The 144,179-nt window shown below is 43.2% G+C and overlaps 4 protein-coding genes across 4 annotated transcripts; 2 read left to right on the top strand and 2 right to left on the bottom strand.

Annotated features, from left to right (window-relative positions):
- Window positions 1-5,063: 5,063 nt before the first annotated feature.
- emc3 (ER membrane protein complex subunit 3) lies at window positions 5,064-17,354 on the bottom strand. Its single transcript, XM_078414208.1, has 8 exons — window positions 17,188-17,354; window positions 13,628-13,685; window positions 11,986-12,079; window positions 11,585-11,689; window positions 9,780-9,861; window positions 7,557-7,636; window positions 6,812-6,894; window positions 5,064-5,539 (listed from the first exon to the last, which is right to left on the bottom strand). Exons 1-8 carry the CDS (start codon window positions 17,340-17,342, stop codon window positions 5,411-5,413), a joined length of 786 nt encoding a protein of 261 aa, XP_078270334.1. The 5' UTR covers window positions 17,343-17,354; the 3' UTR covers window positions 5,064-5,410.
- Window positions 17,355-18,762: 1,408 nt separating this feature from the next.
- On the top strand, window positions 18,763-110,303 carry fancd2 (FA complementation group D2). Its single transcript, XM_078413831.1, has 44 exons — window positions 18,763-18,901; window positions 20,345-20,485; window positions 21,348-21,415; window positions 22,869-22,972; window positions 24,747-24,807; window positions 24,906-24,958; window positions 27,459-27,537; window positions 30,012-30,136; window positions 32,700-32,787; window positions 34,482-34,586; window positions 37,102-37,199; window positions 41,534-41,642; window positions 42,677-42,712; window positions 43,939-44,085; window positions 45,429-45,563; window positions 46,580-46,711; window positions 50,700-50,807; window positions 50,988-51,097; window positions 53,748-53,808; window positions 53,962-54,081; window positions 55,624-55,697; window positions 57,768-57,911; window positions 58,021-58,121; window positions 65,535-65,650; window positions 65,849-65,957; window positions 73,568-73,669; window positions 74,662-74,780; window positions 75,190-75,330; window positions 76,703-76,819; window positions 83,639-83,767; window positions 85,883-86,001; window positions 86,545-86,655; window positions 87,901-88,028; window positions 88,756-88,855; window positions 91,690-91,812; window positions 93,000-93,093; window positions 98,721-98,792; window positions 99,868-99,906; window positions 101,375-101,449; window positions 103,010-103,084; window positions 104,377-104,523; window positions 106,409-106,492; window positions 108,071-108,148; window positions 109,912-110,303. The coding sequence occupies exons 1-43, from the start codon at window positions 18,829-18,831 to the stop codon at window positions 108,146-108,148; spliced, it is 4,350 nt and encodes a 1,449-aa protein (XP_078269957.1). The 5' UTR covers window positions 18,763-18,828; the 3' UTR covers window positions 109,912-110,303.
- A 3,275-nt stretch (window positions 110,304-113,578) lies between these two features.
- Window positions 113,579-114,118, bottom strand: LOC144601615 (FANCD2 opposite strand protein-like). The gene has a single exon (XM_078413833.1). It carries the CDS (start codon window positions 114,116-114,118, stop codon window positions 113,579-113,581), a length of 540 nt encoding a protein of 179 aa, XP_078269959.1.
- Window positions 114,119-117,309: 3,191 nt separating this feature from the next.
- On the top strand, window positions 117,310-136,077 carry brk1 (BRICK1 subunit of SCAR/WAVE actin nucleating complex). The gene is made up of 3 exons (XM_078413834.1): window positions 117,310-117,504; window positions 132,302-132,384; window positions 135,812-136,077. The coding sequence occupies exons 1-3, from the start codon at window positions 117,387-117,389 to the stop codon at window positions 135,836-135,838; spliced, it is 228 nt and encodes a 75-aa protein (XP_078269960.1). The 5' UTR covers window positions 117,310-117,386; the 3' UTR covers window positions 135,839-136,077.
- The last annotated feature ends 8,102 nt before the right edge of the window (window positions 136,078-144,179 follow it).

The raw sequence follows: 144,179 nt of genomic DNA on the forward strand, positions 1-144,179 counted from the left end.
AAAGACAGTTGTAAACCAGTCACTGAAAAAGTCAAACTTTCATGAAGTCTGTTGTGTTACAATAGAGTACACATTCAACCATTTAGGTTCCATGGGCTTTCATATATTTTATCTTTCAGAGGCCCTATAATGGAAGAGGACTCACAAATTGAATGATAAAATTTGAAAAACTGTGCTAGTATAACTGTTTACTGAAAGTGAAGAATAACTATAACAGCAACAGAAGTGGTATTTACCACCAGCAATTGCAAACAATAGCATAGAGCAATTGGAACCATGCTTTAGTTACATATTTACAGATAGAAAAGGCTTTGCTCTCTCAAGGTGTTAACTTTCACTTGGGTCAACAGCTCTTTTCTGCTACATTGTCCAGTTGGCCTTTCATGAAGCTTGAGCATCTATTCTTTGTTTGTCTAGTTGCCAATCAATTGACTGCCAGCCAAACAAATTTCAGTAAACTGTAAGTTTCACATTAAATCTCTTGGATAGCATCAGGGTGCATTTAACCATTGATAAATTCTGCCCAGATTATAAAAGCTCAGTTTTAGATCTCTGAATCTGTTAAAGTTACATTTCACGACTAATTTACATTTCAGGGCTATGTACAAAATAGAGACAGTGCCCGTTCACGATGGAGGTGTTTGCAGATGCAAGAGAAAGGAGTGCAAGGCAATGGTTTACTAAACGAATGAGTGAATATTTAGGACTACAGAAGTTGTTTAATGAGAACAGAAGGAGTTTATGGGCAGCTCAATTAATATAGTCTGTCTTAGAAATATTGGAGTTTTAGATGAGTTTGTACATCTTGGTTTGTGATTTTATAATAACCGCGTAGATATCACCAAGTTTAGACAATGCATCCATTGTACCCAATTGTTGCTGCTCAAATTAGGGAAGCCTTTGATGTACCAAAAAAACCCCAGCTGTTGGTCCCAATTAAATCTGATAAATTCAAGACAATGCAATGATTATGTTAGTGCAATTTTATTCCTTTTGTATATGGGGTGGGAGCAATATGAACAATATTAAAGCAAGAAGTCTTCATACCAAGAGTCTGATGATATGGTAATGATCAACAATTGGAGGCTTTTTTTCAATCAGCTCCAGTGTATGTGGGATTTTTCATTAAAAAACCAAGACTAGATTAATTTAAGCCAGTGACCTTAAAATCCATTGAAACGGTTTTCTGGCATCTACCATGGGTTATAATCAAAATAATTTGAAAACGAAGAGTCAAAAGAATCGCAACTCTCTGGCTTTGTTGATTTTTCCAAGGCTTGCGATGAGGTTAGTCAAAGTAATAAAAGCTTTATGTCATATGAAGATCAATAAGCAATTTATTGATCTTATTATGCATCTTAACTTTAATTTAATTACTATGAACAAGTGAAGACTGAGCCCATTCCTATCAGGAGGGCGAAACAGGGTGACGCATTCTTCAGTATTTAATAAGTGTAAATTACCTCAGGAATGTGACTTATACTGAAACAGAACTCATTTGGCCTTTTCCAAATGAGCATTTTTCAGCACGACAGAAGATGTGTCAAAATCTTGACATGTGCAAAAATTGGTTTGAAAATTAATACAAAAAAGATGGGCATTTTTGTTGTTACATAGTTTCTAAAAGTAAGAACTTCATATTTAATGAATCAAAAACTGGAAAGTGACTAATGCTGAAGTGTATTTTATTGCCTAATGGCCCTTTGAGATACATGTGTTCCTTCGTGGACTCTTAAATTGGCTTGTTAGAAGTTGTTTGTACAGGCCCACTACTGATTTTTCAACAGCTGATGGTCGGACACCTCCTTTGATCAGGACAAAATTACGAGAGCGCATTTGAAATCTCCCCCCCCACCGCTAAATTGCGTCACCTAGGCCGGGTGAGGCAGCCAACCTCTACCTCATTGGGGCTGGACTTCTGATCGGAGGGTCAAACTTTCCCCCTGGAACTCCAGCCTGGCTGGAGCCGACTTCCGAGGCTGACTTTGCAGGTCAATATCTCGTCCCCTCGCACACCGTTTGAACCCTGAGGCCGTGACCTATATGGCCCGGCAAACAGGATAATTCTGGAACCAGAAAATCAGTGGTGGACCTGTATGAGAAACAGATGATGATTCTTTATTTTTAATGATCCCATTGGAAAAATGACGGATCTTCGACAGGACTCCTGATAAACTCATCTGATTTTTGTATTTTGTGAAACCTCATAAATTCAAAAGGATTTTTTTTAAAACACGCATTTAAAAAAAATCAGCAATTTCTGTACTGGTTTCAGCTGATCTTTTAACAAGCTCTTTGTCAATTATCTATATATACTCAATTTACATTTAACCACCAACACCTTTTCTTGCCCTTTTAATGCACTAATGATAGACCCAGATTTTTTGCTATACAGGTTTGAAAGTCAGATTCTTAAAATAGAGACACAATTGTCAGAAATGCCTTTTCTTGTTATTTACAAAGCATATTAACTATTACACCAGACCAGGCCTCAGGCTTTAATGAGCAAGTGTTTTTTTTAAATTGAATGAACACAGAATTAAACTTTAAAACCACTAAAGAAACTGTCCTTTAACACCAACAGTAAAGACCAATTTTGCTATAAAAAAAGTCTCCAGAATGAAGTGTTAATAATGCGAGTCTAAAAACCTCCCCAGGGGCACATGATTACATTTTACATGCTCCTTGCTACCTCTTGTTACACTTTCTGAACTCGTAATTTTCATCTGAAAGGCTTCTATGACAAAGGAGAACCAAGTGAAAGTAATGTTTATACAACAGCAACACACAGTACAAGTTGTTAACTTTGTACAATGGTGATAGAATGTTATCCTGCACTCCTCTCCCCCCCCCCCCCCATCATGCCCAGAAGTGCTTAATTGTTGCAAAAAAAATTATAATCTGGGTATCCTTGAAAGGAGACCATTACTGGAATGTTAGTACAAACATAAAAATGTTGGAAATGTTCAGTAGAGCAAGCAACATCTCTGGAGAAAAGTTAACATTTCAATTCTATGACCTTTGATCAGAATGAAAGTGGTGTTGGAATGTTAATGCACTGGTGTTATATAGTTAATAGAATACACACAAAACTTATCTGCCTATTGATGTTCATATTTCGTAATGCCCAGTTTATTGAGTCTTCACCAGATGACACAGCTCAACTCAGACGACAAATGCAAAGCGAGGCACAGTATAGAGTCAAAGCCCAACTTGTCAGGTTTAGTTGTATATCAAATGCAGATGGAGTTCAGAAGCATGATTTGCATTGGAGTGGAAGGAGATAGAAATAAGGAGCAAGGGGTCCATTCAGACATTGCTAAGCAAGTGTCAAATAGCCTGTCACTACCCATTTGTCTGTGAAAAAAGGTGAAGGGCCAGTCGTACCCGAAACACCATATCGTATTGTAAGCCAACTTCATCAGGAAAGAATTCAAAGCCATTGTAGTAAAATAAAATCAGTAAAGCAAGGGTGAAATTTGATACTAATCATACCAGAATGCGCACACACAAACATCCATTGATTGGATGGTTTTATCAGCGGCATGCCAGCAAATAGATTGTTTACAACTAACATTAAAAGGATGTTAAACGTGTATGCAAAATTAGTCTTGAAACCAAGTGGAACATCATTTTCCTGCAATTTGGTCGAGAAACAAAAAACTTTTATCTCAGGTAATCAGACCTAGGGGCTGAGAAATAGGTGGGACTTGATGGCTTAATCCCAAGTGCATACCGTGCAGTTGAAACAAAACTTTTTACAATTCCCTCCAACTGAGTGGCTCAATAAATACGATGAAGCAAAATAATCAGTTTGCCAAGGAAAGACACAAAAGGCTGGAGTAACTCAGCGTGTCATGCAGCATCCCTGGAGAACATAGATAGGTGACGTTCTGGGTTGGGATCCTTCTTCAGACTGTTGGCAGTTAATTTGCCTTTTTTTTTGTTTGTTTCTAAATTTTTCACAATTTAATTTTTCAAATTGTTGACACACAAATCCTTGGCCAATTCCAAGACTTCACTTGTAAACTTTTAAGGAGCATTTCCTTGGGTGACTTGTCCATCATGTTCACCAAACACTTATCCAAATCTGCCAGTGTCAAATGTCCACACACATCCAAATTGTTAGGTGGGGGTGGTGGTAACAAAAAAGCATCTCCTGCAGAATGAGAACTAAACTGTCTCTGGCTTGGTTAGAAGAATTGGGTTGGGATCAGTTAAATTGGACAGACAGGAAGTTCTTGGGATTTTCTCCGGATAGTTTAGCTATTCTGTGAACTTATAGGATGCACCAGATAGGGTAATCAGTTTTCTTTTTACTTGCCCTTGAACAAATGGCTAATTTCATGTGTCAGAAATGCACACATTGATCAGTCATCTTAAAATACTTTTACCACAAGAGCATATTTCAAAGCACTGACGCAGTGTCCCAGCAAAGTTACATTTCCAAACCAAAAATGGACAAATCATTCATTTAAAAAACAGCTCCACATATCCCCTTCACACTAACAGGGGAAGCAGTGAACCGAGTGCCACCAATCTGCAGCCATAGTGCGAAATTACAGGAATAGAAAAGCCAAAGTGCGATGCATGATTACAGCAAAGATAATGCAAATGCAGAGTTGACCTCGGTTTGACATTGCTAGTTGAATTTCTCGTGATACTTCAATTTCTGCAGTTTGCAGGGAGAAGGAACTCAACTTAGAAATTATACATTCAATTTTTAAAAATATTTTATATTATTGATTTTTGTTCTTTTGCAGACACAAAACAGTTTACAGTGCAATCACCAAAATGGGCATAATGCAAAACGTGTAACTTCTCATTTTGTCAATCACAATTTCAACATGGTCAAAGAAAAACCACATATTACCATCCTATTTACCCCACTTCCCTTAGCATTAATATGCAAAAAACGATAGATGTCAACATTTAGTCACAAGATGAAGATAAAATGTAGTTCTCTTCTAAATTATAACCTTTAAGAACTCCAAAATAACATACCTCAACATTATCTAAAAAGACACCCTCACCCACATGAGAATAGTACTCCCCCCCCCCCCCCCCCCCACACACACACACACACACACAATGGTTTTAACAAAGGAGGGATCCAACACATTTGGCCATGGACACCTTAGACTAAGTGACTTGCATTTTATGAATGAACAGTGAGAGACAATTCCTGGGATGTTATAAGAAACAATACAATCTATTCTTGACTAGTATCTTTACGCTAATGGCTTTCAAATTCACAGTAAAGTATCAAGTCAGTGGCTTGTGTAACTTGAAGCTTTAAAAGACATTTCTAATGTTTTCAAGTGAATTTTTAAGACAAGGAGAAATTTCAGTCTTACTACAAACCCAAGTTTTTGGAGAAATTTAATCTGGGATCCTGGTTAAAGTTGCCTCAAAACATTGATGTCTCCATTTCCTTGCTGAACATTCCTTCGAAATTAAGATCCTTGGCCATGAGCTCTTCTTCCACTTCTTCCAAGGCCCACTGATGATCCATGATTTCCAATGCTTCCCATTCAGCCTTTTAGAATGAAATAGACTCAAATGAAAAGGAATATAGTTTCTGTAATTTTAGTTTTGCACTGCTAGATTGGTCATTCCAACTTAAATTCCTATTCTCCTTCAATTTTCACCCTACTCTTATTAATAATACCAAGTCTCTAGTATTCCACAGGGACAGTTTTCATACACATGTAGGATTTCTTGACAATCACCAGTTCATTCCTGTGAAGTTCTTTGGTTTAAACTTATCCAGGCAACAAATTCTCTCAACCATCTTCGCAGAAAGATAGAAATTAATCTGATCAGTTACAAACTCCTAAATATGAATCTTTGCAGTTTATCAATAAAAATTATTGTAGTTTTTCATCCACTTCAATTAAAAATTATACCACCAACTTCTCAACTTCTCTAGTATTCAGGTGTGTGAGCGAGATTAAAAAAAGGGGAAAAGAGCCGAGCGCTTGCACGAGGCATACAGCGGGGGTCCAAAAACTGGAAAATTTACACACAAAATTACCAGTTTCAAGCATCTTCTAGTGCATTTCAAAGTAAAAACAGAGATTACAAAATAATGTGAATATGTCACTGTATACCAAAAACATTTAAGTAAATTCGCACATTAATTGATAATCAGCCCAAAAAGGTGGTAATTGGCTTTTCTGCTGTTTTATATTTTAACCCCATCTTAATTAATTTAGTTATATAATCTTGCACTTAAAAATTTAATATTTACTCATTGCAGTTCCATCACAGATTTTCTGGCACTCTTGGTTCCAAAGCTTTGCTGGTTTATCCAGCCGGCCAAGGAAGCGGGCTACGGGGAATAGATTTGCTGGCTCCAGCTGGGCTGGAATTCCAGAGCCCTGGCTGCAGGTTGCAAATTCAACCCCCGGCTGTGGAAGTCTCGATGAGGTCGAGATTGGCTGCCTTGCCCAGCCTAGGTGCCACATTTTCGGGGAATCCCTAGCGAACCCTAGTGTTCACTACAAGTCTATACATCGTTTATTTTCTTTTTTTCCGATCCGATTTCTCTGTTGGCAAACACGATTTTGGCAAAAGTGAAAAACGCAGAAATCATGCAAAAAGCGTGGAGAATGGATTTTAAAAACGCGGAAATCCACGGAAAATTCACATGCCTAAGTATTGTTCAAATTAGCAGCAATTGGGGCTCAGGGTCAATTAATTCTTCGTTATAATTAAATGCAATATTGTGCAAATAATACAAATAATTAGAGAGCTATCGGACAGATAAAACAAAATTTCTTGTGTTAAGGTATTATAAATAACAAACCTTAAAAGCTTTATTTGTATCTGGAGGCATTGCCATTGCAGCACCCGTCATCTGTTCTTGCATAATACGTGACTGATCTGCAGCTGCAATAAGAGACAAAGATTGTTATTGTAATTCAATGGATTCTATGTTAAAGTGTGTGAAAGCACTTAAAACATCTGCAAATAACAACATTTTATCAACAGATGAACATCTTCAGTTGAAGAGGTACACAGTTTTGAATATAGCAAATAATTCCACACAAAATGGTTTACTTTTTATGTGCAGCAAATTTCAGAATGTAAAGATGCTTTCAGAAAATGTAGACAATTTTTTTCTCTAAATTTCCAAATATACCAACCAGTGTAAAGATTATCCTATTTTTTAAAAAAAGCAATCCTAATTTATCACGTCAAATCCTCAAATTACACCTAGAGCATAAACCCAAAAGATGACTTGTCGTTTTGACATAACTTTTGACGTTCATGATTCGAAAGGATCTAAAGGTCTCAAGAATTCCAAAATTATATAGCATTGAACAAAAGCACAAGGCTGATGTTCCATGATTCATAGGCGGTTTCATTATTTTAAAAAAATTCAATCAGATTGTAAGCACCAGGCAATAGCGTAAATTGCTGACGTGAGGTACCATTGTTGATTGATTTAACAAAGTTCCACCTAATTTTTCACAGCCAATTTTCAATGCTCTCAAAGCAAGACGTGCACCAAAGCATCAAAATGTCTAAGCATTTAAGTCAGTGATTACCATTATCTTGTCCCAGGAGCAGGGAATACATGCTTCTTAGTCCAAACACATTCAGAAAGTACCAAGAGGCAGAGCTCACCCTGATAAAAACAGAAAAGATAAATTAACACAAAGAAAATTGCTAAAAGTAAATATGGTAATATTTCTGCACTATCAACTTTGGCTACAGTTAACCCCGTCATGCCATCAAATCAATATGCCGTGTGTTTCAGAATGAGAACACATGCATTTTTCCTTGTTTCTCAGTTATCTCCCTTCATGCAAGAGGCAAAACTGATTAAATGGTCCAAAAATCAAATGGCACGTTGTTCATGTTTACTTATTCTTTTGTTCTATTTTCTTCTCTTGAATTGCCCTTTTGACTCTTCTTTACCCAAGGACTGATCAAGCCAGGTATGATTTCATAGACAGTGATTACTGGCTGTTCCTTCCTTGAAAATCACATATGAACATTGAGTAAGTGTGCTTAAATAACTGCAAAATGAAAATAGCTGGTTTCAGAATAATTTGAATAAAACTATTATCTTTTGATTCTTTCTTGTTTAAGAACCACAAATCTTTGATAAGGGATTCACTCCGAGTCCACCAATAATGTTTTTGTATGGGTTATAACCTGCACTTTGATTCTCTATACTTTGCTTCTATCAGCGATATTAAGAAAGCAAAATAGCTTTTATATAATGACTTTCACAACTCTGGTTACCCAACTTTGCTTTACAGACAGATAATGAGGCGTTTTTCACAAGTGTGTTACTCTTGTAATGTACGAAACACAACTGCTAATTCGTACACATGCAACATTAATATAATGGCCGAATAAGCTATTTTCAGCAATGGTAGCAAGTGATATGTCCTGACCTGAATTGTCATCTGTTCATTTCTCTCCACCCATGTAGCATGAAACATGATAGCTAAATAAGCTATATTTAGCAAATGTTTAGCTCGGGATAAGCCCAGACAAAAAATGTCATTTGTTCATTTCCCTCCACAGATGCTGCCTGACCCACTGAGTTCCTCTAGCAGTTTGATTTTTGTGCAAAGTATAAGTATTGCTTTAAAATAAACCTGAATCTAGCACCCCTACTTTTCAAAATAGTGCCATGAATCTTTTACATCAGCCTCTTTTAAAGTCTCATAGAATCATAAACAATTCTCGTATAAATTATTGAGCAAGCTGAAGGAAATGAAGAGTACAGCTAAAAGACAGGAAGAATAAAGATATAGGACTAAAGAGATAGGTTTAGGAATCTTAATATAAACTCATGAGGATTTTGATGGAGTTTTAAATGACCCAATTGATCTAGCATCCATTTAAAAATCAATAGCTCTATTGAATTTTCAGTGGAGTCTCATGAGTTATCAGAACCTGACACAGCTTTTGTTTATTCCGGTCTTACTTTAATGGATGATTAATGTAGCATTGAACAGGTCAAATGGCTAGAAGAATTAGACTCACTAGACAGAGCCCATCCATTGAGAAAAAGCATTCGATGCATATTTTCGTCCTTGATTTTAACTCAGTAACCATTCCTTCAAGCCACTATTCTCAAACTTTTTGCGGCTGCCTCACAAATTTTAATCTTCCAAAAATCACTGTTTTTGGAATTGTTTCTTTTTTCCCTACCTTCTTAAAAATAACATTTCTTGTTCTGTAAAACCCTTCTAACAAATAATAAATTTAAAAATAGGTCTGAAGTTCAAAGTCTATAGATTATATCAAAATTAAATAATTCAGCCGTAAATTACGATATAATTGGGATTGACCCAAAATGTTCCACAACTTTCACAATTCTGTGAAAGCTTTACACTTTTTAGTTGAAAAGTATAACTGAGATGTGGTGGAAAACTAAACATTAGGCACAAAATGCTGTAGTAATTCAGCGAGTCAGGCAGCATCTCTGGAGAGAAGGAATGGGTGACGTTTCAGGGCGAGACTCTTCTTCAGACTGAAGGAGGGCCTCGACCCGAAACTTCACCCATTCCTTCTCTTCAGAGATGCTGCCTGACCCGCTGAGTTATTCCAGCATTTTGTGTCTACCTTTCGATTTAAACCAGCAACTGCAGTTATTTTTCCTAAACATTAAGCAAGTCAAGCTCAAATAACTTAGGTCTTAATAAGAAAAAAAACAATAGGTTTTTTTAGTGCGTGTTTAACATTAGTGAAAGGTTAGATTCTGCTTGATTTTAGTTCACAAGTTTATTATTGTGTATTTTTCAACATACCAGGAAGCATCCAGTGAGAGCAGCTCAATTCCCTGCTGTAACATTGGCTTAAAACGTAATGTCAGAGGAAAGGGGACCTTTGCTAAAGAGAAAAAAAGAGTTAATATTTGTAAAAACGTTCCAACTTCAATATCCTAATCATACATTTGAAATCTGTACTTGGTAGTACCAACCAGAATTGTAATGTTACTTCGCCACTATAAATCAGAAAAATAAACATCAAAATAATATAATGGAACTGATACAACATTTCAACACAACAGGTATTTTGGGGAATGTAAACTGAAGTCAAGAAAATAAGTAGGAAATCCATTTGGTCCCTGCTCCAGTATCACTTACACCAAGAGATCCTGGTAGGACTAAGGACAGATATAAGAATCCCAGCTACATTAGTTTAGTTTAGAGATACAGCTCACAATCAGGCCCTTTGACCCACCGATTCCACACCGTCCACCGATCCCCATACACTAGCACTATCCTCCACACTGGGGACCATTTACAGTCTTTACCAAAGCCAATTAACCTACAAAACTATATGTCTTTGCAGTGCAGGAGGAATATCGGAACACCTGGGGAAAACCTGCATGGTCATGGGGAGAGTATACAAACTCCGTACAGACAGCAACTGTAGTCAGGATTGAACCTGGGTCTCTGGTGCTGTAAGGCAGCAACTCGATTGCTGTGCTACCATGCCGCTCACAAAGGCATAAAAATATGGTAACAAAACCATATTGGGACTGCTTTAAACACCCATTATAGCAGAGTGTGATTAAGAAACAACACTGAAAGATTTCAACAGCGTCTAACCATAAAACTTCTATCTATATAATGCTTAATGAGGGCTTTAACGGTGAAAGAGTAAAGATACATTAGTGGAGTTTAACAAAAGTATTCAACGGCCTTAATGAAATTTGTTTTTCCAGGATGAATTCAATTTAATATAGAGAGTATTAGCTAGAAAGCGATGTTGGATAAAATTGAATTGGTTTCTCTAGAGCATTGCAGGCTGAGAGTGACCTGATAGTGTATAAAATGATGAGAGGCATAGATAGGAAATATAGCTGGTCTTTTTCCTCCAAAGGCAGATGTCAAACACTGGAAAGCATGGCGTTAAGGCGAGAGAAGCAAGTTTAAGGAGATTGTGCAAGGCAAGTTTCCTTTTCGAACGAAAAGTGGCAAGTGTCTGGAACACGCTGCCAGACGAGTGATGGAAACAGACACAAGTGACATTTAAGAGGCATTTCTGCAATCACATGAATATGCAAAGAATGGAAGAATATGGATCAGGTGCAGGCAGATGGGGTTAGTTTAATTTGACTTCATGGTCTGTATAGACATTGTGGGTCAAAGGCCTGTTCCTATGCTATATTGGTTTAAGTTCTGTATGAAATAGTAAATGCAAGTATGTTTGGATCGAGTGATGGGACAGGGAAAATTTGGCACACAATACAGGCCTGTAGGTTTTTGATGATGATGTTCTAGTAAAAATGCTGAAGAAATGAAATTCAATGTTGACATGTAATTGGAGACCCAAGTAAAGATCAGCTGGGTAAGGTGGCAATTAAAATAATTTGGATTTGAATAGGAAATGAGGCCTGATTCCCAATTCTACATGGAAGAGGATGCTGCAAGTTCTGGATCAAATAGCAAGAACTGTAACAGGAATGAAATTTATAGCTTCAGTTGGAGGAAAATGTTTTTATATGGAAGAATTGAGTTACCAGCTTGTGAGTGATGTTTGTCAAACGGTCAAAGATCAGAACATCAATTCATTATTTTATCATGTTTAACAGTGTGTTACTTACTCGTGACAAAACCAGAGAAGGTCCAGTTGATCCAGCCACCAATAAGAATCATGGGAAGTACGTTGGTGACATTGCCTTTCATCATGTCCATCACCATAGTGGGGTCTGAAAACAGGAAGTTATGACAATTATTGGGATGAATCTCAGTATTCCCATTTGTAACACACTGGCTCTTGCTCAGGGAAATTTTCACCACATGCTGTGACTTTAAAACCAAAGCACTTCATAGTTTTTTTTAATTGTGTTTAAAATGCAGTTTTTGCAACCAACTTTAATAGCATTTTGCATGCAAGACTCCACAAAGTGATAATTGTTTTAATTTTTGGAAGTATTGATGCAGACTATGAAAGGCAAGTTACATGCCCAGTGCCAAACTTACAAACAGAGAAAGAATCAATTACCAGTCATGGGAGAGGGTGGAACAACTTTTCTTTTGGTCTTCTTGAAAAATCCATCATCGGGATTGTTAAAATAATACTTCCGCGTCAGGAAAGACTAGAAAGATAAACATAGGAAAATCATCAAATGAACTAAATTGAAATGTTTTGCAACCCCACCACAAGAGGAAAAAACATAATCGCTGTTGGTTTGAAAAATGAAGCACAAACTAAATGGGACTTGGGCACATTATAGGACAGCTGGGTTCTCGCTAGAAGTGGCTCTACAGATGATTGTATCCAGAACACAAATTTTCTGTGGGCTAAGACCTCAATTTCCTGATTGGACTGATTCAGGATGTGGAGGAATCTGCTGACAGATGGGAAGTGACACAGCTGGCGTTCTGGTGCCATCGCAACAACCTGGAGCTCAATGCTCTCAAGACAGTGGAACTAATTGTAGACTTTCGAAGAGATCCCCCTCCCCTCCCCCCACTCACCATCAACAACACCATAGTCACATCTGTGGAGTCATTTAAGTTCCTTGGAACCATCATCTCCAGGGTCCTTAAATGGGGAGCCACCATCGACACCACAGTCAAAAAGACCCAACAGAGGATGTACATCCTGCGGCAACTGAAGAAACACAATCTGCCACAGGCAATGATGGTCCAATTCTATATTGCTATCATTGAGTCCGTCCTCACCTTCTCCATCATGGTCTGGTTTGGCTCAGCACCAAGCACGACATCCGGAGGCTGCAACGGATCGTTCGATCAGCTGAGAAGGTTGTTGGCTGCAACCTTCCCCCCATTGACAAACTGTACACTGCAAGGGCCAGGAAGCAAGCGGGCAAGATCATCTCTGACCCCTCTCACCCTGGCCACAAACTCTTCGAAGCACTTCCCTCTGGAAGGCGACTCCGGACTGTTAAAGCAGCCACAGCCAGACATAAAAACTGCTTTTTTTCCACGAGTGATAGTTCTACTCAATGACCAAAGTCTGTAGTCTCTTTTGTGCTCTGGTTTATTTTATCCCACATGTTTAGACCGTAATGGTGTATCCTTATTGTTTTGATGTGTTTATGCTTTATTCTTAATTGTGAACTGTATGCTTGTGTTGTCACCAAGGCACATTCCTTGTATATGCATACTTGGCCAATAAACTTATTCATTCATTCATTTCCTGTGAGTTATTGTTAATTTGAAGGAGTGGGAGATGTGGAAGATTAAAAGGATTTCCCCAGCTTATCCATGTAATTTCTTGAATGGCCAACTGGAGCACAGCACTGGTACAGTATGAATGTAATAACAAGGAACTGGAGATGTTGGTTGATACCAAAGAAAAACAAAATGTTGGAGTACCTCAGCGGGTCAGGCAACATCTTGGAGAAGATAGATAGGTGACGTTTCGGGTCGGGACCCTTCTTCAGACTGATTGTGTGTGTGTGGGGGGGGGGGGGGGGGGGGGGGAGGGGAGAAGAAAGATGGAAAAGAGGAGAGGCAGGACAGAGCATAGTCAGTAATAGGTGAACACACAGAATGACCAGGGCATTACTAAGAGGATGAGAAAGAAAGTTATCCAAATCCAAATCCATTCTGACAAACCCATACTGGCCCAATGTCAGAAAGTTAATTTTAGATGGCTGAGAGAAGGAAAAGATTACCTGTTTTGGAATATATCTTCCATTTTCTCTCAAAATTCTACTTCTGATCAGAATTTGACTGCAATAAAAAATACATTTACTGTTAACACTCAAGAATAAATCCAATGTAAATGGAAACTACAGCAGATGGGTTAACATTCAAGTAATTCGATAATCTGCATTCAAACATTGTTGCATCTCTGGAATATTTCAGTCATCACCATCATGAAAGTAATATTTATAACAAAACCTTTGTATGCAACAGACAAATGCAAAGCCACGCACCAAAAAGCAATGGTATGTAAAATAAAATCTACTTGGTTATTTAAGGAGAGGCCCTGGTCTATGAGGAACAGGCTTGAATATGCATGTGGCAACTCAGCAATACTACCTGTTAACTTTCATTAAATGGTGATTGACACTTTAGTTTGCATTTACTTCACCTGGTGGTTATTCTGTACAATTATTTCACTTGAACACCATTAAACAATAGAAAACCACGCTGTCAATTACATTTAGAGAATAAAGCATTTCCCTCTAAACATTAAGTCATGGAGTAACACAGAATGGGAACTTTGGCCCAACTTGTCTAAGCTGACCAAGATGCCTCTACAAGATAGTTCTATTCATCTGCATTTGGCCCATATCCCTCTAACACTTCCCTTCTCAGCAATAATGCCCATTCTAGTCAAGAGTGAAGTGTGTTTTATTGTCATATGTACTGAAACTGAACAATGACATTCTTACTTGTAGCAGCACAACAGAAATGTAAACAAAGTACATATCCAATAAAAAGACAGGTATAACCTGGGTTTCCCCAAGCTCAAGTAGATATCTGACTTTGAGAAAGTGAATGGGGTTGAATGAATTGTTGATCGATTTAACTTAAAAATTCAGCAAAGTGATGGAAGTGGAGTGGTTTTGTTCAAGGAAGAAGTGAAAGGGCTTCTTTCCAACCCGAATGGACACTCATTGGGAAGATAAGACACTCGTGTCTAGTAAACTGGAAATTATCAAAGTAACAGAGGGTATCAGAGATATCACAGATACAAAAGGGAAGGAACATACCAAAATGACAGAATAGAGTCAGGGTAGGAAAAAAGGTTTATGGGGCAAGACCAGCATGAAATAATGGGTTGGGTTGATTAGTGCATTCCTGCTTGGCTGCGCTTCTATTCAAGAAAGATGGAGGGATTAGACAGCCTGCTACCTCCAGATATTCCCACTCCACCTACTCCAATCCTGCATCCTGTGAAGACTCTTTTCTAGTTTCTCTGCTGTTGTCACCTCTGCTGCGATAAGATATTTTCCACACTCAGGTTGCATTCAATCTGCCCGAGTTCTCGGTTTAATTCTCCAACTTGCCCTCCCTCTTACGTCTGTCTTTGACTTTAGACGTTGTTTCAATTACACCCACTGCAAGCCCAAGGAATAGCATCTCATCAGAAACAGACCTTTTGGGCCACCCACAACCATTACGTTTTCCATTTACCACGACTTGCTCCATTGCCTTCAAAGCCCTGGCAAGTCAAGTGACCATTTTGATCCTTAAATATGGTCTTGTCCACCAAACACCCGCTGGGTGCAAAACATTCTTTCTCAGATCGATATAAACCTCCTACGTCTTACCTTAAACCTAAGCTTTGGGGATCTAGCTATCCAAGCCTCATGATTTTGCATACCTAAATCAAGACATTTTTCGCCAACAACCCCCACCGTGCTGGCACACTGGTCCAAGATTACAAGGAAAGAAAATGATAGAGAGAGAGGTCAGAGATTAAATGGGAATAGGAAGAATCCATTGCAGGTGACACTCTAACTATGGCTCAAGATAAACATGGTAACAAACAATATCCACCCAGCTGAAGGGCCACTGGAGAATAACATTTGACGGCATGAAAAGCTGCGATAGCTCAGAAAGATAATCTATTACAGTCGATTTAGGATACCATTAGTGATTTTTATAGCTACTTACATTGGGTGACGTGGGTAAAAATCTTTATCAGGAGAGGAGCGAGATGATGAAGGCCGATGATAAAGGAGAGGAAAACAATATTTGACAAAATAAAAACTATAACTTAAAAGCCAGCATGGGGTTTAGGAAACAGTCAAAATATTTTTAATGTGGGAGGTAATGTGGGTTAATGGAGGCGGTGTGAAGGGGGGGGTCCTATAGAGAAAGTAGCACTCATAGGCAACCTAAACTAATGGGAAGAATGGATTTATTAAGAAAACATGTTTTGCCAGTTTCAAATATTTCTGCAAATGTATACTCTGTTCTTATATACTTGCACACCATTTGGAACAGCTATTTTCGTCAACATTATTTCTGTCACAGTGCATCACTTTAGCAGTTTTCCATATTCATTTTTTTCTGCCACTTTAACCAGCCTACAGTTTGTTAAACCAACAGTTCTCCTGTTTCTCATATTTCCAAGGTTTTTAGTCATCCAGTGAATTTGCCTGAAGAATGCATTATCCAAGATGTCCCTTACATGAAACCGGGATGCAAAAGCTCACTAATGGCTGTTTGCTATTAATCACTGGTCAAAAAGTAAACTGCTTCTGAAATTACCGGTCTAAGAAACCTCTATAGACCCTGTAGATTCAGTATCTACATCTTGAAAACTCAAAGAAATATTTATCACCTTTGCAGGTTATAAACAGTGAAACTAAAACTCTCTATTCAAACAACAGACTCCAAAATTAAGCTAGGATTTGGGGTAAAAAAATTATACATTTTCAAAGAACACTGCTGAAAAGTGATGCATAACTTCAGCTGATACTTGACAATGAGGCAGCTTCTCTCACATACAAGTACCATCTGTTTTTAAACTACTCACACTTCTCTATTACTGTGGAACATAAATTCTACAAACTGGTTCAAATATAATTGCAGAAAAAAGGTACAGCCATAATCATAAGGTGAATAGTCATCCAAAGGAACCTAACTTGCTTTCAAAACAATAAAATTCCTCAGATGGAGACACAAGGGACTGCAGATGCTGAAATCTTGTGCAAAACACAAATCACTGGAGAAACTTAGCAAGTCAGGGAGCATCTGGGGAGGGAAATAAGCAACCCTTCTTCCCGACCCAAAATGTCACCTGTATATTTCCTCCCCAGCTGCCGAAAGACCTCAGATACGGCAGGTATAATCTCCATCCTTCAGTAGAGCATTGTGTGTGTACAGAATTCTTTCTTTCTGCATTGTTCGTCTAAGATGCTCTAATTTCCTTTGGAATCCAAACCAACGTGAAACAACTGGTAACAAGTACTATCAGAGTCCAACAAGCAGATTTTCCTCTCCTTCAACCCTTTGCATATGTTATGTCATGATGCTCAGAGGGTTCGGAATGAGAGATTACAAATAAATTATAATTCAATAATTAAAATTACAAAAGTTGGATCTGTTGAGAATGATAAAAACGCATTTACAAACGCTATACTATACAGATTTACGACATAAAAGCATTTAATTTATAGCAAAATTACAAATGTTTGACAATCCGTTTGCAGCCCTCGAGGATGATGGTCTCCATGGAGATGGAGGTTATTACTGGATGAATAGTTTTCTCTACCTGTCCGAAACTTGCTCCTCCGTGAGCTTCTTGTCACTCTGTAAGAGGATGGAGATGTAATGCCTGATCAGACCCACGAAGAAAGTGATGAAGACGATGGGCAGAACCACCCAGAGCCTGATGTTGGAATCCAGCAACAACTCCGGCTCCGCCATCTTCTGCAGGAAATGACGCCACCACGCCCACTCTTACTTGTGTTCGCGGAGCGTAAACCCGATGACGTCTGTACGCTGAGGCACGTAGCTGATCCTTCCGGCTACGCCTACTCTCCTTGCCCTTGCAATGGGAGGTGTGCTTGATCTCGGTCGAACTTTATACATGTTGATACCAATGGGGAAAGTATTATTGGAAATTGTGGGAAAACAACATCAGAATTATCACTGAAAATCTGAGGCCAATTTTTCTTTACACAAAGTGTTCTGGATATAATTTAGTTTAGTTTAGACGGCAGGGGAAGAAAAAAGACATTCTGGCCTTCCATCACAGTGAGGAGGTGACTGGAGGAGTGTGATGGATGTTTCTCTTTTTTTTTGTGTTGGGTTGTGTTTGTGTGTGTAATTGCTTATTTATATTGCTCTTATTATTGGACTGTTGGTGACAAAAACTCATCCAAAAGACTTGTTTTTTTGGATGACAATAAAGGTTATTCTGACTGATTTATCACGAGTACTGAGGGACCGTGAAAAGTTTTTGTTGCAATCAGCGGAAAGACTACATGATAGCAATCGAACCATCCACAGTGTGCAGATACGTGATAAAGGAAATAATGTTTAGTGCAAGATAAAGTCCAGTAAAGTCCGATTAAAGATAGTCCGAGGGTCCCAATGAGTTAGATGGTAGCTCCCGACCGCTCTGTAGTTGTTGATAGAATGGTTCAGTTGTCTGATATCAGTCGGGAAGAAACTGTCCCTGAATCTGGAGGTGTGCAATTTCACACCATGCAACACTTTTAAAAAGATACACTGATCCATTTAGGAGACACAGGTAACTGCAGATGGACACGATAGACTGCAGATGATGATCTTACCACATTTACAACATTTACATCCATGTAAGAAGAAGATAGCTGCAAATCTTTGGATTTCTGCATCTCTGGAGAACATGGACAGATGATGTTTCAGTTTGGGATCATTTTTCAGTCCTTGGGGAACAGAAGAATTAGAGGTGATCTGTAGAAACAGATCTAAGGGGTGATTGACAAGATAGATGCTAAGAGAACATTTCTTTAAGTGGGAGTATTTTTTTAACAAGGGACATAGATGCCATAGTTTCAGAGTAAAGGATCTGCCCATTTTAGTCACAAAAGAGGAGGAATTTATTTTTTCTCAGAGAGTCGTCTGTCTCATTTGAGTCTCATCCTCTGAGAGACCAGATTTGAACTTCAAGCAATACTAGATTGTCAGCATTTGAAGTTTTTTTGGCTTTACGTACTGCAGTATCTTGTCTCCCGTAGAAGGAAATTGGGAAACTTGGGACCTTAACGTCGAAAGACTACAAATTCCATCATGCACTGCAGCGTTGACGCATGCGCAGTGAGGAGCGGCTTGGGTGGGGACGCATGCGCGGTGAGCCGGCTGAAGTGGCGGGCTATACAAGTTTGATCATCAGTCAGCTGCTGGGAGCAGGCCCAAGGCCGGCGACATGCTGGCCAAAAGAAGGATGGCTAAGTCAGCCGACGACGTTGACGATGTGGTCATTGCCAAAGACCAATCAAGTAAGTTAACCCACAAAAGTATCGTTCATAAACTTTTATTCGTTTGCTTACTGTACAATGCCGGTTAATCAATTTCACAACTCTACCAACTTGCCAGCTCCACTAATTTCCCCCTTCCACTTACCAACTTGCCAACTCCCACCAACTTCCCCCTTTCCACTTGCCAACTTGCCAACTCCCACCAACTTCCCCCTTTCCACTTGCCAGCTCCACCAACTTCTCCCTTCCACTTACCAACTTGCAAGCTCCACCAACGTGCCAGCTCCACCAAGTTTCCAGCTCTACCATCTTGCCAACTTTCCAGTTTCACCGACTTGCTGGTTTTACTGATGTCAGTTTCACCAACTTGCCAGTTTCACCGACTTGCCAGTTTCACTGACCTGCCAGCTCCCTCAAATGCCAGCTTCACCTATCAAATTGCCCAATCCACCAACTTGCCCATTCGACCAACCTACCTCCATCTCTGCCTCTTAATGACCTGAAAATCATCCCTATTTCAATATTTACTGATTGAATTTTGCAGGTTCTGTTATTCAGATGAGACCTTAAAACACCCCAGTGCATTATCACAAAGAAGGAGATGTGGGGGTTTTTGTCCTTGTTGCCATGGCCAAAATCTATTCCTGAATAAAACGATCTAAAATTTGGCAATTCTAAGTTCAAATTGCAGCTATAGTTTAGACACTCCAAAGTTATGAATCATTGTGTAATTGCTAGAGTTATGTCAAAGATAGAAAACATCAGAATGATAACACAGTGGGTAATTTTCTTAAAGTTAAGTATTAAAACAGTTAATGATAACTTTGAAATAGTAAAGGAATCTATTTTACTAAATGTCCTTGTTAGAATGGTTTAATATTTAGTTTATTGTCACGTGTACCTAGGTACAGTGAAAAGCTTTTGTTGCGTGTTATCCAGTCTCGGTGGTTAGCATACAAATAGTCGCCTGGGTTAGGCGCCATTAATCTCTGCCATTAATTGATGGTATATAGGAAATATAACATTCTCTAGGATAATGTGACTGCTTTTAAAAAATGAGCATAAATGAACTGATTCATGTCAATCAAAAGTGACTTCAGTACAATGACTCATGAGATTCATTTATTGATGGAAATACTATTGGTGCTCTTGGCTGCTTGATGCTGGTAATGGATAACAAAATGGGGATTATTTCTTCCATTGCAAAGTTTTTACATAACAAAAATGTTAATCCTACCACCAAATGTAAATTTTATGTGGAACATAAAATGTCCAAAGTTTTGTATTAAACAAAACTGAGAAATGTCTGGACTGTGTAAATGAAATTTGTGGGTTCGATACCAATTCTCCTCTGTCATTTGGCATGTAGATAATGAAATGATTATAGACACTACACTGTAAATTTTGGCAGTTGTTTATTTTTAGTCTTTGTTTAATGAAGAGTGGTGTGATGATTTATCTTAGGGGCAAAGAAAAGCAAAATTGGTGGTAGAAAACGAATAAAGTCTGCTGAGGAGGGAGAGGTGGATGATGATACAGTATTTGTACAGTTGCTGAAAACGGCAGGAGTGATTCTGAAATATGGAAACCTTCCAAATAAACTAAGTATGTTGTTTATAAAAAAGCTTTTGTTTACACCTTGCAATGGGCTTTGTTTTAAATGCTTTGACTATTTTAATTTGCACATTGCACAAAGTGGTGAATATACAGGTAATATTGTATCATATAAAGTGGAATTCATTTCAATCCAAGTGTTCAAACAATACTTAAAACGGTAAAATGTTATATAACTAATATTCAAGCGATGAAATTATAATTTGTTTTTAAATTTTATTTTTCAGTTAATGAATTACCTGTGATTATTGTCCTGAAACATTGATTGTCATGTCCTCTTCACAATCTAATTAGTTAATAGCAATTAATTTGTCCCGTCAGGACAAATCTTTTGTTTGTTTTTATGTCTTGTTTGCTCTGCAAAGCGTCTTTGAGTATCCTGAAAAGCACTATATAAAATAAATATTATTATTATTATTATTATTATTATTAATATTTTAGAACAAATGTTCAGTTTTGGTCCATGAATTTTTAAAAATTGCTTTGGAAAATGCATCCTCATACAACAGCCCAGCGCATTGCATCGCTAACGTTTGCCTTTTAAAAATAATGCTATGTTCTTCGCTACGTGGAGTCTACTTTGTTTTGTTTATATTTTGTTCTTATTTCATATTTCCAGAATTTTATGTATGGTATTTTGCTTTTATCCACTGTTTAGTTTGACAGCCACAGGACTGCACCTTTGGCGTGAAGAATAGTGGAATGAGTAATCATTCAGGGCCGCAAAACAATAGGAATAACAATTGAATACAAAGCATATAAAACTCTAAAACATTTAGCAATCTCTCAGATTCTATGTGTGCTCAAGTCATCCAAAATAACTTCAACTTATTTTAATTTAAATTTATTGTAGCTTTAGACCAAGCACTTTTTCAAAAGAAGCTCCATCAATCTTTGAGGAAGCACGCACGCTATCCAAATGTAAGTATGTTATTTTATACCTTGGCTGATATGTGTTAAGATTTGACAGTAATGGGAGTTGGCCAGTGATATTTATTGGAAATGACAATTCTGTCCTTAGAGTTGGTACTTTCAAGTGCTTTTGGGCAAATGCGTTGTTTGAACAAGCACAAGGACACACAGACTAAGTCCCAGTCCATGGAACAGTACAACACAGGAACAGACCATTTGGCCCACAATGTCTGTGCCAAACATGATGCCAACTTAATCTTCTTTGCTTGCACGTGATCCATATCCCTCCATTCCCTGCATACCTTTGTGCATATTAAAAAAAAACCTTAAAGCCACTATTGTACTTGCTTCCATTTGAGAGTTATGGGGAACTGGCACAGAAAAGATGAAGCCAACATCAAATGGCAGGGCAGGCTTGTGGCACCTGGTGGCCTTCTCCAGTTCCTGTACTTATTTGGTGAGGAAGTTACTTCAGTTTTACTTAAACATCCCAGCACTGAAGAGAAACATCAGCCCAATGGTTCAATGGTATTTTATTGTCACAGGTACTGCGGTGTGAAATTAATTTCTGTATACAATTCAGTACGCATCACTATACATAAGCACTTGGATACATCTTAGATAAGCATCTCGGATACAGTACCAGTGTACAGCAGTCGTACACTGAGATAGTATAGAGACGCCAGTATTTGGCACAATTTTCAAGTTCCAGTTGTTGTAAGTGCAGGGTTCTTGGCGTGACCACGAAGGCCTGTTGTCCTGGCGGCATTGCAGGGTCAACCTGGCCAAGCGTAGCCGTGGTGTCCTCCACCGCTCAGCCTCTTGGAGCAGGACCCGATCCAGCCGAGCCCCAGGCTGTTGCAGGGCTACCAGCAGCCCACTCCACCGCTGAGGCACTGTACTGCCTCCCGCAGCCGGTCTGATTACCGGTCCTGTGTCCGAGTCTCTCCTCTCTGGGCGGGCGAGCCAGGCCAGCTGTTGGGTATGGCAGCAGCATGCCAAGAGCGACCTTCTACCATAAAGAGGTGATCAGCCTTGCTCCTCTCGACTGCCATTGCCGGCTCCCTCCTCATCGGCCTTCCAGGCTGGTCCCCGGTCTGCAGTGGGCGAGCCGGGACGTCTGTGTGGGTCCAGGTGGCCAAGGTGAATGCTGCACATTGATAGCATATGACCTCAGCTGAAAATATGACCACAAATTGTTACCATTGAAACGAGCGGCATTTACTTTCTTGGCTCAGAAGAAAGGCGCTGAAACTGTACTCTGGTACAGAAAGTAGGAAAGAAAGAGAAGATTGAGAAATGTTATGTAAATAAAACCTGTGCATCTTCTAGCAGTTACTTTGAAGGTGTTGTTCTCCGGATGTTCCGTGTATTTGAATGGCGAGAGACTCTGCCACTTTCATTGTAACAGGAATAAAAAATAACTTTCTTTCTGAATTTACATGAGCTGTGTTATTTATAGGTTGTGCAGGAGTTTATAAGTGGCATGGAATCGTACATTGAGAACAGGGATAAATTCAGAAACTGCCTGTTACCTTGTGGGCAATATCAAGAGGGAGAATCAAGGTACATTACAATTGTATTAAGGTGATAATAACAGTGTTATTGCCAGGACTGTTAAAATACGCCTTATTCCTTTTCTACTGCACCTTTTTGTTTCCATTTTCTTTTTTTTTTCTCCTGAAATTAGCCTTGTTTATTGGCATCTCGTCCAGCTTTGCATTGTGATTATGCAAACCAAGACAGTGAGTACCTGCAGACCATTTAACCACAATTCATCAAGGCTGATTCTGTCTTGTTTGTAGCAGATCTACTGGGTGATGAATTCAATGGGACCTCAGCTGGTTTTCTGAGTAGCCTCAGAACAGTTGTAGAATTGTGCAGCCCTGCTCGGACTTTGTCCCTGAGGACTTTGTCCTGTTCACAGATGTATATCTCCTCTATCATAAGTTCATAGTTGATGAGCTATTGGAGCAGAATTAGGCCATTCGGCCCATCAAGTCTACTCCGCCATTCAATCATGGCTGATCTATCTTTCTCTCTCAACCCCATTTTACTGACTTCTCCCCATAACCGCTGACACCCATACTAATCAAGAATCTGTCAAGAATCGGCCAAAAAAATATCCAATGACTTGGCCTCCACAGCTTATGGCGATGGAAAAATAAAGTTGTACATCATGTTCAGTCTTGAACATTGAATGGTGGAAGAGAGTTGAAGGACCAAACATCCAACTCCTAGTTCTATTTTTAATGTTCCTGTGTTGCGGAGATAGACAAGGAAAAATCTCTGAGTGTGGCCCTCACTGATATCAGTTTATTGCCACTGGAAACTGTATGTGCTAAAAAATGAACAGATGGCTTTCTGGATCTAGCAGTCTGTTGAGACTTCATTTATAGAAACATAGAAAATGGGTGCAGGAGTAGGCCATTAGGCCCTTCGAGCCAGCACCGCCATTCAATATGATCATGGCTGATCATCCAAAATCAGTATCCCGCTCCTGCTTTTTCCCCATATTCCTTGATTCCGTTAGCCCCAAGAGCTAAATCTAACTCTCTCTTGAAAATGTCATTTAATTTAGTTTATTTAATTTGTTAACAGGCTTTTCGGCCCTCTGAGTACATGCTGACCACCACAGATCACCCGTTCACACTAGTTCTATTTTCTCCCACTTTCTCATCCACTCCCTGCTTGGGGTAATTTGCAAAGTTCAATTAGCCTCCAAACCCGTACATCTTTGAGATGTGGTAGGAAACGGGAGCGTCTGGAGGATACCCAAGCGCTCATAGAGAGAAAGTGCAAACTCCACGTAGACAGCACCCGAGGTCAGGATTTAGCCTGGGTCTCTGATGATGTGAGGCAGCAGCTCAACCAGGGTTGCCACTGCATTGGCTCAAGTATGAAGTGCCAGAAAGTTTTTGTTGCTCTAAACCAATATCTGAGTAAGAGCCAGATGTTAGGAGATGCAGCGGTGGATTTGCTGCCTTACAGGGCCAGAGACCCTGTTTCGTTCCTGACTATGGGTGCTATCTTTGTGGAGTATGTACGTTCTCCCTGTGACCGTGGGTTTTCTCCCAGAGCTCCAGTTTCCTCTCGCATCCCAAAGACGTGCAGGTGAATTGGCTTCTGTAAATTGCCCCTAGTGTGCAGGAGGTGAATCTGGGGTAACATAGAACTAGTGAATGGGTGATCAATGGTTGGTGTGGACCGAAGGGCCTGTTTCCATGCAGTATCTGCTGTATCTCTAAACTAAACCAAACAAGATATCTGATTTTCCATCCACATATTACAGTGTGAAATTGGCAATAATTTAATTCCTGTTCTTTGTGAATTGTTGCAGTAACACTGTGAACTATCAAGAAAGTCTCATAAAGCTGCTTCTTGGGATTGAGATTCTGCAGGTAAAATGGTTGCAGTAGTTTTCATTAGCACTTTGAATTATACGTGCATATTTCAATAGTTTACTCAAGATGCTGTTTGTTTTCCTATTTCTTCATAGCCTCCTGTTATGAATATGTTATTTGAAAAAATTCCTGAATTTATGTATGATGGGTAAGATCTGTTTTTATTTATCATTGCAGTTGAGCTGTCCAAACCCCAAATACAGCTGGGCATTGGCAGTTATTTCTTTGCTTGGTGGATGTAATAGCCAATGTATAGAAATGGCAATTATTTTTGACCAGAGAATAATAAATTATTAATTTTACCTGTGCACTATTTAGAGCAAGATTAGGTGCATATAATTGTAGTATCTATTTATTGTTCCTCCCTCAGTCAATATCATTGATAGAATGGGCATTCGTTAAACTCTTTAGTCAGAGGGTGGTGAATCTGTGAAATTCTTTGCCACAGAAGACTGTGGAGGCCAAGTCAGTGGATATTTGTAAGGCAGGGGTAGATAGATTCTTGATTAGTACAGGTGTCAGAGGTTATGGGGAGAAGTCAAGTCAAGTCAATTTTATTTGTATAGCACATTTAAAAACAACCCACGTTGACCAAAGTGCTGTACATCAGTTCAGGTACTAAGAAACGAATACACAAAGGCACACAAACATAACAGCACAAACATAAACAGTTCACATCACCCCATCAGAGGGCCTCAAACGCTAGGGAGTAGAAATAGGTTTTGAGCCTGGACTTAAAGGAGTTGATGGAGGAGGCAGTTCTGATGGGGAGAGGGATGCTGTTCCACAGTCTCAGAGCTGCAACCGCAAAAGCGCGGTCACCCCTGAGCTTAAGCCTAGACCGCGGGATAGTGAGTAGCCCCAAATCGGCCGACCTGAGGGACCTGGAGATAGAGTGGTGGGTTAGAAGATTTTTGATATAGAGAAGGCAGGAGAATGGGGTTAGGAGGGAGAGATAGATCAGCCATGATTGAATGATGGAGTAGACTTGATGGGCCGAATGGACTACTTGTACTCCTCTCACTTTTCACTTTATAACTGGTCACTTGTTATGAGACCTGACTATGTCAGTGTCTGCATAATGGCAGTGACAATAGTTCAAAAGATGAGGCTCTCACTAGGGCCTCCTCTATATCCCGCAGCTCCGCTCTTGCTCCCCCTTCCACCCATTCGTAACAAGGACAGACTCCCCTTTGTCCTCGCCTTCCACCCCATCAGCCAGCTTATCCAACAAATCATCCTCCAACATTTCCGTCACCTCCAACGGGACCCCACTACTGGCCACATCTTCCCATCTCTTCCCCTTTCTGCGTTCCACAGAGACCGTTCCCTCCGTAACTCCCTGGTCCACTCGTCCCTTCCTACCCAAACCACCCACTCCCCGGGCACTTTCCCCTGCAACAACTGTCCCTTCACCTCCCCCCTCAACTCCATCCAAGGACCCAAACAGTCTTTCCACGTGAGACAGAGGTTCACCTGCACCTCTTCCAACCTCATCTATTGTATCCGCTGCTCTCGATGTCAACTTCTCTACATCGGCGAGACCAAACGCAAGGTCGGCGATCGTTTCGCTCAACACCTTCGCTCAGTCCGCCTTAACCAACCTGATCTCACGGTGGCTGAGCACTTCAACTCCCACTCCCAATCTGACCTTTCTGTCATGGGCCTCCTCCAGTGCCATAGTGAGGCCCACCGGAACAACACCTCATATTTCGCCTGGGCAGCTTGCAGCCCAGCGGTATGAACATTGACTTCTCCAGCTTTAGATAATTCCTGTCCCTCTCTTCCCCTCCCCCTTCCCAGTTCTCCCACTGTCTTCCTGTTTCCACCTATATCCTTTCTTTGTCCTGCCCCCCGACAACAGTCTGAAGAAGGGTCTCGACCCGAAACGTCACCCATTCCCTCTCTCCTAGATGCTGCCTGACCTGCTGAGTTACTCCAGCATTTTGTGATGGGTCAAAAGAAAGTAAAATGGATAAAAGATCATTAAGGCTGATATAACTCAGCAATGTGCTAGCTACAATTTATTACTTACAAAGCTGTAGGTACTGAAAATAAGATAACGGCCAACATTGAATAAGTCTTTTTAATTTAGTTTAGAGATAGAGTGCAGAAACAGGCCCACCGAGTCTGCACCAACCAGCAATCCCTGCACATTAAAACTATACTGCACAAACTAGGAACAATTTACATATATACCAAGCCAAATAACCTACAAACTTGTATGTCTTTGGAGTGTGGGAGGAAACCGAAGAACTCAGAAAACCCACGCAGGTCACGGGGAGAACATACGTACTCTGTACAGACAGCACCATAATGCTGATTGAACCCGGTCTCTGGTGCTGAAAAACAGTAGCTTACACCGTGCCACCCATGTTCATGCAGTGCGTTTCATTTGCAATTTCAGGTTAACCATGCTGTTTTCTGAGGTTGTTAGTCTACAAAATGTCGCCACTGACATCTTTTGAATTCATATTATTTTAGTTTAGTGAATAGTAACAACATTCACGTGGGCTAGGTAATCATCAATTCACCATCAGATCTATTTGAATATAATCTTCATAATATCTCCTGAAGTCTTGATAAATTAAACTCTTGCAGTATGTTGACGTTACACAATCCTTTTACGTATTTTTCTTCAATTCTAGCGTACCAGAGGATGGCATTAACTTGCCAAGACTCATCATCAATCAGTTTAAATGGTTGGACAGGATTGTAGACAGCAAGGTAGGGATGTCTGATATTATTTTTACATCTTTTCCTTTTGGTTAAAAGAAGATATTTTTACAATTGAATTGTTAATTTATTTATCAAAGATGTTTCAGGACATTTAGAAATATTGCTAGAGGTGTGTTTTGTAAGTGATGCCATTTAAGGGAGAGTTTGGAATCATTTTTGAAAATTCTTTTGGTCATTCCCATCTCACCACAATCCCCTCTGCCACCTTTGGGGAAAGCCTTAACTTTTAATTAATCTTGCCCATTTTAACGGATTGATTATTTGTTGGATATTTCTGGAGTGAATAAAATTGAATAACGCAATAGTTAGGCCAGAGAGAGCTGCATGCAATTCTTGTTTGCCACTATTGAGGGCACTTGTGTTGCTCGATTAGGAGCAGTAAAGTTGGAGTTTACCAAATTGTGAAGGTTTTGACATGCGGGTTTGTCGGTTATGTGGCCTCTGTAAATTGCCCCGAGTGTATCGGCCACAGATGCGAGAGAGGGATAATGTAGCTCTAGTATGAATGGGTGATCAATGATCGGCATGGACTCAGTGGGCCGAAGAGCTTGTTCCCATGCGATATCTTTCAATCAATCAATCAATTATCCCAGATAACTTATCCAGGTACGAGAGGCACAATTTTTGTTTCAAATTTTCAAGGATGTACAGAGTCGTATTTTTAGGATTGGAATATAATCACTTTATACTGTATCCAATTTCTAATTGGTATTTTGTGGAAAACATTTAAAAATATCAATCAAAAATTGTGCTTGATGTTTCTGGATACGCTTTCCAGAAGAATTCTTCTTGAATGATTGTAGGCTAGTAGGTGAGCTTGTTCCAGCTGCTGGACATGGGATCCCTTTGAATTGAGTGCTGCTGGCTGTACATTGTGGACTGATAAAGGCCTGCTACTGCTCCCTATTCTGAAGTTCCAATCTCATACATTTTAATGTCAACTCCAAATTGATTATTCATAGCCAGATTGTCAGGCAGATAAATTAAAAAAAACCTTCACCATCAAAACCTTCACAATTTTGTAAGCTCCTGATTCACTGCTCCAGTACTTCCAGGATTCCAAGTGCATCTTAACGAAGCACCCTCGGTATTTTCCCAGAAGCGAAAGGCTCAATTTTTAATTAACACTAGACCAAGTGGCCCATTCCTCGTAGAGGGGGAACAGGGAAGGGAAGAGGGTGTCACTGAGTGACCCCGGGACGCAATGCTTCTCCTGGATTGGTGTAGCACCCTCAACCCCCCCACTCAATCCCCCTTATCCCCCCCCACTGACCCAATCCATCCCCCCTACCCCACCCCCACTTGTCCTTCCCCTGCCCCCACCCCCAGTCCCCCAGACCTGCCTCCACCCCCATTCCCCACCTCCCTCCCCCCACCCCCACTCTCCCCTCCTCCCCACCCCCACTCTCCCCCACCCCCCTTCCCCCCACCCCCACTCTCTCCTCCCCACTCCCACTCTCTCCTCCCCACTCCCACTCTCTCCTCCCCACCCCCACTCTCTCCTCCCCTCCCCCACTCTCTCCTCCCCACCCCCACTCTCTCCTCCCCACCCCCACTCTCTCCTCCCCACCCCCACTCTCTCCTCCCCACCCCCACTCTCTCCTCCTCCGCACCCCCACTCTCACCTGTCCCCATTGCCCCCCACCCCCACTCTTCCCACCACCCCCTCCTTCCCCCACCCCCTCCTTCCCCCACCCAGTTCACACTACCACCCAGCTTTGTATCATCTGCAAATTTGCTAATGGTACTTTTAATCCCTTCATCCAAGTCATTAATGTATATTGTAAATAGCTGCGGTCCCAGCACCGAGCCTTGCGGTACTCCACTAGTTACTGCCTGCCATTCTGAAAGGGACCCATTTATCCCCACTCTTTGCTTCATCTCAATTTAGTTCAAGTGATTTTCATTTGATTGGGATGGCGAAGGCTACAACTATAAAGGCTTTGAGGAGCAATAATTTTGACATTTCTTCATGAAATATAGTCATACAGAATGGAAACATCATTCGGCCCATCTTGCCCATGCCGACTAAGATGCCCTATCTACACTAGTCTCACTTGCCTGAGTTTGGCCCATATCCCCCTAAACCTTTCCTATCGGTGTACCTGTACAAATGTCTTTTAAATGTTGTTTTAGTATCTACCTCAACTACCCCATATGACAGCTCGTTCCATGTATCCTCCACCCTCTAAGTCTTTAATCAGGTGCTCAGTCAAAATAACTAATTCAAGAGAACAATTCAAACATATTTGGTTGTTGTCAGTGTTTATTGAAAATTTGTTTGATGATCCTGCTGCAAAATCTGGGTCTTTATATTTGAATGTTTAATCGTATTTTGTTTGCACTGGTATTTATAAAAATGTGAAACTGTTTATGTTGTAGATTGTATATAGCACTCAAGTACTTGACAGTGTGCGGTATAATAATCATTGCTCTTGGCTGGCTTGCTTTTTATTTTACAGGATTTGACCAATAAAGTCTTGCAGTTGATTAGTGTTGCACCCCTTGAAATTCAACGTGACATCATAACCAGCTTGCCAGAAATCCTTGAAGATGCTCAACACAATGAAATTGCCAAGGAACTCAAGTAAGTACGATATGATGCATGTTCTTTTAAATACAGCTCAGAGACTGTTGATTAGTACCCTACTTACTGTTGCAGAACTGAACCATACAACACTATCAATGCTTGTATCCATACTAATCACAACAAGGTTTGAGGCAGGAATGTTATACTGGTTGACACAGTGGCATAGCTAATAGAGCAGCTGCTTCATAGCACCAGAGACCTGTGTTCAATGTTGGCCTTGGATGCTGTTCTATGAGGAGTTTGCATGTTCTGCCTGTGACTGTACATGTTTGCTCTAGATTATAGAGTCAACAATACAGAAACAGGCCTTTGGCCTAACTTGCCCATACTGATCATGCCGCGCCAGCTGCACTAGTTCCACCTGCCTTTGTCCCTCTAAACCTTTCCTGTCCATATACCTGTACAAATGTCTTTAAATATTATCATAGTATAGAGTCATACAGCATAGAAACAGGCCCTTTAGCCCAACGTGCCCACACTGACCATGCTGCCCTATCTGCACTAGTCCCACTGCCCATGTTTGATCCATGTCTCTCTCAACCTTTCCTGCCCATGTACCTGTCCAAATGTCTTTTAAATGTTATAATATCCCCTTGCAGCTCATTCCACACCCCATGTGTGAAACAATTGCCCCTCAGATTCCTATTAAATCTTTTCTCTCTCACCTTAAACCTACAGTATGTCCTCTGGTTCTTGATACCCCCACTGTGGGTAAAAGACTCTGCATCTACTCAAACTGTTCCCCTCAAACACACCTCTATAAGATCAGCCCTCATCCTCCTGCGCTCCAAGAAATAAATGCCTAGCCTGCCCAACCTCTCCCTACAACTCAGGCCCTTGTAAATCTTCTCTGCACTCTTTCCAGATAACATCTTTCCTATAGCAGGGTGACCAAAATTGAACACCAATACATCAATGGGTGTAGGAAAATAACACCCTGATCTCCCAGTGGCTGAGCACTGTTTGGGTCCTTGGATGGAGGAGGTGGGAGATGCAACACCTGTCCCTTTACCTCCCCCCTCAACTCCATCCAAGGACCCAAACAGTCTTTCCAGGTGAGACAGAGGTTCACCTGCACCTCCTCCAACCTCATCTATTGTATCTGCTCCTCTAGATGTCAACTTCTTTACATCGGCAAAACCAAACGCAGGCTCGGCGATCGTTTCGCTCAGTCCGCCTTAACTAACCTGATCTCCCGGTGGCTGAGCACTTCAACTCCCACTCCCAGTCTGACCTTTCTGTCATGGGCCTCCTCCAGTGCCATAGTGAGGACCACCGGAAATTGGAGGAACAGCACCTCATATCGCTTGGGCAACTTGCAGCCCAGCGGTATGAACATCGACTTCTCCAACTTTAGATAGTTCCTCTGTCCCCCTCTTCCCCTCCCCTTCCCAGTTCTCCCACTGTCTTCCTGTCTCCACCTATATCCTTCCTTTGTCCCACCCCTCTAACATCAGTCTGAAGAAGGTCTCGACCCGAAACGTCACCCATTCCTTCTCTCCTGAGATGCTGCCTGACCCGCTGAGTTACTCCAACATTTTGTGAATCAATACATCAATTGTGGCCTCGCCAATTACTTGTATAATTGAAATATAACATCCCGACTTCTAAACCTGCGGTCCTCAGGTTTCCTCCCATAATCCATGGATTTGTGGGTTGGTAGGTTAATTGTCAACTGTAAATTGTTCCTTGTGCTGAGATGAATGGCAGAACCTGGGGGAGTTGAAAAGAATGTGAAGGAGAATGGAAAAAGGGATTGATATAGGTTGAGTGTAAAATGGTGGGTGTTTAATAGTTGATGTGGACCAGATGGGTCTATGGACCTGTTTCCGTGCTGAATTTCTGGGCTAAAGTAAGGGAGACTCAACCAGGTGCTCAGTCGAGAACATTTGCTGGAAATACTGGAAAGCATTAAGTATCCATGGAGTAGTAGTTTAGTTCACTTCAATGTCACCTGTAGAGAAGAGAGATTTTTTTCTGAAATTCTATAATGCCTTTTAAACACAGTGGAACTTGAATCAGTGTTATGATAATTTCCTTGTTTTAGTATTTGCAATTGTTTCTGTAAGCCTAATAACGAGTTAAAACTTTAAAGAATTTAACTAAGCAAGTTTTTGTAACTGTGGAGATATTGGTATCAAAGCCAGTACTCCAAACTAAAGCACTTGTATCAAGATTCACATTTGCAATCTTAACACAATTTCTTCACTGTCTCAATAAGTCCAAATTATTATTTTAATATATTAGAAATAAGACCAGTTTTACTGTAACATTACACAAGGTGTCATGGTGTGATTGGCCCAATACATTTTTTTAAAAACCTCAATGTGAGAAGTATAGACTATTTGTGCTGATTCCATCTCGTGTACTGTTTGCTTTTTAATTCTGTACTATCTTGTCGCCAGCAATACAACTGAGGATGCAATTATTCACAAATCTGCACGTCAGAATTTTTTTCCATTTATTGTATAACAATGATGTTCTTGAGTTTGTTTTAAAATGATTTTTAAGTTAACTCGCTATTGCAGTCAATTTCATTTGTTTTAATTTTCTCTTACAGTTCCTTGCTGCAGCAGAACACACATTTGACTGTGTCCATCTTGGATGCTCTGTCTAGTCTTAACCTACGTGCTGAGTTATTGGTAGAGGTGAGGTTTCTCTAGTCCTCCTGCCCAGATTTGCATTATTTGAAATGTAAAATCCCTCGCTCTCTGCTCAGCTGCAGAATGTGAGAACAGATAATAATAATGTATTAAAATAAAGGAATCTCTTGCACTTGTGTTTCCTCCCAAATTGATTCTAGGGACTACAAATGAGAATAGAAAAATAGATAGGGTGAGAAAATGCACCTTATCTAACCTCATCTACTGCAGACTGTGTTCCCAATGTGGCCTCTTGTACATCAGTGAGACCAAGCGTAGACTTGGTAACTATTTCACCGAACACTTGCACTCAGTCTACCAAGGCCCACCAGATCTTTTGATTGCTAACCATTTTAACTCCCCTTTCCATTCTCATACTGGCCTTTCTATCCATTACCTGTGAGGCCACATGCAAACTGGGGGAACAGCACCCCATATTCCGCTTGGGTAGCTTTCAACCCAGCGGTATGAACATTGAATTCTCCAATTTTAAGTAATCTCTAACACCTGGACTCGAACCTATTTCTTCCCTCGCCTCCACCTACATTCTTTCATCTTTAATCCTTTGTCTCACATCTTCAGTTTAAAAAAAATCTCATCTTTGTACAACTATTTGCCTATTAAAAACCTGATCTGTGTTCACCTATTACCTACCATGCTTTGGTCTACCCCTCCCCTACTCCTGACGACAGTAGTTTGTTGTTGGAAAGGAGTGGAAAGTTTATTTTGAAAGCAGACTTGAGCTGTTTCTGATCCTCACTTTTGAAGGTAGTTACATATGGGACAGCTGCTGTGCAAGCACCATCGACGCCAAGTGCACGGACTGACGGCTGGCTGTTCAGTGGGAGTGGAACAACCATACCACATCCAGTCCACCTGGATTTTGCATGTGCTTTGACATAGACTGCAAGATAGAAATCTGACGCTATAAATCCTGAACTCTTCCAAAGCAAGAATTTACTGGAAATGCAGCTTTTGTAGATTCGTGGAGGTGTGTGGAACATTAAGGGTTCCTTTCTTAGTTTAGTTTAGAGGTACAGAGTAGAAACAGGCCCTTTGGCCCACCAAGTCCACACTGACCATTGATCACCTTTACAGCAGTTCTATGTTATCCCATTTTTGCATCCAACACGCTAGAGGCAATTTACAGAAGTCAATTAACCTACAAACCTTTGCTTCTTTGGAATGTGGGAAGAAACCCAAGCACCCGGAGAAAACCCATATGGTCACAGGGAGAATGTACAAACAGCACCCGCCGTCAGGATCAAAACCGAGTCTCGGGTACTGTAAGTTAGCAGCTGTGTCACTGTTCAACCCACCTTGTCTGTGCTGACCATGATATGATCAAAATTTAATTCCATTTGTCCACTTTAGGCCAGTATCCCCCTCGGCCTTTCCTACCCACGCAAGTGTCCTTTTAAATGTAATTTTATCAGCCTCTTCTGGCAGCTTGTTCCAAATATTTATCATTCTCTGTGTGTAAAGAAAACCTATCCCACACATCTCCTTTAAATTTCTCCCCTCTTAAACATGTGCCCTCAACTTCCAGATTCCTTTGGCCTTAAGGGAAAATTATAATGATCTAGATTGAAGGCATGTTGTCCAGACATATAATTGTATAGTAAAAGAGGAAGATTTTACTGTCTGGGAAAAAAATACTGTCCTGAGTACCTAATTTATTTTCTGTTTTTAATGTGCAGGTGCGTCATTCAGTTATGTCAACCTTATCTGCAGTTAAACTTGATGATCTTCCTGTGGTTGTCAAATTCATTCTTCATGCCATCACAGCAGCAGATGCTATAGAGGTAAACTATTTCAGTGCTGCAATGTGCTTTTACATTGCAAAGCTGTAGCCAAGAATGCCCTTGGGAATAAATGCTACCTGACTCACCTTGCTCTTCTGGAACTTGAGTGAACAAATATTGTCTTAATATTTCATCTGGCATTTCTTAAGTAATTTACTGATGTGACAGTCCTGACTTTGAATTTGTGGGCTTTATGGTTATTGTATTTGAAAAATTCTCTGCTGTGGTGCTGCAATATTTCCATACATTCCATCCAGCATAGAACTACTTGGTTTAATTTTGCAGGATTCTGTTTGAGAAACATTAAGGTATGTTTGTTCATCTAGTTCAGAGCACGGCAACGGGATGTTCAGCCCACCAAGTCGGCACCGACCAGTGATCCCCGCACACTAACACTCCCCTACACACTAGGGATAATTTCCAATTTTACCAAGCCAATTAGCCTGCAAATTTGTACATCTTTGGAATGTGGGAGGAAACCAGAGCACCGGGAGAAAGCCCACACAGGTCACGGGGGTTGGGGGGAATGTACAAACTCCACACTGACAGGATCTATCCAGGGTCTCTGACGCTGTAATGCAGCAGCTCTACTGCTGCGCCACTGCCGCTCAGTTCCAAACAGCAAATTTGGTCGCAGATTCCAAGGACCAATGCACTGTTCCTAAGGAACAATGATGATACAACATTCTTGAGTCTGCTTCTGACCCATTAAATACATAGAATAGGGTTAAAGCAAGTAATTGCATTGCATAAGCAGCAATAAAATCTCCACTAAAAACATTGGAAGGTAAGTTGTAGAAACGAGCCCTTTGAGCCTACTCCTGAATTAAAAAAGATTAAGGCTGATTCTCAACTTCAGCATATTTTCACATATCCTTCCATTTCTTTACTGCACAAAAACTGGTGAACAACCAGTGTTGCATTAGCAGATGGTCTGGGCTATTGGACGGTACTCCTCTTAGTACCAAAACTTGTTTTTATTTTACTTTTTCCCCCCCCCCCAAAGTAAGTTTATTTACAGGTAGAAAATGACAGTGAAATTACTACTCTGAGGAGACAGCTGTATAAAATAAAGAATATACATATAAGTATCAAATCAAAAAGTTTTTACTATAATCTGAAGTACTCAAGATCCTGCAGCGCCCTCTGGTCCCGGAAAGTGGCCAGGGTGCCCATGGACAGTGCATGCTCCCTCTCCAGGGACACCTGGGCACGGATGTAAGCCCAAAAGGGGGGGGGGGGGGGATGTTTTTATTTCACTTTTCTTGCATGTTATATAGTAATTTAATTAATTTTTCTGATGAGTTTAAAGAGAGCAGAAATTTTGCAAGCATACTAGGCTCTGGCTCTGACTGCCAGCCTACCCAGCTCCTGACCTCCGAGCCGAACCCTGGTCTGCCGCAGCCTGGCCCAAGTTCCAATTCCAGTTGTATTCTAGACCCCTGGCTGCGGCTGCACATCCTGCCTGTACTCTGGATAGTGTGGACCAAAGAGTGAGCCAGATGCCAAACCACCAGAGTTTCCAAACAATCCGATGCCAGATTATCAGAATTTTACTCTACGTGCCTTTGGGTTAGTGCAGTGTAAATCATTAGGATGATTCCTCTGCTAGAAAGAGCGATTTAATAATATTGTCTTGTGATCACTGAAAAGCAGGTAATCTCAATGATGCATACACTATTCTATTAGGTAGAGACAAAACTGATGGAGTAACTCAGCAGGACTGGCGGTGTCTCTGGAGAGAAGGAATAAGTCATGTTTCGGGTCGGATCCCTTCTTCAGACTGCTTGACCCGTTGAGTTACTCCAGCATTTTGTGTCTATCTTCGGTGTAAACCAGTATCTGCAGTTCCAACACCATTCTAGTGGGGACTGACAGTGGATGTTGAGAGGCCGCTGCTTCAGGTTGGAACTATCTGGCATAAAGTTAACTACTGGACAGAGGTGAAACATGTCTTCACTTGGCTGTTCACCAGTCCTTGTACAGTAAATAAATTGAAGGGCATTATGGAGATAGGCTGAGGTACAATATTGGCCTTGATCTTTATGAATTGCAGAGTAGATGGAAAGGGCTCCATGTTTCTACAACTTACCTTCCAATGTTATTAATGATAATTTTATTGCTGCTAATGCCATGTAATTAGTTGCTTTAACCCCATTCTGTGTATTTATTTGCTCAGAAGCAGGATGCTGAATCGAGCAACAGCTCGCAAAGAGCAGAACTGGGGTATTTTGTTTATGCAAGTGCAGCTGATGTCACATTTACTATCAGGCACGCTCTTGTAATGTAAAATCAACTATGCTGCTTATTTTTATGCAACTCTGATTATGAGTGCATGTTTATACATAATTTGATTACAAACGAAGGTATTGACTTGTGTTTGGTGGTGTCATATCAGTTGACTACTGTTAAACTTCAATGTTAACTGAGTTTTTGTCACTGCAGGGACAAAATGAAAGAGCATTGGTTTTGAACCAAGTTCACTGACATTTATACAAATTTTTATTTCTCGTAGGTGATTAGGGAACTGCGCAAGAATCTAGAATTGGAGTCGTGTGTGCTTCCTTGTCAACTCCAGGCCAGCCAAGGCAAACAAAATCAGAATGCAAAGGGGTATGATATCAGATCATTATGTTAAACGTAAATGGTAGTTGGATCTGTAACAAAATAATGGGTGAATTTAAAAGATCACGTGTTGCAGATACAGGTTAGGCAAATTCCACTAGAAGAGCCAAAGCCACAGCTCGTTGAATAACAAAAGAGATAAAGGTGATGAGAGGAAAAAACAGAAGGTGCATGATGCATGTCAGGGGAATAACTCCGCAGAGAATCAGATTGCATATAGAAAGTTTTCTGTAGGTGTGTAAACAGCAAGTGTGCAATAAGAGGAAGGATGGAGCTGATTAAGGTTGAGAGAAGTGAACAGTGCACAGAGGAAGAGAAATCAACTGGGATACTAATTGACCACTTTTTACCAGACCTGACCAAGGAAAATGATGCTACCACAATCTCTTCAGGCAGCAGACATAAAGGACGGGGTAAATATTGATGGACGAGAAAGGTTGACTATGCTTAACATCACAAGTCACCGAGTCTAACGACACCAAGTCTAAATGGGATGATCCTAGTTTATCAGGGAGGAAATTGTAGAAAAGCTGGCTGGGATCCTCCTGTCCAAGGAGAGATCCAGTGGGCTGGAAAATAGTCAATGCGATGCCCTGTTAGGATATGCCCATCAGCTCCAAGCCAATCCATTGAGGGAAAAGTTTTAGAGACAATAATCAGGAAAAATATTAATAAAGACTTTGGAGAAATTTGAAGCAAAGGCGAGTGAGCATAAACTGGTTCGCCCAGTGGCTTGCTGCATCCTTGTATCCCTCTTGCTATCACACTTCCCCAGCTAACAATGGGCCATTACGGGCCCAATTCTTCCTGAAGTCATCTTTTGCCGGCCCTATTTGTTCTGGCCTTTTGTCGCCCCCAATTTATCTCATTTCTCCCCCCCCCCCACTTTCTGTCTTAAGAAGGGTCACGACTCGAAACGTCACCTATTATTTTTCTCCAGGAGTCCTGCCTGGCCCGTTGAGTTACTCCAGTATTTTGTGTCTATCATTGCCTTATGATCAAATTTTTTAAAATAAGGTAACTGAAGATTGATGAAGAAAATGCAATAAGTTTTGTCTATTTGGAATTTCAGAATGTAATTGTTAAAGTCCAATGTAAACAGCTAGTTGGCAAAATTGATGTCCATGATATTAAAAGGTCACTAGGAAATTAGCTTTTAAAAAAAGAAAAATGCCATTCGCTTGGACCATGTCCGACATCTTCCTACCGTTTCTAAATCTCACCGTCTCCATCACAGGAGACAGACTATCGACTGACATCTATTACAAACCCACTGACTTCCATAGCTATCTTCCCACCATGCTTCCTGTAAAAACTCTATCCCCTACTCCCAATTCCTCCGTCTGCGCCCAGGATGAGGTTTTCCATACCAGGTCATCGGAGATGTCCTCATTCTTTAGGGAACGGGGGTTCCCCCCTTCCATTATAGATGAGGCTCTCACTAGGGTCTCCTCGATATCCCGCAGCTCCGCTCTTGCTCCCCCTCCCCCAATTCGTAACAAAGACAGAGTCCACCTTCCACCCCATCAGCCGTTGCATACAGCATATACTCCAACATTTTTGCCACCTCTAACGGGATCCCACTACTGGCCACATCTTCCCATCTCCACCCCTTTCTCCTTTCTGCAGAGACCGTTCCCTCCGCAACTCCCTGATCAACTCGTCCCTTCCCACCCAAACCACCCCTTCCCCAGGTACTTTCTCCTCCAACGCAGGAGATGCAACACCTGTCCCTTTACCTCCCCTCTCGACTCCATCCAAGGACCCCGGCGATCGTTTCACTGAACACCTCTGCTCTGTCCGCCGATCTCCCAGCACTTTAACTTCCCCTTCCATTCCCAATCTGACTTTTCTTTCCTGGGCCTCCTCCATTGTCAGAATGAGGTCCAGCGCAAATTGGCGGATCAGCACCTCATATTTTGCTTGGGTAGCTTACACCCCAGCAGTATGAACATTGACTTCTCTAACTTCAAATAGCCCTTGCTTTTCCTCTCTCTCCATCCCCTCCCCCTTCCCAGTTCTCCCACCAGTCTTAGTCTCCGCCTACATTTTATCTCGCCCACTTCCCTGACATCAGTCTGAAGAAGGGTCTCGACCCAAAACGTCACCCATTCCTTCTCTCCAGAGATCCTGCTTGTCCCGCTGAGTTATTCCAGCATTTTGTGTCCACCTACCATTTGTTTCTGGGATGTGGATGTTTTTGGCAGTGCCGCCATTTATTATCCATCAGTAATTCCCCTAGAACTGGCGAGGCAGTTAAGATCCAATTAAATGGGTAAATCTGGGATCACGTCATGAGCTAAATGACGTCAGGGGAGAAGGTTTCCTTCCTTGTAGTTAAAGAATCGGGTTGGTCTTTTCACAATCTGATGATATTATGGCATTTAAAAAACAGTGACAAGTGATGTGTAAAAGATAGGTACAAAATGCTGGAGTACCTCAGCAGATCAGGCAGCATCTCTGGACAAAATGGATAGGTGACGTTTTGGTCCCTTCTTCGGACCATCAGAGATGTTGCTTGACCCGCTGAGTTACTCCAACATTTTGTCTATCTTCGGTACAAAGCAGCATCTGCAGTTCCTTGTTATGACAGGTGATGTGTGGTTGTTTATCAGACTAGATTATGGTAAACAGTGGAGTTCCCCAGGATTAGAGGAACTGTTATTTTGATCTATGTTAATGACTTGGATGTTGGTTCAACCTGATGGGAGAGAGGAGAAGAGAAGATGTCTGGGGTCTGAGTGGTCCTTGATTATGTTGGCTGCTTTCCGGAGGCAGTATGACATAGATTGAGTCGATTTGGTGGGGGTGGAGGGGAGAGGCTGTAGTGAGTCTGGTTTATATGATGAACTGGACTGTGTCCACAACTCCCTGCAAGTTTTTGCTGCCTTGGCTGGAGCAGTTTCCATACCAAGCTGAGCTGCATCTGGATAATATATTTTCTATTGTGCCTCTGTAGAAATCGGTAACAGTTGTGGGAGACAGAGTGAACTTACTTTGTCTTGGGGGAAATAGAGTTGTTGACTGGGTCTGTACTCGCAGGTTTAGGTTGAAGGGGGACCTCATTGAAAATTACAGAATAATGAAAGGCGTAGATAGAGTGGATGTTGAAAGTATGTTTCCACTGGTGGGAGAGGCTAGGACCAGAGGCCATAGCTTCAGAATTACAGGGTGCTCTTTTAGAAAGGAGGTGAGGAGGAGCTTCTTTAGTCAGAGGGTAGTTAATCTGTGGAACTCTTTACCACAGAGGGCCAAGTTAGTGGATATTTTTATGGCAGGGATAGACAAATTCTTGATTAAAACGGTTGTCAAGGGTTATGGGAAGAAGGCAGGAAAATGGGATTAGGAGGCAGAGATCAGCCATGATTGAATGGCGGAGTGGACTCGATGGTCCGAATGGCCTAATTCTATTCGCATAACTTGTGAATGTGAACTTGTGTTGGTGTACTACCAAGACATGTTTGCCCCTAGAAAATTGAAGCTCTTGTCCATATCCACTTGATACAGACTGGGGCACGTACTCTAACCCACTTCCTGAAGTCAATAAGCAGCTCCTTTTGCAGACATTGAGGGAGACGTTGTTGTCTTGACACCTGGCAACTAATTTCTCAATTTCCTTCCTGCACTCCATCTTGTCGTCATCTGAGATCCGGCCCACTGTGGTGGTTCCATCTGCAAACCTGTAAATGGAGTTAGAGCAGAATTTTGCTGCCCAATCATATGGATCTCGTGAGGTTTGGAGAGAATCTGAAGGGGACCGTTTCCACCCTAAGGGTGGTGAGTACCTGGAATACTCTTCCCGAAAGTAGTGGAAGCAACGTTACTGACACCATTTAAGAAGTGTCAAGCATCTGAATCGCCTGAGCATAGAAGCCTACAGATAGGGGCCCACTGTCTTTTTTTTTGAGATACAGCACGGAAACCGGTCCTTCGGCCCACCGAGTCTGCACGATCCAGTGATCTCTGTACACCAGCACTATACTACACACTAGGGACAATTTACAATTTTAATCAAAACCAAATTAACCTACAAACCTGTACATCTTGGGAATGTGAGAGGAAACTGGAGCACCCGGAGAAAACCCACGCAGTCACTGTACAAACTGTACAGACAGCACCCGTAGACAGAATCAAACTCTGGTCTCTGACCGGTAAGGCAGCAACTCTACCGCTGCGTCACCTTGTCATCTGGACATGGTGGGCCAAATGGCTGGTTTCCATGCTCTTACTCTGAGTTGCTTCTGTTCACTTGAGAGAGAATGTAAATATAGTTTTTAATGGGTGATAACACATGCTGAGTAATGTTCTGATTTTGTCTTTAGGACTTCAGTGAGTCGGGAGAACGGCAGTCATGACTGTGTTGCGATTATGTTTGATATTATCAAAGCTGCTGTCCGGTTTCAAAAAGTAACAGCTGAAGCTTGGATTAAGGTGATCTTATCCGTTATATATAACAGTGGAAATAATTTCAAGGCCAAAATTAAACGGGTTGGTGTAGTGAAATGCAATAGTCTGTTATACAGTTATTTTGCTTTTATGCAATGTTGACATCTCCGAACTACGTGAATGCTGCTTGTCTTGCCCAGGCCAACCATGATGGATCACGTCCAACACTGGGAGCTGTGATCACTGGAGGTATCTGACGTGGAGGCAGATAAATAAGATCAGGAAATAGATGGAAAAAAGAAACTGGCAGAGAAGGTGAAAGCACTCAGTCTGCCTTAACCAACCTGATCTCCCGGTGGCTGAGCACTTCAACTCCCCCTCCCACTCCCAGTCTGACCTTTCTGTCATGGGCCTCCTCCAGTGCCACAGTGAGGCCCACCGGAAATTGGAGGAACAGCACCTCATATTTAGTTTGGGCAGCTTGCAGCCCAGCAGTTTGAACATTGACTTCTCCAACTTTAGATAGTTACTCTGTCCCTCTCTTCCTCTCCCCCATCCCACTGAAGTCTGAAGAAGGGTCTCAACCCGAAACGTCACCCATTCCTTCTCTCCTGAGATGCTGCCTGACCTGCTGAGTTACTCCAGCATTTTGTGATCCCTTTGATTTGTACCAGCAGCTGCAGTTATTTTCCTACCATACTCCACTAGGATCAGTTAACTTTGCCTAGCACCATAGTTTAACCAGGTAAATGCCACTGATGAGTATTGTAATATAGAACTTCCATCTCCCTCGATTTTATCCATCAAGCTGCAGAAAACCTGATTAATGAAAATGCCTTGCCAGGCTTCTGTTTTGAGCTGTAAATGAACCAAAGCAACCCATATCCAATGTAGGACATTTGAAAATAAATTATTGTAACGTAGGAAGCAAGCGAGCCAATGTGAGCAAAGGAACGTCTGACACTGCAGTGCAATGTTTGTTTTAGTGACATTACTGTCAGCCTACATAATGTGCTTGTGAAGATTGTTACCAGAAAATGTAAAGTCTGAGACTGATTTCTGTCACCATCTACTTGCAGGCGATTGAAAGTGTAGATTCTGCTGCTGAGCACAAGGTAACTAATTTCCCTAAGTATCACTGTATTTTGGTCTGTATTTTGGTATATTGGGCCAAAGAAGTGAAAGAGGAAAGATCTTTTGAGAGACAGAAAGAGTGAACTGTTAAGGGCGGCACAGTGATATAGCTGGTGGAGCTGCTGCCTCACAATTCCAAACCCAGGCAATATACTAAGGAACCCCTTTCATATTTGAGAACAACTCTAATTGCTCATTAACCTTGCTCTGGATAACAAATATTTAAGTCTCCAAGTAACCTTGTGCTTCCAGATCGTGGGTGAGTCTCAAAGATCTAGGCATTTCATACGTTATAGGAGCAGAATTAGACCATTCGGCCCATCGAATCATGGCTGATCTATCTTTCCCGCTCAAACCTATTCTGCCTTCTCCCCACAAACCCTGACACCTTTACCAATCAAGAATCTGTCAATCTCCACCTTAAAAAATATCCATTGACTTGGCCTCCACAGCCGTCTGTGGTAAGTACCCCGGGCATGGTGCTACAAGGGCGGCCGAAGTGAATGATTTCCTATTTACCATTGCTTTGCAAATTTTCAGTCTGAATCTACCACCCTTTTGATGAAAACGTTAAATCTTTTTTCTTTTCCTGACAAGAGTCGCTACATCTGCAAACTGGAGAGCAGCATAATCAAGAATAGACACAACGTGCTGGAGTAACTCAGCAGAATGGATGGGAAAGAACCCATCCTTTTTCTCCAGAGATGTTGCCAGACCCTCTGAGTTACTCCAGCACTTTGTGTCTATGTTTGGTATATACCAGCATCTACAGTTCCTTTCTACACTGCATAATTCTACCCCAGTCCCTCTTCTCCCCTCCTCCATCAGGCAAGAGGTACAAAAGTTTGAAAAAGCATTCAGGGGCAGTTTCTTCCCAGCTGTTATCAGGCAACTGAACTGTCCTCTCACCAACTAGAGTGTGGTCCTGACCTACAATCTACCTCATTGGAGACCTTTGAACTATCTTTAATTGGATTTTATTGGACGTATCGTCCACTAAATATTGTAGCCTTTATCCTTTCTCTGTACACTGTGGATGACTTGATTGTAATCATGGAGACTATGACTGGATAGCACGCCACAAAAGCCTTTCACTGTACCTCGGTACACGTGTTTGGTGGGGGGAGAATGTAAAATGATCACACTCTTTTGCTGTTAATGTTAAGGACTTGCCAGTACTTTGTAACCTATTTATTTCCACCTGAAGGTAATAGATTTGCTAGTTCTCCTGATCCTCCACTCAGCTGGTGCGAGCAATAACAAGAAGCAAGTCGAGAAACTGCTGCGCAGCAAGATTCGTCTCGACCAGATCAGGGACCAACTTCTGCAGGTTGCATTCAGGAGTCACGCTCTGGTTTGTATCTTCGCTTATCTGAAGGAGCCTTATTTCTCTGTCTTTAAATCTGAAATCCACTATGAATTCCATTTTGTATAAAGCAAAAACACAAAACGCTAGAGTAACTCAGTGAGTTAGGCAGCATCTCAATAGACAATTGGCAGGATTAGGCCATTCGGCCCTTTGAGCCAGCACCACCATTCAATGTGATCATGGCTGATCATTCTCAATCAGTACCCCGTTCCTGCCTTCTCCCCATACCCCCTGACTCCGCTATCCTTAAGAGCTCTATCTAGTTCTCTCTTGAATGCATTCAGAGAACTGGCCTCCATTGCCTTCTGAGGCAGAGAATTCCACAGATTTACAACTCTCTGACTGAAAACGTTTTTCCTCATCTCCGTTCTAAATGGCCTACCCCTTATTCTTAAACTGTGGCCCCTGGTTCTGGATTCCCCCAACATTGGAAACATGTTTCCTGCCCCTAACGTGTCCAACCCCTTAATAATCTTTTATGTTTCGATAAGATCCCCTCTCATCCTTCTAAATTCTAGTGTATACAAGCCTAGTTGCTCCAGTCTTTCAACATACGACAGTCCCGCCATTCCGGGAATTAACCTAGTAAACTAGTAAACGGGACAATTTACACATACACCAAGCCAATTAACTTACATACCTGTATGTCTTTGGAGTCTGGGGGGAAACTGAAGATCTCAGAAAACCCACGTGGTCACAGGGATAACGTACAAACTTCGTACATACAGCACCCATTGTCAGGATTGAACCCTGGTCTCCGGCGCTGCAAGCGCTTTAAGGCAGCAACTCTACCGCTGCGCCACTGTGCTGCCCCTAAGGCGAATGCCTCTGATGTTTGTGCATCCCAATTGCCACTGTATACAAGAATTTTGTCTTGCACCTCTTTTCACCCCCGCCTCTGCTTTGAAAACTGCAAATGCTCATCCCCTCCGTCCCAAATTCTGAGGAAGGGTGGCTAATCCACTAACCCGAAATATTAACTGGTTTCTCTTTCCACAGATGCAGCCCGACTGGCTGTTCTTCCAACATTTCGGTGTTTTGTATTAGATTCCAGCATTTGCAGTTTTTTTTGTTTTCCACAACATTTTGTTTGTTGATTATCTTGGCTATGTTAGTTAATTTAAAAAAAATGACCACATACATAATTAGATAATATATAAACATACAAGTTCTGCTATGATGCAAAGATTGCCATTTTTTTTTGAAGTATGAACTTTCACAGTGGAAAATATTTATTAAGTGTATCGTGCTTAGCATTGTGAATCATATTATTGTTGCAGAAATAAATGGTTTTGCCCTTCTCTAAACATTCTATTGTTTTATTCTAGGTTGTCCGTGAATACTTTCCATCCGTTCTGTCCTTGGCTCAGACTCTATTGAGATCCCTAGATATCAGTGTGGTCTCGTTTGGAAGTCAAATGTATAAATATGCCTTTCTGATGTTTGATTCCTACTGCCAGCAGGTAAGAAAAGCATTTAAATGGAGACCAAGAATCTGCAGATGCTGCAACCTTGAGCAAAATACAAAGTGCTGCAGAAACTCAAACCTCTTCCCCAAGACATCTTGCTCCATTCCCCTCCATATACTCATCCCCCATCCCTGAATCCCCCTTCTTCCTTTTGTTCTCCTTCTTGTCCCCTACCACCTGTATCCTTCCTTCTGGCTTCACATTTCTTTAGTTTAGAGATACAGCACAGAAACAGGCCCTTCTGCCCACCGAGTCGGTACGACTGGCGATCCCTGCACACTAACACCATCCTACACTAGGGCCAATTTTTACATTTATACCAAGCCAATTAACCTACAAACCTGTACGTCTTTGCAGTGTGGGAGGAAACAAGTTCACTGAGAAAACACACACTGGTCACGGGCAGAACGTACAAACTCCGTACAGACAGCACCCATTGCCAGGATTGAACCTGGGTCTCTGGCGCTGTAAGGCAGCAGCTGTACCGCTGCGCCACCGTGCGGCCAGTTTCTCTCCTTTTCTTTCCTTGCGTTACCTGACGCCCTGTGACTTTGACATGCAAAGCAAAGCCATACAGCAACGGGAAGTTAGTGAGTCTGATGGTTCGGTAGAGAGGAAAAGGGAGTGCTATGTAATTTAAACCGAGAAAGTATTGTTTCATATCAATATTCAAAAGAAAATAACCAGATATAAATGGATTTTTTAAGCAAGATGCTGGAAATGTTATGTCCCTGGTGAGCTAAGCTGAGGTGGAGACACACAACTTCCCTGATCCTTCCAGAGCCAGAGACCACCGACTGTTTGAGTTACTGTACCTTGTTTTTATATGTTTCAAGGCATACATTACACGAGTCAAACTCAGTGAAAAGATTAATTAAAAGATTGCCTGTCCATTACTGCTGTCTGACCTAAAGATCTTTCATTTTCAAATGTTTTTTTATTTCAAATGTGTTTATATACTCATTAGCATTTGAATTGTAATTGATGTGATTATTTGTCCCTCTGTACAGGAGGTTGTTGGTGCGCTGGTGACACATGTTTGTAGTGGTTTCACAGCAGAGGTGGATATCTCACTCGATGTGCTCACAGACTTGGTCTCCCAGAGCTCATCTACTATGGCCATCTATGCTGTCTTTGTGAAGGTGAGTGGAAAGAACTTTGAGCATAGCTTTACTTTGTATTTTCCTTGCAAGAGAAACATTTAAGGTATCTAGGAATGTCAAGTGGATGGAGAAGCATTCCATGCTCAGTATTTTAGCATAAGATGCTACAGAATGATGGAACATGAGCTGGTGGAGCTGCTGCCACACAGCACCAGAGACCCGGGTTCCTTTCTAACCTTGGGTGCTGTCTGTACGTTCTTCCTGTGACCGTGTGGGTTTCCTCCGGGTGCTCTGGTTTTACTCCCACATCCTGAAGATGTGCAGGTTTGTAGGTTAATTGGCCTCTATAAAAGTACTGTCCTCTTGCTGTACTTTAAACTATACATTTATTAGGAACAGTTTTACTGGAGACATTCAGCAGACTTCAGGATGTCCTTTTCCTTTGCCCCAATTTCTTATATTCAGTTCCTGAGGATCTTTGGTAAGCCCAGTTTTTTTTTTGTTGCTGTGCCTCATTTTCTTCATGCTTCCTCCACCATTCAATCAAATCATGACTAATCCAATCTTAGCCTCAACAAACCTTTCCTGCAATCTTCTCGACCCCTGCCTTTCATATAATGAAAACCTCAGTCATTCTCCTGCATGAATATATTCAACGACTCTATCCCCACAGTTAAGAGAAATTCAATGAATCACAATTCTTTAAGAGAAGAAATTCTTCTTCATCATTGTCTTAAATGGTGGCTTGTTATTGTAAAGCTATGCCCATTATGCCCACTAAATGTAATACTCTATCATATTCTACCTTGTCAATCTATCTGAGAATCTTAAGTTTCAATAAGATTAGCTTTCCCTCTTTAAAGAGCACGGGCCAACTTCTTGTATCTCTTCGTGCATCAGCCCCTTCATCCCAGAAAGCAACAATGAACTTTCTCTGCACCATCTCTGCTTCCCATATATCCTTTCTTAATTGACACCCGATATTGTACTCCAGGTGTGATCTTACCAGGCTTCCTGTGCAGCTGTGTCAAAGCTTCCCTACTTTTATGCTTTGAACCTCCTTTCAATAAATACCAATATTCCTCCAGCCTTTCTAATGGAGTCAAGGAAAGAGCGTCCTCGTTACGGCCCTGTTTCCACCAATCTTTCCACCACGACGCACAAGAAGCACAAGACGCCATTGTCTGCAGATGCCGAGAAGTGTGTTCAGCTCTGGTTGAACAATTTCTAATCTTGTGATGTGGGCTCGCTAAGAAGAAGCCTTTCTAATTACTTGCTGTGCTGCAATGCTAACTTCTTGCATTTTATTTATTTAGACCTTGGATCCACTTTACAACACAACACATTGTGATTTAATTCCATTTAAATAATGATTTGCTTTTACAGCCAACGTATATAACCTTATGTTTTCTTAAATGTTGCTCTTTCTGCCGACTTCTGGCTCAATTATTTTATCTTTCCATATTTGTACAATTTAAATTTCGTCAATAATCTGCTACTTTAAGAAATAAGAACTGGTCCTTGCATTAATGACCACAAAACTACTTCATTGTCATAAATGGCGGTGCCTGCATGTGTAATACAGGCAAAAAGAATTTAACTGCAGTTGCATATGTGACCAATAAAGTACCATTGAATCATCAAAACCCGTCCGCTTCATTCATGTGCTGACTTCACGTGATCTGGCCTACATGTAACTTGAAACCCTGGCAGTGATTTACTTTTTTAGATTTTTTTTAGATTTAGAGATACAGCGCAGAAACAGGCCCTTCGGCCCACCAGGTCCGCGCCGCCCAGTGATCCCCGCACATTAACACTATCCTACACACACTAGGGACAATTTTTACATTTGCCCAGCCAATTAACCTACATACCTGTTCGTCTTTGGAGTGTGGGAGGAAACCAAAGATCTCGGAGAAAACCCACGCAGGTCACGGGGAGAACGTACAAACTCCGTACAGACGGCGTCCGTAGTCAGGATCGAACCTGAGTCTCCGGCGCTGCATTCGCTGTAAGGCCGCAACTCTACCGCTGTGCCACCGTGCTGCCCCTAAGACTTAAATGCTCTCTTAAATGATTTAACAAACCATTTGTTGTATCAAACTGCAATGTTTAAAAAAAAATTAGCCTCTTTGTCTCTGAGTCAGAAGGTCAAAGGACCATCTTGGGGATATAAAGACACAATTTTACCTGACACTTTGGTGTAGTGCTGAGGAACCACTGCATTCTGAGGTGCTCAATGACTGCAAGGTTCAAATTTTATTGCCTTTTTCTTCATCCATCCATACCAATATCCTAATTAAGGTGAGTTGTCCTGTCTTTTTTTTCTTTGGGTGCAAGCCTCCTGCAGATGGTACTTAATGGAAGACTTGGAAGAATGAATTGAAATCCCATCACTGTTGGTGAACTTTTCAGTCAACAGAGTTTTATTGTCGTAGGTACCAACAATCGAACAATTGTGCCAGCATTTAAGGACTGTGATATACTCCACAGAAATAATATATAATAAACAAAAATTCAATTAACTAATAACCCCAATACACGTGCAAAAAAGTTCAAAGTCTTTAATGCAACCAAAGTTGGTTCATAGGTTTGTGTTGTGTAGTATTCAAGAGCCTCATGGTTGTTAGGAAGAAGGTATTCTTGAACCTCCTGTCAGTTTTCGGACTCCTCTGCCGTCCGATGGTAGAGTGAAATAAGCGTATGGCTAGGGTGGTATTGGTCTTTGATGAAGTGGCAAGAGAAGAGTAGTTAGAAAATCACTCTTTCTATGGGGGCAGCGCAGTGGCGCAGCATAGAGTTGCTGCCTTACAGCGCCAGAGACCTGGGTTCTATCCTGACTACGGATGCTGTCTGTATGGCGTTTGTACGTTCTCCCTGTGACTGTGGGATTTCTCTGGGTGCTCAGGTTTCCTCCCACACTCCAAAAACGTGCAGGTTTGTAGGTTAATTGGCTTTGGTAAAATCATAAATTGTCCCTAGTGTGTAGGATAGTGGTGGTGAGCGGGGTGATCGCTGGCTGGCATGGACTCGGTGGGTTGAAGGGTCTGTTTTTGCACTAAGTACTAAGTAAAGATTAAAAATCGCAAAATCTTTTATTTAAAAGATTCTACTTGGAATTGTACTGGCTCTTAACCCAGTCCTTTCCTGCACCAAACTAATAACTTCCTTAGTATTTGCTTATCACTCAGACAGATAAGATATCAGCACAATAACAGGGGAACTAGCTGTTGATAATTTGCCAGAATGCTGAGTAACAGGTTTGGCAGATGGCATTTTAGAATGGTTTCATATTCTAATTATTTAGGAAGTTCTGAAACCAGTCAGGAATAGAGCATGTACCTGCTTTATTTCGTAATGTGTATTTTAATACACAGAAATGTTGACAGCCTTCATTTATTTGCGGCACAGTGGTGCACCCAGTGTAGCTGCTGCCATAAAACACCACTGATCTTGGTTCAATCCTGACTGTATGGAGTTTGCACATTCTCTCTGTGACTGTGTGTGATTCTTTTGAGTACTTTGGTCTCCTCCCACATTACAAAGACGTGTGGGTTTGTAGGTTAGTTGGCCCTGAGAATTTCCCCTTGTGTGTACGTGAGTGGCATGATCTGGGGGAATGTAGAACATAGAAAAGCACAGCATAGTGCATGGGCTTCAGCCAAACATTTTCATGATGCCAAGATAAATTAATCACTTCTGCCTGCACACGATCAATATTCCTCCATGCCCTGTCTATTTTAAAGCCTTTTAAGCGCCACTATGGTATCTGCTTCCAATGGCAGCAAATTCCAGGCACCCACCACCCCCTATATAAAAAAAACTTGTCCCGCACATTGAAGTTGATGGGAAAGTTAGATTAATGTAGGATTAATATAAATGGCAGATTGAAAGTCTGCCTCGACTCGGTGCCTAGACTGCTTCCATGCTGTATTTTGCTGTGACTATGACTGATAACTTTACCGAGCTTTGAGATGTCCATGATGGTAATACTTCCGGCACACTAAGGAATATTTTAATTTTGCAGGGTATTTTGGATTATATGGACAACTTGTCTCCTCAACAAATTAGGAAGCTGTTTTTCATTCTCAGCACATTGGCTTTCAGTAGAGGACTGGAAGGCAGTCACATTCAGGTGAGGGAAAGACTATTACAAATTTCCTATGTATGTGCTTTAGTTCTTCTGGAATTTTATCTCGTTAAAACTTGTATACATTCGCTACAAGTATTCTCTCTGCTTTCAAGAACTAGGTCTCGAGTAATGATGTGTGTTAACTTGAAGAGTTGCTAACCTCTGCCTTGACACATTTCACAGGATGACATGCACATTATTATCAGGAAACAACTGTCCAGTACTATAATCAAATACAAACGCATTGGGATCATTGGGGCAGTCATGATGGTGGGATCCATGGCTTGTGACAGGTATTATACTTTACATATCATCTATTGTTAAATCGCTCTGATCAACTTTTAGCAAAGATGTCCAGAGAAAAAAGGTTACTTTTTGATAAGACCATTTCTGTGCAGCGATGGGAACTTTCAAGCCTGGAAATTAATAGGTTATGTTTCTTTGTCACCAACGTCAAACTTGATTAGTAGGTGAAAATCAAAGCAAAAACTACAGATGCTGGAAATTGAAATCAAAATAGAAAATGGTGGAAATACTCAGCAGATCAGGCAACCCCTGAGGGAAAAGAAACCAAGCTAAAGTTACAGGTGGAGGACCCTTCTCAAGGCAGCACCGTGGCGCAGCGCTAGAGTTGCTGCCTCTACAGCGCCAGAGACCCGGATTCAATCCTGACCACAGGTGCTGTCTGTACTGAGTTTGTACATTCTCCCTGTGACTATGTGGGTTTTCTCTGGGTGCTCCGGTTTCCTCCCACACTCCAAGGTTGTACAGGTTTGTATGTTACTTGGCTTTGGTAAAATTGTAAATTGTCCCCAGTGTGTAGGATAGTGTTTGTGTACGGGGTGATCGCTGGTCGGCATGGACTCGGTGGACCAAAGGGCCTATTTCTGCACTGTACCTCTAAAACTGAAAAAGAGACAACAGAAGCCTGTAAAGCTGGAGTGAGGGTGTTGCAGGGGGATGTTCTGATTGTGTAAAACTGGGGTGACCATGGAGAAATAGCGTAAACAAGGTATCTGACCATTGAGTGAATGGGAGCAATTGGAGAGACTGTGGAAGTTGTGAATTGCAGAAAAGGAAGACATGCCCTGCAGGTCTGGCTTGGTGTATGCTCACCTTCCAGAGAGGGAAATAGAAGAAAACAAATGGAGGAAACAAAACACATGCTGAACATGTATCACAGATGGGTGACTACTTTTTCCACACAAATGGTGTCTGGAACGAGCTGCCAGAGGAAGTAGTTGAGGCAGGGATTATTGCAACTTTTAAGACGCAATTAGACACATACATGGATAGGACAGATGAGAAGGATATGGGCCAAATGCAGGCAAATAGGACTAGGGTCGATGGGATATGCTGGTCGGTGTGGGCGTTGGGCCAAAGGGCCTGTTTCCACTCCGTATATCTCTATGACGGATATGGAGTGAGAAATCTGAAGTTGTAGAATTTAATATTGAGTCCAGAAAGCTGCAATATGCGCAGAAGGAAGATGTACTGTTCTTCAAGATTGTGTTGGGCCTCACAGTGACTGTACAATAAAGGGAGACTTTAATTCCCCATCCAATCCTGATGATCTATACTCAGCGGGACACAGTGCTGGAATATCTCAGCGCATGTTTTAGGTCCGGACCCTTCAGACTCCATGTCTGTGCTTCCATATCCAAGTTAAGAAAGGATGAAATTCTGCAAGTAACGTGCAGTTTCTAAGAGTTTTTTGGCAAAGTGACGAGGAGACACCATTCATATCCTTTACATCATTCATAGCAAAATGTTACAAATTAATCCTGCAGATAGTAGCGAAAGTAGAAATTAGGAACTACAGATGCTGGATTAACAAAAAAACCCACAAAGTGCCGGAATAACTCAGTGGGTCAGGCAGCGTAACTGGCGAACATGGATAGATGATGTGTCGGTTCAGGATAAGAAGAGTCCTGACCTGAAACGTCACCTATCCATGTTTTCCAGGGTTGCTCCCTGAACCACTGAAGTACTACAGCACTTTGAGTCCTTTTTCTCTCCTGCAGATGATACTTAGAACATCTATGGTTTTGGTGTTCACCGTACCTAACTGCATTGATGTGGAGGTGGCAGTGTCATTAATGAATAGGGCGTAGTAGATGTATCCGTGGTTTGTGTCCAGACTTTTGTTCTTTAGATTTGTTACTGCACATGTGTGGAATTATGTGGTGCTGAATATTATAAAATCTGAAGAAGGGTCTCGACCCGAAACATCACCCATTCCTTCTCTCAAGAGATGCTGCGTGTCCCATTAATACTCCAGCATTTGTGTCTTATCTTCAGCGTAAACCAGCGTCCGCAGTTCCTTGCTGCCGATTATAAAGTTTGTGATGGATTTCAACAGCAGGAATCGCCTCTTTCATTTGGTGGAACAAGACGCAATCTGAAATTGCTTCACGAGGATGTTGCCAGGACTAGAGGGTGTGAGCTAAGGGAAGAGGTTGAGTAGGCTGGGTCTCTATTCCTTGGAGTGCAGGAGGATGAGCGGTGATCTTGTAGAGGTGTACAAAATCATGAGAGGAATAGATCGGGTAGATGCACAGAGTCTCTTGCCCAGAGTAGGGGAATCTCGGACCAGTGGTTCAGGGTGGAGGGGAAAAGGTTTAATAGGAATCTGAGGGGTAACGTTTTCACACAAAGGGTGGTGGGTGTATGGAACAAGCTGCCACGTGAGGTAGTTGAGGCTGGCACTATCCTAACGTTTAAGAAACAGTTGGACAGATATGTGGATAAGACAGGTTTGAGGGATATGAACCAAGCGCAGGCATGTTGGATTAGTGTAGCTGGGACATATTGGCCGGTGTGGGCAAGTTGAGTCGAAGGGCCTGTTTCCACACTGTATCACTCTATGACTCTGACTTTAGTAAGATATAATTAAGGCCAATTTCAAACCAAACCCCATCTAAATTCATGCCTCTTTTCCAGAAGTAAAATTGATACATGTTCATCAGATTTACCAGCCATGAGCAAGGAATCATTCAGACAGGTATGATCTTCTGATTTTTACTTCCTATCTCTTTAGTACAGATGGGAGTAGTTTAGATTGACGTCATATTTGGTGCAGACAATGTGGGCTGAAGGGCCTGTTCCTGTGCTGTTACTCTTCAATGTTACATTTCTGAAACAATCTGTATGTTAGGCGACAGCTCTGCTTGAACTGGTGCGTTCCTGCAGTGAACATTCTCCGGAGGCTGCTGCTCTCTATTATGATGAGATGGCTAACTTGGTTCAGAAAGGAAACCTGGATCCCCAAGTGCAGGTAAACTGAAACTTTATTTTTATTTAACTAATACTCTTTATTCGTGCACTATTTAACTACTTGCATATATTCTTTTCTAACTTTCTGCCTTGATCATCAAAAGATCAGTTTCAGTTTTTCTTTCTTTGTTGGCAACTTACAAAATTCTTAAGGGGTTGGACAGGATAGATGCAGGAAGATTATTCCCAATGTTGGGGAAGTCCAGAACAAGGGGTCACAGTTTAAGGATAAGGGGGAAATCTTTTAGGACCGAGATGAGAAAGTTTTTTTTCACACAGAGTAGTGAATCTGTGGAATTCTATGCCACAGAAGGTAGTTGAGGCCAGTTCATTGGCTATATTTAAGAGGGAGTTAGATGTGGCCCTTGTGGCTAAAGGGATCAGGGGGTATGGAGAGAAGGCAGGTACGGGATACTGAGTTGGATGATCAGCCATGATCATATTGAATGGCGGTGCAGGCTCGAAGGGCCGAATGGCCTACTCCTGCACCTATTTTCTATGTTTCTATGCTTCTACATGTTTTAATATTTGGCAAACTGAATTCTTGAGAAATGTAGGTGCTTTGCTTTCTACATTTTGTTTCTGGCAAATGTTTCCATTTGCCTCTCATTTCCCACCTCTTTACCATTTTTCACATTTTATACATAAATTTCACATATTTCACATCTCTATTAGCAGAAAATTATAAAACAGAGTTTATTCACTACTATCTACCTCTTTGGAGACCCTCAGACTATCTTCAATTGGATTTTACTGGACTTTATCTTGCACTGACCATTATTCCCTTTATTCTGTATCTGTACACTATGGATGGCTTGATTGTAATCTTGTATAGTCTTTCCACTGACTGGTTAGTATGCACCAAAAACCTTTTCACTGTACCTTGGTTCACGTGACAATAAACAAACTAAACTAAAAAAATGTCCTTCAGAGTATTTTAGTGAAGTTTTTCAAGGTAGTGTTGAAGACTGGTTAGGTAGTTGTGAGTTTGAATAAACTTGGAATCTTGTAAATGTATAACTATGGAAAATGAGTAAATTCATTCAATACGGTGGATAGTACATGCAATAGACAATAGGTGGAGGAGTAGGCCATTTGGCCCTTCGAGCCAGCACCGCCATTCAATGTGATCATGGCTGATCATTCTCAATCAGTACCCTGTTCCTGCCTTCTCCCCATACCCCCTGACTCCGCTATCCTTAAGAGCTCTATCTAGCTCTCTCTTGAAAGCATCCAGAGAATTGGCCTCCACTGCCTTCTGAGGCAGGGAATTCCACAGATTTACAACTCTCTGACTGAAAAAGTTTTTCCTCGTCTCCATTCTAAATGGCCTACCCCTTATTCTTAAACTGTGGCCCCTGGTTCTGGACTCCCCCAACATTGGGAACATGCTTCCCACCTCTAACAAGCCCAAACCCTTAATAATCTTATATGTTTCAAAAAGATCCCCTCTCATCCATCTAAATTCCAGTGTATTAATGTTTGTAAGGTTAAGGTTAATAGTCTTATAGTAAGCACCTTCCTCCTTTTGTTTATGGTCTAGGAATTGATTGGAAGGAGCGTACTTGATGATTTTCAAGAAGACTTTGTTGTAGATCTAATACCAGACATCGCTAAGTAAGTTTTCATATTTTTTTCATATTTCAGATACAGCGCGGAAACAGGCCTTTTCGGCCCACCAAGTCCGCACCGCCCAGCGATCCCCGCACATTAACACTATCCTACACACACTAGGGACAATTTTTTACATTTACCCAGTCAATTAACCTACATACCTGTACGTCTTTGGAGTTGTGAATTATTGCTTATCACATATCATGAAAGTTGCATTCTATCTGTTTGCGCACCATTTATTCACTCTACGGGATTATCTGGGAATAATGGAAATACATACTCAGTCCCAGAACAATTTTTCAGATTTTACAAACGTACCAATTAGGTTTTATACAGAAGCCTATCTAAAAGCATCTCTAAAACATTCAAACTGCTAATCCACAAACAAAACCTTTACTCAAGATAAAAGTCAATTCTGTGAATGGCAGCGTTTTGCAAGAGCAAATTATTAAATGTACACAAGTTACGGATGGTTGGAAACCTGGCCTGGTTAGATAAAAAGCATGGAAAACAAACCATTTCACCCCTATCACAAAAAATAATTTGCTAAATATTATATTGTTGGATGTCAATGATGTCTTTAACATCTCAATCATCATGCATAAACTATATATTGGATTAAGGAAGAAAAATAGTATTAGAGGAAAGAGTTCAAAACAGTACTTTTAATGGGTAAATTAAACAGCTCAATTCTGTTTCTCTTTCACCTAAGAAATGTGTTTGTGGTCATTAGGTTGGGGAATGTGATGAACATGGCCATGAAATGATCGTAAATCACACAGAGTGGTGATCTCCACTTGAGTCCAACTTCAGAGGAGAGGTTAAGCATGGCATTGTTCCACGTACTGCACCCATGCCGGTGGGCTTCTTTGCACCATGCTGAATAATTGTCACCTTTGGATCATGGGCCTTCCCATTAGAAAGATTAAAACTGCCCAAATTAGCTTTGTCGAGGTTTCCTCAGACAGTTTTATCAGGGATTGATCTGAATATGTGAAAGTTATTTGAATGAATGACAAATACTTTATTATCATATGTTACATGTCACAGTGAGATTCTTTGTTTTAGAAACAGAAACATAGAAAATAGGTGCAGGAGTAGGCCATTTGGCCCTTCGAGCCTGCACCGCCATTCAATATGATCATGGCTGATCATCCAGCTCAGTAACCTGTACCTGCCTTCTTTCCATACCCCCTGATCCCTTTAGCCACAAGGGCCACATCTAACTCCCTCTTAAATATAGCCAATGAACTGGCCTCAACTACCTTCTGTGGCAGAGAATTCCACAGACTCACCACTCTCTGTGTGAAGAAATGTTTTCTCATCTCGGTCCTAAAAGACTTCCCCCTTATCCTTAAGCTGTGACCCCTGGTTCTGGACTTCCCCAACATCGGGAACAATCTTCCCGCATCTAGCCTCTCCAACCCCTTAAGAATTTTATAAGTTTCTATAAGATCCCCCCTCAGTCTTCTAGTCTATCCAGTCTTTCTTCATATGAAAGTCCTGCCATCCCAGGGATCAATCTGGTGATCCTTCTCTGTACTCCCTCTAAGGCTAGAATGTCTTTCCTCAGATTAGGAGACCAAAACTGTACACAATACTCCAGGTGCGGTCTCACCAAGGCCCTGTACAACTGCAGCAGAACCTCCCTGCTCCTAAACTCAAATCCTCTTGCTATGAATGCTAACATACCATTCGCTTTCTATAAATTATCGTCTCAAAAATGACCTTTTCCTTCTCAAACTCGGCGTTAAGCACCTCAGTACCCACCTAACAAGGCGCCAATCTCCTCCAAATTTCCAACGTGTTGCACCTCTTCGCAAAGTCTCAGCAGACGGAAAAAGGAAGCAAGACTCACGGGAGAAACGCATCTAAAACGTAACAAATAAATACCGCCATATACAAGATATGCAAAGAGTCACCACGTATAGGGTGCCGACAAAGGTTCAGTGTCATCCCAATGGGTCCCTCTATGTTCTCTTGGCGACCCCCATGCCGGGTCCCTTTAATACTCAATGTGTGGCATTGTGCGGTTCCAGATGCGGCAGTTAACACGTATTTTCATTCTTTCAGTAAATATCTGCTGCCACTGAAGTGCATGTATAATCTGGATGAAGAAGAGAGTGAAGGTGGGATTATTATCAACCTCCTGCCGCTGCTGTCCAACAGTTTGACCAACGCAAGCATTGACGGAAAACCCAGCAAACGGGCCAAGAAGTAAGAATCAGCAGTTAGTTCTTGTAAAACAGTGAACAGCACAGATGTGACGTGTTTTATGTTTTAAAGAAAGCAATGGTCAAAACGGTATTTATTTGTTACGTTTTAGATGCGTTTCTCCCGTGAGTCTTGCTTCTTTTTTCCGTCTGCTGAGACTATGCGAAGAGGTGCAACACGTTGGAAATTTGGAGGAGATTGACGCCTTGTTAGGTGGGTACTGAGGTGCTTAACGCTGAGTTTGAGAAGGAAAAGGTCATCTTTGAGACGATAATTAGCCTTCGACTTAAGCTGAAGTTTGTTTCCCAAGAAGCAGGTGATTTTCTTGACTGGTGATACTTCCACTAATATTGCAATGAATCTGCTTCAGTATATTTGAAAACAAATTGTAACTAAGTATATTTGCACGTACAGTAAAAATGAAAATCTACCATCTAACTATTTGGAAATCTCAATCATTTGGCATGTGGCTCACCAGGCAATAGTTCCCATGCTCCCAATTCACTTGCCTGGTTTCCACGCTCCCTTTCCCAGTGGTATGAACATTAGTTACTCTAATTTCAAGTAGCAACTGCATTCTTGTTTTGTTCTGGCCTTTTCTATTTTTCAGTCTGAAGAAGGGTTCTGATCCAAAATGCCGCCAATTCCTTTTCTCCAAAGATGCTGGCTGACCTGCTGAGTTACTCCACTATTTTGTGTCTTATCTTCGGTATAAACTATCGCGGTTCCTTCCTACACAGATTCGCTTTCCACTTACTGGGTGCACTGGGAACTTTATAATCAGTGTTTAACTTTAAAAAAATAAATTAAAAGTTGTGTTGGGAAATTAATAGAGAATAACATCACTACAGTCTGGAAAATCTGCCTATCTGCCATTACCAAAATCCTGAATGTGCTGGAATATCAGAGTGTTATTATCTTGAGTTATTCGTCAGCATCAGTCCAGCTCCCACCTGTGGGAGATTTGCTTAGCTGGTCCACAACAACTCTGATTCTAAAACTTTAATTTAGTTTGCTCTTCTCCTGGGGTTGTTGCCTTTTATTGATAACTTACCAGATACGGATCTATATCCAGTCATTATCCTGTTCAGCCCGCTAGAGGTTCAAAACAAGTGCTGCACCATTGTTAAACCACTGTTGTTGGGCTACCCAGTCAAGAATGATGCCTTTGCTTTATTCCAGGAAAGACTTGTATTTATATCACACACACCATACCTTTTGCAATTAGCTGTGTTTGAGGAAAATGGAAGGAACAAAGATATCAGGATGGAGTACCAGAAATATGGTGGAAAGCAGAGGATTTTGCACGTTTTTTAGTATTGGGGAGTAAACAGCCAAGAAGAGGGAACTGTGGTGAACTCACAGGTTGTGCATTGCAGAGAAGTCCAGTGGAAATTGCACAGAAAAGATGATTCAATGTGGAATAAATTTGAAAGAATGTTGTTTTTTTTTTGCTGCATAGAGAAAATGCCTGAGTGCCCCTTCACCATTATTTGTAGAACATAGAACGGAACAGCACAGGAACAGGCCCTTAAACACACAATGTTTGTGGCGAACATGATGCCTAGCTGAACTGATCTCATATGCCTGCACATGATCCATATCCTTCTATTCCATGTGCCTATCCTTATGCATCTTAAATGTCACTGTTATATCTGCCCCCATCACCTCCCTTCGCAATGCATTCCAGGCCCCCATCACTCTGTGTGTGAAAAAAAAGACTTGCCGCACACATCTCCATTAAACTTTCTCCCTCTCACCTCATTGCTATGCCTTCCAGTGTTTGGACATATCCACCCTGGGAAAAGGGATCTGTCTACCCTATCTATGCCTCATAATTTTATCGATTTCCATCGTCTCCCCTCAACCTCTGACGTCACAGAAAAAACAATCCAAATCTATCCAACCTCTCTCTGTTGCTGAAACCCACTAATCCAGGCAGCATTCTGGTAAACTTCCTCTGCACTCTCTCCAAAGTTTGCACATCTTTCCTGTAATGGGGCGACCAGAACTGCAGGCAATACTCCAGATGTGGCCTAACCAAAGTCCAATCTTCTCACCAGTCTAAAAATATTTGTGGAAGGACCAGTTTCTGGTGAAGCTTGATGGAACCTCATTGTGATTCAGGTAGCTCTCTAGTGGGGAAATTAATTACTGCAACTTGATAATACTGATTCAATTTGTACTGCTTGGCATGAGCAGTAATCCATTATTTATCAATCTAAAATTGTATTTAAAAAACTTAATTTTATTGACTTTATTTTCTGTACTTTTGCAGTTTAAATTTTTTTTTTTTGTTGGTAGAATTGCCTGAGCATTGGAGATCATAAATGTATGTTAGTGACTACTAGAGTCATGGAGTCATTGATACCCAATTGATACCCAATGCTACATCACGAACGATGGAAATTATAAGCACCACCAGCTTCCCCTTGTATTCATAAAGGAAGTTCCCATGTCAGAAAACCTGAAGGCTGTTGTGATGTCAGACTGCTTTTGTTTGGCCATTTCTATTTATAACAGCTGTTTCACACCTATTTATTCAATGGAAACTGCTGAAACAATTCGGCATATTAATCAGAACCCAACACCACGTTTACTAAATTTAACTTTTTTGGGGGTAAAACTGTTTTCGACAGCTGCATCATGAAAGAACGGAGTACATTGTGCAAAACAGCCCTAGACGTAACACAAAACCCATCCCCGCATAAAGTTAGCTGATCTCCGAGATGACACAGCTCACCTCAGTGATCTTAATGTAGGTAGAAGAAAAATATATAATTAGCAGCAAGAGTAAGCACTGCAGATGTGGAAATCTGAAATAAAACAGGAAGTGGTAGAAACACTCAGCAGATACGGCAGCATCTCTGAGCGGAGCAGTTGCCATTACAAAGCTGTTATGCACCCCAATAATATATTATCTCTGGTGCATCTGTGAAAATTGGTGTGAGTCATTGAGACATACCAAATTTCCATGGAAGGAACACCAAGAAACACCAGTGGTATAGACACATTTCCTTCCTTGAATACACCAATTATGTTTTTGCACCAATTGTGTTTATACAATAACATGGTCATATCATCCTCACTATTACTGATGAACCGATCTACACCAATAAATCAGTTTTACTTACCTCAGCTATTCCTTGTGGTGACCAGTTTCATGTTCTTACCATGAAAAAATAGATTTATTTCTGAATTAGTCTTTCTGGTTTCTCCTGGGCAGAGGGATCTAGGAGTACAAGTAAATAGTTCCTTGAAAGTGACATTACAGGTAGATAGGGTTGTCAAAAAGCCTTGGCTCATTGGCCTTCATCAGTCAGAGTATTGAGTATAGAAGTTGGGAGGTCAAGTTGCAGTATTGTGTTCAGTTTTGGGCACAATGTTAAAGGAAAGATTTTGTCAAGCTGGAAAGGGTGCAGAGAAGGTTTACGAAGATGTTACCAATATTCAAGGGCCTGAGTTAGAGGGAGTGGCAGGTAATAGTTGGACACGGGCGAGATGGGTGGGTTTGATAGGCAGATAGTTGGAACTAAAGCTGGAGTTTAGAGCAGAAAGTGTGAGGTGTGAATGTTGGTCAACAGTTTGTTGGGTAATGGTGGAACAAAGATGTGCTGAGCTTTGGTCTTGGAGATTTAATGGAAACAGTCATTCTGCAGCAGCATAAGACCTTGTGATTGCCGTTTGGTACGTCTCTGAATTTACATGATTTAGCACCGAAGCAGCATAACTGCGGCACGGTGGCGCAGCGGTAGAGTTGCTGCCTTACAGCGAATGCAGCGCCGGAGACTTGGGTCCGATCCTGACTACGGGCGCCGTATTGTATGGAGTTTGTACGTTCTCCCTGTGACCTGCGTGGGTTTTCTCCGAGATCTTCGGTTTTCTCCCACACTCCAAAGACGTACAGGTATGTAGGTTAATTGACTGGGTAAATGTAAAAATTGTCCCTAGTGTGTGTAGGATAGTGTTAATGTGTGGGGATCGCTGGGCGGCGCGGACTCGCTGGGCCGAAGGGCCTGTTTCCGCGCTGTATCTCTAAAAATTTAAAAATTAAAAATTAAAAATAACACAACATGGAGAGTGTTTTTCAATCGAAAATGAGCCTTGGTGTATGCAAGTACTGTGATGGTGACTCCAACTAATGTCATGGGCATTTGAATCTGTACCAGTTAGCCTGGTGAATACTCAGTCAGATAGTGCATCCCTCATTTTGGATATATATTGGTTCTGTTTGTGTGCTGGAACAGCTTGCCTCAAGATATGGCTAGTGCCCACCAAAAGGAGATGAGGAATTTCTTTAGCCAGAGGGTGGTGAATCGGTGAAATTCATTGCCACAGACGGCTGTGGAGGCCAAGTCAATGGATATTTTTGAGGCGGAGATTGACAGATTCTTGATTAGTAAGGGTGTCAGGGGTTCTGGGGAGAAAACGGGAGAATGGGGCCAAGAGGGAAAGACAGATCAGCCATGAGTGAATGGCAGAGTTGACGGTGGGAATGGCCTAATTCTGCTCCTATAAATTATTAAATACCCAGACCTTCAAGACCTGCCCACGATCTGGAAGAAGCACAAGATGGCTTGGGGTCTTAAATGTTTGTCATCATGAATAAGGTCAACTAGAGTGATCAGAGTTGTTCTCGAAGTATGGAAAGGGATTGCCGAGTATATAACGTCTATTAACTCTCAGAGAGCACACTGTTGTAACTCGGGTGATTCAATGCCATTGCTTCTGATTCTTTTTAATCACAGCCAGGACTGTGTGTAGCAGTCTGAAGAAGCGTTCCGACCCAAAATGTCACCCATCCCTTTTCTCCAGAGATGCTGCCTGACCCGCTAAGTTACTCCAACACTTTGTGTCCATCTGCTGTGAGTAACTAGGAGGGTCAGGCAGCATCAATAGAGAGAATGGATAGGCGATGTTCCGTGTCAAGACCCTTGTGATTAGTTATGGCAATTTGGGCGTCCTGATGTTAAAAGCACCATAACTGAGATGAGTTTTGATATGCTTATAAATAATTCAGCTTTCATGTTCAGCTAAACACGGTCAATGTTTCTCGACCTAATTGATCTTGCCCTTGGTGACAGATATTCAGAAATTTCAGCAACTTTGTGCCACTTTGTGCTTCTTTAAAGTTCTATTCTTTGTGGATGAGTGCTGATCCATTAACCAAGACAAGACAATGGGTGGTAATCAGCCAGAGGTTTCCTTATCTGTTTTAAACCGGATGCCTTGTGACCGAGTCCAGGGTCAAATATTAACACTTACAGCTGCTCTATACATAAACTGGTCTAACAGACAGTATAATAAGATTGTGTTAGAGTTTTCTGGAAAATCAATGACAATTTTGTGTGGGTTTATTGCTTGACTGGTTTGTAAAATAATTTTAGCCTCTTTCCCCCAGGTGTTTGTTCGGGGAAACTTGTTAGCTGGGCTTGCTAGCTGAATCAAAAGATTGATAGTGTAGACTGCTAGATTACAACTTTGGGAAATGACTGTCACTCTTCCATTATCTGTTATGGTGTTGTACTTTGTAGCAAATTGCTCTGCAGTTACAGAACCTATGTCATAGAAACATAGAAAATAGGTGCAGGAGGCCATTTGGCCCTTCGAGCCAGCACCGCCATTCACTGTGATCATGGCTGATCATCCACAATCAGTAACCCGTGCCTGCCTTCTCCCCATATCCCTTGATTCCGCAAGCTCCTATAGCTCTATCTAACTCTCTTTTAAATTCATCCAGAGAATCGGCCTTCACTGCCTTCGGTGGCAGAGTATTCCACAAATTCACAACTCTCTGGGTGAAAACCTTTTTTCTCATCTCAGTTTTAAATGGCCTCCCCTTTATTGTTAGACTGTGGCCCCTGGTTCGGGACTCCCCCAACATTGGGAACATTTTTCCTGCATCTAGCTTGTCCAGTCCTTTTATAATTTTATATGTTTCTATAAGATCCCCTCTCACCCGTCTAAATTCCAGTGAATACAAGCCCTGTCTTTCAAATCTTTCCTCATATGACAGTCCCACCATCCCAGGGATTAATCTCGTGAACCTACGCTGCACTGTCTCAATAGCAAGGATGTCCTTCCTCAAATTAGGAGACCAAAACTGCACACAATACTCCAGATGTGGTCGTAATTATCAATGAAGAGTCACAAAATGATGATCATTAATTATTTCCACACTGATACAAATGATAACATGTTAAAAGGTTTAAAAAAAAGTATATTAAATCGTTTTTAAATATTGTAGAACAATGCTAATTGAACTTGACGAATCAGGGCTGGCAACAGATGACCTCATGCAGGGAGGTTCCCTGATAGACTGATTGTTGGCTAGGGATGGTGTAATTCGTGCTTCCAGTCCCCCTACAATCAGTCTGAAGAAGGGTCTCGACCCATTCCTTCTCTCCAACGATGCTGCCTGTCCCGCTGAGTTACTCCAGCATTCTGTGTCTGCACTTCCTTTTTATTACTAAGTGAACCTTAGTAATAATGGATATGGAACTTGTCGCGGGCTACCTTAAGACCTGGAGACAAAAACTGAGTGTGGCAAAAACCACCATAATGGCCTTTGACCTGGATAACAAGGAAGCTCAACGGCAGCTAACCGTCACCCTCAATGGGTCACCCCTACCCTACAACCCATTTCCTACATACCTCGGGGTGAAACTAGATCGGCAGCTGACCTACAAACAACACCTTGAAGCTCTCCATGCTAAAGTCTCGGCATGGAACAACCTCCTGCGTTGCTTGGCCGGATCGTCATGGGGCGCCAGGACATCTACTCTTCGAACCAGTGCTCTTGCACTCGTGTACAGCGCCGCTGAGTACTCCGCCCCAGCATGGTGCCGCAACGCTCATACCAGCAAGCTAGACGCCAGCCTCAACGACACCATGCGGATCATCACTGGCTGCCTACGCCCTACTCCGACGGATCTTCAGCCGGTGCTCGCAGGTATCGCACCCGCCAAGCTTCGCAGAGAGTTCTTCACTCATAGGCTGCTGTGCAAGGCCCCATCGGATGCCAAACATCCTTTGCACCACCTCGCCCAGGATTCACAGCAACTGGGACCTCAACGCCTGTCATCTCGTCACCCTTTCTCCCGTCACGCAGCGACCCTCGGCGTGGCTCCAGTTTCAACATACTAGGAGCATGGAGAACCAGCTGGGAACAGACATCGCGACCTCCTCAATTCACTGTCGCACCGAACACCACAGCCCCACCCGGCTCGGACATGCCCCGCAAAGAGTGGGTTGGCGTGAACCGGCTCCACACAGGGGTCGGCCGGTTCAACGGCAACATGCATCGTTGGGGGTTGCGTCCATCAGCAGCCTGCGTGTGTGGAGCAGACCAGCAAACAGCGCAGCACGTCATTTCCGACTGCACTGTCCTCCGTCCCCCTGGTGGAGGGGTAGACCTCACGGCCCTCGACAATAGCACATTGCACTGGCTACAGCGCCTGGAGGGAGTTACATCATTTCTGCTGCCTCAAACGCAAGAAGACTAAGTGAACCTTACTTTATGATCCTGTTTGTCTTAATATTATAAGCTCGTAAGGCAAAACAACAGATCAATGTAAAATTCATGATTGTTGGGGCATTTAGATTTACTGAACTGTCTCCTTGCAGGTTGTCCACTTCATCTGACCAACTTGGAGCTTGTGGAGAAGGTGGAGTCACTGTCCAAACAAGAACGGGAGCTGCTTTGTTCGTTGCTGTTTCATGCCATCAATTGGTTCAGAGAGGTAACATTACCCGCAAGCTAATCTGGTACAAACTTACAACAGGATGGGCAGTTGCTTCAGAGTTCTGAAGGCTCACTGTGTGATTGCTAGCCTCACTAATTGAATTACAAATCAAAATAGACAAGACTCTTCCAGTGTAGTTAATGACTATAATCTCTGTGGAGTTGTCAGGAGTGATTCGTTTTATCTGTTTTCCAGGTCGTGAATGGATTCTGTAAACAGCAGGACATTGAGATGAAGGGAAAGGTACTCCTCCGATTACAGAACATCACTCAGCTACAGGGACTACTTGAGAAGTGTATAACAGGTTTGCTTTGGCTTCTGCTTTCTTGGGGTTTACAGCTTGGCCATTTTGTGACATGTATTGCCATGGCTACATTTTGTGTGGGGATTTTGTATTAGTCCTCTGATAGCTATTTGTAACAGCATTTGTAAGGTGAAAGTGAAGATCATGGCCTAAATTATAGTTGAGATGTCTTTACATTAATACAAACTTGTGCTAGTCCCCTGTCGCACTTGACGTTTGTGGTTGCGTGGCTCCCATTGCCCTGGAGGCTTTGCTGTTGAAATAATCCCACAACAAGAAACACAGCACCAGAGACCCCGAATCAATCCTGAACTCGGGGGTGGAGTTTGCAAGTTCTCTCCGTGACTGTGTGGAGTTTGCAAGTTCTCTCCTTGAAGATGTGCGGGTTTGTAGGTCAATTGGCCTCTGTAAATTGTAGGGAGTGGATGCAAAAATAGGATTAGATAGAACAAGTGCGAACAGGCGATCAATGGTTGGCCTGGACTCAGCTCGAAGAGCCTGTTTCCATGCTGTATCTTTCAATCGACCGACTGACCAAACAACATCTTGAGCACATTCAAATATGTTTTCCAATTTGGAGGAAGTGAAGAGTGGGAAATCCAGCTGATGAGATATGGGAACTGGTCTCGTTGGCTCAACTCATACATGTCGACCATGATGTTCATCTAAGCTGGTCCCATTTGCCCCTATACCTATGTCCATCTGATGTCCATCTAAGCTAGTCCCATTAGTGGGGCGGCACGGTGTTGCAGCAGTATAGTTGCTGCCTTACAGCGCCAAAGACCTGAGTTCAATCCTGACTACGGTTGCTGTCTGTGCGGTATTTGTACGTTCTCCCCATGCCCTTTCTGGGTTTTCTCCAGGTGCTCCGGTTTCCTCCCACATTCCAAAGATGCACAGGTAGATTAAATGGCTTTGGTAAAATTGTAAATTGTCCCTTGTGTGTTGGTGTATGGGGTGCTTGTTGGTCAGCACGGACTCAGTGGGCCGAATGGGGCTGTTTCCGCACTGTATCTCTAAACTAAACTAAACTTGTCAGTTTGCCCCATATCTCTCCAATCTTTTCTTGTATGTATCCAAATGTCTTTTTAAATGTTATTGTACATACCACAACCACTTTCAGTGGCAGCTTGTTCCATATATATATATATATATTCCCTATAATTTCTGTGTTTAATTTTAGCTGTTACTAGACAAAGTGGGCCCATTCCCCACTCCCCCATTCTCTCGTCCCCCATCCCCACTCTTACTCTCCCCACACTCTCCCCTTTGGCCCGTCCATTGTATCCGGGAGGGGGTGAGGGAGTGAAGGGGGGAGGGAGGGAGAGGGAGGTTTGGGGGAGGGAGGTGTGGAGTGATCGAGGGGGAGGGAGTGGTGGAGGGAGGGATGTGTTGAGGATGGAGGGTGGAGGGAGGGGGGGAGGGTGATGAGAGATGGGGTGGTATTTGTGGAGGGAGGGGGGGGGAAGAGAGGGGGGAGGGAGGGATGGGGGAGAGGGGAGGGATATGGACCTCCCCTTTTCCCAGTACCCCTCTTTCCCCCACCACCAATTCCCCTCCGCACTACCCCTGTTGTCCCATTCCCCATTCTCAGCCCCCCCCCCCTAATTTTCTCTCCCCCAGACACACTCTTAGCATCAGTTAAAGGGACGGGGGGGGGGGGGGGGGGTGCGGGTGATCGGATCAGTGAAAAGTCCGGTGGGGGGGGGGCTTCGGGAGATCGCATCATTCAAAGGCCCGGGGGGGGGGGGGGGGACAGCGGGGAGATGTTCTCCCGGGTGTGGGAGAGAGGAGAGAAGCAAGGGGAGAGAGGAGAGAGGAGAGGTGAGCTGGTGATCGCGGGTTGGCGCCGCTAACGGCGTCCATTGTTTTGGTGCGAGTGAGGAGATGCCGCGCATGCGTGCTGAGTACAGAGTGAGGAGATTCCGCGCATGCGTACTGAGCACTGCCGCACCGCAGCGCCCCCTTCTGTCAAAACTTCGATAAATGAGGGGGGGCAGCACTTTTAAACCTCTGTAACTTTAAAAATATGCGTCCGAATTAAATAAAAATATCATTTTCCAGCAGCGAACCGCATGCTGATTAAGGCGGTACAATCACCGTTTTGCCGGAATTGCCGTATTCAGCCGACATCAGTGGAATATATATATATACATACAAGATCTGAGTTTTAATAGTATACTAGACAAAGTGGGCCCGTTGGGCCCATTCCCCACTCCCCCATTCTCTCGTCACCCATCCCCACTCTTACTCTCCCCACACTCTCCCCTTTGGCCCGTCCTCTTAGGGTTTCCATTGTATCCGGGAGGGGGTGAGGGAGTGAAGGGGGGAGGGAGTGAAGGGGGGAGGGAGGGAGAGGGAGGTGTGGAGTGATCGAGGGGGAAGGGAGTGGTGGAGGGAGGGATGTGTTGAGGATGGAGGGTGGAGGGAGGGGGGGAGGGTGATGGGAGATGGGGTGGTATTTGTGGAGGGAGGGAGGGGGGGGGGGGAGAGAGGGGGGAGGGAGGGATGGGAGAGAGGGGAGGGATATGGACCTCCCCTTTTCCCAGTACCCCTCTTTCCCCCACCACCAATTCCCCTCCGCACTACCCCTGTTGTCCCATTCCCCATTCTCAGCCCCCCCCCCATTTTCTCTCCCCCAGACACACTCTTAGCATCAGTTAAAGGCGCGGGGGGGGGGTGATCGGATCAGTGAAAAGTCCGGTGGGGGGGGGGGCTTCGGGAGATCGCATCATTCAAAGGCCCGGGGGGGGGGGGGGGGGGGATAGCGGGGAGATGTTATAGCGCTACGGTTCACCGTTTTGCCGGAATTGCCGTATTCAGCCGACATCAGTGGAATATATATACAAACCTGAGTTTTAGTAGTATACTAGCACAAGTGTGCCCGTTGGGCCCGTCCTCGAAGGGTTTCCATTGTAACCGGGTGGGGAGTGGGGGGGGAGGGAAGGGGGAGGGAGGGAGGAGGGGAGGGGGAGGGAGGGGGGGAAGGGGAGGGAGGGGGGGAAGGGGAGGGAGGGGGACCTCCCCTTTTCCCAGTACCCCTCTTTCCCCGTTGGGCCCGTCCTCGTAGGGTTTCCATTGTAACCGGGAGGGGAGTGGGGGGAGGGAAGGGGGAGGGAGGGAGGAGGGAGGTGTGGAGGGGGGAGGGAGGGGGGAAGGGAGGGGGGAGGGGGACCACCTGTTTTCCCAGTACCCCTCTTTCCCCGTTGTGGGATGGGAGGGGGGAGGGGAGGGGAGGGAGAGGGGAGGGGGAGGGGGGAGGGGGAGGGAGGGAGGGGAAGGGGGGAGGGAGGAGGACCTCCCCTTTTCCCAGTACCCCTCTTTCCCCGTTGTGCCCGTCCTTGTAGGGTTTCCATTGTAACCGAGAGGCGGGGAGGGAGGGAGGGAGGAGTGGAGGGAGGAGGGGAGGGAGGAGGGGAGGGAGGAGGGGAGGGGGAGGGAGGGGAGGAGAGGGGGGAAAGGGGGAGGGAGAGGGGAGGGGTGGAGGGAGGGGGGAGGGGGACCACCTGTTTTCCCAGTACCCCTCTTTCCCCGTTTTGCCCGTCCTCGTAGGGTTTCCATTGTAACCGGGAGGCGGGGAAGGAGGGGGGAGAGAGGTGTGGAGGGAGGAGGGGAGGGAAAGGGGGGGAGGGGAGGGGGGAAGGGGGGAGGTGGAGGGAGGGGGGAGGGAGGGGGGAAGGGGGGTGGATGGGGGATCTCCCCTTTTCCCAGTACCCCTCTTTCCCCGTTGGGCCCGTCCTCGTAGGGTTTCCATTGTAACCGGGAGGAGGGGAGGGAGGGAAGGGGGAGGGAGGGAGGTGTGGAGGGAGGAGGGGAGGTACCACGTAAAGACCCAACCAATCGGGCGCTAACAGGGAGGGTGAAACCCAATGAAAAAAAACGCGTTTTTACTTTAAAATAAACAGCGTTCTTTGTTGAAAAGGAAATAAACTTATCTATAGAGCAGCAGCTTTTTTAAAATAAATAAAATCAAACTTAATGAAAATCACATTCCTCATTTTAAATAAATGTCTTTGTGAAATCAAACAGCGGGAGAGGCGACGGCGACTACACTTCCGCTTCGGGGAGAGGAGGGGGGGGAGAGGAGGGGGGGGAGGGGGAGAGGAGGGGGGGAGGAGGGGGGAGGAGGGGGGGAGGAGGGGGGGGAGGAGGGGGGGGAGGGGAGGAGGAGGGGGGGAGGGGAGGAGGAGGGGGGGAGGGGAGGAGGAGGGGGGGAGGGGAGAGGGGGAGAGGGGGAGGGGGGAGAGGAGAGGGGAGAGGACGGCGACGGCGACTACACTTCCGCTTCGGGGAGAGGATGGGGGAGGAGAGGAGGGGGGGAGAGGAGGGGGGGAGGGGGGGAGGGGGGGGAGGAGGGAGGGGGGGGAGGAGGGAGAGGAGGGGGGAGGGGGGGGAGGAGGGAGGGGAGGAGGGAGGGGGAGAGGAGGAGGGGGGGGAGGAGGGAGGGGGGGAGGAGGGAGGGGGGGGAGGAGGGAGAGGAGGAGGGGGGGGAGGAGGAGGAGGGGGAGAGGAGGAGGGGGGAGAGGAGGAGGGGGGAGGGGGGAGAGGGGGAGGGGAGAGGGGGGAGAGGAGAGGAGAGGAGAGGAGAGAGGAGAGGGGTCTATTTTACTTTAAAATAAACAGCATTCTTTGTTGAGGGAGGTGGGAGGGAGGGGGGAAGGGGGAGGGGGAGGGGGAAGGGGGAGGGGGAGGGGGGAGGGGGACCTCCCCTTTTCCCAGTACCCCTCTTTCCCCGTTGGGCCCGTCCTCGTAGGGTTTCCATTGTAACCGGGAGGAGGGGAGGGAGGTGTGGAGGGAGGAGGGGAAGGGGGGGGAGGGGAGGGGGGAAGGGGGGGAGGGGGGAGTGAGGGGGTAGGGGGGAGGGAGTAGGGGGGAGGGGGAGGGAGGGGGGAGAGGGGAGGGGGGGTAGGGGGGGAGGAGGAGGGGGAGGGGAGAGGGGGGAGAGGAGAGGGGGGGAGAGGAGAGGGGAGAGGGGGGAGAGGAGAGGAGGAGATGGGAGTGGGGGGGAGAGGAGAGGAGAGGAGAGGGGGGAGAGAGGAGAGGGGTCTATTTTACTTTAAAATAAACAGCATTCTTTGTTGAAAAAGAAATTAAACTTATCTATAGAGCAGCAGCTTATGTCTTTGTTATAAATGAAATTAAACTTATGTGAAATAAATGTTCTTTTGTTAAAAAAGAAAGTAAACTTATCTATGAAATCTCTGTCTTTTATCTTTTTTTTAAAATAAAATTAAATGCAATGGAAATCTCGTACCGTTTAAAATAAATGTAATTTTTCTGTTGGAAATGATAAGAAACTTATCTATAAATATTCTTTCTGTATTTCAATTAAACTGCCCTCCTGAGTGATGCTGGAGCCTGTCCTCAACCAGCAGCAGCACGGTGGACTGTTGGTTACGGCAGTTGGTGTCAGTTCAAATCAACTGCTCCACCCACATCGAGTGTAAGGTTGGAGCCAATCACTGCACCCCACGTAGAGACCCAGCCAATCGGGCGCTAACAGGGAGGGTGGAGCCAATCACTGCACCCCACGTAGAGACCCAGCCAATCGGGTGCTAACAGGGATGGTGGAGCCAATCACTGTACCCCACGTAAAGACCCAACCAATCGGGCGCTAACAGGGAGGGTGAAACCCAATGAAAAAAACCGCGTTTTTACTTTAAAATAAACAGCGTTCTTTGTTGAAAAGGAAATAAACTTATCTATAGAGCAGCAGCTTTTTTAAAATAAATAAAATCAAACTTAATGAAAATCACATTCCTCATTTTAAATAAATGTCTTTGTTATAAATGAAATCAAACAGCGGGAGAGGCGACGGCGACTACACTTCCGCTTCGGGGAGAGGAGGGGGGGGGAGGGGGAGAGGAGGGGGGGGAGGGGGGGAGGAGGGGGAGAGGAGGGGGGGGAGAGGAGGGTGGGGAGGGGGGGAGGGGGGAGGGGGGGGGAGGGGGGGAGGGGGGAGGGGGGGGGAGGGGGGGAGAGGAGAGGGGAGAGGACGGCGACGGCGACTACACTTCCGCTTCGGGGAGAGGATGGGGGAGGAGAGGAGGGGGGGATAGGAGGGGGGGGAGGGGGGGGGGGGGAGGGGGGGAAGGGGGGGGAGGAGGGGGAGGGGAGGAGGGAGGAGGGAGGGGGGGGAGGAGGGAGGAGGGAGGGGGGGGAGGAGGGAGGGGGAGAGGAGGAGGGGGGAGGAGGGAGGGGGGGAGGAGGGAGAGGAGGAGGGGGGGGAGGGAGGAGGGGGGGGGAGGAAGGGGGGGGAGAGGAGGAGGTGGGGGAGAGGAGGAGGGGGGAGAGGAGGAGGGGGGAGAGGAGGAGGGGGGAGAGGAGGAGGGGAGAGGAGAGGGGGGAGAGGAGAGGGGAGGGGAGAGGGGGGAGAGGAGAGGGGGGAGAGGAGAGGGGGGAGAGGAGAGGGGAGAGAGGAGAGGAGAGGGGGGGAGAGAGGAGAGAGGAGAGGGGTCTATTTTACTTTAAAATAAACAGCATTCTTTGTTGAGGGAGGTGGGAGGGAGGGGGGAGGGGGGACCTCCCCTTTTCCCAGTACCCCTCTTTCCCCGTACCCCTCTTTCCCCGTTGGGCCCGTCCTCGTAGGGTTTCCATTGTAACCGGGAGGAGGGGAGGGAGGGAAGGGGGAGGGAGGGAGGAGGGAGGTGTGGAGGGAGGGGGGGAGGGAGGGGGGAGGGAAGGGGGGAGGGGGGAGGGAGGGGGGAGGGAGGGGGAGAGGGGAGGGGGGGTAGGGGGGGAGGGAGGGGGCTCTCCCCTTTTCCCAGTACCCCTCTTTCCCCGTTGGGCCCGTCCTCGTAGGGATTCCATTGTAACCGGGAGGAGGGGAGGGAGGGAAGGGGGAGGGAGGGAGGAGGGAGGAGGGGAGGGAGGGGGGGAAGGGGAGGGCGGGAAGGGGGGAGGGGGAGGGAGAGGGAGATAGAAGATAGACTAGAACAAGTGTGCCCGTTCAAAGCGGGCCCGTTGGGCCCGACCCCACACCCCCCATTCTCTCCTCCCCCAGCCCCACTCTTACTCTCCAAGTGTGCCCGTTGGGCCCGTCCTCCTGATCTGTGTCTGTCAAGTGACCACTATAACTGTCTTTTTTTTTTTCTTCCTAATCAGATGTGCAGCACTTTGGTCAACGTGGGTTGTTTTTAAATGTGCTATACAAATAAAACTGACTTGACTTGACTTGACTTGACTTGCAATAACAAAAAAGACTACTTTGAAACTTTTCGAAACAATGTAGCCGTCACAAGCTGAAGACTGAATCTGCACCGCAGCGCCCCCCTGAAAAGGGGTGGGGGCAGCGCTTTAAAACCTCTGTAACTTAGAAAATACGCGACCAAAGTAAATGAAAATATCACGGCCGATCGTTCGGGAGGTTGGCGATTAAGGCGGTGCGAAAACCGTCGCGTCACGGTTGACCGTTTTGCCGCAATCGCTGTTACGAATAAATATACACACGATATATTCAGGTCAAACCCCAAAAAAAAATATATATATATTCACAAGATCTGAGTTTTAATAGTATACTAGAACAAGTTAGTATATAGATAGATAGATAGATATTTCGCTGTCCATTGTGTTCACTTACAACCTTCTAACTTACACTTTTAATATTTCAGCGACTCCTGGATATGTTCCTCCACTGGCAAACTTTGATTCAGAGATCACAGAGGTTCCTCCAACCATTGCTCCTGCAGCAGCAGCTAAGAAAAGAAATAAAGGTGATCGATGCTCCAAAACGAAAATCCTTTGGTAGTTTTGGAATAGGCTGTGAAAATTGCTCTAAAGTTTGCACATACATGATGAGCTAAGTAAACCTCCTTTACTTGGAGACACAAGGAACTGCAGATACTGGCATTTTGAGTAAAACACGAAGTGCCGGAATAACTGTGAGTCAAGTAGCCTGGAGTGAATGGACAGGTGACATTTTGGATCGGGACCCCTTTTTGGACATGTTTGGACAGCAGAGGTCATTTGCAGTCAGCTTCTAATCTTAATTGCCAATAAAGGGTAATTATCCTTTAAATTGCATCACTAATTTAGCCATCTGAGCTGTATACGGATCCAAATAAATCACTAATGGGTGATGAACTTTATTATCACACGTGACATGTCAAGGTGAAATTCTTTGTTTTGCATACCATACACAAAATATGCAAAGAGTTGCCACTTCTAGGGTGCCGACAAAATTACAATGCGTTCAACGTAGTCTCAATGGTCCCTCTTTGTTCTCGGTGCCCCCTGCCCCCCCCCCACGCTAGGTCCCTCTTTGTTCTCTTGGCGGCACGTCCTCCACCGACCTCCAGCACCTACCACAGGCCTGTCCTTGGCCACCCGCCGCTGGGTCCTCTTTTGGACGGCTCCGTGATCTCAGCTGAGATGATGTTAGGGAGAGAAATATCATCAGGAGTTCTTCATGCTTGCAACTGTTCGATAGTTCCAGTGGGATAAAAATGTATGTGCAAATATTGGTGGAGAGAAAACGATTTTGCTCTGAGTTTCTCCATCCCAGTTGAATGGCCGGGGCCTAAGCTGCCTTGATTCAAAGGTGAACTTTAGGCGAGTGTGCCAGCAGGGTGATATCAATATTTACATCAGAGTAAGAGAGGAGATGAGAACTTTTTTTATTTTACCTACTATTAGAGGAATCCATCAAATTCAGAATCTGAAAAATGCTCATGTTTTGTTTCTAATTTGCAATTTCTCCTTCAAGATCTGAAGGGCAAGAGAAAGCAGAAATCAGAAGGCAGCAAGACCTCCTCCACTGACAGCTCCCCGACTGAAGAGCCTTCAGAAGAAAGTCGGATGCCAACCGGGAATACTCAAGGGAAGGTATGGTTAAGATGGGCAAGTGTTTAGACCTGAAGGCAAACTTGGCTAAACTCCACTGGTCCCATGTTAACGTGCGTGCATTGTCTTTGGAACCTCGCTAACCTGCAGGCAAATATGCAGGCATTGTCCAGGTCTTCAATAACTCATTAAGGAAGGCCTACAAGGAGAGTGTAAAAACTCCACATCGGCAGCACCCAAGGTCAAGGATCGAACCCGAGTCGTTGGTGCTAATGAGGAAGCAGCTCTACCCGCTGCACCACTGTGCCGCCCCATTGCCAATTAATAGTCAACGCTTTGTAGACTTTTGATAATGCTTGGTGATTGTACTGCCAGCAACGAAAAACAGAGAATGAACAGTGATCTCGAGACCTGTGATTACCTAAGTGGCATTCCATTTTGCATTCTGCAGGAGAACAGCGAAGAAGGAAAGGTTTTCGTTAACTTGGCCAATTATAGAGCTTACTTTCGAGAACTGGATACAAATGTATTTTTTGCACTACAATCGGGTCTGGTAACCAAGTCCCAGCTGGATTCTGAGCAACATACCAAGGTCAGTGTACAGATAGCACACAGCAGAAAAGCTACCTTGCCAATTCATCAAACGGTTTAAAAAAATCTATCCACTTTATTTCATCTTATAATAGCAATATACTTCTGCATAGCAAAAACACTTTATTTGTAATAATCAATTGATATACTTATCTTTGCAACATGGCACTAACACTTTTAACAAACAGAATACAGTAAATCCTTGTTATAATGGATCATATGGGAGGGGGAATGGTGTCTGTTATTGCCGATTGTCCGCTAAAACCGAGTCAGATATTTTCATTGTATGTGGAATAAACAAAGAACTGCAGATGCTGGGTAATACACAAAAGGACACAAAGTGCTGGTGTAATTCAGCAGGACAGGCAGCATCTCTGGAGAACATGGATAGGTGACGTTTGGGGTCGCGACTCTTCTTCAGACTGCTGTATTACTCCAGCACTTTGTGTTGCTTCACCTTAAAACTAGGCGCCGATGCGGCTGGTTTGCACCAGTGAGCCCTTCATCAAGAGCTGCTGCGTGGTCTGGTTGATGCGGCTGTTGGGGCTCACGTTGTAGCACCTGGCTGGCAGCATTTCTTCAGGCCGCGGCACCGACAGGATGAGCTTGGTCATTGTGGGGCTCCTCCCCTCTCACCAGCTGCAGCTCCTTCCTGTCGGCCGTCGCTTTGTCCGCTCCCCCCTCACTCCTCCTCCGCCCCTTCCTCCTGTCCTCCTGCAGTTGCCGACATCTTCCAAGGCGGAGTATGTCGGTGACTCCAGCGAAGGAGGAGGACGAGCGAGTGGCCGTCAGGAAGAAGCGGCAGCTGGTGAGAGGGGAGGGAGCCCTACAGTGACCGAGTGCGTCATGTTGTTGGCCGTGGCCTGAAGAAAGCGCTGCTGATTAGGTTGCACCGTGAGCCGCAGCAGCTGGTGAAGAGGGGGTCGCTGGTGCACCTTGTGAGCCGGGGGTGGTTATATAACCAAAATCCATTATATATTGGTGCATTAAAACGAGGGTTTACTGTAAATAAGTATTGTAAAGTAGCAACTTCATGTTCCAATATGGATTGATTTTTGATTAATCAAAAATCAAACCATGAGATCAAATGGTTTGATTTTACACCTAAAAGTCAGATCCCGTCCTGAATTGTATGAGAAAAATCGAAAATAAAATGGTGCTGGAAATCTGAAATAAAATATAATAGAACATGCTGGTAAAACTCGGCAGGTCAGGAAGAATCTTTGGAAGGAGCAAGAGTTGACACTTCTGGACCTTTCCGTGGTCTTGGACTTGATTTCTCTTTCCACAGATGCTGGCTAACCTACAGAGATTTTGAGGTGTTTTTTAACTCCAAGGTGACTTCCTGTATTAAGGATTTTCTTGCACTGCAGGTTAGCGAGGTTGTGCAGCTGGGCCCAGCAGAGCTCGTGTTTCTTCTGGACGATCTATCTCGTAAGCTGGATTACATGTTGGTAGCAAATGCGACCAAGAAAATTTTATTCCTGAAGGTACGTATGTTCATCCGTTGCTGAAACACTTATTCTTTTTCATAATTATTGATCAATTGATTTAAAGACACGACATTGAAACAGACCCTTATACCCACTGAGTCCATGCCAACAATTGATCACCCGTTAACATTAGTTCTCTGTTACCCCACTTGAATTGAGTTGAATTGAATTCACAGTCGCAGTGAACTTCTTTGCTTGCATACCCAAGGTATAGAGACATAGAAAATAGGTGCAGGAGTAGGCCATTCGGCCCTTCGAGCCTGCACCGCCATTCAACACATTAGGCAGGAAATGGTTTTGGGTAGACTGATGGGACTGAAGGCTGATAAATCCCCAGGGCCTGATGGTCTGCATCCCAGAGTACTTAAGGAGGTGGCTCTAGAAATAGTGGAAGCATTGGAGATCATTTTTCAATGTTCTATAGATTCAGGATCAGTTCCTGTGGATTGGAGGATAGCAAATGTTATCCCACTTTTTAAGAAAGGAGGGAGAGAGAAAACGGGTAATTATAGACCAGTTAGTCTGACATCAGTGGTGGGGAAGATGCTGGAGTCAATTATAAAAGACGAAATTGCTGAGCATTTGGATAGCAGTAACGGGATCATTCCGAGTCAGCATGGATTTACGAAGGGGAAATCATGCTTGACAAATCTACTGGAATTTTTTGAGGATGTAACTAGGAAAATTGACAAGGGAGAGTCAGTGGATGTGGTGTACCTCGACTTTCAGAAAGCCTTCGACAAGGTCCCACATAGGAGATTAGTGGGCAAAATTAGGGCACATGGTATTGGTGGTAGGGTACTGACATGGATAGAAAATTGGTTGACAGACAGAAAGCAAAGAGTGGGGATAAATGGGTCCCTTTCGGAATGGCAGGCAGTGACCAGTGGGGTACCGCAAGGTTCGGTGCTGGGACCCCAGCTATTTACGATATACATTAATGACTTGGACGAAGGGATTAAAAGTACCATTAGCAAATTTGCAGATGATACTAAGTTGGGGGGTAGTGTGAATTGTGAGGAAGATGCAATAAGGCTGCAGGGTGACTTGGACAGGTTGTGTGAGTGGGCGGATACATGGCAGATGCAGTTTAATGTAGATAAGTGTGAGGTTATTCACTTTGGAAGTAAGAATAGAAAGGCAGATTATTATCTGAATGGTGTCAAGTTAGGAGGAGGGGGAGTTCAACGAGATCTGGGTGTCCTAGTGCATCTGTCAATGAAAGGAAGCATGCAGGTACAGCAGGCAGTGAAGAAAGCCAATGGAATGTTGGCCTTCGTAACAAGAGGAGTTGAGTATAGGAGCAAAGAGGTCCTTCTACAGTTGTACCGGGCCCTGGTGAGACCGCACCTGGAGTACTGTGTGCAGTTTTGGTCTCCAAATTTGAGGAAGGATATTCTTGCTATGGAGGGCGTGCAGCGTAGGTTCACTAGGTTAATTCCCGGAATGGCGGGACTGTCGTATGTTGAAAGGCTGGAGCGATTGGGCTTGTATACACTGGAATTTAGAAGGATGAGGGGGGATCTTATTGAAACATATAAGATAATTAGGGGATTGGACACATTAGAGGCAGATAACATGTTCCCAATGTTGGGGGAGTCCAGAACAAGGGGCCACAGTTTAAGAATAAGGGGTAGGCCATTTAGAACGGAGATGAGGAAGAACTTTTTCAGTCAGAGGGTGGTGAAGGTGTGGAATTCTCTGCCTCAGAAGGCAGTGGAGGCCAGTTCGTTGGATGCTTTCAAGAGAGAGCTGGATAGAGCTCTTAAGGATAGCGGAGTGAGGGGGTATGGGGAGAAGGCAGGAACGGGGTACTGATTGAGAGTGATCAGCCATGATCGCATTGAATGGCGGTGCTGGCTCGAAGGGCTGAATGGCCTACTCCTGCACCTATTGTCTATTGTCTATTGTCAATATGATCATGGCTGATCATCCAACTCAATATCCTGTACCTGCCTTCTCTCCATACCCCCTGATCCCTTTAGCCACAAGGGCCACATCTAACTCCCTCTTAAATATAGCCAATGAACTGGCCTCAACTACCTTCTGTGGCAGAGAATTCCACAGACTCACCACTCTATGTGTGAAGAAATGTTTTCTCATCTCGGTCCTAAAAGACTTCCCCCTTATCCTTAAGCTGTGACCCCTGGTTCTGGACTTCCCCAACATCGGGAACAATCTTCCCGCATCTAGCCTCTCCAACCCCTTAAGAATGTTATATGTTTCAATAAGATCCCCCCTCAGTCTTCTAAATTCCAGCGTCAATAGTTGCCCCTGAAGGGCGCTTACAATGTTACAAATTCTCCCCCCTGTGCCAGTTGCCCCTTTGTTCTCCCCCCCCCCCTCCCGGTGGTCCCTCCACGCAGGGTCGTCCATTGTTCTATCCCCCCCCCCACGCCAGGTCGTCCATTGTTCTACCCCCCCCCCCCCCCCCACGCCAGGTCGTCCATTGTTCTACCCCCCCCTCACGGCGGTCCCCCCACGCCAGGTTGTCCATTGTTCTACCCCCCCCTCACGGCGGTGCCCCCACGCCAGGTCATCCATTGTTCTACCCTACCTCACAGCGGTCCCTCCACGCCGCGTCCTCCTTCGTTCTTCCCTCGGCAGCAGTGTCCTCACTTCCACATGTTCGTCCTAGTCCATCGGTCGGTGCCATCATCGACTGCCTTACCGACCTCGCACTTACGCAAGCACTCCCTACACACTAGGGGCAATTTACAGGGGCCAATTAACCTACAAACCTGCACATCGTTGAGATGTGGGAGGAATCCAGAGGAAACGTGTGTGGTCAGAGGGAGAGCATGCAAACTCTACATAGAGAGCACCTGGATCTCTGGCGCTGTGAGACAGCAGCTCCCCCAACAGCACCTATTTAGTTCTCTCTATTCCAACATACTCTCAGCTGGACTTTCATTCTGTTATCTGTAAAACTTAATCCAACCAAAATTCTACCATCTGACCTCACTTTCCTGTCACTCTGCCCTTGCTGACTTATCTTGCCTTAGTTAGGCACCATCTTGGCATGACGTTCTCACCCTTGATTGCAAATGGCCTCATGGCCTCTCCCAGCCCTATCTCTGTATTATTCTTTCTGCCTAATTCTTTGAGACCCTTGCACTCCGGTGATCTAACCTCTCTAAAAACCTCAGAAACTTCTCAACAACAAGGTTGATCGTGCCTTTCACCACCAAGACCCTCAGTTCTGCAATTTCCACTCTTAACATCGCTGCAAATCCCTCTCCAAAAATCTACCTTCTCCATCTTGCTTTCTTTCTTTAAGTTTTGGATTCCTGCCCCGTTATTTCCTTGTTGGCATGGTAAAATGTTTCTTTCTGATAATGCTCAATACTTAGAGATACAGCGTGGAAACAGGCCCCTCTACAGAGTCCATGCCAACCGTCGGATACCCGCATATTTCAATGTTATCCCAGTTTTGCATCCTACACATTAGGTGAAATTTACAGCAGACAAATAACCTACAAACCCACACGTCTTTGGAATGTGGGCGGAAACCCATGCAGTCACAGCCAGAATGTACAAACCGCATAGACAGCACATATTCAGGTTCGGTCCCGGGCCTCTGGCGCTGTAAGACTGCAACTCAACTGCTGCGCCACTGTGCTGCTCTGGTGTATTATTGTATTGCTTTGGCACTTTAAATGAAACCAAATAATTGTGTTATTAATAATGAAACTGAAACAAAATCACGGGGTGTTTTTAATAGGAAATGTTCAGCAATGTGGATGTGGAGGCACAAAATGAAACGTTGTGATGTTGTAAACTTTAAGAGAGGACAACATTTAAAGTATTTTATAGTTTGTGAGCAATGTCATAGGGTGATCCAGGGTGGAAACAGGCCCTACAGCCCACCTTGCCCATACCGACCAACATGCCCCATCTACACTAGTCCAACCTGCCTGTCTGTGGCCCTTATTCTTCTAAACCTATCGTATCCATGTACCTGTCTAAATGTTTCTTAAACGTTGTGATATTACCTGCCTCAACTACCTCCTCCGACAGATCGTTCCACACACCCACCACCCTTTGTGTAAAAAGAAAAAGTTACCCCTCAAGTTCCTATTAAATCTTTCTACTCTCAACTTAAACTTATGCCCTCTGTTTCTTGGTTCCCTTACTCAGGGCAGAAGACTCTGTTTACCAGATTTATGTCTCATGATATTGTACACCTCTATAAGATCAGTGGTCTGTACTCTTGGTGACAAGCTACTCAATCTCTTCCGGATGCATCTAGTTCTATTTTTATTTAATACATGGGAAATGCTGTAATGCTCTGGTGGCCTGTTTGTTGTTTCATCAGAACTAATGTTCAGATTTCATCAGAATCTGTGTTAGAAACATAGAAAAATAAGCGCAGGAGTAGGCCATTCGGCCCTTCGAGCCATGACTGATCATCTAAAATCAGTACCCCGTTCCTGCTTTTCCCCCCCATATCCCTTGATTCCTTTAGCCCTATGAGCTAAATCCAACTCTCTCTTGAAAACAAAACAGTCGGAGATGGCTCAGCGCCAGGAAAGTTAGCTGTGCTTCATGTCATATGACTGTGAGAGAGCATGAATTCCTCCTTTCATTTTTCCCATGTGATATGTTCCTCATTTTACTCTGGCTGCTACGGAGGGAGATGAGGAAGGGAAATCGTTTATTTAGGTAGGCCAAAAGCAGAAGGCAGCCAATTCTAATGACGCAATAGTCTGGTCACAAGTTGTCAGCAATTCTCTGTTATTGAATTACTTAATATTGCCAAGAAAGCACTTGATATAATCAGAAGGGCTATTGAGATCGGGACTTGTATGGAAAAAAAACAAAGCTGCATGGTGTCATGGCACCAGCATTATTCTGAATATTATCACATATTTGAATGTTCTGAACATATTCACATAATCCTTGAATATGGACAATAAATAATTTTTATATATATTTTTTCTCTTCTTTGAACTTGAAAAAAAAAAATCTCTTGAACTCCAAAACTAAGTCCAATCTATTCAAATATTTCAGTCCAATTTTTCATCTGAAGAAGTGTCTCAACCTGAAACGTCACCCATCCAATAGGTGACTTTTCTGGTCGAGACCCTTCTTCAGAGAGTCAGGGGAGAGGTGTGAAAAGCGGCACGGTGGCACAGCGGTAGAGTTGCTATCTTACAACATCAGAGACTCTGGTTCAATCCTGACTACAGGTGCTGCCTGTACGGAGTTTGTACGTTCTCCCCGTGACCTGCGTTGGTTTTTTCCAGGTGCTCTGGTTTCCTCCCACACTCCAAAGACGTACTGGTTTCTAAGTTAGTTAGTTTCTAATTAGTTTGGTAAAATTGTAAATTGTGCCTAGTGTGTAGGATAGTGTTGGTCTGTGGTGATCGCTGGTCAGTGTCGATTCGGTGGGCCGAAGGGCCTATTTCTGCACTGTATCTCTAAACTAAACTAAGCCTTTGTATTCTTTTATGTATTAATCAGCATCTGCAGGTCCTTGTTTCTCAGATCTATTCCCATATGTGAATGCTTGTTGGAAGCTGCATAGTTGTATGCCTCACTTGGAAATCCAGAGGTCTGAGCACAAAAATCTTATCTGATTCTACGGAACAGTTATGAGGGATTTCTTCGATGCCAGATGTGCCAACTTTCAGCTTGTTAAATCAAGGGGTTAATTGGTAGAATATTGAAGAAGCCATATTGAAGAAGAGCACGCGGTCTTCTTATTGATGTTCCTTCCTCAAACCGGCTGCATCCGGTTATTATCTCGGTGTTGTTTCTTGACTTTGCTGACAACAAGTTGGTCATCGTGCTTCTTCTGTCACAATAATAATGACGTTGGTTCAACCCCACTGAAGAATTGTGTTCAGTTCTGGTTGCCACATTATAGTAAAGACGTAAAGGTGTCAGAGAAAAATAGATACAAGGAGCTGGAGTAACTGAGCGGGTCAGACAGCATCTCTGGAGAAAAAGGATGGGTAATGTTTCTGGTCGGGACCCTTCTATAGAGTGAAGTAGGGTCCCGACCTGAAACGTCACCCATCCTTTTTCTCCAGAGTTGCTGCCTGACCTGTTGAGTTTTTATGTGTGCGTGTGTATATATGATCTATATATATGTGTATTTGTGAATATGTGTGTGTTTATATATATATATACACAAACTGAACTTTTTGGTTACTCTCTCGTTATTATATTGTTTACAGAGTACTATGTTTACATATTCTTGTTGTGCTGCTGCAGATTCTGTCTGGGCCATCTGACAATAAAACACTTGAGTTATTCCAGCACCTTGGATCAATCATTGGTATAAAAAAGTATCTGAATTTCCTTGTTTTTACAAGGGTATTAGAGAAGGTGCATAAAAGAGTGGTCTCGGAATAAGGGACTACAATTACAAGGAAACACCAGAGCAACTAGAACAGTTTTCTGTGGAGATAAGTTGCCTGAGTGGAGGCTTGTTAGAAGTATATGAAATGTTGAGGGGTCTAAACAGAGTGGATAGTGGCAGCTTGTACTCTTTGGTAAAATGGTTGAGGAGTAGACATCATGAGCATATGATCAAATGTTTTATTTTTTTTACACAACGTAGGGCCAAAATCTCAAGTGTACTGCCTACAGATGTGGCTACAGGGTGATTTTCACTGTTGCCTTCAAGTGAGGGGATAAATGTATGTGATAGAGAGAAGTCTGCAAGGCTGCAGATAGGGTGGTACTAGAGCATTAGTTTGTTGGAGATTCGGTCCAGATATAATGGGCTGAATACCCTGTGCTTTACCAACACTTCATGATCCTATGATATCAAAATCACTTTTTTATTTTCTGCCCTTCACGCAGGTTAAGGGAGATCGAGATGTTGGATTTTCGCATTTGCGCCAAATGACTCCCCAGCAACTTGCTCAGTTTACTCTAGAATTGCTCAATCCCCTGTGTAACCATCTGGAAAATGCTCACAATTTCTTTCAGGTAAAGTCTGGCATCTGTGGAGATGAATGATTACCCGAGATGGTGCAATGAGGTTACAATTCAGCCTGTTAACTGAAGAGCGACGAGTTACGATTCTTTCTAGGCCATATGTTGTTTATCCATGATTAGAAAAAAGATTTCTCTTCAACCAAAAACCAGAGGTTTAATATGAAAGGACATGATTTTGGTATATATTGCAGTGATTATATCACGTGAATGGTTTTGAGTCCCAGCTGAGTCTAATTGATTAAAAGACACAGCATGGAAATAGGCCCTCTGGCCCACCAGACCATCGATCATCCATTCACACTAGTTCCATGTTATTCAACTTTTGTACCCACTCCCTACACACTGGGAGCAATTTACAGCAAACCTGAATGTCTTTGGGATGGGGAAGGAAACCGGAGAAAATCCACGCAGTCACAGGGCGAACGTGCAAACTCCACACCACCCCAGGATCGAACCCGGACTCTGGCCCTGTGAGACAGTGGCTTTACCAGCTGGGCCACTGGGCTGCCCACTTTTTTTAAGTTGGAGTGAGTAGGTGTGTGGAGAGAACGGTGAGGGGAGGGAATTGAGAGGTGTGGTTAAGGACTGAGTAGAGTAATCCCCAAAGGAAAGGATAGAATATTGAATGGTTGGTTGCGATATATAGTTCTTGTGCAGATTACAGTAACTCTTTAAGGAGATCTCTGGTCAGAACTGCAGCATATTCTCGTGACTGGGGATCTGTGTGAGTGACTTCGAGGAAGAATACAGTGGGAGGAAAAAAAGTTAAACCTCCGCTTGGAACTGAGGTAAATGCCATTGAAAAATATTTGGGTATTTACACCTGGCGGTGTGGTACTTTAAACCTATTCCCAGGTTAATAACGTTCACTCTGAGACACTGGGAACTGTAGATGCTGGAATCTTCAGCGAAACACAAAGTAATGGAGTAACTCAGCAGTTCAGGCATCATCTGTGGGGGTAATGGACAGGTGACGTTTCAGGATATCTGAAGAAAGGTCCTGACCCAAAACATTGCCTATCCATTTCTTCCACAGATGCTGCCTGACTGCCCACTTTGTTGCACAAAGTTACTCCATCACTTTGTTTTGTGTTTTGCTCCCTGTTGAGCGACCTGGTCTTAGCTTGATGACTGCACCAGCGTTGCAGTTAAGCTCTCTGCCTGCAAGCAGAGCAAAATCAGACAGGTTGTGGTCTTGTAAACATACCTGGATTTTAGGTTGAGACAAGTTGAGGCTTCATTTGAGTTTCTTGTGGTCAAATATCTGACAAACACTGTCTGAGCTTGTAAGATATTACGGCTTCAGCATATAGATAGAAACCAGCACAGGTTTTCAGTACACGCTGTTGCCAGTGTGGGTCTTCTTTATTTTTTGCAAAAGGACACTGTGTATACTCACACCTATTCACATGACTGATAAGATATAGAATATATCACATGGCACAAATCATACAATTTTAGCAGTCAGTACTTAAAGTAACAGTTGCCATTATATACACTACACAGCTCAATCCCAGCATGAATTATTATCATCAAGAAATGAATGATGAGTGGCGTGGCTATTTAAAGAATGTCTCTTAAGCTGTATATTTGCTCTCCCAGCCCTTAATGATGGGTGAGAAAATATGTATGTGCTGCAGGAAGCATCAATTAAAGGTAAAACTAAAATGAGAAACTCACTTGGTTACAGATCACAAAATCATGTCGTTCCCCCATAGGATGAAACGACAAACTGCTGGAGGAACGCAGCGGGTCAGTCAGCATCTGTGGAGGGAATGATAGGCGATGTTCCAGGTCGGAATGCTTGTTCAGATTGAATCCGTCTGATGAAGGGTCCCGACCTGAAATGTCCCTATCCATTCCCTCCACAGATCCTGTCTGACCCATTGAGTCACTCCAGCACTTTGTGTTTTACTCATGAATTCAGCATCTGCAGTTCCTTGTGACTCCTTCCCCATGTGAATTAGTTAATGCTACCTGAAATTAAATTAATCTTGGTGAAGCTACAGTGAACATATTAACTGATTTTAAAAAGTTGATTTGATTTTACCGTGCGGTGCCTGTTTGTAAAGGTCAACCTTTTTTTCATTATAATTTGACGTGCAGGCGTTGATGGCTGAGAACAATGGTGTGGTGGACGTACTGGGATCAGATGTAAAACAGTTTCAGCGGATGGCTGCTTGCTATCAGCTACTCCTTCAGATACTGAACACTTTCTTTGCTTGGTGGGTACAAAGTCTGCTACAGTTCAAGGTTTTTTAAAGCAAATTGAAAGGAATTGTTGAGTCGCACTGTGAGAGTGAATTAAATGGCTTTTTCAGAAGTATTTAATAAAATTCAAGCAACAGCAGTTATTTGCTAAATCAATTTTAGTTTAGAGATACAGCGTGGAAACAGGCTCATCGGCCCACCACGTACGTTAGCACTATCCTGTGCAGTAGGGACAATTTACAATTCTTACCAAAGCCAATTAACCTACAAACCTACACATCTTTGGAATGTGGGAGGAAACCAGAGCTACCGGAGAAAACCCATGTGGTTACAGGGAGAACGTACAAACTCCACACAGACAGCGTGTGAGGTCAGTATCAAACCCGGCTCTCTGGCGCTGCAAGGCAACACCACTATAAGCTGTACTGCTATGCTGCCCTAATTAGGTCATCAAAATTAGCTGATGATAAAATGATTTATTTCACACTGGATTGGGGTTCGTAGTAAAAATTGAGTGGTAATTTAACAGAGTTGGTGCTTTTGTTTTAAACATCCAGGTGTGGATTTGCCCAGAATGAAAATCGTAAACTACTAAAATCGGCTCTCGGTGTTCTGGCAAACAGACTCAAAGAAGGAGATGGTGAATTGGGAATGGAAGAGCTCTTCTGGTAATTGGAAGCATTTCTTACTTTCAAAACTCCAATGAAAGCAAGTCAGACAAATGGTTTGAAAAGGGAATAGTGTCGCCTTTCTCCAAGACACCTGGTCATAATTCATAAGTTCTAGGACCAGAATTGGGCCATTCAGCCCACCGTCTCCTTCACCATTTAATCATGGCTGATCTATCTTTCCCTCTCAGCCACATTCTCCTGCCTTCTCCCCATAACCCCTGAACCCGTGCTAATGAAGAATCTATCAATCTCGACCGTAGAAATATCCATTGGTTAGGCCTCCTCTGCTGTCCGTGGCAATGAATTTCACAGAGTCACCTCCTCTGACTAAATAAAGTCGTCCTCCTTTCTCAAGGTATGTCCTTTTATTCTGAGGCTATGCCCTCTGCTCCGAGACTCTTCTACTTATTCTTATTATTCTTCATGTTCATCATTTTATATATAAAAAAACAGTAACATGTGATTGTGTTCAGTTCGTGGAATGTGCTGCGAAGGGAGGTGGTGAAAGCAGGTACAATAGCAATGTCCGAAAGGCATATTGACAGACACATGAATAGGTAGGGAAAGACAGAGATGGACCATGTGGAGGTGGATGAAATTAGTTAGATTGGCATTGTGATTGGTGGAGCTAAGGGGTCTGTTTCTGTGCCATCCTGTTCTACGAGTGGACCTTCAGTCTATCTAATTAACCAATCTACACGATTCCATTGCAGCATTTCAAATAATTCTTCATCTTATTGTTGACTAATTCCTCTTTATTGCCCATGAATTATTTATTCTACAACTTTATTTTATTAAGATATTCACGTTAATTAAGTATGTATAGAACCCATTTAATTCACATGTTCAATTTGAGAGTGTGGGTTAATTTCTTTAAATCAATAAGTCTGAAAATAAAAAGCTATTAAACTCAATCAAAGTCATTGATTGAGCACAATTTAAACCATGATGGTTAATTTATTTTCGAAAAGGAAATTCATTCTTGTCCTAATGCAGTTAATTGGCATTTGTTTATGAAGTTCTCTGATATTCTCTTCTCGTGCTTTGGCCATCTGCTGTAAGGATGTGTGTTAGAGAATACTGAATTTCTCTTCCCCTCTATTTATGCCACCGGAGAGAGCAGTTCTCTCTAACTTGGAAAATAAAGTTTCAATATTTAAAGATTTTTTGAGGAGACAAAACAAGTCTGCTTGGGAAAACGAGTCCTGTGTGGTTTATAAAATGTTATCTTCATCCTTCCAGGCAGACTTTCCGCTATCTGCAGAATTTCCAGAGCACTGTTCCCATGTGTGCCTCTGCAGTGACTCTTGTCCAGCTGCTCATTGTCGTATCATCTAGATCTTCAGACAACCAGTGCAAGGCGAAAATAGGTTGGTCTTGACTCTCCTACTATCTTTGCTGAGAAGTTTACAGTTTGTGTTGGGGGCTGGGAAAGGGCAAAATTGTTGAAGGCTAATAAAGGAGGAACGTGCACCAATCGTGAGTAACTGATCTGTTACAAACATGCTTTGAGTTTGTCCATATGGATAAGGAAGTGACTTTTTTTAGTCAGGGAGCTTTTTCTTCACAGCTGTTTCTGTTGACTTGCTCATTCAGCATGAGGTGAAGTTTGTGTGGTCTACTTTGCAACGTAAGTGGTCTGCATCTAAAATAGTGCCTTTCGCACAGTTAAAAAAATTCCCTTCATGGGGGCCAATTTTTTGGCACCGCGCCACAGAAGGGCAGATTACTATAAATATATACAAGAAGATGCTTAAAGTGTACAGCAGACCCTGCAACATCTGTGTAGAAAGACACAGAGGTAATGATCCAGGTCAAGAGTATTTAATTGTCATGTGGGACAGGAACAATGAAATTCTTGCTTGCTGCAGCTTTGCAGGCACATTAATCCCAACAACACAACAAAATATACATTAAATTATCTTTTTTTTCTACATAGCCTTGTATATTAAACATATTGGGAAATACATGGAAATATGTTGATCATTTACAACAGATGAGATATTTTATGTGGTTGAAATTTATACAAAATATATATTGCAAGGATTTTATTAGAATTCTAATGGCAGGTGATTACTCTCAATGTTCTCCATTCAGCATCAATAGCACGGGGCTTCTTGTGCCAGTCATGGATTTTTCCGACTGGAGAAAAAGAGAAAGGCAATAAGTATAACGAGGCTCTGGAAACACTCCTATGGTAAGTGCAAATAGTTATCAGATTAATCGGCTAGGATAAGAATGACCCTCAGTCTGTGTTTGCTATCTATATCAATATAGTTTAAATGTGATGAGATGCAGTCTATACCAGCTTGCAATATTATATGGGTTCACTCCACTCCTGCATTTATCGAGAATCAGATTGGTCCTGCAGCAGAATTCTTATTTTACATCTGAAAATTAGCCTCTAGTATGCACCAGGATCTGAGCAATGTAAAGCCTTCTAGGACCCCATTGAAACTGTCAAAGTTTGTGGGACAGTTATTTTTTCCCATTCCCCTTGATAGAGATGGGCATTACTGGCAAGACCATCATTTTTCACCCATTCTTAATTTGTCCCTCAACTAAGCAGCGTGCTAGGCTCTCCAATAGAGCACTTGAGAATTTACCACATTGAAACGGGACAGGAGTCACGTAATGGGCAGACCAGGTAAGATTAGCAGACTTGCTTCTCAAACAAAAACCACATTCGTTAATCAGATGCTTTCTGAAATTAGCTACTTTTGCTGTTTAGTTTAGTCCTGGAGACAACACAGTGGCACAACGGTAGAGTTGCTACATTGCAGCGTCGGAGACACGTGTTCAAACCTGACTACAGGTGCTGTCTGTAGGTTGTTTGTACATTCTCCCTGTGACTGCATGGATTTTTTCCGGGAGCTCTGGTTTCCTCTCACATTCCAAAGACATGCATGTTTGTCGGTTAATCTACTTCTGTAAAATGATCCCTGGTGTGTAGGATAGAAGAAGTGCAGGTGGTTGCTGGGCAGCGTGGACTCGGTGGGCCGAAATGATTGTTTCCACGCTGCATCTCTAAAACGAAAACTAAAGCTGCTGTGGTGGGATTTGAACCCTAATGTCTGGTCCTCTGGATTGCTAGTCCTGTAAATTAAGCAGAAGCGAGACGTACTTGTCTAGCTACACAGCAAAAGAATGGTACATTTCCTTTTAGCCCAGAGCATTAATTCTTTAGTACATCGTGACACTGAGATTTTTTTTTCAGGCAAGTAAAATACATATCGGAAAAGTAAGATGGTTCATTGAAGCTAAAGTTTAAAATGATCAACTTTATTTTTGTTATGTAGTAGCTCTGTGTGAAAATAATGAGAAAATAATGATACTACATGGCTCCTTATTGCTCATTGTTAATGCCCTATTAATTCGCCACTTTAACCAGCCTACTGTACTTGGTTTGTTGTCCCATTTTTGCCTTTTGTGGGGAATGGCTGCTGGAATGAAACAGTTTTAATGTATTTCAGTCCTATTATATGCTCAACCAATTACTTAATTTTTGTCTTGCTGGAACTCCCTACTTTGAAAATTATGCTTGTCAACCTTAAAATAATCTCTAGGCAACAAATATAAAAGTGATATATTTTAAAATAGGGTGGCACAGCTGGTAGAAGAACTGCTGCTCACAGCGCCTGAGACCCCAGGTTCGATTCTGACCTCGATTGCTGTTCTGTGCGGAGTTTGCACATTCTGCCTGTGACCCCGTGGTTTTTCTCCAGGTGTTCCGGTTTCCTCCAACATTTCAAATACATGCAGGATTGTAGGTTAATTGGCTTCTGTAAACTGCTCCTAGTCTGTAGGATGCAAAAGTGGGTTAACATAGAACTAGTGTGAACGGGTGATCGATGGTCAGTGTGGACTCGATGGGCCTGTTTCCAGACTGTATCTCTAATCTCCCAACAACATTGAAAATTATGCTTGTCTCCCTTAGCAATAAATCATATCATATCATATCATATATATACAGCCGGAAACAGGCCTTTTCGGCCCTCCAAGTCCGTGCCGCCCAGTGATCCCCGTACATTAACACTATCCTACACCCACTAGGGACAATTTTTACATTTACCCAGCCAATTAACCTACATACCTGTACGTCTTTGGAAATATATTGAAAAATATTGAAAATATATATTTTAAAAAGGGCAGCACAAAGGTGCAGCTGGTAGAGCTGACTCACAGAGCCAGAGACCCGGGTTCCATCCTGACCTCAGGTGCTTTCTGTGTGGAGTTTGCACATTCTCCCTGTCACCATGTGGGTTTTCTCTGGATGCTTCGGTTTCCTCCCATATTCTAAAGACATGTGGGTTTGTAGGTTAATTGGCCTCTAAAATTGACCTTGGTTTAGTTTAGAGATACAGCGCGGAAACAGACGCTTCGGCCCACCGAATCCGCACTTCCAGCTATCCCTATACATTGGCACTATCCTACACACTAGGGACAATTTACAATTCTCGCCGAATCAAATTAACCTACAAACCTGTAGGTCTTTGGAATGTGGGAGGAAACCGCAGCTGAGTTTAGTTTAGAGATACAGCGTGGAGACAGGCCCTTCGGCCCACCAAGCACCGACCAGTGATCCCCACGCACAAACATTATTCTACATACACTAGGGACAATATACATTTATATCAAGTAATTAACCTACCAACCAGTACATCTTTGAAGTGTGGGAGGAAACCGAAGATCTCGGAGAAAACTCACACGGTCACGGGGAGAACGTGCCAATTCCGTACAGACAGCACCCATAGTCACGATCCAACCCGTGTCTCTGGCGCTGTAAGACAGCAACTCTACCGCTGCGCCACCGTGCCACCCCAGTGGTGCTTGAGATAACCTAAGTGTGTAGGGAGTGTGATACATGGAACTAGTGTGAACGGATGATCAGTGGTCAGCATGGACTCGGTGGGCCAAAAAGACCTGTTCCATGCTGTATCTCCAGAAATGTCGTTATGCTCAGTAAACCAGCAAAGCAGAAGAACACTGAATGGACATTGCTGACTTTTGTGTTATTTTCCGTGTTGGCAGTATTTATTTGAAACATACGGATGACGTGTTGAAATCTGTGGAGGAAATTGCTGGTGTGGGCGTTCCTGAACTCCTGAACTCAACCAAAGAGGGCAATTCACGAACCTTTCCAACACTGACCAGGTTTGAATAGAATGATGTTTTTTGGAGTTAGAATTACAGAATTCAACACGTTGCTGTTGTTATCATTGTAATTGCACCTCAGCTCCCAGCCTGCACTGACTTGCCTGATCTCAGCTGGAAGGCATGATGGACTACTCAGTCTGATTTCCAAGCTTTTAAGTATGTTATAGGGCAAAAGTACATTTGCTTCCATTCATAGTCCAGAGATAACTTTGGGACACTACATCTTCCCAAAGCCATTCCATGCAGGGACCCCAGCAGTCCTTCCGGGTATGACAGAGGTCCACATGCACCTCCTCTAACCTCTTCTATTGCATCTTCCCCATGTGGCTTCCTTTGCATTGGTGAGGCAAGTGTAGACTAGGCGATTATTTGAACGAGCATTTGTGCTCAGTCCACCAAGGCCTGCTAGATCTCCTGGTTGCTAACCATTTTAACTCCTATACCCAATCGCATATTGACCTTTCTGTCCTGGGCCTCCTCCATCACCAGAGTGAGGCCACACGCAAACTAGAGGAACAGCACCTCGTATTCCATTTGGCTAGGTTACAGCGTAACTTTATGAACATTGAATTCTCCAATTTCAGGTAACTAACATACATATAAACCCCACTCCCCCTCTCTTCTGTGGGCCCCACCTGGATTCTCACCCATTTCTCCCCTTTCCTGCCCCCCCTCTCCTATTCCCTTCCACCTGTATTCCTTCGCAGTTCACACCTCTTCTGTCCTTGTGTGACACCATTTGTCCTTTCATCCCTCACCTTTGTCCAACCATCTGCCTTTCAAAGCCCCCCAACCCCCCCCCCCCACCTGATTCCACCTATCAGGCTTTGTCCTGCCTCAACCTCTCTTCCAACTTCCCCCCCCTCCTCCCCTCCCCCTCACACCACCATCAACGACAATCAGTCTGAAGAAGGGTCCCAACCCAAAATAAAACTTATCCATGGTCTCCAGAAATATTGCCTAACCCGATGGGTTATTCCAGCACTTTGTGTGGGTTTTTTTTGTTGACCAGCGTCTGAAGATCCTTGTGTCATCATTCCCTTAGTAGTATTTTTGCATGTCATGAAGAGGATATTATGGCATTCCATTCATTTTTCACCCATTTGAGTTATTCATGTGAAAGAAAATGCATGCAGATTCAATGAAACAAAAACGGTGAGGTAAACTACTTGAATTCTGTGCAGGCAAACTTTTCTGGTCTTCTATCGGGTGATGATGAGGGAATTGGACACGACAGTAAAAAAAATTCCGTCTGGTATACAGTCCGATTCAGCTGAGGTAATGATCTTTCACTATTGCCATCTTCTTTTTAAATTTAGCCGTTGCAGCACTTCATGAAAACTCACACTGGACGCAAAATAGTCAAGTTCAAACAAAATAACATCCAATTGCAGTTTGAATCTGATGAAGGGTCTCGACCCAAAACGTCACCCATTCCTTCTCTCCAGAGATGCTGCCTGTCCTGCTGAGTTACTCCAGCATTTTGTGCTTATCTTCAATTTAAACCAGCATCTGCAGTTCTTTCCTATCCAATTGCAGTGTCTTTTAAAAAAACGGAACTGGAACAGCCACATAACAATGTGGATACAAGACCAGGTCAGAGGCTAGGATTCTTGCAATGACTAATTCTCTTCCCAACTACTCAATGCCTGTCCACCACCTGCAATGCTCAGGTCAGGAGTATTATTGACTATTCTTCACTTGCCTGGCTGAGTGTGGCCTCAAGAAACTCAAGAAGTTTTAATATCACTACAGAGATAAATCCCCAGGAGAAGATGGGTTCCCACTAGAATTTTATAAAAAATTTAAAGAATGATTAATTCCTCCTTTTATGGAGGTAATACAGCAGGCGGAAAGAACACATAACCTCCCAGAGTCTTTTACGACAGCGATTTTAACAGTAATACCAAAAAAAGATAGGGACCCTTTAAAACCAACATCATATAGACCTATATCTTTGCTGAATACAGATTATAAAATAGTAGCAAAAATTTTATCTAATAGATTGTCTAAGTATTTACCAAAATTAGTACATATGGATCAAACTGGATTTATTAAAAATAGACATTCTGCAGATAACGTGACTAGGTTACTTGGTATAATGCATTTGGCACAAAAGAGGAATGAAATAAGTGTAGCAGTAGCTTTGGATGCAGAAAAAGCATTTGATAGGTTAGAGTGGGATTTTTTATATAAAGTATTGGAAAAATATGGGTTAGGAACAACTTTTATAAACTGGATTAAAACTCTAAATGTGAATCCCAAAGCTAAAGTAGTGACAAATGGCCAAATTTCAACACCGTTTCAATTAAAAAGGTCAACTAGACAAGGATGCCCATTATCACCTGCTTTATTTGTCCTGGCGATAGAACCGTTAGCTGAACTAATTAGAACTGACCCAGATATTAAGGGTTTTAAAGTCAATCAGGAAGAATTTAAGATTAACTTATTTGCAGATGATGTTTTGATATACTTAACAAAACCATTAGATTCGTTGCGCAAACTATCTTTTAGATTAGAAGAATATGGAAAAATATCAGGTTACAAAATAAATTGGGATAAAAGTGAAATTCTACCCCTTACTAAAGGAGATTACACTCAATGTCAATTACTAACCCAATTTAGATGGCCATTAATTAGTATAAAGTATTTAGGTATAAGAATTGATAATGATATGAAGAACTTATATAAATTAAATTATTTATTATTACTAAAAAAAATAAAAGAAGACCTTGATAAATGGATGACATTACCAATAACATTAATAGGAAGAGTTAATGCCGTTAAAATGAATATATTTCCGAAGTTACAATATTTATTCCAAACATTACCAATACAAGTACCACAGAAGTTTTTTCAAGAGTTAAATAAATATGTGCGGAAATTTCTCTGGAAAGGTAAGATGTCAAGAATATCGTTGGAAAAATTGACATGGAAGTTTGATTCAGGAGGATTACAATTTCCGAACTTTAAGAATTATTATAAAGCAAACCAACTGAGATTTATTGCATCTCTTTTTGAAGAAAAAAACCCGGCATGGACAAGAATAGAACTAGACAAAATAGGAGAAAATATACCAGAAGACTTTATATATAAATGGGAACCTAAATTGATACGGGGACTGAAAGAATCTCCATTATTAAAATACTTGATCGGATTATGGAATAAGGTAAATTTTGAGGATGAAACAAAAAAATCTTTATTAGGAAAGACTACTTTGATTCAAAATAGATTGATACCTTTTACAATGGATAATCAGCTTCTAAACATAGCACAAAAATTAAGGAAATTTGTGTTTGGTAGATTATTTCTTTGTTGTAACAATGCTTCTTGGCAATAAATCTTATACCGTTGGAAAGCCTGTTTATTTCCCTTTTAAGGAACATTTCCCTTGTAAGGAACATGCATTTGTGGGATGAGCAGCAGAGCTGAGTATATGGGTTGCGCCCATGAAAAATTTGCCAAATCTCTGCCAATGCCAAACAGCTTATTCTGCTGTTGCTATTGACTCTTGTTTTGAGCTTCTGGTACCCCCAGGTGCTGACAATCAGGTGCCTGATTGGCACCTGATTGGCAGCATCTGTGAGCATGGGCCCTGCTACAGTGGTCAGTAGGTGTCTGCTCCAAGAATCGGCATGCCATGTTTGACTGATCTGGATAGGGCCCGTGCGATAGGGCAACTTCAAGCTGGTGTTCCGCAAAACCAAGTTGCGGCATTATTTGGAGTGAGCCCTAGTACCATCTCCAAAGTGAAGGCCAAATTCCATATTATGGGGGAATGTCAGAGACAGGCCGCGAAGTGGGCGTCCCAAGAAGACGACACCCGAAGAAGACCGTTTCCTCACCCTGTCAGCACTTAGGAACCGTAGGCTGTCTTCTACAGATTTGCAGTCAAGGTTTGCAGGACGATATGCCTTACGGCTCTCTGCCCAGACAATTCGGAACAGACTGCACGCAGCCGATCTCCGGTCTCATAGGGCTGCCAGGAGGCCTGCCATGACTGCCCTTCACCGTCAGGCCCGTTTGCGCTGGTGTCGGCAACACGTGCACTGGAACCTGAACATGTGGAGGAACGTTATGTTCAGCGATGAGTCCAGATTCTGCCTACGGCAGTTGGATCATAGGGTCAAAGTGTGGAGAAGACGCGGAGAACGCTATGCTGATTGCTGCACCGATAGAGTAACATCTTTTGGTGGAGGCAGTGTGATGGTGTGGGGCGGCATCTCCCTCACTGGAAAAACGAGGCTTGTCATCATTGGAGGCAATCTCAATGCAGAGAGATATCGAGATGAGATTCTGCAACCAGTGGCAATCCCATATCTCCACAGTCTGGGACCGAACTCTATCCTCCAAGATGACAATGCTCGCCCCCACAGAGCAGGGTTTCTCAGAGACTACCTCCAGAATTTGGGAGTGGAGAGGATGGAATAGCCTGCCAGCAGTCCTGACCTCAACCCCATTGAACACTTGTGGGATCAGCTTGGGCGTGCTGTTCGTGCCAGAGTGACCAACACAACCACGTTGGCTGACTTGCGACAAATGCTGGTTGAAGAATGGGATGCCATCCCACAACAGTGTGTGACCAGGCTGGTGACCAGCATGAGGAGGAGGTGCCAGGCTGTTGTGGCTGTGTATGGTTCTTCCACACGCTACTGAGGCTCCTGTTTATTAAATGAATAAATTGTTAAATTGGCAATATGTCTTGTTTCTTCAGACTTCAATCATCCAATCCACCAAACAAAACCGAACAAGAGTCAATGGCAGAATAAGCTGTTTGGCATTGGCAGAGAAGATTTGGCAGATTTTTCATGGGCGCAACCCACATACTCAGCTCTGTTGCTCATCCCACAAATGCATGTTCCTTACAAATGTGGCACCATTTAAAAGGGAAATAAACAGGCTTTCCAACGGTATAAGATTTATTGCCAAGAAGCATTGTTACAACAAAGAAATAATCTACCAAACACAAATTTCCTTACTTTTTGTGTTATGTTTATATAGGTGGCATCAAAAAGGGATTAGATATATAGGTGATTGTTTTGAAAAAGGTATATTGATGTCATTTGAACAATTGAAAAATAAATATCATATATCAAATAATTCTCTTTTCTGTTACTTTCAATTAAGAGCTTATTTAAAAGATAAATTGGGTCAAACAATGTTATTGCCGAAATCTAAGGAAATTGAAAACCTAATTCAAAAAGGACAAATTAAAAAATGTACTTCTATTATATATAATCTAATTCAAAAAAAGGCCCCTAAACAAGGAATTCATATATCAAGGCAAAAATGGGAAACGGATTTGAATATTAATATTGATGGAACAAATTGGTCAAAACTATGCCTTGACAGTATGAAAAATACAATAAATGTTCGGTTTAGACTAGTACAATATAACTTTCTGCATCAATTATATATCACACCACAAAAATTAAAGAGAATAAATTCAAGTTTATCTGACCAATGTTTTCGGTGCAATCAAGAAATTGGTACTTTTTTTCATTCTACTTGGTCCTGTTCAAAAATACAACCTTTTTGGACAAATTTAAGAAGCTTTCTAGAACAGATTATCGGAATACAACTTCCATACAATCCAAGATTTTTGTTATTGGGTGATGTTGAAGGAATAAGACCACAACTTAAAATGAATAAATATCAGAAATAATTTATAAAAATTGCATTAGCAGTAGCCAAAAAAACTATCGCAGTTACTTGGAAATCAGATTCCTATTTAAGTATGGACCTTTGGAATAATGAAATTTCTAACTGCATCCCACTTGAAAAAATTACTTATAACTTAAGGAACAAATATGATACTTTTTTAAATATCTGGCGTCCTTATCTACAAAAGAGGGGCCTATATATATATATATATAGAAGAATTGTTCATATTCTCAATGGTTCTTTTGGGAGAGATGTACATATATATACAGTTTATTCTGTTTGGAATTCCATGGGGCGTGTGCAGGACCCCCAACACCCAGGCAATCTTTAATCTTTTTTTCTTTTCTTCTTTTTTCTTATTTGGGGTTAGTATAAGGGGGGGTGGGGGGAAGGGTGGTTCACTCACACCACCACCGATGCACGGCAACAGCAGTGTGAACCATCTTCAGGATGCAGTGCAGCAACTCATAACGACTCTATGGACAGCAGGTCTACCAGCTAGAAGGACAAAGGCAGCAAAAATGTGGGAACACTGCCATGTGGAAGTTGCCCTCCGAGCCACACACCATGCTGACTTGGAAATGTATTACTGTTTCTTCACCATCACCGAGCAATTAAATGCTGTCTCAGCCTGCAAAGCCCAATCCCTTGAATAAATAACGGAAACATAATACATTTAAGGTTGGCTGGGCATTCACAGTCAGTTGAGAAATGGTGTGAGACACAGAATGCTTACCACGCTTTTGATTGATGCTCAGGGTGAGAAGCATGTTGGTACCATTTTGTCTGTTGTCATTGGGTGGCACAGTAGTGCAGTGGTAAAGCTGCTGCCTTACAGCGCCAGAGATCCGGGTTCGATCCTGACTACGGATGCTGACTTTACTGAGTTTGCACGTTCTCCCTGTGATCGCATGGGATTTCTCCTGGTGCTCCAGTTTCCTCCCATACTCCAAAGATGTGCAGGTTTGTAGGTTAATTGGCCTCTGTAAATTGTCTCTAGTGTGTAGATAGAAGCAGTGTATGGATGATCGATGCTTGGCGATGACTCGGTGGGCCGAAGGGACAGTTTCCATGCTGCATCTCTAGAACTAAAATTAATCGCTCTACACCAATGAGACATTGACCTTTGAGGCATTATCAAACCATTTGCTTTGTGAAGCATAAAAATAATAGCAAATGTGTGTTTCAACTTATGCCTTGTTAAACCCTTTCTACTTTAACTGACTCAGTTTTTGTCTCAGGTGCAGATAGAGAAGTTGCTGCGTTGGAATCTGGCAGTGCGAGATTTTCATATCCTGGTAAATCTTGTAAAGGTAAATAGATTTCTTTCTCGTAAGGGTATATAATTTTTGTTTCTGTTCCAATGACAGGAAAAGTTGCTGTTCAGCATGAGCATTCTTCCCTCCTTTAATTTTTGTTTTTGTTCATTCATAAGATATGAGGATCGCTGGTAAGGTCACATTCCCCAGAATCGCTTTAGAACTGAGTAGCTTGCTACTTCAGAGGGCAATTAATAGTCAAATGGCTTATATATATATAAGCCAAACAAGGCTTCCTTCCCTCATGGACAATAGTAAACAAAATTATTTTTATGACATTAGCATCATTTGGATTTTTACAGATTGTTTTTCGTTCCACAATTATTTAATCAACAAAATTTGACAAATTTGATCATTTTTCCAGCTGTTGGTAGTTTTTGAATTTACTTTACTGGATCATCAATCCAGGCCTCTGCGTGTCTGATTCGGGTATCTCGATCAATAGCCTGGATGATGAATTCTAACACTACCAGCAGCTGGGGAAATGATCACTGCGGTTAACAAAATTCTATCAATATGAACAGTTGACATTAACATTTTAGGCCAAAGGAAGTGCCTCAAACCAAAACATCGGTTGTCCTTTTTCCTCCACAAATACTATCTGATCTGCTGAGATCATCAAGCAGGTGGTTTTGCTCAAGATTCCATCATCTATGGCCACTTGTGTCTCCACTTGACATTTGCTGCTTGGAGACGAGATTTCCGTATTTTTATGACCTGTTGCATTTGGGAGCGGTGTTAATGTCACAAATTATCTGGCTGGGACAGCAGGTGTGATCCTCCGGAGTCTAGTCAAGTATGACTGTGATGTGGTTGCGAAGTCATATGCAAGACAGACTTGGGATGTATTTTTCCTCCTGTTTCCCCGTGCACTGAGTTTCCCGTGTTACCAAGTGAGGCAAAGATCCTTGGGGAGTGGAGAATTAAGTATTTTATATTATGTGCTAATTCTTCAATGGTTTGCTGAACTGTTACTGTTCGTGTAACTCCTTACCGTAAACCCTCATTTGTATCTGTTTGCATTGAGCAAATCTATTTGTATATTCATTTATTAATTTTAACCTCACAGGTGTTTGACAGCAGGCCAGTACTGGGTGTTTGCCTTAAGGTAATCAACATTGTTTTGTTATTGTATGGGAGGAAGAGCTGGACCTTATTGCCTTATTGCAACATTGTAATATCTCAAAATGCTTCATGTAGTGTATTATTTTGCATGCGGTTTTTTGAAGTGGGCAAACAACATAGCTATTTTTCACAAGCTATCTACAAAGAGTCATATAATCTAGTCAAGTTTATTGTAATATGCACAGGACAGTGAGGTCCAATGGAACTCTTGCTTTCAGCAGTATCACCGGCACATAAACACAAAAAAAGTTACATGCATGTTAGGAAAAGATAAATAAAACATTAGTGCAAAACACAATTGGAAAGAAAAAGTCCATGGAAGTGCATGAGGTGATCTCTGGTGTTATTTTGGTGAGGTAGGATTAGGATTGTCCTTACAGAATGGAAACTATTGACACCATTGAGGACAATTCATAAAATGACCCAGCACTAATTCCATTTTATTCTTCCAGCATTTCCATCAATTCCACCCTCTCCCCACTACCACCATGGACCACTGACAATGTTCTGCTGAGAATTCTGAGACAACTTGTTTCTAAACTTTACAGTAATGTCAGCAATGTTTAAATTTGGTATAAAAGAACTTGGAAATTTCTCTTTACTTAATAGAAGACAGTAGGATTGGCCAATACTATCTGTTTTTGTTTTAATCTGTCCTTTTTCCTCCTCCCTTAATGATGCAGTTTTTCCATTTTCAACCAACAGTTACTCTGCAAGATGCAGCTCAGCTTAGGCTTACATGGTAAAAGCCCTCTCTCCCCCCCCCCCGTAATCTAATCCTGTCCTTCTGGAACAATTCTGAAGTCTTTAATTAACCCTTCAAGCTCAGTCACTTTCAATTAGACCTTTCACCTTTTGTAGTGTTCAGGAGTCTCAATCTAGATCATAGGGTAGATTGTCAGAATCATGTTTCCATGGTAGTCGTATCAAAACGAGGGCTTAAGTTTAAAGTGAGGGGAAGCAGTTTTAAAGGAATCAGAGGGGAACTTAATGCACTGCTAATGGAGGTGTGAGATCATACACAATTACTACTAAAGACATCTAGACAGGCACTAATAGGCAAGATAAAAGAGGATATGAATCTAATGTGGATAAATGGAATTAGCACGGTTGGGCAATAAGTTAAGCATGGATGTGGTGAGCTAAAGAGCCTATTTCTGATCTTCCTCTGAACCCTCTCCAAAGTCAGCACACCCATCCTCAGATATGGGGCCCGAAACTGCTCACATATACTCCAAATGCGGTCTGCCCAATGCCTTATAAAGCCTCAGACATTGTAGAGAGACTTAAATCAACACTTCTATTGTATCATATTGAAATACACTTTAATCGGGGTACCTCAGACAAAATAAAAATAAATTATTTGACTGCATAAACTGTATAGTTTTGGTGGAACCAATTTCTTTGATGGAATGGATGGAGTTTTCCAATGTTTATATTTTGTGATGCAGCATGGACGCCTTTTCATTGAGTCTTTTCTGAAGCAAGGCATGCCACTCCTTGACTACAGCTTCAAGAAGCACCGGGTAGGAATTTTTGACAATGAATTCAAATTTGTAGTAATGGCAAACAAAACTAATTTAATCAAGGGACGCAGATATTGTAAATGAAAGCTGATTTTCATGAGATTGATATGAGGAGCCTGGAAAGATTATGAATAGAATAATAATAACGTGAATCTCCCTGTGACCTGCGTGGGTTTTCCCTGCGTGCTCCGTTTTCCTCTCGCAGTCCAAACAGGTACAGGTTTGTAGGCTAATTTGACTTTGGTTAAAAAAAAAAATTATAAATTGTCCCTCATGTGGAGGATAGTGCTAGTGTACTGGGATCTCTGGTCGGTGCAGACTTGGTGGGCTGAAGATCCTGTTTCCGCACTGCAACTCGAAAATAAGAAATGATAACTGATGGAAATCTGCAAGTGGTGAATTAATAATCAAATGAACCGGGGGAAAGACCTAAGTTTGCGCAAATTCTTTCCCAAAGTGCTGTATAACTAACTAAGTACAGCAAATTTGAAGTCTGGTTATTATATTATAAAAATAAGAACACAGCACAGTAGCGTCGCGGTGGAGTTGCGACCACGTGAGTTTAGTTTCTTCCCACACCTCAAAGACATCCAGGTTTGTAGGTTAATTGACTTATGTAAATTGTCCCTAGTATGTAGTTTAGTGCTGGTGTACGGCGTGATCACTGGTCAGCCCGGACATGGTGGGCCGAAGGGCCTGTTTTCACGATGTATCTCCACAGACTAAAGCACACAGTTGTTCAAGGCGAGGCCTCACAACCAGCACCATGATTAAGTGATCAGTATTGTCCAAGGTACTTGAGGGATAGCGTTCCTAATTTCTCTTTGAAATAGTCCCAATGGAGAGGGATTATCAGGTCTTGGTGTAGTATGTCCTGCAGAAGTTAGTGTCTTCAGCAGTACAGATGCCTCTCAACTGTACACACTTTCAGCCATAAATGTGTGTTCAGATTGAGTGGCATTCTGGAGTGGCAATTCATTTAAACATGGCAAAATACTGAAGATCATTCCAGGAAAAGGAATGTCATATGTTTATTTTGATAATAGTCTACAGGCCTTTGAAATGGACTGGAGAAATGCAAAGCACAGTGGAATCTTTCTAAATTATGTTTTACAATATCAATTTCCCTCTGCTATTTCTTCAGGCAGGAGGCAGGCAAGCAATTTTCTGCCGAATGTCGGGTGATTCCATTCAGTGGTTGCCTGCTTAAGATCACTACCTGCCTTTAGTGCCTGCACTGGATCATTATCCATGGTTCTTTCAGGCCTTGTGTCAAGGTGCCTCTTTTGTCAAGGTCAATTAAAGTTATGAAGCACAAGTGCCTCACAGAAATTATGATGTCCCTGCTCATTGTGTCACTCGAGAACATTTGATAATGATCAAAGGAGAACTCTTAAGTTTCTAAATGTTATATGTAGTGGGGGAAGGGGCCAGAAATGATGTTTTAAATTCACTTTTACAAAGCTATTTTATTTTTCAATTTTATAATTATATATTATTCATTATTTTCTCCTATAATTTATATCCGTGCCCTGAGATGTCCTTTTTTTTGCCTTAAAGGATGACGTTCAGAGTTTGCTGAAAACTCTACAGCTGAGCACCCGTCAGTTGCACCATATGTGTGGACACAGCAAGGTATCACTGTATTACATAAAGTGGTCAAGTTGCACGTAATTGGTACCAGCCAGCTTTCTTGATATAAGTTCAAATTTATTGTAAGAGAAACGAGATTGAGACGCGTCCATTTAGAACTGAGATGAGGAAAAACTTTTTCAGTCAGAGTTGTGAATCTGTGGAATTCTCTGCCTCAGAAGGCAGTGGAGGCCAATTCTCTGAATGCATTCAAGAGAGAGCTGGATAGAGCTCTTAAGGATAGCGGAGTCAGGGGGTATGGGGAGAAGGCAGGAACGGGGTACTAATTGAGAATGATCAGCCATGATCACATTGAATGGCGGTGCTGGCTCGAAGGGCCGAATGGCCTCCTCCCGCACCTATTGTTAAAAAAAAACTCTGTTGCTAATTTTAGTCAACTTTGTATTGGTTTAATCCATTTAATTACAATAAGCAGTTAGAATAAGTAACTGGGGTGGCACAGCAGTAGAGCTGCTGCCTGACAGCGCCAGAGACCCCGTTTCAATCCTGACTATGGGTGCTGTATGTACAGAATTTGTACGTACTCCCTGTGATCGCATGGGTTTTCCCCGGGTGCTCCAGTAGTCTCCCACATTCCAAAGATGTACAGGTTGGTAAGTTGATTGGCGTCAGTAAAAATGATAAATTGTCCCTAGTGGGTGGGATATTGCTAGTGCAGGGTCATCATTGTTCGACCCGGTGGGCCGAAGGGCCTGTTTACACACTGTATCTCTGTGCTAAACTAATTCATGAAGATCCTTAAAGGTCATTTATGTGACATGAATGAGGAACATGTGGGGAAATGTATCAGTATCCGTAAACTTCTACGTTGTGAACCGATTTTACAAAATGGCAATGAAGGTCAAATCATAATGCATTTTGCCTTTCTTGAGTTCTAGAGTCATAGAATTGTACAGCCCACAATGTCCTTGCATTCTTAAAGCCCATATATAACTATAACAATGATATGATTATATTTTAATTACTAATATCTCACAGTATCAATGATTCAATGATACTTTTTTATCACATGTACCTAGGTACAATGAAATGCTCTGTTTTGCAGCCATGATCACATTGAATGGCGGTGCTGTCTCGAAGGGCCGAATGGCCTCCTCCTGCACCTATTGTCTATTGTCTAAACCCGGTAAAATCATATAGCTGACCTTGCCCAGGCAGTGCACAAGTGTCGCCATGTTTTGACGTCGACAAAATTAATAACTGTATTATCTGCAGAACACAAATTTTGTTGTAATTTAAACATTGCCTTTCTCTCCCCTACGGTTAATTTGTAGATCAGCCAGGATACTAATCTGACTAATCATGTCCCACTGTTGAAGAAGCTGTTGGAATTATTTGTGTATCGAGTTAAAGCAATGTTGACCATCAACAAATGCCAAGAGGCATTCTGGCTAGGAAATCTCAAAAACAGAGACCTGCAGGTGATTATATATATATATATATATATATATATAAATACATTTTTAAAAGTACAGATCTATTTGTAAGTTTTTCAAAATAGTATATTGTGTATAAATTGTCACATGCTTATTCTGTCTCTCTTTTGACTTTGCCCCTCGGTTAGAAAGTTGCTGTTTCAGATCAGAAGCTTCAAATATTCCCTCCAATGTTACCCACCTCCCTCCTAAATTAACACATGAGCCTCCCTTCAAACTCATTGTTTGCCTGGATTTCAAAGCTGTTGGTCCTTCCTGCTTCACTTCTCTTACATTCTCAGCATCTAGTTAATACCCCCCAAAGTTTCCAGCTCATCACTATTTCCTGATCTATTTCACCACCCGTTTCTTTCTAAATAGCTTTGCTGCTGATTAGTGTGATTCACATTTGCTATTTCCCACCACGTAGAGTCATACAGGCCCTTCGGCCCAACTTGCCCACACCGACCCAATATGTCCTATCTACGCTAGTCCCACTTGACTGCATTTGACCCATATCCCTCTAAACCTATCCTATTCATGTACCTGTCTAAATGTTTCTTAAACATTGCAATAGTCCCTGCCTCAACTACCTCCTCTGGCAGCTCGTTCCATACACCCACCACCCTTTGTGCGAAATAGTTACCCCTTTGATTCCGATTAAACCTTTTCCCCTTCACCTTAAACCTATGTCCTCTGGTTCTCAATTCCCTTACTCTGGGCAAGAGATTCTGTGTGTCAACCTGATCTATTTTCTCTCATGATTTTATACACTTCTATAAGATCACCCCTTAATGCCATCAGTTTCTCAGTTTGAATGAGGACACTTCAGATGCCCAAGTATTGGTCTGAAAATGGCTACAGCGGTGGACCTTATTCTGATGTTACTCTACCTATCCAGCTGTCCAACATTGACTGGAAAATGTCCTGTGCCTCCTATATTCTCAATGGACAAATGGGGTTCTACATTATTCCTAGTGTGGTCGCTAATGATAATGTCCTTATCGTGCAGGAGGACAATCCTGAGAAATCTTATTCATTGGTTTATTAGTTAGCTATGAGCATATAGTAGGTTCCCTTGAGAGAGGCCGAATATTTTTACAGAATAATGTAGCACCGAAACCATTATGTCTGTGCCAAGCACGATGCCAAGCTAATCTAATCTAATCTCTGCCCACACGTGATCCATATCCCTGCATTCCCTGTTTATCCTTGTGCTGATCTAAAAATCTATTAAATGCCTTGATAATCACCTCTACCACCCCTGGCAGTGCATTCCATCGCTCTACTCTGGAAATTGCTAGTATGTGCCTTGAGCAATGCTTCAAAATGAAGGCCTCTCATTGGACTAAGGAACAGCACATCATATTCTGGTTAGGTAGCATACAACCCTACGGTATGAAGATTGAATTTTACAATTTTAGATAACATCACTCCTTCCGCCCCCCACCCTTCCCCCCCCATCTCTTCCCTGTTCCACATCTGGGTATACACCCATTTCTTCCACAGTGCAGACATTCTGTATTCCTCCCACGTCCCATTTCACCTATATCCTTTTCTTTGGCTTTACATTTCACTCCTCTGCCCTCCTTATCTTGCACCCTTTTGACTTATTTTCACCTCTAGCCTTTGTCTACCCATCTACCAAATAAATCCCCCTTCTCCAGCATTCAGCGATCACCCGGTCTATTTCCAATCCCCACCTCTTTTCCAGCTTTCTTCCTCCCTGTTACAATCAGTCTGAAAATGGGTCCCGACCCGAAACATTGCCTCACCATTCCTTCCAGACCTGACCCATTGAGTTCCTTCAGCATTTTGTGGGGTTTTTGTTTGTAAACCAGCATCTGCGGTTCCGTGTGTCTTCATGAAGTTGACTCCTTTTTTTGAACAGGGAGAAGAGATTTTAACCCAACAGTCCCAGCAGGAGAGTGGAGGTGATGAAGAATCACAGTTACCTGAAGACGATATGGAAGAGGTAAGCTCTCGGAGTGTGTTTGTATTGAGACTGCGACCATAACAAAGTAAGTGCCTCTTTAAGGCATAATATTGGACCAGCTGATGCAAGGGTCAATTGATACTTGTTTTTGTTATCAGCTTATTTAAAAATTGCATTTACTTTAATGGATAACAGTAAGCAAGATAATACGGTCGTTTAAATCTGTGGATTAGGTTTCTAATGCTTGGGTCTGGGTGAGAAAGTTGCATTCTATTCTGAAGCTTCAGATATCAACAACAAGGTGTCAAGAAGGTAACCAAGCTCAAGGATGATGATACCGTGAAACTCAGCTGATGGGAGAGGATAACCAATATCCTGGTGGGCAGATTTGGTGGTGTTCTTGGGGAAGGTGTTAATCTAGATTGGAAGGGGCATCGGATCTAAAGCAGCAGTGATACAGACACTGGAAGTTGCTACAGAAGTCAACGACAGCAAATTCAGTTGACAGGACAAGCAGGAGCATTAAATTGCATTCATTTGTTGGGTTAAATTGCATCCATGTCAATGCTGGAGGCCTGACAGGCAAGGTGGATGAACTCGAGGCATGGATAAGTACAATAGACAGGCTGCAGGTGATACCTGTGGGATGGAATTGGCAGAAACAAAGAAAGGGAAGCTGCATTTTTGATGAAGGGGAATATCACAGCAATAGTCTGAGACAAAGTTACTGAGGGATCATCCAGTGAGATTTTATGGGTGGAGCGAAGAAATAAGAGGACGATTGCCTTGCTGGAATTGTACCACAGGCCCTCCAACTCGTCAATGAGAATTAGAGGAACAAATATGCGAGGAGATTGTGCAGAGCTGCAAGAATAATAGGGTTGCATTAGTTGGGGGGTTTAATTTATCACATGCAGACTGGGACTGCCATAGTGCTTAGAAGGGGTGGAATTTGTTAAACATGTTCAGGAAGGCTTCCACAGGTAATATATAGAGGGCCCTCATAGGAAGAGGGCAAAGGCTTGATCTACTCTTGGGAAGTATGGCAGTATGGTGTCAGTGGGGAAGGACTTTGAGGCAAACAGCCATCGTTCTATTAATTTTTAAATAGTTACGGAAAAAGACTGAACTGTTGCAGAAGTTGAAGTTTCAAATTGGGGTAAGGTGAATTTTGGCGGTAATAGACAGGAACCTGTAACGGTTGATTGTAGGTTGTTTGCAGACAAAGGGACATCGGGCAAGTGGTGGGCTTGCAAAAGTGAGATAGGGAGAGTTCAAGATCTGCATGTTCCTGCTAGAGTGAAGAGCAAGGCTGCAGGAATTGGGAACCCTGCTTGACGAGAGATATGGTCAGCAAAAAGAGCATGGTTCAGATGTTGTCAGCTGGAATCAAGTGTATCCCTGGAGGCAGGGGTGCATTTTAGAACATCAGGAGAGAAAATTATGGAGAATCCAAAAAGATTACATGTAGGAAGTAATATTAAGGGAGCATGCAGAGAGTATATTAAGGGACAAAGAGTATGGGGAGAGAATTGTGCTCGAAGTGGGAATCATGAATTATCATCGTATCTGCAGAGGAAACGGAGAATACTGTTCAATTTGTTTGTTTTCTTGCAGGAGGTAAAGGAGGATGATGACTGTGAATCCGACGCAAAGAAAGCTACAAGGGATGACGAAGACTCTGACAGCGACTAGGTCTTTATTAACAATATTTATGCTGAGACACAAAGCAATTTGTGTCTGTGGAATTCTCTGCCACAGAAGGTAGTTGAGGCCAGTTCATTGGCTATATTTAAGAGGGAGTTAGATGTGGCCCTTTTTGCTAAAGGGATCAGGGGGTATGGAGAGAAGGCAGGTACAGGCTACTGAGCTGGATGATCAGCCATGATCATATTGAATGGCGGTGCAGGCTCGAAGGGCCGAATGGCCTACTCCTGCACCTATTTTCTATGTTTCTATGTTTCTAATTGCAGATGTTTACTGATTTCTGTATGTGGCATTAATTCAATCAGTCAGGCTATATCTCGCCTAACTTCTGGTGGTTTCGTAATACCTTGGCCAATCTTTGGGCCAGAGGGTTTGCCTTAAAAATTGGGATTTTGAGATCTGACTTCTCATCTAGAGACTTGAGCCCCATCCCAACATACAGTAAAGAGTTTAATTTCAACTGACGCTGCATAGTTTAATCATTGTGTACCATTCCTCTTTAGGATTTCATAGCTTGACCAATCAGTTCTGTGGGTTTAAAGGCATACTTACAAGGATTTTAATAAAAACACGTAAATCTGTTCACCTAAGGGAATCAGAATTAATGATAGACTGGGATGAATGTACCTGCTGAGTAACGTTGATGTGATTGGCCTTTATGCAGAATCTCTCCATGATGAGACAGTTTTTAAATATCTGACTTTTTAGTTTTTGATTGATTCATTGAAAGATACAACATGGAAACAGGCCCTTCGGCCTACAAAGTCCATGTCGACCATCGATCACCCGTTCACATTAGTTCTACGTTATCCCACTTTTGCATCAACTCCCTGCTCACAAGAGGCAATTTACAGGGGTCAATTAATCTACAAACCCGAATCTCTTTGGGATGTGGGAGAAAACTGGAGCACCTCTAAACTAAAACACCTAGAAGAAACCCACGTGGCCACAGGGAGAACGGGCAAACTCCACACAGACAGCACCCAGGGTCTGCATCAAACCCGGGTCACTGGCGCTGTGAGGCAGCAGCACTACGAGCTGCGCCACTGTGCATAACAATCTCATTGTGAAAATGCTATCAAGTAGCCCAATAAATTATTTGATTCCAGTTAGAATAAAGTTGGATCTACTTATTTGTATATTTTATCTTTTGGTTTAAATAGAAATTGACAGCTTTGCATTTATAGGGTTCCTTTCATATTCTTAGATGAGACACCAAATACTGGAGTAACTATGTGGGCCAGGCAGCATCTCTGGAGAAAATGGGTAGATGATATTTCGGGTCGGAACCTGAATCCTTTATTTTCTCCAGAGATGCTGCCTGACCCAGTGAGTTACTCCAGCATTTTGTGTCTATCTTTGGTATAAATCAGCATCTGCAGTTCCATTTTATATTCCATTCGTATCCATTTCAGATTGCTCCAAAGCTCTTTATTTCCCTTGAGTACTCTGCAGTGTGGCCACTGAGGGCCATAAATTACAATATGTTGCTATGATTTTCATTTCAGTTCCTTGAATAAGTGGCTCCACGCCTTAAAAGGTTTTGGTGAGGAAGCAGGTACTCATTATGGTGTGGAGGAAGGGTTCTTCTTCGTTCGTGTCCATCATTCAAATGTTACATCACTGTCATTGTAACCTGATGAGGAATTTTGTAAACACATCCTGATATCAGATCAGCAACCTGGATCTTTGGAAACTCCAATTACATAATGGAAATGTGATGTTAATTTTATTAATCTGGTCATTTCTAGGCTGTTACTGAGGGGAAATAAAAAAATCAAGAAAACATTTGGAATGTCGATGGCTCTTCTGAAAAGAAATCTTACCAATTCTACAGTGTTCGTCTCACAACTGGAGTCCAGTCCCACCCTACATACTTGATTCTTCATGTTCCCTGAAGCAGCCATATTCATGACTTATCCAGGACATCAAGGGAAGACCAACAAATGAAGCATTATCAATGCACTTTCGAGAACACGTAAAACTTCTACCTGGGGGTCACCTCACGTTGCATTCACGGCTGCCGACGATAGTCCAGAGGTGTTTATGGGGTTTGTTAGGAATTCCCATACAACCTTCTTATGTATTGACAATCTGATCTTTAGGACCCATCCTGGAAAGCCTTGATTTTTGCTGAGGCCACTGCATGGAGAGAAGGATTGTGGGCTGGGAGTCACTCCATGCATCAGGATGAAGTCAGTGGATATGGTGCACAAATGATGTGGGAATGTGAGAGTTGTGAAATCAGCTAATGGTGTCACAATAAAAGGGGCAGACATCTGGAGTGAATGTCTAGTTGAGTTTAGCACGGAAAGTGAAAAGACAACAAAGAAACCATTAGTTTAACTACTGTTCATTTTATATAAATATACATTTATCTTCAGCCTCTTCTTTTAATGTTGTTGATTGTTCATCGCAGTCCATTGACGTTCCTATTCCTATTAGTACTTAAATGTACCACATTGATTGGTATTTGAACTCTCAGTTTCATGTTTGAAATTTGAATTTAAATTGAAATACAGATATGTTGTGATAGGGAACAGAGAGCCTGTGCACTGCTCTGTGGCACATCGTCTAAGGCAGTCCACTGTTCTCCATTTTGGGTTCTTGGCTCTGATATCGTGGACAAGACCCAATGAATGTTAGGCATTGCCACAAAGGAAGAGCCAATTGAAAGCAAAGACATATCTGATCAATGAAAGTCATCTATCAATTGCTAGTTTTGTCGAGGAGTAGGTATGCTGCCCAACTTTTGCTATGGATTGTGTATCGGAAGCTCTGGATAATCTGATACAATCTTTGGAATTGCTTTGTGTTTAAAGTATCATCTTTAATGAACTCTGATCTTTTAGATGCATTAAAGCATTTCAAGAATGAATTGATAATCAACCAGCATTTGGGGCATGCAGAGATGCAGGTCATGACGTCTTGCCGTACATTGCTCATTTTGTATGGTATTCACAACTGTTTATAGATTTTGAATAGTCAAAAATATTTGGCGCTTTGAGACTTAAATAGCATACCGTGGTATTTAAACCTTGGTATTTATCCAAAGGCGTACATGATTGTAGGTTAATTAGTTTGGTAAAATTGTAAATTGTCCCCAGTGTGTGTAGGGTAATGTAAGTGTGCAGGGGCGGCTGGTCAGCGTGAACCTGGTGAGCCGAAGGGCCTTTTTGCGCTGTATCTCTAGACTAAACACCCAATACTTTGAACTGACACCAGGGATTTTTAAACATTTGTAGTTTGTTGGATCTGAACTATTTCTGAAATGTTTCTGTTCCTTGACTTGATATTTATTAACTACATAAATTAATGTTTTATTGTTGTTTTCATCGATGGTGTACCACGTTGCAATGGTTTAATTTACCAGGTGGCTTTGATAGAAACGGAGTACAATATATACCCCTTAATTTTGTTTTGCTCATCATTTGAACGAACCAACCATAAATTTCTTCAGTTTCTTAACCTTCAAATTTTACCTATCTGTATGTATCAGCTATATTTTCAAATTGAAATAAATCTAATTTCAGATTTTCGTAGCAATAGTCTTAGCAAAAATGGCAGAATAAAGATGAAATTAGATTTATTAGCAGACTAAAGATGAGCTTCAATGGCAATCTTTGGTGAAACCACATTATGCAATTCTACTATCGGGCACAGTGACTAATTTGTGTTTAGGGTTAACATCACAACATTTATTTAATTGGCATTCAGATATTATATCAATTAGACAGACATATTACAAGGGTGATACTTAGAAGGGGAGGCAATATTTTGTTCGTTAAATAATGGATTCAGTTGAAATATATTGGAGCTATGCTTCACATAAACAGGAGGTCGATCTTGGGACTGGTTCTGATTGTTCGTGGATGGTAAATAACTCAAATTTTGCTGAAATGCCCTCTTTCATCATTTAAATAAATGTAAATAAAGAATTACTATTGGAATCCCTTCTATGCTGCTCAACATGGTTTGTTTATTATTATGAGCTTTATAATTGTAAACTGTTGTTAACAAGTTATACACTGTATAAAAATTAAAATAAAAAATGTTGACTTTTAGTGAATTTCCCATTTATTGTGTAATGTAAAAAAATAATTGGGAATACATGTTTTTGCTTGAAGATGCTCCAGTGTGTTCCCTAAATTTGTTTAATTGCTAACCATTGCAACCAGCAAGCAGGAATGTGTATGATACAGTGCAGGAAGTATTTGGCATTGAATGTCCATCGCCTGAGGCTTGCAGGGTAGATTTGCCTTTGCATGTGCCTTCGCTCTTATAAAATGTTGGCTTAAAACTGACCCAGCTAAACTAGGTTCTCCGTTTTCACTGAAAGGCAAAAAGGAAGCAACGAATAATTTAAGAAGGAGCTTGATTACAGAACTTCCAAAACAGGTGAAAGAATCTGCTAAACTTACGAGTGGACCAATGCTTAGTATTCCTCCAAAATCTTAAGTTGTATTATCCATAATTAGGGCATCTGTATGGATGCACATTCTATTTACCCGTAACCCAACTGCATCAAAACTACAGCCAATGCTTCGAGTTGGGATCCTTCTCCAGACTAATCTTCCCAACCCGTAATGCATCTGATCATTTCCCTTCACAGATGCTGCCCGACCCACTGAACTCCTCCAGCACTTTGCAGGGTTTTTTTAAGCTCAAGATTCCAGCACCTGTCGTCTCCCTGTCTCTATTATCAGAGCTACACTGTTGATGCACTGCCCTTTGGGCTTTGTTGCATTGTGAACTGTGAAGGGAAAAGAACATGAAATTCCAATTTGCTGCTGCTTTCTTTCTGTGCAGAAGGCAGGCTTTGAATAGTTGAAAAGCATAATGTAGCATCTTTGCATGACACCCTTTCAAACCGGTGACTGCACAGTGGAGAAAGACAATGTGACGGAAACAAAAAGTTAATGCTTTCCTTTCAGTTGTGGATGAACCTCAGTATCGTGAAATAATGTTTTAAAATCCAAAAATGGTCTGAAACGTAAGTAACAAAACTTTGTTTTATTTTTATTATTCTGAAAATATTGCCTCTTAAACTTAATGTTTATTACATCATAATTAATTAAATTTTATGCCAGTTGGGTTTGTCTTGTGCAAAGATGGGACTAGAAGAAACATGTGAGCTTGTTTTAGGTCACCTGGAGCTCAAGAATAAATTAATTCCTATGATCACCACAACCAAGTTTTTCCCTGAACAAAAACAGCAATAATAGTTAACTTGCATTCAACCATGCATGCTCACTGCAGGTCTTCAGTGTGGGGGCCCTATTATCAGAAAGATTATGTCACATGTAAGGAAAGATACAGCCAGTGTGTTATCTTCTCTAACTGGATCAGAAGTGAGAAACTTTGGAAATAAAGACAAATTTTGTTTGTTAAACTTAATATACGCTCGAGAAGCCAGCATCAAATTGGATGTTGTAAGACGTAAAAGCACTTCTGATAGGCTGTATAAATCAAGGTGACAACCCTTAGAAATTGCCTGCAAATCATCACAATTACATTAACTTTATATTGTGTGGTTAAAGTGGGTGTTGGGGAACCAACGTTGGCGATCTCAGTAAAGGCTGAGCCTTCAGAAGCTTGGAAGCCCCGCGCTAGTTTTGGTGCTCCAGTGGTGATGGGTGAGCCGAACACCGAATCCACAGAGCTGAGTTTGACGGGCTCGGGTTTATACACGACCGTGGTGGCGTTCTGCTCGGTTTCACAAGAGTAACACAACATATCAGGACAGATGTTTCCCGCGTCCGCGAGAAGGCCCAAGAGGTTCCAATCATTGGTTATGACGTTGTCTTGCAGGTAGTGGGCCACCTCCTGGTCTGACGGCGAGGGCACCTGAATCCCTTCCGCTCCATCCAGTTTCCCAGAAGCAGGGGCACTGCATCCAACCAACTGGGAACTTTCATCAAAGGGAGACCATAGATCCCACAGCTGATAAGCAGTCATCTTCAAATGAGAACTGCACCGAGACTGGATCTTAAAGAGGGAGACAATGGTCAGTCATCAACTCTCTGTTTAATAATTTGATAAGAAAAGTTGCACAAATTCTCCCTCGAAAGTATTTTTTACTTGATATGAATTCTACATTAAAAAAATATATATAAACATATGCCCATTTTCACCTCAATAGAACATCAATTGCATGACGTAATAAAACAAAGTGCTGGAGGAACCTGTGGAAAATAAAGTGAGAGAGTGGAATTTATGGGAGAATAGAATTGAGCAAAACACCAAGTGTGGGAGGAACAGCGGTTCAGGCAATATCTGTGTAGGGAATGGTGTCCACACATCTTTAAACTTTGCCCCTCTCACCTTAAAGCTATGCCCCCATGTCTTGGACATTTCCAGCCTATGGATAAAGGTTCTGACCGTCTACCCTATCCACGCCTCATAATTTTATATACAGTACATCTATCAGGCCTCCCCCCAGCCTCTGCCACTCTAGGAAAAACAATCCAACTTTTCCTTATAACTAATCTATTCTAATCCAGGCCGCATTCTACTAAATCTCTTCTGCACCCTCTCCAAAGCCTCCAACTCCTTACTGTAATGGGGTGACCAGAACTGCGCACAATACTCCAAATGCCGCCTGACCAAAACCCTGTAAATTTAGAAAATCATAATTCCTTGTTCTTACCAGCCACTTTACGAGGATGTTGCCAGGAATCGAGGGCCTGAGCTATAGGGAGCGGTCGGGTAGGCATTATTGCTCGGAGTGCCAGAGGCTGAGGGCTGAACTTATAGAGGTGTATAAAATTATGAGAGGAATAAAGGTTGAATGAGGTTGAATTCACAGAGTCTCCTACCCAGTGTAGGGAAATCAAGACCCAGTGGACATAGGTTTAAAGTGAGAGGGACAAACTGTAATAGGAACTGAAGGGGCAACTTTTTTACTTAAAGGGTGGTTATAAAAAACAGACTGTGGAGAAGGTGCAAGGATGATACCACCACTGGGAGCTTCTAACTATCAGAGTCAGAGTAGGTTGATTGGCCTCTGTAAATTGCCTGGTGGAGCATCATGTTTGGCATGGATGAGTTTGGCCAAAGAGCCTCTTTCCATGTTGTGTAACTGGCTGATGGAGATAAAGAAAACAGGGAATGCTGGTAATCCTGAGCCAGTCAGGTGAACCACCAGCGAGGAAATTAACCCGGTGATCTTTCATTGTTCATATGTACACATTTTCGATGGCAATGAGTGACGATAATGAGTGACCAGAGGACATAAGGTTAAGGTAAAGGGAGAAAGATTTAATAGGAACCAGAGAGGTAAACTTTTTACACAAAGGATGGTGGGTATATGGAACAAGCTACCAGAGGATGTAGTTGAGGCAGGTACTATCATAATATTTAAGAGAATTTGGATTGGTACATGGATCAGATAGGTTTAGATGGTTATAGACCAAGCATGAGCAGGTGGGACTAGTGTCCCCCACATAGCCTCAAAGTTATACAGCGTGGAAACAGGCTCTTCGGCCCAACTTCCCCACACTGACCAATCCCATCTGCCTGAGTTTGGCACCTCATATTCTGCTTGAGTAGCTTAGGTGTCAGGGGTTGTGGGGTGAAGGCAGGAGAATGGGGTTGAGAGGAAAAGGTAGTTTAGCCATGATTGAGTGGCGGAGTAGACGATGGATCAAATGGCTTAATTTCATTCCCAGAGCCCGTGATCATGAAAATACCAGAGTACTCAGCAAGTCAGTCAGCGTCTGCTGTGGGGGATAAAGAAACAGGAGCCAATAATTCAGGTTGATGATTTTTAGATCAGAGCACTGTTCTGTGACCAGTTTTCTTGTCATTACCTAAAATAACAAATTTAAGTTAATACTTGCCTGCCACTGATAAAATAATCGGTACGATAGGAAATAAGACTTTTAAGTGCGAACTATTTTTGAGACCTCTCTAATTCCTCCGTTGAGGTGAGTCGTAATATAAATATATTATGTTGCTTAGCTACCTGGAATGTAAGTGTAGCAGAATTTGACATGTAACAATTCGATACATTGATAATGACATCACAGTGGACGGATACAGCATGTTCCCGAACGTTGATACTTCCACGTTCCCGAACGTTGATACTTCCACGTTCCAACATCAAATGGTTGCTGGAGGGTGTAACCAATCGGAATGAGGCTGCGTTACTACAGCTCTGTTTATGAATGAACTGAAACCAAATCCGTTCTGGCGCCCGCCCTTTTTTTAACCCAGTAACTTCTGGAGTGAATGTAACAGTGAGAGCGCCTTTCCGAAGAAATTGCGGCCATTCGAGTATGAAGCTTACATCCTACAGGCACTGATAATGTAATAAGAGTTTTTGCACAGTTTTCTGTTTGGTATAGATATTTTTATATTCCGAATAAAGTTTACATTTGGAAAGTTTTAAAAAAGGTTATGCCCTTAAAGATAAACATAAAATGCTGGAATAGCTCAGCGGGTCAGGTGGCATCCATGGAGAAAAAGGAATGTGATGTTCCGGGTCGGAACATCAAATAGGGTTAGGCAATGAATCTATGTACAAATAGGGTTAGGCAATAAATCTCAAAGGTTCAAAGGGATATGGGCCAAATGCCGGCAGGTGGGATTAGTGGAGATGGGGCATCTTGGACGGTATGGGCAAATTAGGCCGAACGGCCTGTTTCTAAATATCACGCAATGTATTTATTTTGTTTTTTATATATAAAGCAGAATTTGCAGTTGCCTGTTTCATCATAACCAATTGCATTGTTCTCGCTTACAATCATTACTTTAATCTCGCTAACCTAATTGTTCTCTTGTTTAATGCAACCGATTGAGAAATTATTATTATTATTTTGGGCCGAAGGGCCTGTTCCCCTGCTATTCTGTTCGATGTTCATCAGTCAATCAACCAAATATTTTAGTGCAGGAAGGAACTGCAGATGCTGGTTTATACCGAAGATAAATACAAAATGCTGGAGTAACTCGGTGAGTCAGACAGCATCTCTGGAGAAAAGGAATAGGTGAGACCCTTTTCTAGACCAAATATTTTCCTCGCCCAGGTCCGAGCACTTGCACTGGCTTCAATCAATGAAAACGTTCGTCTCATCCACTGCCTTCATAGCCAATAATCTTTGCTGAATTCCTCTTTCCGTGTTAGATGGGGCCAATCAGACTGTTAAACGTCCTGAAACGGGCGGCTCGAAGCCAATCGGTGCCGTGGACACGGGTGGCTCGGTTCACCTCGGCTTGTAGTTGAGACATGGCGGGGCAGGGCGATCCGGTGCAGAGGGAGATCCACCAGGACTGGGCTAACAGGGAGTACATTGAGGTTATCACCAGCAGTATCAAGAAGATCGCCGATTTCCTCAATTCATTTGGTAAGCGGCGGCGGCGGCATTGAGTAGCGACGAACAAGTTGGGGCGTTAAGAGGAGAGCTTCCTTTCCCACTCACTCGCGTGTGTCTGAAAGCCAGTCCGGGGCTTGTGGCCTGGTTCCGTTAATGTTCGATGTTGGCTTGTGCATTTACATTGACAGACATTGACAGAGAAAAAATATTGCTTTTAATTTGCAGCCATTGATGAAAAGAGATACTAATGACACGGAACTGAATGGCAGCAAGAGGAACGAGTACTTCTGGGTAGGAAAGACACAAAATGCTGGAGTAACTCAGCAGGTCCGGCAGCATCTCTGGAGAACATGGGGAGGTGACGCTTCGGGTCGGGACCCTTCTTCGGACTGGGTATCATATCCCTTCTCCAGAGATGCTGCCTGACCCGTTGAGTTACTCTAGCATTCTGTGTCTTTCCTTGACAAACTAGCATCTGCAGGTCCTTGTTTCTACACCGTGTATTTCTGGGTGGACACAAAAAGCTGGAGTAACTCAGCGGGTCAGGCAGTTTCTGGAGAAAAGGGATATGTTACGTTTTGGGTCGAGACCCTTCTTCCTTCCCACACATGTAATTGTGGGTGGTGTTCTCTGAAACAGCTGTTGGGTTTTTTTTCTGTTTAGTAGATGCCACTTGCCTTACAAAGCCTAGGTAGCTATTCTTCAAGTCTGATCGTCAACAGTGTGGTAGTTCCTAAGAGGCCTTAATACTAGTGGTTGCTTATGTGGCGTTACTTACTCAAATATCACAAATGTTGTGAGGTTTGTTCCCGGCATGGCAGCACAGTGGTGTAACTGGTAGAGTTGCTGCCTCGCAGCGCCAGAGACGCGGGTTCGATCCTGACCTTGGTCTGTGTGGTGTTTGCATGCTCTTCCTGTGACTGCGTGGGTTTCCTCCTGATGCTCTGGTTTCCTCCCACATCCCAAAGACGTGCGGGCTAATTGACCACTGTAAATTGTTACTAGTAAGGTAAGTAGGTAAGTGGTAGAATCCGGGGGACTTGATGGGAATGGATGGAGGTGAGAATGAAGGGAATGTTGTTAGGCCACATTCTGAATATGCAGGTCTTGTTACCCCATTGTGCCCTCTCTAGCAGGGCTCAATATACCTTGTGTAAGAAAACGTTCCTGGACTCGCTTAAGAAATTCCATCCCCTCCGATCCTTGCACTGTGCGATTCCCAGTCAATGTGAGCAAATTTAAAATTACCTGCTATTATAACCCTGTAATTCTTCCAGCTATCATCTACAATCTCCTTACACATTTGGTTCTCTAATTATGACCATAAAAATCAGAAGCATAATTAGGCCATTCGGCCCATCAAATCTGCTCCACCATTCGATCATGGCTGATCTACATTTCCCTCTCAACCTCATTCTCCTGCCTTCTCCCCGAAACCTTTGATGGTCTTACTAATCAAGAACATCAATCTCTGCTTTAAAAATACCCAATGACTTGGCTCCACAGCTGTCTGTGGCATTGAATTTCACAGCTTTGCCAACCTCTGGCTAAAGAAATTCATCCTCATCTCTTTTCTAAAGGTATGTCCTTTTATTCTGAGGCTGTGGGCTCTGGTCCAAGACTCTCCCACTACTGGCAGCATCCTCTCCACATCCACTTTGTTCTTGCTGCCTATAATAAACCCCATCAACGTGAACATCCCCTCTTTATTTCTGTTGCACCATTATAACTTCACTATACAATCCCACAAGAGTATCCTCTGAGATCTGCTGTGATGAACATTTGGACAGGTACGCAGATAGGACAGGTTTAGAGAGATATATGGACCAAACGCGGGCAGGTGGGACTAGTGTAGATGGGGCATGTTGGGTGGCGTGGGCAAGTTAGGCTGACGGGCCTGTTCGTGCGATGTGACTGTGACTCTGTCCTCTCTAATCAAAAGTTCAACTTTGCCCCTCCTCTCTTGTCTGCAAAAAATAAATACAGTTTAATTTATCAGACCTTGCTGTCCTCTCTACCAAACCTGCGCACATTTATTTACAAGTTTCTCAGCAAAAAAACACAAAGTGCTGCAGTAACTCGACGGCTCAGGCAGCATCTCTGAAGAGCATGGACAGGTGACGTCCTGTTCCGTAAACCAGCATCTGCAGTCCCTTGTTTCTCTGGAGAAAATGGATGGGTGATGTTTTGGTGTAGAAACAAGGAACTGCAGATGCTGATGTATAGAAAAGGACTCAAAATGCTGGAGTACCTCAGTGGGGCTGGTAGCATCTCTGGAGAACATGGCAAGGTGACGTTTTGGGTCGGGACCCTTTCTTCAGACTAAGGAGCAGCAAATGTCTGAAGAAGGGTCCCCACTTGAAGCAGCACCCATGTTCTCTAGGTGATGTTTTCAACCGGGGCCCTTTTTCAGCCTGATTGTAGTGGGGGGGAGAAAGGTGGAAGAATGGTAGGGGTGGGGCAAAGCCTGACAAGTGATAGGTGGATACAGATTACAGATTGGGGGGGGGGGGTGGCAGATGTGTGGACAAAGGCCAGAGATGAAAAGAAGACATCTAATTTAAAAAGGGGAAAAGGTAGGGGTGGGGTGGAAGCTGATGGAGTGTAAGTGTCCATTCAGTAAACAGAATGATGTGGAAAGGCACAGTGCTGGAGTAACTCAGCAGATCAGGCAGCATCTCAGGAGAAAATGGACAGGTAGCTTTCGCATCGGGACCCTTCTTCAGACTCCAATATTACACTGGCATTTTGTGAGTCGAAACAAGGGTCCCGACCTGAAGCAGCACCTATCCAAGTTCTTCAGAGATGCTGCCTGACCCACTGAGTTACTCCAGCGTTTTGAGTCATACCTTGGTAAACCAGCATCTGTAGTTTCCTGTTTTGTACAACAGAGTGACTTGTTTCTGTGGTGTACGTTCTCCGTAGTTTGTGATCATGGAAGGCTCATTGAATGTGCTACTATTTTGTTTTAGGTTCATCTTTCTTTCCTCTACCTCCCAACCCCATGCCGATTAGTTTTAGTTTAGTTTAGGGATACAGCATAGAAACAGGCCCTTTGGCCCATCGAGTCCCTGTCGATTAGTGATCCCTGTACACTAGAGACAATTTACAGAAGCCAGTTAACCTACAAATCTGCACGTCTTTGGAATGTGGGAGGAAACCAGAGCACCCGGAGAAAACCCACGTGGTCACCAGGAGAACCTGCAAACTCCACACAGACAGCACCCATGGGCAGGATCGAACCCGGGTCTCTGACGCTGTCAGGCAGCAACTCTACCACTGTGCCACACCTAAAATATTAGCGCAGTTGTGTGTGTACCACCATGGGGAATGCTTGGGGTTTTGGACTTCAGCGGGGAAGGCCTTGGGTTAGTTGCCATTCCCACAATATGGGGCCTCTGCCCACATTCCCAGACTGCAATACCAAGACAGCAGCCACTGTCCTTGTTATGGACCTGTAAGTGTTTCCTGGTGAGAATCAATTGATAGTTAAATGTAGCAGTTCTGGCCTGTTGCCAAGGCAGGGCTGTTGCCATGCCTTTGCTGTAAGACTGCATAACCTTGTAAACATTGGCAATTCCAGCTGAAATCCTCCTTGGTTTTGCTTCTCATTTGCTTACTCACTGCATCAAAGGTTTAGTTTTAAAGAAAAATATTCCTAGTCGCTAACATAAAGCAAACCAAGGGATAGGTTGTATTCACTGGAATTTAGAAGGATGAGAGGAGATCTTATCGAAACGTATAAGATTATTAAGGGGTTGGACACGTTAGAGGCAGGAAACGTGTTCCCAATGTTGGGGGAGTCCAGAACAAGGGGCCACAGTTTAAGAATAAGGGGTAGGCCATTTAGAACTGAGATGAAGAAAAACTTTTTCAGTCAGAGAGTTGTGAATCTGTGGAATTCTCTGCCTCAGAAGGCAGTGGAGGCCAATTCTCTGAATGCATCCAAGAGAGCTAGATAGAGCAAGGATAGCGGAGTCAGGGGGTATGGGGAGAAGGCAGGAACGGGGTACTGATTGAGAATGATCAGCCATGATCACATTGAATGGCGGTGCTGGCTCGAAGGGCCGAATGGCCTCCTCCTCCTGCACCTATTGTCTATTGTCTATAACTGGCAACATTTTATCGGTAACTTGTGCCGGCCATTCACCGCCTCAACCATTTTGTATTCATACATGGTATAAAGGAGTTTCTGGGAATGCCAGCATATATTTTAGTTTAGTTTAGAGATACAACGTGGAAACAGGCCCTTCAGCCGGCTGAGTCTGTGCTGACCTGCGATCACCCATACAATGTTCTATCCTACACGCTAGGGACAATTTACAGAAGCCAATTAACCTACAAAATCGCACGTCTTTGGAGGTAGGAGGAAACCAGAGCACCCGGAGAAAACCCACGCTGTCGCAAGGAGAATGTACAAATCCTGTACAGACAGCATCTGCGGTCGGGATCAAACCCACGTGGGCGCTGTAAGGCCATATGGTCCATCGTTAATTGCCCCTGAACTGAGGAAGCACTCGAGAACGAACCATGCAGTGGGTCTGAAGTGATGGGTGAAGCAGACTGAGTGAGGATGGAAGATTTTCTTCCACAAAGGACATAAGGTTTCAAGGTCAGTTTATTGTCACATGTACCAAGTAAGGTAGAGTGAAATTCGAATGACCATACAACCATGCTAAAAAAAAAGCAACAAGACACACAACTACATAAAAGTTAACATAAACATCCAGCACAGTGGATTCCCCACGTTCGTCACTGTGATGGAAGGCAATAAAGTCCAATCTTCTTCCTGGTTTATTCTCCCGCGTTTGGGGCAGTCGAACCGTCCGCAGTCGGGGTGGTCGAAGCTCCCGCGTCGGGGCGGTCGAAGCTCCCGCGTCGGGGCGGTCGAAGCTCCTGCGGCTTGAAGTTCCCGAAGCCAGTCTCCAACTAGAGACCGCGAGCTCCGCGATGTTAGAGTCCGCAGGCTCCCACGGTGGAGCTCTCTAAGTTGGTCTCCAGAAAAGGCCGCCAGAAAAAACTTCTCGATGTTAGGCCGCAGTGCGGACGAAGATACGGTACGGAAGAAAATCGCAACTCCGTCGAGGTAAGAGATTAGAAAAAGTTTCCCCCAACTCCCCCCCACCCCCCACATAAACAAGCTAAAGAACACTAAAAACATACATTTAACACAAAAAGACAAACAACAAAGAAGGAAGGGACAGACAGACAGTTGGCGAGGCAGCCATTGCTGGCGCCACCCATCAGTGAACCAAGACTATTTTTAACATCATTCCTCTCCCTGAGACGGCGTGGGTTTCGTCTGGTGCAACGGGTTCAATGCTACTTTACTGTCACGTACTTGGAGTTATAGAGTCATACTGAGCGGAAACAGGCCCTTCGGCCCAACTCTCCCACACCGACCAACATGTCCCATCTATACCAGTACTTGGGTGCAATGAAATCCAGTAAAAATCCTATTATGCATAGGCATAATCATGCTTAAGTACAAAAGTGCAGGAATAGTTTTCTCCCACAACTAAAATACGCTTTTATTTGTAGGTTAATTGGCTTCTGTAAATCTCCCCTAGCATGTAGGGAGTGGACGAGAAAGTGGGATAACATGGAACTAGTCTGAATGGGAGATCGATGGTCGCCATGGAGATGGTGGTGTGAAGGGCCTGTTTGCATGCTGTATCTCTAAACTAACCTAAACCTAGCTTGGTATCCACTGGTACATTGTATGCTTTTAATATTTTTGACTCAACTATATCGGTTAATTAAAAAAGACTCAGTGCTGGAGTAACTCATTGTGGATAGGTGATCGTTCGGGTCAGGACTCTGCTTCAGACTGATTGTAGTAAGGGGGAGAAAGCTGAGAGAGCAGTAGGGGTGGGACACAGAAACAAGTCACTGTTGTAGAAACAAGGAACTGCAGCTGCTGGTTTACAGAAAAGGACATCACCCATCCATGTTCTCCAGAGATGCTGCCTGACCCGCCAAGTTACTCCAGCAGATTGTATTTTTATTTTTTTGGGAGACCAGCTCCCTGCTGGTTCCTTGTTTCTAAACTAAACAATAGTTCTGTGCTTGCTTTTTGTTTTGCGATTAGTTTTTTTTTTCCACATCCAGATGTTGCTGAGAAGGTGAACATTTATCACTCATCCCTAATTGCCCTTAAACTGACTGGCGTTCGTTCAGAGGGCATTTCTGAGTGAATCACTTTTGGTGCACCTCCCTTCCATGGCCACACACAGGATATGAATAGCAGGTGTCCTCCCTTAAAGTACTCCCTTAACACACTCCCTTAACCAAGTGTGTTTTTGCAACAGTTCAGTGATTGTTATGCTGATCGTTACTGAGGCTAGCAATTTGGCCGTTGCGACTCGGTTGTTAGCTGAATTTAAATTCCCCAGTTGTCATAGTAATATTTGATCTTTGGCCTTTGGGTTATTATTCCAGGTCAGAGGATTGTCATGTGCTAATTTAACCACCGGGCCACGACATGACAGAATATTTAGACAAACTCTTATAAAATTCTGGATTCAATTAATTACTTGAATTTAATTCCCTGACTGTGTTGCAGGGAGATAGAAATCAAACTCGAGTTTAAAAGGATGAGGGAAGATCTCATTGAAACTTGCCGACTAATGAAAGGCCTAGACAGAGTGGATTTGGAGAGGATGTTTTCAGGAGTGGAAGGATCTGGAACCAGAGGGCACAGTCCCAGGATAAAAGGACAAGCCTTTAGAATGGGGATGAAGACGATTTTCTTCAGCGTGAGAGGCCAAGTCATTGAGTATTTTTAAAGCGAATATTGGTAAATGCTTATAAGAAAATAACTGCAGATGCTGGTACAAATCGAAGGTATTTATTCACAAAATGCTGGAGTAACTCAGCAGGTCAGGCAGCATCTCGGGAGAGAAGGAATGGGTGACGTTTCAGGTCGAGACCCTTCTTCAGTCTGAATAAATACCTTCGATTGGTAAATGCTTGATTAGTTCAGTTTATTGTTACATGTACCGAGTTACAGTGAAAAGCTTTTTTGTTGCGTGCTGTCCAGTCAGCGGAAAGACTTACGATCAAGCTGTCCACAGTAGAAAGACACAGGATAAAGGGAATAATAGAGGTTTAAAAAAAAAAAGTGCAGCGATTGTAATGAATGATTGCAGAATCACTTGTGGGACCAGTACACAGAGTCTCACCTGCCTTGGGCGCCATCTTAGGCTCTCATAATTCAAAGGTTGTGTGGAGAAGGCAGGAGAATGGGGAGGGAAAGATAGATCAGCCATGATCAGCCATGATTGAGTAGACTCGGTGGAGTAGACTTGATGGGCCGAATGGCCTAATTCTGCTCCTATGATATAGTCTTATGGAATTTGTGTCTCTGGATCAATGAACAGTACCTGCAAATCCACATAACCCACCATCTCCTGAAGCACGGTAACGTATTCAGTTAAACCCTGGCTGATCAGCCCCTTCATTTATCCACCTTGCGACAGAGAGAGGAAAGTTTGGAGTTCATGAGTTATAGGAGCTGAATTAGGCCATTCGGCCCATCAAGTCTACTCCACCATTCAATCACGGCTGATCTATCTTTCCCTCTCAACCCTATTCTCCTGCCTTCTCCCCATAACCCCTGACACCCGTACTAATCAAGATTCCGTCAATCTCCTTTAAAATATCCACAGCCGTCTGTGGCAATGAATTCCACAGATTTGCCACCCTCTGACTTAAGAAATTCCTCTTCATCTCCTTTTTAAAGGTACGTCCTTTTATTCTGAGGCAGTGCCCTCTGGATCTAGACTCTCCCACCAGTGGAAACATCGTCTAGACTCAAGCACTAGCGGAAAAATCGTCTAGACTCTCCCACTAGTACAAACATCAATATTTCCCTTGAGCGTTTCAGCTTGTCTTCAGGATTGTATCAACATTATCACCAATAAGATATCCATTATCCTGAAGGTTCTTTATGCTGTTTATTGTGTAGATCCACGTGTTATCCAACGTGTTATTTTCAAGGAGACACAAGAGACTGCAGATGTTGCAATCTTGAGCAAATAACGAAGTGCTGGAGGAACTCAGCGGGTCAGGCAGCATCAGTGGAGGGAATGGACAGATGGCATTTCAAATTGAAGAAGAGTCTCGACCCGAAACGTCACCCATTCCTCCTCTCCAGAGATGCTGCCTGTCTCTCTGAGTTACTCCAGCTTTTTGTGTCTTATCTTCGGTTGTCGGTTAATTGGCTGGGTAAATGTAAAAATTGTCCCTAGTGGGTGTAGGATAGTGTTAATGTGCGGGGATCGCTGGGCGGCACGGACTTGGAGGGCCGAAAAGGTCTGTTTCCGGCTGTATATATATGATATGATATGATATGATGATGATATCTGCAGTTCCTTCTTACATATTTCAAATTGGGTCAGACTCAAGAAGGGTCCCAGCCAGAAATGTTTGGAATTCCATTGTTCAATTGCATCCGGAGTTGACGGCATTAATTGTCCATTAATTGTCATCCAGTCCTTTACCTCGTGAATGAATATAAAAAGGTCGAGGCTTTGAGTGGCCGATGCAAGTTCACAGGTTAAAGGAGTAGAATTAGGCCATTCGGCCCATCGAGTCCACTCCGCCATTCAATCATGGCTGATCTCTGCCTCCTAATCCCATTTTCCTGCCTTCTCCCCATAACCCTTGACACCTGTTCTAATCAAGAATTTGTCTCTCTCTGCCTTAAAAATATCCACCGCCTTGGCCTAATGTGTTACTGCTCGGAGAAATATTTCACCCACTTTTATTTGGGCGGGAGAACTATTCCAGATTTCTGCTTGACTTTGTGCGGAAAACGAATGTTTCCTGTCGCAAACATATTGGCACATGTCCAGCCCTTAAACATTGGCAGCTGCAAAGGGAAGGAGTGCTGCTCGCTTGAACTACATCTGAGCTATTTATTGCAGCATAGAACATCTGTTTCCAGAAGTTTCCAGTTCATCACAGTTTCTGTGTGGGGGGTGGGGTGGGGTGGGATGGTTAATAGAAAAAGCGGGGTTTGTTTAAGTTGCTGGTAATCCCAAAGTTTGCAACTTGCTCTAATAAGTGCAAGGAATGAGCAATTTTTTGCTTTGTAAGTAAATTCTCATCAAGAAATTCCATTTGGATAACATCGCACTTAACACGGACATTGTCAAACCGAAATTGACACTTGAAAATGCTGGAAGATTAAATTCTCCAATTTTGTCTCCTGTTCTTAAGTTCTAGGAGCAGGATAAGGCCATTCGGCCCATCAAGTCCACACCATTCAATCATAGCTGATCTATCTTTCCCTCTCAACCCCATACTCCTTCCTGCCTTCTCTCCATAACCCCTGACATCGTCCAAATCAAGTTAATCTCAAGCCTTTGTCACTTGCTTCACCCATCTGCCAATACCCACCCTCCCCTCACCTGCATCCACCTATCACCCCTGCCCTTCATTTCGCCTTCTTTCCAGCTCTCCACCGTTGTACGTATACATTTTCTCCCATCCCCCCCCTGCATCCACTTGCATCTATATCCCTCCCTTTGGTTTTACATTTCATGCCTCTCTTCTCCAAAATCTGACACCCTCTTATCGCCCTTTAATCTCAAGCCTTTGACACTTACTCCACCCATCTGCCCATAACCCCACCCCTCCTCGCCTCTCCAACTATCACTTGCCAGGCTTTGTCCACCCAACCCCTCTCTTCCAGCTTTCTCCCCCTAGTACAATTGATCTGAAGAAGGGTCCTGACCCGAAACGTCACATATCCATGTTTTCCAGTGATTCTGCCTTACCCACTAAATTACTCCAGGACTTTGCCTTTCCTTGGTAAACCAGCATCTGCAGTTCCTTCTTTCTATGTTTTGTGTTTACATGTAGAGTTGCTTAAACAGGTGACTAAGCCAGAAGATAAATTTTAAATTGCCTTGGAGAAGATGTCAGCCAGAGTATATAAGATGGGAGGTCATGATACAATTGTACGAGACATTGGTGTATTGTTTAGAGTATTGTTTTCAGTTTTGGTCACCCTTGTACGAAAGATCTTGTTAAGCTGGAAAGGGTGCAGAGACGATTTACAAGGATGTTGCCAGGACTCGAGGGCCTGAGCTATAGGGAGAGGCTAGGACTTTATTCATTGGAGTGCCGGAGGATGAGGGGTGATTTTATAGAGGTGCACAAGATCATGAGAGGAATAGATTGGGTAAGTGCACAGGTTCTTTAACCCAGAGCAGGGGAATCAAAAACCAGAGTTCAGAGGTTTAAGGTGAGGGGGGAAAGATTTAATAAGAACCTGAGGGGCAGCTTTTTTACACAAAGGGTGTTAGGTATATGGAGCAAACTGCCAGAGGAGATAGTTGAGACAGGTGCTATCACAACGTTTAAGAAACGTTTAGATAGGTACATTATAGGTCAGGTTTGGAGGGATATGGGCCAAATGGTGGCAGGTGGGACGAGTGTAGATGGGACATATTGGTTGGTGTGGGCAAGTTGGGCCAAGGGGCCCCGTTCCCACGCTGTATGACTAAGAAGGAGCAAGAGGTTTAAAGGGGGAATTCCCGGCATTTGGTGGAGTGGGTTGGGGGACCCGGGGAAGGATTAGATGGCTGGAATCAGAATTATGACTTTTGAAAGTCATTTGCGGATGAGAGGCTAGGACTGGGGGTCGCAGGGGTCTGGAAGTGGTGATGGAAGTAACTCTGATAGCGGAGGCTCGGTTCCACAGACGGATGAGTGGGAATTGGCTGCACACGGGTTTCTACCAAGACTGGCTTTTGATAAAACTTTGAACAGCATGCTTGGTTCCGATGATTGAAAGAGAAATGTGGATTACTACGTAGAGGGCAAGGTTAGTGGTTCATGTGCTTTCGTGAAGAAGGCAAGATGGAGTGATTGCAATGCTGACAAATCTGACCCCAAAATAAACCGCAATAAAGCAGGCAATCAGCCCCTTCCAAAACGAGGCCAAAAAAAAACAGAATTCATTAGTGTACTCCTGGTCTAAAGAGCTTCCTTTTCTCTCACCACCCCCACTCCAGTCCCCCTGCTCAATTGTCCTCCTTTGTAAGCTCATCTCCCATCCCCAAGTCATCCATTGTCTTTTTATCCCTCCTCTTTCCCCTCCCCTGTCCCCTTCCACCTACATCCCTCCCTCCACTGTTACATTTTACCCCTCCTCTCCTTATCTGGAACCCTTTTGTCTCCTTTTCACCTTCAGCCTTTGTCACTTACTCCACATTTACCAATCGAGCACCCCCCACCACCTGTATCCACCTATCACTTGCTAGCAGTCTGCAGAAGGGTCCCGACTCAAAACCTATCCAAGTTCTCCAGGGATACTGCCTGACCTGCTGAGTCGCTCCAGCACTTTGTGCAGCACTTGCTAGGCTTTGTCCTGCCCCCATCTCTCCTTCCAACTTGCTCCCCCTACCTCCATCCCATTCCCACCGCTCCAATCAGTCCGAAGAAGACTCTCACAAAGGGTGGACGAAACATTGTCCGTAAATTTCCAGCACTTTGTATTTTGCGTCGGATTATGAACCTGTACCTTATTTAATCTCCATTTTGTTGTTAAAGTTGTTGGTTCAGACATTTAAGGGCCTGTCCCACTTAGGTGATTTTAAGGCGACTGCCGGCGACTAGGCTGTCGCCGACAGTTCGCCGGGTGTCGATCGTGAGGAGTCTTCCAAAAATTGTAGTGGATCTCGGTGCGTCGCTGAGAAATCATCCGGTTTGAAATTTCTCGGCGACACCTGGCTTGACTGCAGGTATCGTTGCTTATTGCGGGCGCTGTCACATGCTGTCCCCAGGTTTGATAGGTTCTCTTCGATGCATTTAGAAGCACATAATATTAAAATAAGTAAAGGCATTTCAAAATACCATAAAATGCTTGTGTTTGACCAATTTATTTACCGTCAGGACTTTTGACAGGTAGATTGGAGGCGACAGTTTGACAGTCAGGTAAGCGTGGGAATTTTCGCAATGTTTTTGGCCTCAGCCATTACATTTAAAGTGGGCTCCAAACCCAGATATGCAACCCAGAAACCAGATATGCATCTCCCTTACATTTTCAAAGAATGCCCACACACGTTTCACAAAAATCCACTGAACCACTTTAATTTTTTTAATTTTTAATACAGCTATTAGTAAACTGGAAGTAAATCCGGTTTATTCCTTGTTACAGTGAAGCTTGGTTTTTAAGTAACCCACACAAGGTGTTATAGTTCAAAACTCTCAAGTACTTACCGACTTGTCGGTGATTTCAGCGAAAATCAGGAAGCCGGAGAAGCATTGACAGCGTGGGATTTTCGCGATGTTTCAGAAGACGCTGTAATCTCGACCTGACTCAGCATTGTCGTGGTCATTGTCGTCGGGTAAAAGAATCTACGACTTTGACAGTCACCCAAAAAATTGCCTAAGTGGGACAGGCCCTTAACTGGGCAGTGTGGCAGAATTTAGCTGAATTCTCTTGTGGATAAATGCGGGCATGCCGTTTATTTTAGTTTAGAGATACAGCGTGGAAACAGGCTCTTCGGCCCACCGAATCCACGCCGACCAATGATCACCTGTACACCAGATCCTTACACTCTCGGACCAATTTACAGAAGTCAATGAACCTACAAACCTGTACGTCTTTGGCATGTCCGAGATAACCCACACGGTCACAGGGAAAACATACAATCTCCGTACAGACAGAGCCCATAGTCAGGATCAAATCCAGGTCTCTGGCGCTGTAAGGCAGCAGCCTTGCCACATTGCCACTTTTATTTCAAAATTATGCTTTCTGACCATATTCATCAACTTGGTCGACGGAGTTGTGCGGTGTATGATTGATTGAATGATACAGCATTGAAACAGGCCCTTCGGCCCACCTAGTTCATGCCGGCCATTGATCACCCGATCACAGTAGTTCTATGTTATCCCACTGTCATAGAAACATAGAAAAAAAACCTCAGAAACATAGAAAAATAGGTGCAATAGGCTATTCGGCCCATCGAGCCAGCACCACTGCCATTCAATATGATCGTGGCTGATCATCTAAAATCAGTACCCTGTTCCTGCTTTTTTCCCCCATTTCCCTTGATTACTTTAGCCCGAAAAACTAAATCTAACTCCTTCTTGAAAACATCTCCCCACTCATCCATTTTTCATCCACTCCCCACACACTAGGGGTGACTTACAGAGGGGCAATTATCCTACGAACCTGCACGTCTTTGGGATGTGGGAGGAAACCCATGCGTTGTGGATGTTGTTGGGCTGAAGGGACTGTTTCCATGCTGTCCCTCAAACAAAAAAAGACTTTGATCGCTTTTGTGTTCAAATAAGTTACATTCCACATTCAATGACCTGGAGCTACTGTTTTTTTAACGTGATCGAAATATCATGCTGCTACAGCTCTTGACATGTGGGTTTAATAATTGCCGTGCGGCACGAAAATCTGCAGAGTTCTATTCTTTTAACCATAGAAAGTGCTAGGCACAAAATGCTGGAGTAACCCAGCGGGTCAGGCAGCATCTCGGGAGAAGGAATGGGTGACCTTCTCTCCAGAGATGCTGCCTGACCTGCTGAGTTACCCCGGCATTTTGTGTCTAGCTTAGATTTAAACCAGCGTCTGCAGTTCCTTCCTACACATAGAACGTTCTACCTCTCCAGAGGGATGTTTAACCCGGATCCCATCTGCCACCCCGAGTGAACTTAACAGGAACAAAGGAACCATCTTAAAGTCTAGTTGGGGGCATTCGCTGTGTGTCGGAGGAACCACTATGGCCCTTTAACCACCATACCAGCACAGTGACACAGCTGGCAGACCTGCTGGTGCCTCAGCGCCTGAGACACAGGTTCGATCCTGACCTCGGATACTGTCTGTGTGGAGCGTTACGGTGCTGCAGTTTCCTCCCACATCTCAAAGCCGTGCGGGTTTGTAGGTTATTAGGCCCTCCGTAAATTGCCCCTTGTATGTAGGGGAAGTGGATGAGAAATTGGGCTAACATAGAACTAGTGTGAACGGGTGATTGGTGGTCGGCGTGGACTCGGTGTGCTGGAGGTGGAAGAAAAAAAACTGCAGATGCTGGTTTAAATTGAAGGTAGACACAAAATGCTGGAGTAACTCAGCAGGTCAGGCAGCATCTCGAGAGAGAGAAGGAATGGGTCACGTTTTAGGTCGAGACCCTTCTTCAGACGGAAGTGTAGCGGTCTGAAGAAGGGTCTCGACCCGAAACGTCACCCATTCCGTCTCTCCCGAGATGCTGCCTGACCCGCTGAGTTACTCCTGCATTTTGTGTCCAGTGTGCGGAAGGGCCTGTTTCTGTGCTGTATCTCTAAACTACTAAAGCAACGACATGATGGGATCTTGAGCAAAACACAATTTGCTGGAGTAACACGGTGTCAGGCAGCATCTGCAGAGGGAGGACAGACACAAAAAGCTGTAGTAACTCAGCGGGACAGGCAGCATCTCTGGAGAGGAGGAATGGGTGATGTTTGGGGACTTCTGAAGAAGGGTCTCGACCAGAAATGTCACCCATTCGTTCTCTCCAGAGATGCTACCTGTCCCGCTGAGTTACTGCAGCTTTTTGTGTCTATCTTCGGTTTAAACCAGCATCTGCAGTTCCTTCCTACACATAAGCATCTGTGGAGGGATGGATGATGGCCTTCTACAGACTGAAGAAGAATCCCGACCTTCCAGAGGAGATGCCTGACCTGCTGAGTTGCTCCAGCACACTGTGTTAAGAGAATGCTGGTGTACTCTTGATGTTAGTACGTAGCCTGGAGACTACAAAGGAAAAACCTTGTGCGTGTCACACAATGGTAAAGTGATTTGCAGTATTTTTATCTTTTGCAGATATGTCTTGCCGCTCACGGCTCGCCACACTGAACGAAAAGCTGACGGCTCTAGAACGAAGGATTGAATACATTGAAGCCAGGGTAAGAGGGGTCTAGTTGTCTGGCAGAACGTTTATTTGAGACAAAACAATGGTTCAACGGCTTCTTTATCATGTGAACCAAGGTGCAGTGAGATGGGGTTTTTTGTATACAGATTAGTGAGATTATTGCCATACATAATTACAATACCCGGAGTGCACACAATGCTCAGAAGCTGCCCACTGAGTCTCTATGCAAGAGTCGCCAGGTTTTGGTGCCTTAAAGACTCGTTGCAGCCGTCACCTCCATCCATTCGTCCTGCGAACCATCGTCCCTCTCCTCGCTCGGCCATCTTCAACCTTCGTGCCCCAGGGGGCCCCTCCCGCAGCTGACCTTGAAGGCCCCTGGGTCTTCCCACCGTCCTTGTCCAGCATCTGCCGACGTCGCCGATCCCCTCCACCTCCTCTCCGGATCCTGGTCTTCGGGGCGAGTAGGACCGGGCTCGGCAGCTTCCCTCTCCTATCATATCATATATATACAGCCGGAAACAGGCCTTTTCGGCCCACCAAGTCCGTGCCGCCCAGCGATCCCCGTACATTAACACTATCCTACACCCACTAGGGACAATTTTTACATTTACCCAGCCAATTAACCTACATACCTGTACGTCTTTGGTAGCAGGTGAGCCAGGCCTGCCGTCAGTATTGCCGTGGCCTTCTGCCACGCACAGCTCACCGGGAGCTTTGTGATGTTCCTCACTCTTATCTGTACAAAGCAGCCGATATGCGTTCAACGGTTCAATGGTACCTTGCTACCACATGTACCTAGTTACAGTGAAATTCCTTTTCTGCGTCCAGTTTAGTTAAAAACCTTGCTATGCACTGGCACGATCATACTGAAATACAAGAGTAGGAACAGTAGATTAAACTGAGGCTGCACACAGGGGCGCAGCAGTAGAGTTGCTGCCTTACAGTGCCAGAGACCCGGGTTTGATTATGATGATGGGTGCTGTCGTGGTGCTGGTGATGGGAGTCTGTATGCTCGCCCCGTGACCATGTGGGCTTTTCTGGGCCTCCGGTTTCATCCTACATTCCAAGGACGTGCGGGTTTGTGGGTTAATTGGCTTCTGTAAGTTGACCCTAGTGTGTAGGATAGAACTAATGTATGGGTCTGAAGAAGGGTCTCGACCCGAAACGTCGCCCATTCCTTCTCTCCCGAGATGCTGCCTGACCTGCTGAGTTACTCCAGCATTTTGTGAATAAATACTAGTGTACGGGTGATCGCTGGTCGATGCGGACTCGCTGGGCCAAAGGGCCCGTTTCCACTCTGTATCTCTAAAGCTTAACACAGTGTCGCCACGTTTCCAATGCCATCTCGTACCATTCAAGTTTCAAAGTTCTTAAAAATATAGAGCTCAGTGAATCAATGGAGCTGCTCAACATGTTTAGCAAAAATGATGATGGCTATTTCTTCAATCCATCACCATCATAACATACATGTGAATTCTGTCTTTTTTTTTGGCCAACCACACCAAAACATATCATCATTGACACATTGAATTCTCTGATGGAGGAACTCAGCAGATCGTGCAGCATCTGTCGAAGGGGAATTGAATTGTCAACATTTTGGGTCGAAACTCTGCAGCAGCATGGCTTTGCCATTCCCATTCTGCCACCACAGAAGCTGCCTGACACTCCTGTAGATGTTAAGGTCCTTGGATAATGCATTTTTAAGGGAGATATTGTTTTCCAAATAACTTGTATATGTTTTCCCCCTGTAATACTCCATTATTTTTTCCTCTTGAAATTTCGACACCAAGGAGAAAAGTGACATTTTGCAGAAATATTCAGTACAGGTGGCCTCCATAGAGTCATAGAGAATCATGCAGTGTGGAAACAGGCCCTTTGGCCCAACTTGCCCACACTGACCAACATGTCTTATCTACACCAGGCCCACTTGCCTGCGTGTGGCCCATATCCCTCTAAATCCATGTACCTGTCTAATTGCTGCTTAAACGTTGTGATAGTCCCTGCCTCAAATACCTTCACCGGTAGCTCATTCCATACATCCATCACCCTCCATGTTATGTGTAAGAATTCAACTGCAGATGTTGGTTTAAACCAAATGTATAAGAAAATAACTGCAGATGCTGGTACAAATCGAAGGTATTTATTCACAAAATGCTGGAGTAACTCAGCAGGTCAGGCAGCATCTCAGGAGAGAAGGAATGGGTGATGTTTCTTCAGACTGAAGAAGGGTCTCGACCCGAAACGTCACCCATTCCTTCTCTCCTGAGATGCTGCCTGACCTGCTGAATTACTCCAGCATTTTGTGAATAAATACGTTGGTTTAAACCAAAGATAGATTCAAAAAGCTGGAGTGCCCCAGCGGGACAGGCAGCATCCCCAGAGGTGCTGCCTGACCCGCTGAGTTACTCCAGCTTTTTTAGGTCTCCCCTCCATGTTGTGGCGGTTTTCCTAATGGAAATCTGTCCTTGCAGAATTCACACATCACTGCCAAAAACAATCTGAGATACACAATAGAAACCTCCTCTTGCAAAATGTGCAGGAAAGTAAAAGTAACTACAAAACATTCAATTCGCATTTCTTAATACATGATATGGCTTTGAGTTAGGGAAAATAATGACACTGATCATTTTCTAGGAATGCAATGCCTCCTCATCCCTGTGACAGAGAGGTGGCCTGTCCCTGAATCAAACAGTTCAGGTAACATGCAGTCGTTATTCCCAGCAGCATGTCTCAATCTGACCCTCACTAATACACAGCTCCCCCATCATGAGGAATTTGCCATTCCCAGTGTCGCTTACCCATTGCTGTCTGGGATGGTTTAATTCTGCAAGTCCTTACCCGCTATTAACAACCAACCTTGCTCCACAACCACCATTTAAACCCATGGTTTGCATTAAATCCCAGAAGTGAACGCATTCCATCCAGCGTCACTGACAGTAAATACCCAACCACATCTCCCTTAACAGCTGGGAAGAAATTAGCCCTTGATCATGAGCGAATTGGAGGGAAAGTGGCCAAACTATCGAATATTAGTTATGAAAAGGCTAAGGACTAACCACTTTGGGTTACAGTCCTGTTGGTTGCATGTCGTATTGAAAATATTAATGAATTTTAGCAGTCCATTGGTATCTTTGTTTTGCAAAAGATAATGTGACCTGGTATATTCTGAATGCGCAGGAGTTAATTCTGCCCGTGCATCTTCTACCTATTGTAATGTTCTTTGCGGCATTTCTGTGTAAAGTCCATCGACTTCAGCCCAACTTGCCCACGCCGACCAAGATCAACATTAGTCCCACCTGCCTGCGTTTTGGCCCACATCCTTCTAAACCTTTCCTATCCATTATTGAGAGAGAGAGAGAGAGAGAGAGAGCCATTGGGAGGAGGTTGAACCAGTTACAGGTAGTGATCGCGATCTAACGTTGGCCGTTTTAACGATGCGCGTTTGTTGACTTGTTCCACAGGTGACGAAGGGCGAGACTCTGACCTAAGGCCGCGGCGTTTGTGCAGCCGATGGGAGTAACCGTGAACTTTAATGGAATCATGTCAGGAGGGAGCGAGCTGACACTGTGACTTAACCTGACCATCAAACCTTCCTTCCTTTTCTATGTTAACTCTTTGATCACTTAAAGCTTTTTAACAAGAGAACTCAAACTAATTCAGACTGCGAGTTCCATACAGCGGTGACCCCCACATCTGTAAAGGGAAGAGGGGGGGAGGGGGCATTAAACGGTGGTTGGGTGGGGGTGGGGAAGAATTTGTGCCAACTGTTTGTGGTGGAGTGAGTTTTTTTATCTCCCTGATTTCAAGATTTGTGATCTAACTCCCAAGTGTGTTGTAAGTGGAGTCCTGTCTTCCCATTTTATTCTTGATAAAATAATGTCTCCCAATTTGTAATCTCCAGGTGACTGGCAGACTAGCCAGCCCCTGGATGAGGGCATGGTGGCTGTTGATGCATATGTAATAAAGTCTTTGGAGGGGGGGGGGGGGGGGGGAGGGGATTAGAATTTTTTTAAATCATTTTATTGTTTATTTTCATTGTTCCAATGTGATCCACTATATATTGGAAATTAAAAAGAAATGTGGTTTAAAAAGTTTGGGTGCTAAATGTTATTTTGTATTGTATCTGAAGAGCGACACAGTGGCACAGAGGTAGAGTTGTTGCCTCTCAGCGTCAGAGCCCCAGCTCCGCTGACTGAATATCGCGCAACAGAAACGTTTTTCATTATACCTCGGTACACGTGACAATGAGCTCAACTAAGATTGCTCTGGGTGCTGTAAGTATTCATTTATTTTTGTCACCCTCATCGAGATACAGTGAAGAGCTTTGTTTAGCGTGCTATCTAGGCAAATCGTACCTTGCACAAGTACAATCAAACCACATGTGTGGACATCAGGTAGTGCAAGCGGAGAAAGCAAACAAGAGTGCAGAATAATATAATAATAATAATAATAATAATACATTTAATTTATATAGCGCTTTTCAGGAAACTCAAAGACGCAAAAACTCAAAACTCAAAAACTCAAAATATAGTATTGCGGAGAAAATGGTGATTTTTTGTTAAAATCTGCAAGGGTCACCACAGGGTAGATTGGGAGTACATCTTTAGCATGTGAGGTCCCAGCATTACTCTGGCTGATTCATCAAGGTTTAATTTTATTCATTATAGTATTAATATTTATGAATCTTAATTTAAAGTTCTGCATTCTGAATGGTTCTTTGCAGTTTCTAAAGTGTTTTTGTCTTCTACTGCGACAGGCACAAAATCATATAATTAATTTTTCTGCCATTTTTATCTTCGCCGAAAGAACTTTCCTGTCTTTGACTCGAAGAAGCCCTCGTTTACTCTTGTTAATCTCTGCAGTTTCTATAATCTTGAAGCTTCTAAAATTTCTTCTTGATTTAGTCTCGCGTTTTTTCTTAATATCAGTTCCTTGGCTATACTTCACCCATTTTTGAAATCTTTGTCATTCTCGCAAGATCTCCCTCTATTAGGATGGTGCAATGGGGCAATGGTAGAGTTGCTGCCTCACAGCGCCAGTATCCGAGGTTCAATCCTGACTGCGGGTGCTGTCTGTACAGAGTTTGTATGTTCTCCCTGTCACCATGTGGGTTTTCTCCAGGTGCTCTGGTTTCCTCCCAATTAGGCTTGTATACACTGGAATATAGAAGGATGAGGGGGGATGTTATTGAAACATATAAGATAATTAGGGGATTGGACACTAGAGGCAGGAAACATGTTCCCAATGTTGGGGGAGTCCAGAACAAGGGGCCACAGTTTAAGAATAAGGGGTAGGCCATTTAGAACGGAGATGAGGAAGAACTTTTTCAGTCAGAGAGTGGTGAAGGTGTGGAATTCTCTGCCTCAGAAGGCAGTGGAGGCCAGTTCGTTGGATGCTTTCAAGAGAGAGCTGGATAGAGCTCTTAAGGATAGCGGAGTGAGGGGGTATGGGGAGAAGGCAGGAACGGGGTACTGATTGAGAGTGATCAGCCATGATCGCATTGAATGGCGGTGCTGGCTCGAAGGGCTGAATGACCTACTCCTGCACCTATTGTCTATTGTCTATTCCAAAGACCTGTAGATATGTAGGTTCATTGGCTTTGGTAAAAAAGTGTGAATTGTCCCTATTGTGTAGGATAGTGCTTGTGTACGGGGTGATCGATGGTCAGTTGCTGCCTCACAGCACTAGAGACATGAGTTCGATCACGACCTCAGGTGCGGTCTATGTGCGCCTTCTCCCTGTGACCCCATGGGTTTCCTTCAGGTGCTCTGGTTTCCTCCCACATCCCAAAGACGTGTGGGTTTGTAGGTTAATAGGCTTCTGTAAATTGCCCCTAGTGTATAGGGAGTGGATGAGAAAGTGGGAGATCATGGAACTAGTGCAAATAGGTGGTTGGTGTGGGCTGAAGGGCTTGTTCCCCATTGTATCTCGAATCTAAAAGATTCATGGAGGGAAATAGAAGATAAAGCCAATGTGAGTGGGAAGGAAAGAGATAGGGAGGAGTGGGTAGAAGAGAACATAAACAAGCAGAGAATGAGAGCGGGCAAGAAATAATGGAGAAAATAAAATGAAGCAGAGAATTTGTAGTGAGAGGGAGAGAGTGATAGATGAAGAGGAAGGCAACCACAATATTAAGTAAAGTGAAAGAATGACAAATTAAACGTGATAATATAAGAGAGAGCAAATTACTGCGGAGTAGTCATTAATGAGCTAATTCAGTAGTCAATGTGGCTTTCACAGTGCTCAAAAATATTGATGATCACAGGCCTAGGTAATTGACTCTGAAAACTATTGAAAATGGGAGACCATGCATGCCCTCCTGCATTCCAGAGCTGTCTGTTCCTTCAAATCTATTGACTTTAAAATTAGTTTCTGGGGATTAAGTCATATTGGCTGTCACTGAAATTTCCATTGATGTTATTCTGATTGATTGAAGGTTACAACATGTCAACAGGCTCTTCAGCTCACTGAGTCCATGCCGACCAATTCACTTTACAGCTTTCCACTGTACCTCGGTACATATGATACTAAACTAAACAAAGCTAAACTGATCATTAGTTCTATGTCATCCCACTTTCGCATCCACCCGGGCAATTCACAGAGGCCAATTAACTTACAAACCCGCACGTCTTGGTGATGTGGGAGGAAACCGGAGCACCCGGAGAAAACCCGCGAGGTCACAGGGAGAACCTGTAAACTCCACACAGACAACATCCGAGGTCAGGATTGAACCCGGGTCTCTGACACTGTGAAATAAAGTGTGCAGGTTTAGTAATGTTTTTGACAGTGCGATCAAAGTACCATTAAAGATAACTTCAGGATTGTGCATGCCATAATGCTAGTGTATTTTTATAAATCATTCATAGAGTGAGACATTGTTGGCAAGACCAGCATGTTTGGTGTTTACTTGTGTGAGTTACAGAAGTGTTCGGATTCAACCATATGAATTGGACAGGTAAGGATCACATCTTTCCTGCCTCAGAAATAGCATATCCCCTTTACTCTTCAGTTTAATCAGCACCAATTCTAGTACAAACTTTTTCTAGATTCATAGGACATAGTACAGTACAGACACAAAATGCTGGAGTAACTCTGGGTCAGGCAGCATTTCTGGAGGAAAGGAATAGGTGACGTTTCAGGCCGAAACCCTTCTTCAGAGAGTCAGGGGAGAAGGAAACTAGAGGTATGGTAGAGGTGGAGCAGAGGTAGAGTTCTGCTTTACAGCGCCAGAGACCCGGTTCAATCCTGATGATAGGTGTATGGAGTTTGAATGTTCTCCCTGTAATCTGCGTGGGTTTTCCCGGGGTGCTCTGGTTTCCTCCCACACTCCAAAGACATGCAGGCTTGTAGGTTAATTGGCTTTGTTTTTAAATTGTAACTTGTCCCTAGTGTATGTAGAGGAGGATTATGCACGGCAATCGTTGCCCAGTGCGTACTTGGTGGGCCGTGATGCCTGTTTCCGCACTGTATCTCTAAACTAAACTAAACTAAAAGGTTCAGAACAAATCTGAGCCGGCGCCGATGACTCGGGAAAGGTGGAGCCCACAATGGTCCATTGTTGGCTGTGGAAGAGGTGATAACGAATGGATATGAACAGTGAAACTAGCAGGATGACTAGGGTGTGGGAGGGAGTGCTCGTATCCTTTCATTATCACCTCGCAGCGGTGGAGTTGCTGCCTTACAGCGCCAGAGACTCGGGTTCGATCCTGACTAAGGGTGCTGTCTGTATGGAGTTTATTCATTCTCCCTGTGACCTTGTGGGTTTTTCCAGGTGCTCCAGTTTCCTCCCACATTCCAAAGACGTGCAGGTTTGTAGGTGAATTGACTTTGGTAAAATTGTAAATTGCCCCTAGTGTGTAGGATAGAAATAGTGTATGGGTAAGTGCTTGTCTGCGCGGACTCAGTGGACTGAAGGACTTATTTCCACACTGTATCGCTAAACTAGACTAAATTCAGTGAAATGTGTTTGGACTTGTTAGTTGCCATATAAATTCATTATAAGCTCATTCATCTGCAGCTTTGAGTGGCTAGCCAATAATTTGCATACCTTCCTTTCAAGTGTCATTGATTTTTCACCCTGAATTAAAAAGAAATTAACTTTGCAAGAAATTAACCGGTCAACTCAACACTTGGCAACTTCCCAATAATGCATGCAGGTAAATCCAAGGGCAACTCAAGCCAAACACAAGGGCAAAGAAAAGATTTATTAAACAATTATTAAACTGTGAGAGATGTCCTTTTGAACTTTCTCTTAGTTTAAACATTAGCACAAATCCAGGCTCTTTTGGTTAATAAACACTTCACAACTTAAACTATGAGCTGAGACTAGTGGAAAGAGAACTTTTAAATGAAGCCAGTGTATTTCAGTGAAATCTCTTTTCTGTCCTATTTATTCTTCCAAAGGCACTGAATATTCTTGATGCCATTTTCTGCTACTTTCTGACAGCCTTAATTCAGAAGGAATAATGCAAAGGTTTTTACATAGGTGCAGGAGTAGGCCATTCGGCACTTCGAGCCAGAACCGCCATTCAATATGATCATGGCTGATCGTCCAGAATCATTACCCTGTTCCTGCTTTCTCCCTATATCCTTTAGAGCTAGATCTAACACTCTCTTGAATACATCCAGTGAATTGACCTCCACTGCCTTCTGTGGCAGAGAATTCCACAGATTTACAACTCTCTGGCTGAAAATGTTTTTCCTCATCTCAGTCCTAAAGGGCTTACCACTTATTCTTAAACTGACCCCTGGTTCTGGATGCCCCCAACATCGGGAACATTTTTCCTGCATCTAGCCTGTCCAATCCCTTAAGAATTTTATATGTTTCTATAAGATCCCCTCTCATTCGTCTAAATTCCAGTGAATACAAGCCCATGCAACCCATTCTTTCATCATATGTCAGTCCCGCCATACCGAGAATTAACCTCGTGAACCTATGCAGTACTCCCTCAATAGCAAGGATGGCCTTCCTCAAATTAGGAGACCAAAACTGCACACAATACTCCAGGTGAGGTCTCACCAGGGCCCTTTACAACTGCAGTAGGACCTCCTTGCTCCTAAACTCAAATCCTCTCGCTATGAAGGCCAACATGCCATTAGCTTTCTTCACTGCTTGCTGTACCTGCAGTTCCTTCCTACTAACTATTTTCCTCCTTTGATCTCGCCCTTCTTTGAAGATACTCATCTCAAAGCTTACTATTACTAATCCAAATGACACCTAATATCTACCGCAGATGCTGGTTAGTACACAAAATGCTAGAGTAACTCAGCAGGTCAGGCAGCACTGGAGAACATGGATAGGTGACGTTTCAGGTTGAGACCCTTCTCGATGACCCCAAACATCACCTATTCGTGTTCTCCAGAGTCTGACCTGTTGAGGTACGCCATCACTTTGTGACCTGATTTCTCCAGCTCATCTCCCACTCTGTAACTCACTCATTCACTGCCCCTTATGTTTTTCCTTCATTATCCTCCAGGCAGCTTCTAAGTTTCACCCATGTCCTCCAAAACCCTTAACGTAACTCAAAGATAGACACAAAGTGCTGGAGTAACTCAGTGGGTCAGGCAACATCTCTGGAGAACAAGGATGGGTGACGTTTCGGATCGGGACCCTTTCCTCAGACTGGAAGTAAGGGGTAGAGAAGTAAATCACTTCTTCCACCGTCTTTAAGTTCACCCATTCAAATTCTCACGCTTCATCTCCTCAAACCTTCTAATCGCAGACTTGCATTGTGTATGGATTCACCCACTTCCCCTCTTCATTCCCAACAGACTTGAGCACCTCCTCTGAAGACTCTTTGCTGTGTTCACTTTAATAGTCATACAGTGTGGAAACAGGCCCCACGGCCCAACTTGCCCACACCGACCAACATGTCCCATCTACACTAGTCCCACCTGCCTGCGTTTGGCCCATATCCCTCTAAACCTTTCCTATCCTTGTACCTGTCTAAATGTTTCTTAAACATTGCGATAGTACCTGCCTCAACTACCTCCTCCGGCAGCTTGTTTCATAAATAGATGTAGGTAATGATTTGCAAATGAGAATCCCAGTGTCTCATTGTAATTAAGAAATTAATTAAGAAATAATAGAAACACAGTTCTATTCATCAATGTTCTGCACCGATGTTGCCACACATTTATAAGCGAAAAGCATAATGCTTAAATCATGTCCTTTGCCATATATTACATATTACATATGCTACAGAAGAAAGCCATTTGGTCCATCCTGTCATATACTAGCTCACAGAAAAATCCCATTTCCCCAACTTATTTCCCCTGTGTTCTTCCCACATTCCCATCAACTTCCCCCAGATTCTGCCACTTGTCACAATGTTGATTTACAGTGAAAGACACAAAGTGCTGGAGTAACTCAGTGGGTAAGACAACCTCTCTGGAGAACATGGTTGGAAAAGTCTAATGGGTCGGGAAATTCAGAAATCGGGTCCCGACCCGAAATGTCGCCTATCCATTTTCTCCAGAGAAAGATGCTGCCTGGCCCGCTGAGTTACTGCAGCACTTTCTGTCTGTCCCCCCCAATACAAACTATATTTCAGTCATTGGTAAACTAGGGCCCTTTCTTTCTCATCATTTATATTACTGAATAAGCTTGGTGACTGATTATGATCCCAACTCTGATGCTTGTGGGACCACAGGTTGCCATCCTGGCTCATAGAGTACCTGAACTATTATTGTTTGTCTCGAATTCCTGCCACGCAATCAGACTCGTATCCAGGTCAACAATTCATCTTTAGTATGGGCCATTGTGGTCCTCCTTTGTGTGGTGATATTGCCAGGACTCGAGGGCCTGAGCTATAGGGAGAGGCTAAGCAGGCTAGGACTTTATTCCTTGGAGCACAGGAGGGCGAGGGGAGATCTTATAGGGGCGTATAAGATCATGAGAGAAATATAGGTTTAAGGTGAGGAGGGAAAGATTTAATCGGAATCTAAGGGGCAACTTTTTTACACAAAGGTGTGGAGTGTGTATGGAACGAGCAGCCGGAGGAGGTAGTTGAGGCAGGTACTGTCACAACATTTAAAAAAACATTGGCCAAGTACATGGATAGGGTATGTTTACAGAGATATGGGCCAAATGCAGGCAGGTGGGACTAGTGTAGATGGGGCATATTGGTCAGCACGGGCAAGTTGGGCTGAAGGGCCTATTTCCATGTCCTATGACTCCATGACTATGACTCTAATAACATTGATGTCAAATTTCTTTAAATTTCCTTGGGAGGGTTAAAAAAAAAAGAAGAAACTATGCCCTACACTTGTTCTACACTTAATGTGTGTATCTCAAGTTTCAGAGCTCGATACATTACACTTAATAAGGACAGGACATAATGTGAAAATGTTTGCTCCTGCACAATGTATTGAGCCAAGTTTTGGGACGTAGTTGCAGGGAAAGAGGAGACATTAGGCGTTGGTTCTGGAGTGCATTTCGCAAACTGCCTCACCCTTCTTGCAGCCACAATAAGTCATAATCAATTCTGGTTGTGAAATAAGGGAGAGATGTGAATTGAATACGGAGAACAGCACAGAGTGAGAGGTTAGAGAAACAGGGAGGGGGAGGGAGTGAAAGGGGAGAAAAGGGAAAGGGAAGGGGAGAGAGAGAGAGAGTGAAGGAGAGGGAAAGGGAAGGAGAGGGGAAGGGAGAGAGGGAGGGGAGAGAGGAAGGGAGGGGAGGGAGAGAGGGACAGAGGTCAGTGCACACACCAGCTGTTGCTGAGAATTATTCACTTCTTGGATATGGAGGAGATTATCTTTCCTGTAGAAACACTGTCCCAATTGTGCGTGCTGTGCTGTATTCATTTGTTGCTGCATTTGAACTCT

Source organism: Rhinoraja longicauda, chromosome 17 (assembly GCF_053455715.1).
Source record: "Rhinoraja longicauda isolate Sanriku21f chromosome 17, sRhiLon1.1, whole genome shotgun sequence".
Lineage (NCBI taxonomy): Eukaryota > Metazoa > Chordata > Chondrichthyes > Rajiformes > Arhynchobatidae > Rhinoraja > Rhinoraja longicauda.

Excerpts from the sequence above, each read along its gene's own strand:
- LOC144601615 (XM_078413833.1), bottom strand. The coding sequence starts at position 114,118 with ATGACTGCTTATCAGCTGTGGGATCTATGGTCTCCCTTTGATGAAAGT.
- brk1 (XM_078413834.1), top strand. The coding sequence starts at position 117,387 with ATGGCGGGGCAGGGCGATCCGGTGCAGAGGGAGATCCACCAGGACTGG. Across the intron at positions 117,505-132,301 it reads CGATTTCCTCAATTCATTTG|ATATGTCTTGCCGCTCACGG; the intron begins GTAAGCGGCGGC and ends TATCTTTTGCAG. Across the intron at positions 132,385-135,811 it reads TTGAATACATTGAAGCCAGG|GTGACGAAGGGCGAGACTCT; the intron begins GTAAGAGGGGTC and ends CTTGTTCCACAG.
- fancd2 (XM_078413831.1), top strand. The coding sequence starts at position 18,829 with ATGCTGGCCAAAAGAAGGATGGCTAAGTCAGCCGACGACGTTGACGAT. Across the intron at positions 20,486-21,347 it reads AAACCTTCCAAATAAACTAA|CTTTAGACCAAGCACTTTTT; the intron begins GTATGTTGTTTA and ends AATTTATTGTAG. Across the intron at positions 46,712-50,699 it reads TCTATGCTGTCTTTGTGAAG|GGTATTTTGGATTATATGGA; the intron begins GTGAGTGGAAAG and ends TTAATTTTGCAG.
- emc3 (XM_078414208.1), bottom strand. The coding sequence starts at position 17,342 with ATGGCGGAGCCGGAGTTGTTGCTGGATTCCAACATCAGGCTCTGGGTG. Across the intron at positions 13,686-17,187 it reads GAGGAGCAAGTTTCGGACAG|TCAAATTCTGATCAGAAGTA; the intron begins GTAGAGAAAACT and ends TTTTTATTGCAG. Across the intron at positions 5,540-6,811 it reads ATACAAATAAAGCTTTTAAG|GCTGAATGGGAAGCATTGGA; the intron begins GTTTGTTATTTA and ends TCATTCTAAAAG.